Source organism: Prionailurus bengalensis, chromosome A1 (genome assembly GCF_016509475.1).
Source record: "Prionailurus bengalensis isolate Pbe53 chromosome A1, Fcat_Pben_1.1_paternal_pri, whole genome shotgun sequence".
In the NCBI taxonomy this organism is placed as follows: domain Eukaryota; kingdom Metazoa; phylum Chordata; class Mammalia; order Carnivora; family Felidae; genus Prionailurus; species Prionailurus bengalensis.
In genome coordinates, this window is record NC_057343.1 from 193,536,831 (window position 1) to 193,655,316 (window position 118,486).

The following is a 118,486-nucleotide window of genomic DNA, read 5'->3' on the forward strand; positions in this document are numbered from 1 at the left end:
ACTGAGAATGAGAGCCACAGAAGTGCACACGTAACAATGGCTAGGATGGCAAAGGTCGTTAAGTGTATTTTGCCACCATAAAAAAAAAATCTGAATATTTTAACCCTCAGATAAAGTTGTCCTCAGATAGCAACCTGCTGACACACAACACATCCGTTCATCCAGTTTGCTCAAGCCCAAGACCAGAGAACCAGCCCTGGCACCTCCTCAAGTCCTGGCCACCCCGGGTCAAATCTACTGCCTAAATGAATGCCCCGTCAGTCTACTTCCTCCCGCGCCCTGCCATCCCCCTAGGGGACTGTCCTCTCTTATCTGAATGACCTGCTACCTGGGCGCTGGGCCAGCCCAGGCCCCGTCCCCACCAGGCCACTCTCCACCAGCACCGAGACTGAGCTTTTACGGACATAAACCACGTCCTGCCGCTGCTCAGCTCTGAAGCTGCCCACACCCCAGCCCCGCCCCCCCGGCACTTAGAACCAAATCTGGGCCCCTCCCCAAGCCTACAGAAGCCCTGGAGCCAGGGGACCCCTCCCTTGTGTCACAGTCTCCCTCACTGAGCACCTCTGTGCCTCTTCCTACACAATGCACTTCCGCTAGCTTCCCAAACTCATGAGGCTCCATCGTCGTGCAGGGCCCTTGCCCGCGGCACCCCTTTGGCTGGGAACATTCTTCCCTCGTGGTTCACCTGGCCAAGCATTCCTTTGACTTCGGGCCTCGACATAAACGGCATACTCAAGAGTCCTTCACAGATGCCACGTCTCCAAGAGCCCCCTGCTCACCTCTCGTGTGCTCTCTTCTTTGCCCCTGTGGCACTTTCACACGTCTGGATTTGTATACCCCTCCCCGCCCGGGGGCTGTCAGATCCCCAAGGGCAGCGCCCAGGTGTGTCTTAATCAGTATTCCCAGCACTCAGTAGGCTATCCGGCACCTAGTAGGTACTCATTGGTCAGATGAAGTAAAGGAAGGCATGTTCTGTGAAGTCACACACAGTGAGCCCCAGACACCCTGCATCTCGCCCAGACAGCCTCCACCTTTCACTTTCGTAGATGGCCCGACAAGCCCTTGCGCCGTGACCTAAAACCTGCTGTACCTAACGCTGACCCACATACTCACTTACACCCGCTTGGCTCGGACACACACACCCAAAGGCCCGCGCACGAAAGGGCCCTGCTTCTCCCGAGAAGGGGAGAAGAGCGACGCCTGTCGAAGACAGGGTGATCGCTTGAGTTGTTTCCTGCGATGATATAATTTCGTTGACAAGTGCCACGCAGCTGTTCCTGCTTTTTGGTTTTCAACGGCATGCTGCCTGCCGTATTAGCGAATTCCTGGAAACAACGTGAGACGGGCGATCTAGATGGAATGGAAAATTGGGTCTGTAGTTATCGAGCCCCCCCGGAGCAGTCCCGATCCCTTACCTCAGCAGTCACGAGAAAGCCACGGCTCCCTCACGGGTCTTCCCCCCTTTGGCAAGCCATCTTCCCCCAGGTGACGCTCCAACAAATAGTAACTTGGCTAATGACCAATGCTACAGTGATTATTATTGTTATTATGGACTCTATTTTATTCTCATTTAATTAGTAATTATTTTAAATTACATGGCTGAAGAGCTGCTACAATGGGTGTTTCCTGGCAGCCAAGGGCTAATTCTCCATCAATGCAGAAATATGGGCTATTTTGAGTTCAGCCCCTGGAAGCTGTAGTGATGAACGCCTCTCAGTGCCATATGGCATAGTCTAAACCTAGTGCCTCTTTACAACAATAGTTTCTATTACCGTTAAGGAGAAATATGTAAAAACTGTTTTCTCTCCAAACAGAGCTCCCATGCTGGCAAGCCCTTGAGTATCTGAGAGAAGGAAACCAAACAATCCTGTCACACGTATCAGTGCTAGCTCCTTTTGGGGGTTGCCTCAGGGGGCCAGGTTTACAGCTAACATTCAGTGGGCTATAAAATGCACACATCTTCTGTTACAGGTGACGGCCTCACGGATCCAGTGACAAACCAGCGGTGAAATCCGAAACCCGCAAGGCTAAACAGTAGGGGGTGCACATGAAACAGCCTGGGTAGCATTGTTTGCATTCCAAACATTTATTCTATAAATAAATACGCTCTCTTCAAATCACCGAATACAGGGGGGAACATAAGATAAACCTGGACCATCTCTTTGTGTCAGAAAGCGAGGACATGCCCAAACAATGAAGAAGAAATGTCAAGGGGACACAAGAACCAATTTGAAGTGGCTTCCACTGACTAAATCTGAGAAACATTGAGTATTAAAATAAATAATGGGGGCACCTGGGTGGCTCAGTCGGTTGAGCGTCCGACTCCGGCTCAGGTCATGATCTCACGGGTCGTGAGTTCGAGCCCTGCATTGGACTCTGAGCTGACAAGCTCAGAGCCTGGAGCCTGCTTTGGATTCTGTGTCTCCCTCTGTCTCTGTCCCTCCCTCACTCACGCTCTGTCTCTGTCTCTCTCAAAAATAAAATAAAACATTAAAAAAAAATTTTTTTTTAATTCTTTCACTCTCTCCCTAGGCCCCCTCCCCTGGTCCCATGCTCTCACTCTCTCTTTCTAAATAAATAAATAAACAAATAAATAAAATTTAAAAATAAATAAATAAGTCATGATTGTAACAGCTTATAACCCATTGGGTAGAGTAGTACCCATGAATCTATACTGATAGAAATTGATGAATAAATAAATGAGAAGAGAAAGCTCTTTATAGCAGAGAGATAATGAATAATTGCAGAAGAAACGATGATGGCATTAGAAAAATCTCTGTTTGGTACCATCACAGGAATAACTTATTCATCAAGAAACATCCCCATGAATGCTAAAATCCAGTGGGTGAGAGGCTGGTGGGAAAAGGGAGTTAGGTCGTTTCAAAGTATCTCCTCACAAGGTACTTATTAATCACAAAAAGACTTTACAATAGAGACACCCGGCAGGCCCCAGCATTATAAGTGATCCAAGCTAAAAATACCAGTAGCCAAACAGACATCATGTGCCACGCCCTGGGGTGTGATGAGACAAAACTCAGCATCTGTGACATTCCAGCCAAAACCATAACCTGAGTCTAACCAGCTTGAGAGGGATTCTACAATTTGACTGGCCTACAATCTTCAACCCTGTGCATGTCACAAAACACAGAATTACCGGATGATCCAGCAATTCAACCTCTGTATAAATAAGAGAAGTGAAAGCAGGGACTCAAACAGATATTTGTACTCTCGTGTTCCCAGCGGCAATACTCACAATCACCGAAGGAAACAACTCAAGCGTCCATTGATGGGTGAAGGGATAAACAAAATGTGATATATACATGTAATGGGATATTACTCAGCCTTCAAAAGGAAGGAAATTCTACACATACTATAGCATAGATGAACTTTGAAGACATGATGCTAATTACATGAGCCGATCACAAAAAGACAAACATTGTTTGATTCCACCTACATGAAGTTAGAGTGATCCAATTCATAAGAAGCAGAATGGTGGTTTCCAGCGACTGGGAGGAAGGAGAACTGGGGAGTTTATGTTTAATGGGTACAGAGTTTCGGGTGGGGGAGATGAAAAGTTCTGGAAGTGGGTGGTGATGATAGTTGTACAATGTAAACGGACCTAACGCCACAGAAGCATACACTAAAAAAAGATTAAAACGGGAAGTTTTCTGTTGTATCTACTTTACCACAATTAAAAAAAAAAAAAAAAAGAATTCAAACTCTGAGTCAAAGCTGGGTTCCAGGGGCAGGAGGAAATTTTTGAAGGTGATGGATAAGTTTATGGCACTGATAGTAATAATAGTTTCCCAGGTGTATACATATCTCCAAACTCATCAAGTTGTATCCATTAAATATCCATAGCTTTTTGTATGTCAATCCTACGTCAATAAATCAGTTTAAAAAAAAAAAAAAACTGTGTTCAAATTCTGACTCTGCCACTTACTCACTGTGATTCTAGGCAAAACAAATTATTTAGTGTCTCTGAACCTCAGGGTTCTCGTTTATAAAATGGAGATAAGATAGGATTGGTATGAGGCACAGGCTAATACATTCAGCACAGTGCCTGGCACACAGCAGGCATTTGATAATATTAGTAAGACTATAACCGCCCAGAGACATGAAAGAACCTGCCACAAGTGTTCAAGAGAACGAAAGTCAGTTTGGTATGGTTAAAGGATGTAGTGACAAGGGAAGACACTAAAACGAAAAGCAGGTCTTTCTGTGCCCAGGTGAAGAGTTTAACCTTTGTTCTGAAGCTTGTGAGGGGTCACTGAGGGGTTGTAAACAGCGCAGGAAAACATTAGAGAAGAAAGCAGAGAGGGGCGGGGTAAGTATTAAGCTCAGTTTTAGGGACACAAACATCTGATTATTTCACTCAGTCATGGGCTTTCTCTTCCCCATTAACACTGGTAATTACTACCATTGACTTAAGGGAAAACAAACCATTAAGGACATGCCACATTTAACACCCTCATTTGCATTCCACACCCTCTCAGAACAGGGAACTCAGATATAAAGAGGTAACTAGGGGCTCCCGGGTGGCTCAGTCCGTTAAGCGTCCAACTTCAGCTCAGGGCATGATCTCACAGTTCATGAGTTCGAGCCCCACATCAGGCTCTGTACTGAGAGCCCAGAGCCTGCTTGGGATGCTCTCTCTCCCTCTATCTCTGCCCTTCCCCTGCTTGTGCATGTCCTCTCTCTCTCTCTCTCTCAAAATAAACTTTAAAATAAAATAAAAGAGGTAACTAGCCATGTTACAAAGTCACTTCAGGCTTAAGCATGAGCTCCAAAAAGACTGCTCTCCTTATCTCCCTCCTTAATCACGGCGTGGAGGACACGGGGGCTTCCCACAGTGTTCTCCATCTGTTCTTTGCTCCGTGCCAAGCTTTCTTTAGACCCCTAACATCTGTGCTGAGCAGGGCTGGGTCAGAAGACAGTTTTACTCCGGTTACAACCTGCACGTCAAAGGCCTGTGTCACACCGGCTGGGCTTATTTCCACGTTGCTGTGTGGTCATTCCACCACTATCACTAAATGTCCTTCTTAACAGTTCCTCTCCACTGATTTTTCTCTCTATCAATAAGGCTTAAGATTTTATGTGAAAGCTCAAAGTAATGAAAGTAGCCAAAATCACACATTTCTCCTGGGTTAGCTGTATTGTTTATTCTGCTCGGTCCTTTAAATGAGATAGATTTTGGAATTTAATGTTTTTTTTTTTTTCTAATCACCTAGACAATATATATTCCACCTAGGAAATATCAAAAGTATAGCAAAATGCAAAAAATAAGAATAAAAGTTGCCTATAGGAGCGCCTGGGTGGCTCAGTCGATTAAGCATCTGACCTCAGCCCAGTTCATGGTCTCACAGTTTGTGGGTTTGAGCCCCATGTCAGGCTCTGTGCTGACAGCCCAGGGCCTGGAGTCTGCTTCAGATTCTGCGTCTCTGTCTCCCTCTGCCCCTTCCCCACTCATGCTCTCTCTCTCAAAAATAAATAAACATTAAAAAAAACTTTTAAAAAGCTGCCTATACTCTAATCAGCCAGATGTAATATTCTTAAAATACTGGTATATTACCTTTTTAATTTTTCTTCTAGTTTTCTTTCTATACATATATCACTTTGTTAAGTTGGGCTTGTGTACACAACTTAAAATTTTACCTTTAAAATGATAGCTTTTCCTGGGGCAGGATGAGGTGAGCAGCTGGATGGCTGTGTTTCAGTTCCCTTCCCTGCTTGTTTCCACATTCCCTATAGCAATGAGCTTCCTCAAAAATTTCCTACAGCCCTGCTCCACTGAGGGGCCCCAGCAGCAGCAGTCGGATACCAAGGCTGTGCTGAGCGGCAAGGGCCTTGGCACCGGCACCCTTTGCATCGCTGAGAGCCACCTGACTTGGTCAAATGGCTCCGGATTAGGATTCTTGATGAAATATCCCGTCATTAGCTTCATGTGGCGTCCAGGGACCTAAATGCCTATCCACAAGAGCATTTGTATATCAGGGTGCATGAGGAGGAGGAGGAAGAGGAGGAGGCGAAGGAGAAGAAGGAGGGGCATAAGGAGGAGGAGAAGAGGAGGAGGAGGAAGAGGAAGAAGAACAAGAGGAGGAGGAGGAGGAAGAGGAAGAAGAACAAGAGGAGGAGGAGGAGGAAGAAAAGTAAGAAGAAGGAGGAGGAGGAGGAAGACGGGAGGGAAGAAGAAAGGGAGGAAGACAAAGAAGGAGAACAAGAACAAGAACAGGAGGGAGGAGAAGCAGGAGGGGAAAAGGAGAAGAGGAAGAGGAAGAAGGAGGAGGAGGAGGAAGAAGAAGAACAAGAAGAGGAGAAGGAGGAAGAAAAGCAAGAGGAAGAACAAGAAGAAGAACAAGGAGAAGAAGAAGAAGGAGAGGGAGGGGGAGGAGGAGGAGAAGGGGAGGAAGAAGAAAGGGAGGAAGATGAAGAAGGAGAACAAAAAGAACAAGAACAAGAACAGGAGGGAGGAGAAGCAGGAGAAGGAGGAGGAGGAGAAAGAGGAGGAGGAGGAGAAGGCAGTGATGATGATGTTGAACCTATTGCTCAGTTTAGGTCTGTGCTTAGTGATAAACGTACATCGGAGGCAATATTCGCTGCAATGTGTGAATGCCAGGCTTTGCATCCAGATCCTGAGGGTGAAGATTCAGACGACCACCGTGGAGAAGAATACGATGTGGAAGCCCGTGAACAAGGGCGGGAGACATCCCTACACTTCACACCTGTGAAGCAGGACTACCCCATCGAACAGGGTAAGGCCAAGTCACACTGGAGAGATAAGAAGGTACGCTTTCTCAGTCTGTGAGCAGCCAGTATAACACGGCTGGAGAGCAGACAGAAGATTCAGTGAGATTGTGAAGAGGGGATAGAGAGAGGTACTACCCCAACCATTGGTGCTCAGTTTGAGTATGCAGATGTTGACCACTGAGGATGATTTACTCTGCTGTGGGATTCTGCTCATAACTGTAGGAAAGAACTTGGTGCCTCTTCTACTATGGAGTGGGTGTTGATGAGAGAGTCTTTGTCTTTCCTCAACCAGCTCTTTTTAGAGACAAAGTATACTGAGACAAAAAGTTCTCATGAACATTGGATACTATGGCCTTTATTAACAAAGGCGAATTAACTTGACCAAGAGGGTATTTGTAGTTTATCATCTACCCCCAAACTTTCTGTGCATAGGTACCCTCTGAGTAGGCCTACAATTCCTGCCTCCACTCTATGCATTGCCTGTCACCCAGCAGGCCTACATGATGGGAATGTGCAGGCCTTTGAAGGTTCAGGTACGCTGGATGGGAAGGAGGGAAGCTGAGTCTAAGATACACCCCTTTAGAACCTAAGGATCCCCATACCCCTTAAAAAGGCAGAGATCTGAGAAACCCTGGCCTCTGCTTGTTCTCCACAGGGTTGTGGGTCTTTTTACTAATTTGGGACCCAGATAAATTCATTCAGGCATCTTCATGGACCCCTTTGGGTAACATCCCAGCTTCGTTTACTACCACTAACAAGTGCCTCCGACCATGTCTCTCACCAGTTTGTTTTGTTATAACCTCTTAGGTCCATCTCCATAACAACAAGTGAAATTGGGATGAAGTCCTCAAAGTACTTCAGATAATTATTTTGTCTTTGTAAGAGTTTAACAAGTAAATCTAGGTTTTCTATAAAAATACATACATACGAAAATACATAAATAAATAAAAGAATGGCTTTTGTTACATTCCAGAAACTACTCTTGGGGCTTCATATGTTTTATGTGATTAATAGCGTATTGTGAACATATCCTTATGTCATTCAAAATTATTCAAACATGTGCTTTAATGGCTACATACTATAGCACCACACTGTGCATTATCAGAGCCTTGGTGTCCAATGTACAAGCCACTGCCTGCATAAGCTGTGGGACTGGCATGTGGTGAGGTCTCCCTCGAGCAAGAGGAGCCTTTTCTCCTAGGTCACACAAAGGTGCCATTTGGGCTAGAAAATGCCCAGGTGCACAAAAATAGCATAACCTAGCCAGCTCCCCATCACTGGGATGTCTCGGGTCATTTCCATGTATCACTATTATAAATATCTTTGGGGTTTTTTTAAATAAATAAATTTGGTTTTTTTTTTATTTTTTTATGTTTACTTATTTTTGAGAGAGAGAGAGAGACAGAGAGACAGAGAGAGAGCAGGGGAGGGGCAGAGAGAGAGGGAGACACAGAATCCAAAGCAGGCTCCAGGCTCTGAGCTGTCAGCACAGAGCCCAATGTGGGGCTCAACCTCGCGAACCACAAGATCGTGACCTGAGCCGAAGTCAGATGCTTAATCGACTGAGCCACCCAGGCACTCCTGTGCATAATTTGTTAAATCAAAGAATACATAATTTTTGAGGCTCTTGTTAATGTTGCTGAACTGCTCTCCTACCACATACTTCAGAGTGCCCTTTTCTCTACAGCTTCTCCATTCTAGATGTTTCCATCTTCTCTAATCCTGGACAATTGAATGTATGACAAGTGCACATTTTTAATGTCCAATGATTTGATTACTAGAGAGAATGAATATTTTTAGTTTTAGTTTTTTTTCAGTTTTTATTTTTTATTTGAGAGAGAGAGAGAGAGCATGAGCAGGGGAGGGGCAGAGGGAGAGGGATGAGAAACTCATCCTCATCATAGACCCCAATGTGGGGCTTGATCCCACAACTCTGGGATCATGACCTGAACCAAAATCAAGAGTCAGATGCTCAACCAACTGAGCCACCCAGGCACTCCAGAATGAATATTTTTAGATGCTTGTTAAAAATATGTATTTCTTCCCTTAAAAATGGCCAACCATATTCCTTGCCATTTTTCTATTGGGATATTAGTCTTATTGATTTAAGGGCTCTTTGTAGGTCAAGAATGTTAACCTGTTACCTACCATGTGTTTTTTTATGTATTTATTTTTTCCATGTATTTTAAAAATACTTTCCCCAATTGTATATTGTCTTTTGATTTTGCTTTGATACTTTAAAATTTTTAACATGAGAGTAGTCAAATCTATTGATCTTTTCCTTTATGGCTTCTGCCTTTACTTTGATGTTTAAAAGGGTTTTTCCATTCCAACTCAGAATTTACCATTTGTTCATTTTTAATTAAACATCACATATCTGTAACCTAGGTCCTTTCAAACTGGCCTTGGTTTATAAGGTTCAGAGTCTGCTAACTTGTTCCAAAAAATGTGGCTGCTTTGGCTAGCAGAGCATTGGACTGGGAGTGGGGAATTGGGAGAGGAAATGGGAGAAATTAATCTTCAATAGATTCTGCTTCTCTGTGCCTAAATCCTCTGTGTTGTAAAATGTATAAAATTACATTTGGACCTCAATTTTACCCTTTTTTCCTATTATAAAATATGGCACAAAAACAGAAGGCTGCACAGTGATAAACAATCATGACAACTGTCCATATAACTGTCATCTGTGTTATTGAGATGGAGATAGAGAGATGGGGGAGGGGACGGAGGGGAAGGGGGAAGAGGACAGGGTTGGGGGAGGGAGAGAGACGAGAGATTCCTGCTGAAGGTCCTTTCTCAAGGACACACTCCTCTTACCTCTTGGTAATCACTATCCTGACTGTTAAGGTCTTCACCTCCTTGTTGTGCTTTAGGCTTTGATCCCCTATGTGTTCGTCACCTAAATTTCCTGCATGTTTCTAAGTTTTTAATGGTTTGATTTTTTTCATTCATCTCTCTAATCCATTAAAATTTATCTTATTTTACGATGTGAGAAATTAAAAGTTATTTTTTCCTCAGATGGTTTAGCAATTATTTTGGCACTGCTTACAGCACAATACTTTCTTCCTGAACCATGACTTTTAAAAGTCAGGTTTTGGGGCGCCTGGGTGGCGCAGTCGGTTGGGCGTCCGACTTCAGCCAGGTCACGATTTCGCAGTCCATGAGTTCGAGCCCTGCATCGGGCTCTGGGCTGATGGCTCAGAGCCTGGAGCCTGTTTCCGATTCTGTGTCTCCCTCTCTCTCTGCCCCTCCCCCGTTCATGCTCTGTCTCTCTCTGTCCCAAAAATAAACGTTGAAAAAAAAAAATTTAAAAGTCAGGTTTTGGGCACCTGGGTGGCTCAGTCGGTTAAGCATCCGACTTCAGCTCAGGTCACGATCTCACAGTTCGTGGGTTCGAGCCCCGCATCAGGCTCTGTGCTGACAACTCAGAGCCTGGATCCTGTTTCAGATTCTGTGTCTCCCTCTCTCTCTGCCCCTCCCTCACTCGTGCTCTGTCTCCCTCTGTCTCAAAAATAAATAAACATTTAAAAATAAATAAATAAATAAATAAATAAATAAAAGTCAGGTTTCCTGAGCTGTAATTTATCCTCTTTAAGGGTAAAGTTCTATGAATTTTCACAAACATACACAAGTGTGTAGTCACCACCATCATCCCACACAGTTCACTTGTGCCCTTTTGTAGTGAGTCCCACACCCCGGCACCTGGCAACCACCGATCTGTTTGCTGTTCCCATAGTTGTGCCTTTTCCTGATCGTCAACCTAACATGAACATACAGTTTCTAGCTTTTTGAGTCTGCCGTCTTGCACATAGCACGATGCTTTTGAGATCCGTCCATATTGTTGCTTGTATCAGTAATTCATCCTTTTTATTGACAAGTAGTATCCCATCGTCAGGGTACACAGGTTCAGTCTTTCACCATTAAGGATGATGGTAGCTGTAGGGTTTTTGTAGATGTCCTTTATCCGATGAGGCAGTTCTACTTGGCTGAGAGTTTTTATCACAAATGGATATTCAATTTTATCAAATGCCTTTCATGAAGCTACTGAGCGATGCATCTCTGTCTGTCTGCCCTGGGAGTGATAGACTTCGCCACCCTGGAGACTTGAAGCTTTAGTCTACATTCAAGGGGAAATTGTCCAGTGGAACGGGCAGGGCCTTGTGCCCCACAGCACTTGAAGCCCTGTGAGCAAGTGCTGCCATCCGTGACCCTGGTAGCTTAAGGCTTTTGATGCCTAAGAGAGAAGAACCCAGGAAGCACATGACATTTTGTGTCCCCCAACCACCATTAATCAATTGCCTCTGCCCTGCCTGTACCTCCGAGGTGGGCTGGAGAGAGCCAGGCTCCTGCCCCCCGTATTTCTCATGAGCACGTGGTGGAAGTCTGTGGGAAAGGTTACCGCTGAGTGTGACACTTCTCGGCAACCTCCACTATCCCCGATTTACACTCTTGGCACAGATGGATGATAGTGGTACATTCGACAGCTGGTTTCTTCTCACCCACATGGAGAGTGGAGGTGCCTCAGGCTCCTGTGGTCCGCCAGAGCCCAGAGGTGGCGAAGCCTGTCTCAGCGGAGAGGAACTGCTTTCTCTTCTGAATCAGGGTACTCGGTTGCCTCACAACCTCACCTACCTCCTGGGATCAACAAAAGTAATGATTTTGTAGTTTCTCTGTCATTTCCTCATTATTAGGTTAGCTTAACAGCTTTCTATATCTTAAGGAGAAGCCTAAGAACACTTAAATCCCACCTTTACCTTATACCAAATGTATATACTTGACTCTGTTTAGGGGGCTATTTTTATTCTTACACAAGAATGATGCTACTTTGATAATAAATCTTTCTTTCTAACAGTGTAAGTCAGCCTTCAATCTTCCAAAAATTCTTCAGCCCTTTATTAATCTTCCCAGGTGACCTTAGAATTATATTGTCTAGTTAAAAAAAAATACTTTTGACATTTTTATTAGAATTGAAATGGCAGAATTATTAAGATGCCATCCAAGAATGTGGTATGCCTTACCTTTTATTTAAGACTTCACGTCTCCCAGTGAAGTTTTAGTTTTATTTATATGGGTCCTGCATACTTTTCTTACATCAAGTTTATTTCTAGATATCTTATATTTAGCCTCTATCTTAATGCCTTTTTAAAATTGTATTTTCTAACTGATAATTGTTGATTTAAAATATAAGCGTTGATTTTTGTGTACTGATTTTGTAACCAACAGACTTGTTCAACACTTCTTACTCTTAATAATTTTTCAGTTGCTTTTCTTCAATGCCCAGGTAGGCAATTACACGCAAGTAGTAATTTATCTCCTCCTTTCTGAAGCTTTTTCTCTTATTTCATTTTGTCTTACTATTTCCACTAAACTTTTGGGAAATATTAAATGACCATGGACAGTAGGCATACTTGACTCTGGTGAGGAACACCAGTTTCACCAGTAAGTATGATACCTGGGGTAAATACAATAAATCTGCTTATCCAATAGCCTCTCCAATTCCATTCTATGTTGTACTTGATGAAGAAAAGAGCAGCCCTTGACATTCGGAAGCTGGCCAGGCATTCAACACTAACCTGTGTTGTTCTCCCATTGGACATAAACCATCTCACAGAATACCAGCTCAGACAAGGTCACTCTGAGACCATGACTAAATGAGATAAAGCAAGTCCACACTATAATTTTTCCTAAGCACAGACAAAAATAAGGTCCTGTGCAACCCACAAAATACCAAACATCTCCCTCTCCTGGCTAAAATAAGTGACTGTTAATTCTTTACGAATTATACCTTTTTTCCCCTCTAGTTTACCTATCTATAAAATCTATTGAGATTTTAAATCATAAAATTCCCCTCACCCCGACTTTCAGATGGCATCCTACCTAGAGTGAATCCTTGCTTCCTCAGGCCATCCACAAATCACCCAACCAAAGGTCAAATCCTATAAAGGTTCTATCTAACACCCTCTTATGGAGGGTTCCCATCGTTCCTTATGATGTGTGCTCTCCCTTGCTGCAACAAGTAATGAACCCACCTCACTCAGTTATGTGTTCACGGCAGTCTCTGGCTAGAGAACATGGGCATGCTTTACAAGTTCAGAAAACTAAAAAGTACAGTTCTAGACACCCTTATAGCTAAGGTTCAAGTCCTATGACATTTCTGCCAATAATTTATACCCATGAGAGATTCAGATAAGAAAGAAAACAATGTGAGGAGGTGGCCAAAGACTGACAGAGTACATATTCTAGAAAGCATAATACAGACATCTGGCCTTTATAGAGCAGCTACAATGGATCCTGGTATCGAGTCCATAGCATCATGGGTGGTCTTTCCACTAAACAGTCCTGTAGTGGTGGAGGGAGTATTTTTGTGGCTGTATCATCCAGGTTGCATGTAGCTTTAAAACTTAGTTCTTGGGCCACTTGGAAATCCTTTGAGCTAGCTAATAGTCTCTAATAATCCCCTTTTGCTCAAATCATTCTTAGAAGATGTCAGAATTAGACACCTGCTGCCTTATTGTGATGTCTTATACCACTGTTATAGCTATTAGGACGCCAAAATGATTGTGAGGGCATCATTTCCAACTCTCAAGTATTACTCAAGTTGATCTTTTGGCCAACTCTAAACCAGAACCGTAAAGAAAGGGGGATTCTGGGAAATGTAGTTCCAGGTCAGGCAAGTGGGCAATGAAATGATCCAGCACATTTCTACATAGAATTCCTAATTTTCTTTGCATGCTTTATGCCTTTTTCTCATACCTATTTTTTTCATTGGTAATTCTTGACTGGGCTCACAGGATCTATTTCAGGATTTTTTTTTCCCCCAAGAACCGAGAGTTAGGGGTGTTCTATTATCAAGTAGATTATGTTTAAACTTTCTTTTTAAAAAGAACAAATTTCTAGTTTTAGGGCAGTAGGATTTTTTAAAATGATATATATATATGTATATTTGTTTTTAAGAGAGAGAGAGCATGCATGAACAGAGGAGAGGGAGAGGGAGACAGGGAGAGAGGGAGACAGGGAGAGAGGCAGAGGGAAGGAGAGAGAGAGAGAGAGAGAGAGAGAGAGAGAATCAATCTTAAGCAGGCTCCCCTCCCAGTCTAGAGTTGGACATGGGGCTCAATCCCACGAACCTGGAATCATAACCTGAGCTGAAATCAAAAGTCAGATGCTTAACCAACTAAACCCCCCAGGCAGCCCAAAAGTGATCTATATAATTCCTATTTGGGGGAATCTACCGAGGTCTTCTTTGTGATAAGCCTGGAATCAATTTTACAAATTCTTACAGACATTTGGAACAGACAGGTGTTTATCACAGCTGTTATTATATAACAAACCACCTCAAATCTCAGCGGCTTACACAATAAGAACTTACTACTTTTCATGAGTCTATAGGTCAGTTGTGGTGGTTTTTTATAGTCTCAACAGAGTTCATTCATGCTTCCATAATCAGTTTTTGGTTGGGTAGACAGCAGTGCCGATGTAAGATGGGCTGTCTAATGGTTGGCTGGCTGTAAGCTGGGGGCCCACAGTTCTTCCACGTGGCCTCTCACCCTCCAGCACTTTAGCCTGGACTTGTTTACATGGCAGAAGCAGAGGTGTAAGAAAGAAAGGGGAAGCACACAAGGCCTAGGCTGAAAACTGTGAACTGTCACTTCTGGCACATTCTACTGGCTAAAGAAGTCACAAAGCCAGCCCAAATTCAAGAGGTCAGAATAGATTCCACTTTTTCTTTCTTTTTTAAGTTTTTATTTATTTATTTTGAGAGAGAGAGAGAGAGAGAGAGAGAGAGGGAGAGAGAGCGCACACACAGGTGCACGTGAGCAGGGGAGGGGCAGAGAAAGGGGGGGAGAGAGAGAGAATCCCAAGCAGGCTCCACACTGACAGAACCCCAAGAACCCCAACTCCACCTCTTTATAAGAGGACCTTCAAAGTCACATTGCAAAGGGCATGGATATAGGAAAAGAACAAAGAACTGTGGTCAGATAGATACATGAACTTAAATCACTGAAATCAGAATTTCTTACCCTGGGGTCCACTACAGATACTTGGAATTTATAGATGACCTTCAGGAGGTCTAGAAATTTTCTCAAATTGACTGCAGAACATGTTCCTCCATATGTGTATTCAACAACCCTTTTAGTTTTATTTAATGCCTTTTCCTTAAATTCCACTTTGTTTGATATTAATATTGCCATCCCTTATTTTACAGAGTGGAATTTTTCTGAGTCTCTTTGGGCCATAAATGAATATAATGATTCATTCAAGTCCCTACTGAACAAACATAAAAAAAATTTTACTTGAGTGAAAAAGTGTGATTTACCTACCAATATTTTTTTCTTCCAACCAATGTATTTGCGATTCCATAACAGATGTATCTGACCTTTTGGCTGGTTTGACTTAAAAATAAAGAAAACTCTCATATAGAAATCTGACCCTAGACAGTTACATCAGAGACACAGGCTTAAGGAAAAGGGCCCAAACTGGTGTTAATGTCACCTATGCAACTTTCTCCTGCTTTAGAATCTGTCTGGAAGCTTACTTACTCCCAAAACATTTCCTGTTTTAAACCTACATATGTGAGTGGGCCCATCTTAATCAACAGAAATCATTATTACAACCTCTGCATTAAAATGAAAAGAAGGGGTGGTGCCTGGGTAGCTGAGTCAGTTGAGTGTCCAGCTCTTGGTTTCGGCTCAGGTCATGATCTCACAGTTTGGGAGTTCGAGCCCCCATTGGGCTCCATGCTTGACAGGGCGCAGCCTGCTTGGGATTCTCTCTCTTCCTCCCTCTCTGCCCCTCCCCTACTCATGCTCACGCTCTCTCTCAAAAGAAACAATCAATCAATGAAAGGAAAGGAAAGGAAAGGAAAGGAAAGGAAAGGAAAGGAAAGGAAAGGAAAGGAAAGGAAAGGAAAAGACTCTACTATTTTTCATCACTTACAGAAAACGCACTCATTTTATTTTGCAATGTTTGCAGTACACTTGACCTGTCTTTCCCCTGGGGCTTAGCTGGAGCCTTATAAGGTTTGGTAAATTTGAGTCCGCTCCAATGACAGTATATTTTCCCTTTCCATCCCACAACCATCTTAACTTGCGGAAGCATGAAGTGGTCCTCATGTTCATAGTGTTAAAAACAGAACTCAAGTTGGCATTCTAACGCAACTCTTTACTTTTCCAAAAAGCAGTAACTATATTTCAGGACACCTGATGTCTGCCTGCATAGCCGCATCCCTCCACTTCCCTAATATGCAGCACAGTAAACTCCTGCAATCACTGATTTACAGTCTGTCTTTCCTATCACAGCGTGAGCTCCATGGGGCAGGGCTGTTTCCTCTTCCACTGTTTGAACCCTCAGCACCAGGCCTGTAAGGGTTGCCCAATAAATTCAGTTGAAAAAAAACGAAAAGCTAATCACTTTTTCAAAATCTGAGTCTGGGCAGGGTGCCTGGGTGGCTCAGTTGGTTAAGCGTCCGACTTCAGCTCAGGTCATGATCTCACAGTCCATGAGTTCGAGCCCCGTGTCGGGTTCTGTGCTGACAGTTCAGAGCCTGGAACCTGCTTCAGATTCTGTGTCTCCCTCTCTCTCTGCCCCTCCCCTGCTCATGCTGTCTCTCTCTCTCAAAAATAAATTAAAAAAAAAAAAAAAGTCTGAGCCTGGGTGGCTCAGTCAGTTGAGCAGCCAACTCTTGATCTTGTCTCAGGTCATGATCTCACAGTTCTTGGGTTGGAGCCCCGTGTCAGGCTCTGTACAGACAGCGTGGAGCTTGCTTGGGATTCTCTCTCCCTCTCTCTGCCCCTCCCCCACTCGTTCTTGCATGTGTGTGCTCTCTCTCTCAAAATAAATAAGTAAACTTTAAAAAAATCTATCCTATGTTAAAAGTCAGGATAATGGTTACCTCTGGGGAAGAGAAGGGGGTTAGTAACTGGGCTTGGGCATGAAGGGGACTTCAGAGTTGCTATCAGGTTCTATCCACCTGGTTACTTGAGCATGTTCACTAGTTCACTTACTGAGCTATATATTTACACTTAGTGTGCTTTCTGAATATGCTACACTCCAGCAAAAAAAGTTTAAGTCTATCACGATTACCTGACAAAGAAGGAAATTACAAGAGTTTCAGAGATCACCATTAAACAAAAATTAACAGGGGCACCTGGCTGGCTTAGTTGGTAAAGCATGTGACTCTTGATCTCTGGGTCGGGAGTTCAAACCCCACGTTGGGCATGGAGCCTACTTAAAAAATAATAACAACAACAAAAGTAATACTTAACAGACATTGTTTCCGAACATATAAACTTAAACTGTAAGTAGGAACCAAAATGTTCATTTATGTTAGAAAATGTACTCTCAACCATAGAAACTAACCAGATGTACTCTGCTTTTGTCGCAATGGGAAAGTTTCATTGAGATGATGTATATAAAGTGCTTAAAACAGTGCTAGGGGCATAGTGCTACATGTTTGCTACAATTATACTTTTTAACACATCAGAAGAATTTCCAAATGAAGGCTTCACCTTAGCTCACAGCCAATTTTCTTCATTAGAATCCAAGGTCTGTTTTGCCCTTACCTCTTTTAAAATAGTTATGGAGCCCATTCACCACCTGGCTTGTTTTGGTCCCACCTGAGGAATTCAGAATTCCCAGGCTAAGAATCATGGAACAGCTGCACTGAAAGAGAACAGAGAGACCCTCTAGTCCAGTGATTCTCCAGTATGCACATCACTGCGGCATTTGTGAAAAGTTCAAGTGCCCATGCCACATTCTGATTCACTTAGTGTGAGAGTAGCACCAGGCATCTTTTAAACCAGTAATTCAAGTGAATCTGAAGGTGGTCTACAAGAAACACGGAACCTCTTGTTCTGTAGATAAACAAAATAGAAGCCAAGGAGAGAAGGGACCGGCCCAGGGCCTTCTTTTGGTTAATGAGTGTGCCAGGACTGGAATGGAGGTAGCCTTTTACCACTCCAGTGTTATTTCCATGAAGCCATGCCGCAGTAATTTAGGACCCAGAGTGAATCTGTCCTTAGCCTTCATGGCTTATTGCCCTGAGCCCTTGGCCTTTTCACCCATGCATTAGGTTAACTGGAGAGGCGCGAAACCCATCTGTCTATTCATTAGGTACACAGAACCAGGTACTTTAGGAACCTTGTTTAAATCGTAGCTCCGCTATTTTTACATACCATGCCCCGAGAGAATTATTTGAGTTCTGTGTACTTCGGTTTCTTCCTTTATAAAATGACAAAACAGTATCTACAGTTTGCAGGATATTGTGAAGAGTTATATAAAATACTATCACAGACCTTGGCAAATAATGAGATTCCAGTAAATAGTACCTGTTATTAATGCCATCTTAAAACGTGGCACTAAAACCACATTCTTCATACTAGAGGAGTATCCTCAAGTGTGGTTCCCTACAACAGAATCATCTAGAAGTCCCTGTTTTGTTTTGTTTTTTTTTAATAAAGATTTCTGGGGGCACCTGGATGGCTCAGTCGGTTGAGCATGCAATTCTTGATTTCAGCTCAGGTCATGATCCCAGGGTTGTAGGCTCAAGCCCCGCATCAGACTCCATGCCGAGCGTGAAGCCTGCTTAAGATTCTCTCCTTCCCTCTGTCCCTATCCCCCTCTCAAAAATAATTTAAATAAATAAATAGATAGATAGATTTCTGAAACTTGTTCCTCCCAAGACCTGGTGAATCAGAGTCATGGGGGCAAGACCCAGAAGTGTGCATTAACAAGCAAGCACCCCAGGTTCTCCCTCTACATACCAAAGTTTGAGTAACACTGGTCTAGGGCTGTGGGAGTGCTTTTCTTGTCAGTGAAAACACACATCAGTGAGAGCCAAGTAGAGCTGAACACTTGCTCTACTTTAATACTAACACCTTTCTGTGAATAAGAGGTCAATGAGTGCCACCTACTGCCTTGTTTTGGAATGCAGTGCTCAGATCGGTTCAATTCCTCTCTCCGTCATAGAATTCCCTCTGAAAAATGAATCAATCCAGAACAAGATAGCCAAGTAACAGAAAGCATTGTTGGAAGGAAACATGAAAACAGTCTTTATTTAACTAGGAGAAAACTTTCCCGGTTAGAGGGTTTTGGAGTTCTAGATTAATGTATTTAATAAACTTCTGTAATCTCTAGTTACTGCTAAAGCAGTCAAGGAAAATAAAATTCCTCACCCATTGGCCCACACCAACAGTGGAAGAAAAAACAGAACTACACAATGTCCTAAAATGCATACAGCTATCCTCACCTCCACCACTTCCTTCCCTAGTCCCAAGAGAAAAGCAAGGGAAACAACCACAAGCTTTCTTCTTCTGTAACCTTCTACTCAAGTCCGTTATTGAAACTGCCCTCCTGCAGATGAAAAGTTAACATTCCCTCCCAAAGGTGCTCAAAAAAGCCTTCTGAATTATGGTCTGTTACTATGTTGAAAGCTGATTTCCCCTCACAGGTTGCAAATATACCCAGAGGACAAAAGAGGTGGGCAAAAACCTTATGAATATTCATATAAAATGAGCAATTACACTTCATATTGCAATAATTCAATGACAAGTCATAAAAAGCATTTGTCTTTAATTTGTCTCGTTTTAGGAAATAAATGGCAAAATATATACACTGTGGAATCTGAACCCCCCCATCACAGAGTATGAATAATGGTCCGGTTACGAAGCTCCTGAATATACTCCTTGGCATGGGTGACTGCCGTCTTCGGTGCCTCACGTGGAGGTGGAGGGCCTTCCACCAACTTCACAAAATAATGGCAATAAACCTTCTCCATGATCCCAAAGCGACCTCTGCCATGGTATCGGATGCGTTTCAGGTACTGGCCTCGCCCTGAGGTTGACTCAGCTAGACAGGGAAGACAAAGAGAGTTACAGGAAATGACTGCATCCCCAAGACTATAGCTCCATCAGGTGAGCAATCTGTCCTTTCTTCAACTGGATTCTTAGACTACCTGAGTTCCCTGGCTGGTGAGAGCAAATCTGTCTCAACACAAGCATCTCTTGAGTACTTATTAAGGAACAGCCTCTATTCTAGGTGTTGGAGAAAGAAGAGTGAACAAGACTAGCAAAGGTCCTATCTCCGTGAAGTGTACAATCCAGAGGAGAAAGACAGAAAATAAACATGATCATTGCAGTCAGTGACAAGTACGAAGAATAAAACAGTGATGTGACAGAGAATGATGGGGTGCCGGGAGCAACCTCAGACTGGAGGGTGTGTCACGAGGCATCTTTGAGGAAGGGACATTTGATCCAAGACCAGAATGAGTCATCCATGCAAATATCTAGGGACATGGTATTCCAGGCTGAGGGAAAAGCAAGTGTAAAGACCAATGGTGCCCGGCTTGTTTTAGAAACAGAAAAAAGACCAGCCTGCTGAAGCATCCTAAACAAGGGAAAGAGTCGTACAAACAAGGGAAAGAGATCAGACATGAAGGCAAAATTACATAGAGCCCTGAAGGCCGAGCTAAGGAGTTTTTATTTTATTCTAATTGTGATGGGAAGTCACTGGAACCAAATGTTCCCAAATGCTGGTCCTCTGACTACCTCAGACTAGCCTACGGAACATATTTTAAATGCAGATGCTGAGACCCCCATCTCTGGAGATCCTAATTTAGTATATTTGGGGTGGGCCTTGGAAATTACATTCTGAACAAATAAGACCAATCCCTTTCCCCCAGTAATTCTGATTTGGGGCCAGTTTTAGGAACTCCCACATCACGGCTGCTTCCCCATCTCCTGTCCCCAACTCCGCACGTTAAAGTCTGACCTTGTAAAATTTAAGAAAATTTTTCTAACACTAGTTAAGAAGAAATCTGTTACCTGTTTTCACACACAGTAAATCAGAGTGGTAGCTGCCTTCTACTATTTTCTGAATTTATTTAGTCCATTACTTCGTGAGTCAATTTAATAAGGCTTTTACAAAGCCAAAACCTATAGAATACGTATCAAATTAATCCACTTCAATACTCACCATTCTTATATTCTTGCTGAGACATAACTTTATAAACACAAGGACTATGTTCAAGTATGCACCTGACAACCCTCTCACTAGAGTCCTCTCATGAAATGGGTTTCAGCAGAAACATCCTAGCTTTGCCAGAGAGAAAGCTAAGGATGAAAGTGATTAAGAAAACCTCTTCAGGTCTCAGTGAGATAAGGAAAGAGGTGCTATCCTTCTATAAACTTCATCCCTGGGCACTAAAGAAATGTGTTTAAGGATTTCCAAAGAGAAAGACAAATTACACAAATCACTTTATAATGAAGTAAGACTAGTTCCTCTGGATCCACCTGCCAGGAGGAAACCTACAAATAAGCATGATGACACTAGAAAAAGTTTAGAAATCTTCTAAAAGGTATTTTGCAAACATGACGGCTGCTTCTATCCACACTTGTGACGCGGCTCAACTTGAGCACCAATTTCCAAACACTCTGAGGAAAAGGAACACTACTCCATTGAATACAGTATTTTAACCAGCTAACTGTGCGGTACTACGTAACCTATCCAAACACAATGATCAGCCTTATCAGGGTCTATGTTAACTACCACTTTCCATCTCCGCCAAACACATTAAGAGCAAACATCAGTATCTGCTAAATGTCAGTCACGATTTCATCCTAAAGCCATGAAATACCATCTACCTATCTTGTGGCACATAATGCCATCATTTTTTAGTTCAGAACAAAAACATTAATTCTTCTGAAACACCAGGATTCTTTAGTACACTACAATGGGAATATGCAATACAGCCACTCTGAGGTCCGAATGAAATCAGGACTTAGAAGTACAGATTCCAAATTGGTTTCTGGTCTCCACTCCTCATAATAATTCTGTATGTTAGGGGTTTCAACTGCGTTTGTATGGAACCATTTCAATTAAAATGAAACAATATATAGAAGCTCACTATCCTGTGGCTCTGTTCCAATTGAAACACAGGTGGAGAGAGATCCAAAACCGTGCCATTCATTCACTCACCAACTATTTGAGTTGCTACTAGGTGCCAGGCTCTATCCTGGACTCCAGGGTTTCAGCAGTGACCCAGACATCGAGGAGCCCTTCTGTCTGCCTTATGCCCCACCCGTGGAGGCCCCAAGGCACAATTTCAAAACCACTGCTTATGGTTAATAGTCTTAAAACACTGCCTTAATAACTAAATCTCCTACCCCCAAACTTCCTGTGGTTCCTTTTCAATACAGTGTTAACCAAATCCCAGAGCCTGCCATCTTCGGCCTTCTGGATCTAGGCCCAGTCTGCCCTTCCAGTTTTATCTACTCAAGATCAACCTGCTGCTTCCTTCAGCTATTCTCACTGGACCACACAATTGCTGCTCATTCCACCCTAGGTGCCTTAGCTCATGTGGTTACTCCACCCTGAAAATCTTCTTTCTTCCCGGATGCTCTTTCAAATACCCAAATAGCTAGCTTCAAAAGCTAAATTTTTCCAGAAGATTACCATGATTCTTCTAATCAATACTGACCTCTTCTTTTCTACTCCTACTATTTACCTACATTACTCTTTTTGGTCCCAAACCATATGCTATCTTGTATAAGTGTTCATGTTTAATCTGTAAAAGTCACTGCCTCATACACGTCTTTTGAATTGCCCCAAAAGTTCACGTTCAACAAGGAATGGAAATGATTTTGAAATACAACTTCTGCTAATTACTATCACTTTTTCAATACAGGTATCTGGCAAATTTGTTCAAATTCTAAAATAAGTTTCAAAATATTCCAAGTACATACAGTACTAACAGTGTAAACGGTTTATTCTTGCTCAGAAGAACAATTTATGTGTCCTTCCAAAGGACTACAAACAACAAAATTACATGTGCTAAGTGTTTTAAATTGCTTTAATATGATATACTGCCACCTCTAACTGTGTGGGTAGTATGCACGTGGAAGGTACTCAAATACTTTCTGAATCAAAGAAAAAAAACATTAAAACATCTCAAAAAATGGGAACAGCCTAAGGATAATGCCCAACAGGTATCAAGAATTTAAAATACTGTCAGTATTTCCTATTACTAGTATTTAGGTAAATGTGAATCCTGACATTCTAAAATTGGAAACCACTCTTCTCCCCACTTCATCGTTCTTTGCCCAGAAGACTGATTTACAAAGTCAGTCAATCACTTTCCCTAAAGAATCACGTTAGATGCCATGAATCACTAAGCACTGACATTTTATTAGTCCATGTCCACTTGTTAAGACCTGTTCACAGTGCCATTAGTCATCATTATAAGTTTGAAAGGAAATGAATTTTCAAAATCTGTGGTCATGCAACACCAGGTATTAGCTTTAGAATGATGACAGGCATTTGAAGGAATTACTACATAATGAGAACATACGCTACCAAAAAGCACTTCCCTTATAATGCTAGACTTGCTCATGTCAAGGGACTGAGGGGCCACCGCTAAGCCAAAATCATAGCCAACAAGCGACTAGACTTTCATAACTCGAAAAGACATCTATCCATGGAATGAAATGTTTAGGCCTTTTTCAAGAATACAACGAGAAAAATCAGTGTCCCATATTTTATAGGTAAGAATCACTAAGATGTTTATTAAACAAATAGCTCCCCAGGCCTCCTCCCCCTCTGAGGTTTCAGATCCAGTGGGTCTGTGGTGGGGCCTGGCAATCTATATTTTTTTAATAAGAACCTCAGATGATTCTTATCAGGGAAGTTTGGCAAATACAGGGATAAAATGTCTGACATGTCACGGTAAGATTCTTCATCTTCTCGAAGGTACTCATTCCTTTTTCCTTCAGAAAGGAGGTAGGCAGCAAAATACTTAGCAAATGGGTTTTTATAATCATAAGACAAATCTAAACTTATCAGTCCCATTCAAGAAGAGATTTTTACACAAAAGTGGGTGAAAAAAGGGTACAGGTTGGATAGAGTTTTTTCAGCGGAAATGTGCAGAAGGAGACCAACGAATTAAAGGCCCATTCACGTAGGATTGGTTAAGTTTATTTTTGCTTAATGGCAACATTGAACTTTGCTCCTTCATTTGGGAAGACAGGATTAAGCTCCTCACCCTTTCTCACTTTACGAAAATTACTGAAAAGGATTTAAAGACAAATTCTATTTCATTTGTATCTGAATTCCATTACGTTTTGTCTGCCAGCTAAGAAGGCCATATTCCTATGAAACTGAATAAAATTAATTAAATTAGATTTGATATTCAGTCACAGAGCAGGAAAGGTCACCAAGAGGCTTCTTCATCCATTTCATCTCTTCCAATGATTCTGGACCCTCCCAGCATTATTTATTCATGCTGCTCCCAGAAGAAAATGCTTATGATTAACTACTACGGCCCTGCATTTTCTGAGCTGCCCTTTTGATTTCCCTCTGCATCTGTGCATGTATCAGAATATAATCAGTTATACAAGATTCAGCTTTAAAATAAGATATTTCAATTTGAAATCATAACTCATTTGCATTTCAGGAGTAGGTGTGGTCGCCAGCATCAATTCCAGGTGAGCTGAGGTAGGATTTTAATGTAACCAGCATAAATATCTCCAGTAGGGCAGTGGTCATGTGGCTAAGTAGAATTTACATGATCTGTTTTTACTCTAATTGTTGAAAAATCCTAATGGACAACTAATTTCTCCCATAATGATTCAGCCTTTTTCTCTCTAGAGAGTAGCAGTTCCCCATATCTTGAATTTAAAATACCTTTAGTCCTTCCTATATGTAGGTTTGGCAGATTGAGAAAATTTTGCTTCGACATCAACATCTCTGTTTGATTACAAAACTGCTGAGGTTAGGAGTAAGTACTGCCGAAGAGACAGGAAAACATTAGCCCCAACCACTGCTCCACTGTGTAGTGTTGGGAGGGGGCGAGGGAGCTTTGTAATAGCATTGGTCTCTTTCTCCAAAGAGAACTGTGTGGAGGTATGAAACAAACAAAAAAATCCCTTACATTGGACAGTGCATCATGCTTCCCAAAGCATTTTCACTTAATTTAATTTGATATGCAACAAGCATACAAAACCTGAGACAATGCTTCAGAATGTAAAAACAAAGGGAAACAAAGCCAGCTGGATCATCTGAGCCTTCCAAAGCCCCTTGGCTTTTACAATTCAACAGATTTTCCATCCTGGTAACTAGAAGGTTAAATTACAGGACACCTTTATGGATTAGGCACCTGGTTTGGCAAATTATAAATAAATATATTTGTAAGGCCACCTATGATTCTTTATTTACCTCCTCCAGGTTGACAAAGAATTTGTTTTTAAAATTCAGTTCTGGGGCACCTGGGTGGTTCAGTCGGTTAAGCATCTGACTTCGGCTCAGGTCATGATTTCACAGTTCATGAGTTCGAGCCCTGCGTCGGGCTCTGTATTGACAGCTCAGAGCCTGGAGCCTGTTTCAGATTCTATGGCTCCCTCTCTCTGCCCCTCCCCCACTCATGCTCTGTCTCTCGGTCTCTCAAAAATAAATAAATGTTAAAAAAAAAATTAAAATCTCAGTCTTGTTCTTTCTTAGTCTTATTATGATTCAAGGACCACTGCATGTACCATCCTGATACCCACTATTTAATAAATTATTGGTAATGGTTTCATGATCTCAGTCATACTGCACAACAGGTAACAATAAAGCAGTAAGGTTATTGCCATTTATAACCATTTATAACAGACTAACTTTAGCATGCTGAAGGCAGAAGAATAAGCTATTACCAGCAATTTTCACTGGCAAACCCAGTCCTAAGTAGTTAGATATCAAAGACTGTTATTAGATAATGAACTTGGCATCACTATTGGAAAACATTTTCCAATGCTAAGAATATTAAAGATCTTACCTATATATAAATTGGATCTGAATTCCACATTGTGGTCTCTCACTGCCATTTCTTGTGCTTCTAAGAGAATCTTAAACAAAGAAAAGACAGGCATTCATATGGCTGACCCTGAACTAAAACGGAATTAAGTTTCTCATTTCTTGTTGTTATCTCTATAATATGACTGCTAATCACATGCCTCTGTTTTATAGTCTATTTTAAAAAGAGAACATTAAATGATAACAGTACTAAGGAAAAGGGATACATTGAGCTTTCCTTCCTCAGACAAGAATTGTAAATTCAAGCAACACAGTCCATCCTGCTAAGTTTAAAGTAGAATGTATGAGATGCAAAGGAGGAAATGGCAGCATTGGTAACAGTATCCTTGGTAATGAACACTAGTATGTCTTTGAGTCAAGAGACTTGTCAAAAAGTTCAAGAAGCTTAAGAGCTAAATCTTATTGAAAATTCTCAAACTTTGGATCCAAAATAACCATTAAACAACATCAGACAAGTAGAGAAAATCATACTTGAAAATTTTAAGAATTATTAAATTTATATTCTGTAGATATTTTGAATTAAGTTAACCTCCTCCAGAACCCATTTTTAAAAAGAGGACAATTGTCAAAAATAGCAGAAACCAATCTTTTACTCACTTAGAGAATATAATAAAAAGCTGAGTACACAAAAGATACTTAGTAATTGCATTCTGAACTGAATTAAATATAGGCATTACAATGGAACCTTTTAAAAGTCTGAATCCATCAATCTCAACTACTGAACTACTAAACTAAAAAGAGCTGGCTCTAAGTGAGATTTAACTGAAATATAGAAAATAATGCTGATATCCCCAGATGTCCTCATCGCCGCTTTTTGAAATAAGAACACCATGTATCCACATCGAAGAAGGTAGAAAGTACAGTGTTGTGGTTTGAGGGAGAAACGGATAGTGGGTGCTGCAGAAGGAGGGAGCTGTGGTTGCAGAGAAGGGCAAGAGAAAGAGGAGCACACAGGGGAACGCACCAGAATGCTTCCCCATAGCCAATAGTTTGGAAAACGAGAGGTGCTAAATTTTGTGAGTTCTTGAAACCAGTGGGACTTAAAGCCTGGGGTTTTAAAGGCCAGCCACCTTGGCTAGAATAGAACCCCAGAGGGCACCACATTGCTCCTGGAAAGAAGGCAGGCAAACAACCCGGGGACACACATCATGGAAACAGCTATCTAAAGAGCGCCTGGGGCACACAGTAGGGAGACTATTGCTCTTCTCAGAGCATGTCCCTGAGAGGGCAGCATTCACAGAGATGCCTCTCTGGGAACAAGGCAGCTAGCTGGCACCATTTCCCTCCCGGTCCCCCAGCATAAATGCAGAGCCACCTGATGGAAGCAGCTCAGTGCCAACAATGGCTGCCTAACTTGCTGCCAAACCCCAATCCCCTGTGCTTTTGTGGGACTGTCCTTTTCAGCCACACTTGCCTTGATCCCAGCAAGGCAGGCTCCTCTCCCCCATGAGACCAGAACAAACCCCTGCCCACATCACGTCTCCCAACGAGAGAGTCTGCAAGTCCTCAGTTCTACTGGAGTTGGTATCAGGTCTCAGGTCTCATTTCACAAGCAGACCAGAGCACATCTAGTTAAAACTCACCACATTCAGGCCAGGGACAAAACACTGCCCATAACAAGCAAGGAGGGCCTCTGCAGACGACTGGCCTAAAGGATAGAGCAGTCAAAACACAACAGTGGAGCACATGGAGCACACACCAGAGACACTCACTGAAGCACCAGGCCCTGGACACTACTTGACCTCTTCTTCACAAGGCCATTACTCTCAGGAGTAGGAGACAGACTGGCTACTTTGTGTTTTTGTTGCTGTTGTTTTAGAGAGAAAGCACAAGAGTGGATGTGTGGGGGAGAGGGACAAAGGGAGAAAATCTTTTTTTTTTTTTTAATGTTTATTTATTTTTGAGAGAGGGAGAGGGTGAGCAGGGTAAGGGCAGAGAGAAAGAGGAGAGAGAGAATCCCAAGCAGGCTCCACACTGTCAGCACACAGCCCAATGCAGGGCTCAAACTCACAGTGAGATCATGACTTGAGCCCAAATCAAGAGTTGGATACTTAATCGACTGAGCCACCCAGGTGCCCCAGGAAGAGAATCTTAAGCAGGCTCGGTACAGAGCCTGATGCAGGGTTCAATCCCACAACCCTGGGATTTGACCTGAGCCAAAATCAAGAGTCAGACGCTCAACCAACTGAGCCACCCAGATACCCCATAACTGGCCTTTCTAATAGAGCGAAGAAGGCAAGGACTTAGACAAAATGCCAAGACAGAGGAATTTATCCCAAATGAAACAAGATAAGGCCGCAGCCAGAGATCTAAATGAAACAGATATATCATGCCTGATGTAGAATTTAAAGCAACAATCATAAGAAAATTCACTGGGTTTCAGAAAAGAATAGAAAACATCAGTGAGACCCTTACTACAGTGATAAGAGTTAAAAAAAAAAAAGAATCAGAGTTGAAGAATCAATAAACAAGACTAGAAACATGCTTGAAGCAATGAACAGAGGCTGGAAGAAGCAGAGGAACGAATTAATGACCTAGAAGACAAAATAATGGAAAATAATGAAGCTGACCTAGAACACAAAATAATGGAAAATAATGAAGCTGAACGAAACACGAGAACAGACTTATGGAACTCAGTGACTCCATCAAACATAATAACATTCATATTATAGGAGTCTGACAAGAAGAGAGAGAAAAGGGGAGAAAAATTATTTCAAGACACAATAGTGGAAAACTTCCCTAATCTGGAAGGAGACAAACATCCAGATCCAGAAGGCACAGAGAATTCCCATCAAAATCAACAAAAGCAAGCCAACATCAAGATACAATATAATTAAACCTGCAAAATATAGTGATAAAGAAAAACATCTTAAAAGCAACAAGACAAAAGAAGTCCTTAATTTACAAGAGAAATGCAAACTGGTACAGCCACTCTGGAAAACAGTATGAAGGTTCCTCAAAAAATTAAAAAGAGAGATACGTTATGAGCCAGAAATTGTACTACTAAGTATACATCCAAAGGATACAAAAATGCTGATTCGAAGGAACACATGCACCCCAGTGTTTATAGCAGCACTATCAACAATAGCCAAATTATGGAAACAGCCCAAATGTCCATCAAATGATGAATGGATAAAGATGTGGTGTGTGGGTGTGTGGGGGTGTGTGTGTGTGTGTACACACACACACGTGTGCATGTGTGTTCGCACAATGGAATACTATTCAGCAGTCAAAAAGAATGAAGTCTTGCCATTTACAACAATGTGGATAGAGCAAGAGTGTATTATGCTAGGTGAAATAAGTCAGGCAGAAAAGACAAATACCATATGATTTCATTCATGTGTAGTTTAAGAAACACAACAGACGAACAATGGGAAGGGAAGGAAAAATAAGATAAAATCAGAGAAGGAGGCAAACCATAAGAGACTCTTAAATACAGAGAAAAAACTAGGGGTTGCTAGAGGGGAGGTAGGGGGGGAAATGGGCTAAATGGGTGATGGGCATTAAGGAAGGTACTTGCTGGGATGAGCACTGGGTGTTATATGTAAGTGATGAATCAATCACTGGGTTCTATTCCTGAAACCAATACTACACTGTATGTTAATTAACATGAACTAAAAAAAAAAAAAAAAAAAAATTCTTTCTCCCTCTGCCCCCTCCCCCACTTGTGTGTGTGCTCTCTCTAAAAAATATAAACAAATAAATATGGGGCACCTGGGTGGCTCATTCAGTTAAGCATCCAACTTTGGCTCAGGTCATGATCCTATGGTTCGTGGGAGCAGCAGCCCAGAGCCTGCTTCGGATTCTATGTATCCCTCTCTCTGCCCCTCCCATGCCTACGCTCTTTCTCTCTCTCAAAAATAAACCCTAAAAAAATTTTATAAAAAAACGTAAATAAATAAACAAGGAATTCCCATCCTTGTTTTTTTTTTTTTTTTTGGGTAGAGAGGAGGTTTTGTTTTTGAAGGAGAGAGAGAGCGTTAGCATGAGCAGGAGAGAGGGGCAGAGCAATAAAAAATCTTAAGCAGGCTCCACACTCAGCACAGAGCCTGATGCAGGGCTCGATCCCAGGACCCTGGGATCATGATCTGAGCCAAAAGCAAGAGTCAGACACTCAACCAACTGAGCCACCCAGGCACCCCTGTCCTTAACTTGTTTAATAGAAAACCCCAAGAAACAAAAACCAAAAATACAATCTTGTATGTATGCTGCCTATAGGAGATTCATTTTAGACCTAAAGACAACTGCAGATTGAAAGTGAGGGGGTGGATAGGGAGCCAGGGTGGCTCAGTCGTTTAAGTGTCTGACTTTGGCTCAGGTCATGATCTCACAATTCATGGTTTCGAGCCCTGCGTCAGGCTCTGTGCTGACAGCTCAGAGCCTGGAGCCTGCTTCAGATTCTGTGTTTCCCTCTCTCTCTGCCTCTCCCCGTCTCGCACTCTGGCTCTCTCTCGCTCTCTCTCTCTCTCAAAAATAGACATTAAGAAAAATTAAAAAATAAAAAAGAAAGTGAGGGGGTGGAGAAACATTCATCACACAAATGGATGCCAAAAGAAAGGTGGGTACCATACTTATGTTGGACAAACTAGCCTTTAAAACAAAGATTGTAAAAAGAGACAAAGAAGGGCATTATATAATCATAAAGGGGATAATCGAACAAGAAGATATAACAATTGTAAATATTTATGCACCCAACATGCAAGCACCCAAATATATAACAACAATTAACAACAAACATAAAAGGGCGTGACTGGGTGGTTCAGTCAGTTAAGCATCTGACTCTTGATTTCAGCTCAGGTCATGATCTTGCAGTTCACGAGATTGAGCCCCACATCGGGCTCTGTGCTGACAGCACAGAGTCAGCTTGGGGATTCTCCCTCTCCCTCTCCCTCTGCCCCTCCCCTGCTTGTGCGTTCTTCCTCTCTCTCTGTCAAAATAAATAAATAGGAAAAAAAAACATAAAGGAACTAATTCATAATAACACAACAATACTACGGTCATGGGGTTCCTGGGTGGCTCAGTCGGTTAAGCATCTGACTCTTGGTTTCAGCTCAGGTCATGATCTCATGGTCATGGGATCAAGCCCTACATCAAGCTCCAAACTGAGCAGGGAGACTGCTTGGGATTCTCTCTTTCCCTTTCTCTCTGGCCCTCCCATATGTGTGCTAATAATAAATAAATTTTTAAAAAACATTTTTAAAAATATACTAGGGGACTTTAACACCTCAGACTTTAACATCTGTCAATGGACAGATCGTCTGAACAGAAAATCAACAAGGAAACAGTGGCTTTGAATGACACACTGGACCAGATGTACTTAACATATATTTAGGCCATTCCATTCTAAAACAGCAGAATACACATTATTTTCAAGTGTACATGGGACATTCTCCAAAACTGATCACATATTAGGTCACAAAACAGACCTCAACAAAAACAAAAACACTGAAATCATACCATGCCCCTTTTCTAAAGACCATAACACTATGAAACTAGAAGTCAAACTACAAGAAAAAAATCTTGAAGACCACAAATACATGAAGGATAAACAACATGTTGCTAAACAATGAATGGATCAACCAGGAAATCAAAGAAGAAATTAAAAAATACATAGAAACAAATGAAAATGAAAACACAACAGTCCAAAACCTTTGGGATGCAACAAAAGCAGTCCTACAAGGGAAGTATATAGCAATACAGGTCTACCTCAAGAAGCAAAATAAATCTCAAGTAAACAACCTAATCTTATACCTAAAGGAGCTAGAAAGAAAACAAATGAAGCCTAAAGCCAGCAGATGGAAGGAAATAATAAAGATTAAAGCAGAAATAAATGACAAATGATACAGAAACTAAAAAAACAATAGAACAGATCAATGAAACCAGGAGCTGGTTCAAATACCATTAGCCCATTTGTACATACTGATTCAGCTACATTCAGAACTGGAAAGGTCTTTAGAAATCATTAAGCAATTCCACCCAGTTTACAAATAAGAAAAATGGAACCAGACAGGTTAAATGTTGTGCCCATCATAATGATAGAATCTGTCACAGAAAAGATTAGACTCCAAGTCTCCTGGGTCCCAGGCCAGTGCTCTTTCCACCCAATTAATTATAAAATCATAAGCTCTCAATTGTGGAAATGACCAAAAAAAAAAAAAAAAAAAAAAAAAAGTCGTCTAAAAAAATCTATCAAGCCCCAAATCATTAAAAGAAAGATTTATCACTTCAGGGGCACCTGGGTGACTCAGTCAGTTAAGCGTCTGACTTCAGCTCAGGTCATGATCTCACTATTTGTGGGTTTGAGCCCTGCATCAGGCTCTGTGCTAACAGCTCAGAGCCTGAAGCCCACTTCAGATTCTGTGTCTCTGTCTCTCTCTGCCCCTCCCCTGCTCTCACTAGCTCGCTCTCTCTCTCAAAAATAAATATAAATGTTGGGGCGCCTGGGTGGCTCAGTCGATTAAGCGTCCGACTTCGGCTCAGGTCACGATCTCGCGGTCCGTGAGTTCGAGCCCCGCGTCAGGCTCTGGGCTGATGGCTCAGAGCCTGGAGCCTGCTTCTGATTCTGTGTCTCCCTCTCTCTCTGCCCCTCCCCCGTTCATGCTCTGTCTCTCTCTGTCTCAAAAATAAATAAATGTTAAAAAAAAAAATTTAAAAAAAAGATATAAATGTAAAAAAAATTTTTTTAATAAATAAAAGAAAGATTTATCACTTCATAGACAGTAAAAAAAATGAATAAATGGTGCAAATAAAAGCATCTCCAGGCAAAAACAAAAAACAAAAAACTTAGGGCATACAACATTCCTAAGGTATAAGGACATCAATAAAACTGAGTGCCCTGAATCTGTATTATATGAACGATGCATTTACACCAGAGAATTCAGGACTGAGGTTGAGCTTACTAATACCAGCAGACAGCTATGCATTCCCTCCCCACAAATGTTAGTTTACCTCTTTAATTATCTGGGCCCCTTTTTTGTCACTGAATTCCAATTGAGCCAAAGCCTGGTCAATGGACATTCCTCGTATCTAGAATTAAAGGGTAACAGGCAAGAGAAGATAAACAAATTTGTTTAAAAAGTCAACGTTCTCTTTTCAATGAAAAGTAAACACTTTTACATAACACAAATAACTCTAGCTAGTAGCTAACTAGTTATATGTCAATTATATCTCAGTAAAACTAGGGGGCATTTAAAAAAAATAAAAATAAAAACAGCTAACTAAATGCAGGCAAAGAAGAAAAGATATTTGAGAAGGGATGCCATCCTCTTTAAGTCAAAATCAAAGTTAGGGGCACCTGAATGGCTCAGTTGGTTGAGCATCTAGCTCTTGGTTTCAGCTCAGGTCATGATCTCATGGCTCCTGAGTTTGAGCCCCACATCAGGCTCTGGGCTGATAGTGCGGAGGCTGCTTGGAATTCTCTCTCCCTCTCTCTCTGCCCCTCCCCTGCTCTCTCTCTCTCTCTCTGAAAATAAAATGTTTTTTAAATTTTTTTTTTAACATTTTTATTTATTTTTGAGAGACAGAGACAGAACACAAGTGGGGAAGGGGCGGAGAGAGAGGGAGACACAGAATCTGAAGCAGGCTCCAGGCTCTGAGCTGTCAGCACAGAGCCTGATGTGGGGCTCGAACCCACAAGGCATGAGATCATGACCTCATCCGAAGTTGGACGTTTAAACGACTGAGTCACCCAGGCACCCCATAAAAACTTAAAAAAAAATTATTAAAAGAATCAAACATTTTAACCATAAAACTTAGCTTATAAATGTTTCAGTAATATTAAGAGAGCAGATGTGAGAGAGAGATCACAGAGTGGCAAGGACCACACTACGCATTAAAGGCATTTCCCTCTCCTACAGGATAAATATATTATATGTATATCTGGGGCTTTGCCTTCTTTTATACATAAATTTCATTCTCCAGAGAAAAATCTTAAACAGCAATAGTTTTGAAATAGGTTGAATCAACTTTTAAGATAAATAAGCTTGCCTCCTGGATCCTCTTAGGGTATAGCCAGATTCCTGATGCCTTTTTCTAAATATCTATGTATCCAACATGATTTAGTTTCTCAGAAGAAAGGTAAAAATTAAGCAAAATCACACATCTCTGGGCAATCATTTGTGGATTACTTACGACTGTCTGAACATGTAATTATATTTCTCACTTTTTGGAGAAATCAGGGCAAATTTTTTTCAATTCTTCAAATCCTGGTAGAAAATTTTTAGTTTCTTTATAGTCATTTTAGCTTACCAATTTTGCCAAATACCACATCTTGTCTTTGCTGTATTTTATTTGCCGTCGACAATGGTAGATTTCCTTGCCAACAGGGAAAAGAAAAAAAAAAAAGTTAGCAAACTGATCAAAATAACAATAACATACACTGTTAATAAAGCTTTCACTTTTTATGCCTAATGAAAATACTGCCACAGGAAATAAAAACATTATTAAGAATTTGGAGATTATTTTTCCCTATACTAAAGTTATATTTTTCCAAATTATCACTATGTTAAAAGGATTATTAAGGCAGAAATAGAACTACAACCTGGCTACTTTGTGCCATATTTGCAACATTTCTATCCAGAGAAATAGTAAAAGATTTCGTTTTGATATAAAATAATAACTTTCAAAATTTATTTTGAAAACACTTAGCTGGCTGGCTAAAAAGAACAAAAGAAAAGGTACAACAAGACCAAAGTTTCCTTTTTTCCTCAGTGAGGAGAATAATGGTGAAATGGACAAAAAAAAACCTGTTTTCATAGGATATTCTTGTTATTTGGTAAGAGCACAGGATCTAGAATCAGACTACCTGGATTTGAATTCTACTTCTAGCATCTACTAGCTATAGAATCCAAGCTATTTAACCTCTCTGTACCTCTAAGTTTCCTCTTTAAAATGAAGATCACAGCACCAACCCCATAAAAATATAGTAAGAATTAAATAAAATAATCTATGTAAAGGAAGCATTCTACAGTGCCTCAGCACATGGTCAGATCTTTATTATCTTCTATTTATGGTGGTAGCTATATCCCATTTAATTTTTTTACTCAATCATCCATTACACAATTTACAGTTCACAACGTACTTTCCAAGGCCATTATTTCATTTGCTCTCACTCTAATTTTATTTTTATAAAGTAAAAATCAGAACAATCAAGTGACTAATCCAAGACCACAAAGCTTGTGAGAGACAAAGCTGGAAGTCAAAGTGCCATCCAGGGAAGTATATGAAATGCCTAAATACAATGTCTAGTAGGTGTATCTTTAAAGTTCCCTTATGACTGTAAAACCTACATTCCTTCCACCATATTACACCATATTGTCCCTTTAAAAAAATTAGAAACCATTTGTCAAGGTAAACAATAACAAGGAAACCTCAGAACTTCCTAACATTCTGACTCCTGCTGGAAATTTTCAAATGCCTTAGAAACAGCAGTTTTCTCAAGTGGCCATCTTTTAATATGGAGCAGATTTCATTTCAGTTGCAATAGAAGCTGACAGGCTGAAAACTGTAGCAATAGCCTAATTACGTTTTCAGCAATAAAGTGTCCTGGGGAGCACTGGAGGGGAAAGAAGAACTGTCATGACTGATAATATTCATCTGCAAAAATTAATACACTCAGTAAAATCTTTGATATAGAAACCCTTCAATTCTTGGTTTCCCATGGTGGGCTATCTCCTAACCTGAATTGTATGTGATTGTCTTCCAATTTTGTAAAAAAGATACTGTACTCCTGGAAGGGGCATGGGGAAAAAAAAGGAATGACGTATTTACAAAAGAAAAAAAAAAAGAAGAAGAAGAAGAAAGTTATTCAATCATGCTCTCTGAAAACTAAAAAGCTCAGCATTTACTTTAGGCAGATGCAATGTCTCAGTGCATTTTCTAAACATAAACCAGACAAACCTATCATAGCAAATACATAAAGTGGCAAAGTTGAAGGTCACAAGATCAAGTTAGAGGTCATTATTAACCAACCTCTATAGTAAATTAGATAAAGTTAACTTAGGATATAATGTGCAAAAAGTTACTGAAATGAGGTAAAAGTCTAAATTATGAAATGTCTACCTTGATAACTTTTAAAGAAGTTAACTTGTTTTAAAATGCACATAATAACTCAAATGATAAAAACATAGCACCTAATAGAAGTCCAAACTAGAGCTTTATGGGATCCATATAATAACTTGTAAGTATGACTTATTCTCAGTATGTCAATTAATCCATAAATTTAAAATGTCTCCGGGGCGTCTGGGTGACTCAGTCGATTGAGTGTCCGACTTCAGTTCAGGTCACGATCTCACAGTTTGTGAGTTCGAGCCCCGAGTCGGGCTCTGTGCTGACAGCTCAGAGCCTGGACCCTGCTTCAGATTCTGTGTCTCCCTCTCTCTCTGCCCCTGCCCCGCTCATGCTCTGTCTCTCTCTCTCTCAAAAATAAACATTAAAAAAAAATAAAATAAAATAAAAAATAAAAAAAATGTCTCCTATGGAAATGGTTGTCGAAACAGTTTTGATACAGTCTCACTGCATTTTTAACTTATTTAAGATAGTTTTCTTCAAAGGTATTGCAAAAGTAATCTCAAGACCAAATTAACAAGATATGACTATTATGAAGAAAGCCATTTAATTTATCTCTGGCTCATTTTCTGTACCATGTGAAGCCATATGTTGGATAAAGTCTACACAGGAATCTCTATTATTTGGAAATTGGTGTTAGCTAAACTAGGAAAATAGCCTTAAAAATAAGAGGAATGGCCTAAAAAAAGCCTAAATTGATGACATTCATTTTAACTTACTGCTATAGGATTTACTCACTATGGATCCACTATTATTTAGCTGCATATTTCAATGCTGAAGATCAGAATGAGTTAAAATTGTAAATATTATCTGACCCCCTTTTAAACTAGGGATAAAACTAAATTTTTTTTTAATTTTTTTTAACGTTTATTTATTTTTGAGACAGAGAGAGACAGAGCATGAACGGGGGAGGGGCAGAGAGAGAGGGAGACACAGTATCGGAAGCAGGCACCAGGCTCTGAGCCATCAGCCCAGAGCCTGACGCGGGGCTCGAACTCACGGACCGCGAGATCGTGACCTGAGCTGAAGTCGGACGTTTAACCGACTGAGCCACCCAGGCACCCCTAAACTAGGGATAAAACTAATTTTTAAGATGTTTGCAGTTAGCAGATTGACAAGTAAAAGGTCACACGGCACAAAATCACAGTATAAGAGCTATGTGGCTAGATGTGCAAATTATTCCATTATTAAGCTAGGTATTTAATGAAGGGCATCAATATTTCAGTCATAACAGGTATAAATGATGCACCAATGTCGATTTACCAAATACTATTTAAACTCAGAAAATGTTAAGGTATTTTCTAAGAGTCCTAGTTTGTTCCCCAAAGGATTACTCACTCAAAATCTGTGATCTCAACTGTTTACTACTTGAATTTTGCCACTTCGGATATATCCTGAAGTGCATTTGTTTTAGTATCCTAAAAGATTACTACTACAAAATACACAATTTTACTTTTAGATTTTGAACCTGACAAATGCTATGATTTCTTTCTCAATTAGTATCTAAGTTCAAAGAGCTCAGGTAAGAAAAAAGCTCATTAACAATAGGAAATTATTTATGATATTTGTACACATATGTAACTTTTTCTAAATTTTGGTTAATTATAAAGTGGAATCAATACTTAACAGCATAGATTCTGTCACAAATCTAACTTTTAAGTTCTGATCCCAAGATAAAACATGAAAGATAGAAAGTTATTTGTTTAGAGGTGCCTGCATGGCTCAGTTGGTTAAGCATCCAATTTTGGCTCAAGTCATGATCTCATAATTCGTGGGTTCAAGCCCCTCATAGGGCTCACTGCTGTCAGCACAGAGTCGCTTCGGATCCTCTGTCCCTGTCTCTTTGCCCCTCCCCCGCTTACACGTGCACTCTCTCTCTCAAAAAGAAACATTAAAAAAATTAAGGGTGCCTGGGTGGCTCAGTCGCTTATGCATCTGACTTAGGCTCAGGTCATAACCTCACGGTGAGTTCAAGCCCTGCATGGGGTTCTGTGCTGTCATGACAGCTCAGAGCCTGGAGCCTGCTTCAGATTCTGTGTCTCCCTCTCTCTCTGCCCTTCTCCCATTCACACTCTGTCTCTCTGTCTCTCTCTCAAAATAAATAAACATTAAAAAAAATTTTTTTAATTAAAAAAAAATTTTTTTAAGTCATTTGTTTAAACTATTAGCATCTCTTTTTTCTATTTCCCAATGTGGGAGCTCTTTAAATTAATAAATTAACTCCCCTAAATAAGAAAAAAAAAAAAAAGAAAGAAAACCTAATACTGTACTAATTCAAACCAATACTTAGCAACTAAATCCTAATGAAATTCATGCTGTCAAATTCATATAAAAATTAAGCAAATGAAGGGAGCCTGGGTGGCTCGGTCGGTGAAGCGTCCAACTTCAGCTCTGGTCATGATCTCTCAGCTTGTGGGTTTGAGCCTCACATCGGGCTCGTGCTGACAGCTTAGAGCCTGGAGCCTGCTTCAGATTCTGTGTCCCAATATCTAGGCCCCTCCCCAACTCGTGCCCTCTCTCTCTCAAGAATAAATAAAACACTAAAAAAATAATAATTTTTTTTTAAGTTAAGCAAATAATATTACTTAGATGATACTGGGATCCAGTGGCCCTGAATCCCAAAGGTCTTTAAAAGATGTTTGCTAAACTGAATGATATATAACTGACACTAACACTACTGATATTCTATTAATAGCGTTATTAATTAATAATTAATTATCTTTCTAAGCACTTACCACGGTTTATTTTCTTAAGGATTCAAATGTCCCACCTTGTTGATGTAATCATTAGCTGCTTAAACTTTTTACCAGATATAAATTCACATTAAGCTGGAAATTAGTCTTATATCTCAGACTAGATAACTCACCAGCAGTTTGGAGAGGGTAAAAGAATTCTGAGCAGCTAAAGATAAAACTCAGTATCTCTGAAAGGAATCCAGTGATTAAATTTAAACCTTAATTCAAAAGTTTGTGAATTACAAACACACAGAAAATCACAACTTAATGCGTCTATGTCCAAAATTTAAAACACTAGAAAACCATATATATATGATTTAAATATGGTCAATGGTTTAAGTCATCCTTTCCAACTCCTCATGCTCCATTACTAAGAATACATTAGCAAGCCTCCTAAGAGTCAAAAATCTATCAGGATGCCTCGAGCTATTAGCTTAGTTTTAGAATTAAGGCCCCCATACAGAAGGTAAAGTCAAGGCAAACAAGTAAACAAAACAACCTTTTAACAATACCAAGGAGGTAAATCTAGAACATTTTCTGTATCAATCAAACGATCATGCAAATTGCCATATGCTTTTTCCCTTTCCTCACATGGAACAGTAACTCATTGCTAGCCACCTAAGAATAAGAGCTCGTCATCAAAATTAAGAGATTATTTCTAGCCACAAACTTACTGCTGGTCGCCGAGGTTCACCAGGCAATTGTGGAGGATACACAATTTTATTCTTCTTTTCCCATTTTCGAGATACGTCCAGAGATGCAGTTGTGTGGATATGTGACTGGGGTAAAACGCTGTGAGATGAAAGAAGTCTGTAAAACAAGACACACTTAGAATCTTTTCCAGAGCTTAGGTATCTTCTGAACCACATTAGCTCCATTTTGATCAAAACTATTTAGTATCACAAGTGGAAACAGTCTAGATGTCTTCATTAACAGAGAACAACTTTACATAAAATATCACAAGAGTCAGTTTACTGAAAGCTAAAAGTAAACAGTTGTGTGGCACCTGTAACTTAGTCAGTTGAGCATCCGACTCTTGATTTCAGCTCAGGTTGTGTTCCCAGAGTCGTGGGATCAAACGCCAAGTCTGGCTCCACGCTGAGAGCCCTGTCCCTCTAGCCCCCTAAATTTAAAATTAAATTTTGGTTTCTCTGTCTTTAAAATTAAAAAAAAAAAAAAGTAAAAAGTTAAAGATTAGCATAAGTCAAACAGTAAACAGATATTAACCCATGATCTCTTGCCTTGACTGACCAAAAAATATTGACTCTCTAATATAAGCCAATTCAGTTCTAAAACAGACTTAAAGAAGACACGGGGCACTTGGGTGGCACAGTTGGTTAAGCGTCTGACTTTGGCTCAGGTCATCATCTTGTGGTTCGTGAGTTCAAGCCCCACATCAGGCTCTCTGTGGTCAGCACATAGCCAGCTTCAGATCCTGTCTCCCTCTCTCTGCCCCTCTCACTTCATGCTCATTCATTCGCACTCCTCTCTCTCTCTCTCTCAAAAATAAATGAACGTTTAAAAAAAAAGAAGATACATTGGATCCCTGACTTGCTCTGTAGAATTACTCAACTTTGCCGAGGAGGCAAGACAAACTGCATCATTTCGTAATCCCTAAGAACTTAATAAAGGTGGCATTATGTACCTCTTGATGAAAGAACACACTACCCACCACCCATGAAGTAGTCTTTCTGCAAAAACAAACCTGAATTAATTGGGCTTCTAGATTCAATACAGGAAATACAAAGAGAGGAAACATGTTAAACAATACAAGGGATGTGTTCAGCAAAATCCAAGCTGCACAAACTACAAGACAGCCTATTTTCCTCAACAAATAAATTACAAGGGGAAAAAGAAAGAGCTGAAAAAAGGATCTACTAATTAAGAGACTTAAGAGCAATATCAATTAATTTCAATGTGTAGATTATGACAATTTTAAAAGTATAACAGTGATTTAACCTTTGGAAATCTGAATATTAACTGGATATTTGATGCTTTTTAGTGAGATATATAGTGAAATATTCATGGATTAAATAATATAGTGTCTGGGATTTGTCTCAAAATATGATGGGAAAGAGTAGGGAACATAGTAGGGAACAAAACAAGATTGGCCATGAGTAACTTATTGAAGTTGGGTGATGAGTTTAAGAGGGTTCATCATATTATCTATTTTTGTATCTCTGGGGATATCCAAGTAACACACAAACTTGGTGTTTCCATGCTATGCAGAATACAGAGTCTAAAATCCCAGCAAGACACACAAGGCCTTTTATAATCTAACCCCAACCTTGCCATCTTGGCTCATTCACCTTTTGGCCTGGCCACACAGATGTTCATTGTTCCCTGAACAAACCACATACTTTCGTGTGTTTATGCTTTTGATCATATTGTTTTTTCCTCAATCATTATCTCCTGAATGAAATGTTTGTCCGGTTTTAAACTCCAGCTCAAATGTCACCTCACTGCAAGCTATCACGTGATCCCTTCTCCCAACCATTCTCCCCACTGTCTTTTGTTTCTATTTATTTTTGAAAGACAGAGAGAGAGACAGACAGACAGACAGACAGAGAGACAGAGAGAGGCTCCATGCTCTAAGCAGGCTCCATGCTGTCAGCACAGCACTCAACACGGGACTTGAACCCATGAACTGTGAGACCATGACCCGAGCCAAAATCAAGAGTCAGACATTTGGCCACCCAGGCGCCCCCTCCCCACTATGTTAGTACTCTGTTCTTGAAGAGACTGGGAGGAAAAGAGACTGAGTCGCTACCAGGGATACACGGGGACAACCTGACGGGCCATAGGTGCGTGATTGCAAACTGGGAGAGATAAAATGAATGGAAGGGAGGGATCCCCTTCTGTGGACAGACAAAGGGAAGAGAAAGAGCGGCTGGGGAAGCATAGGACTGTATCTAGACAAGAGAAAAACCTCAGAGCAGCATGGAGAAAGATCCAATCTCTAACTGCGGGGCTTTCTCTGGACTGGGGCTGGCTGCCCTGTTGGTGCACCTGGGGAGGAGGGGAGCCAGCCCCAGGCTCGGTGCCTAGGTCGGGGGGCAGTCTGCAGTAGGAGAAAGTGATTCCCTCCCTGGAGTGCTGCGGGACAGGAGAAAGCCAGCAGGGACCACAGATCCGGCGGCATGGAGAGGCGCTTCCCCAGTAGCAGGGCGCACAGAGCGGGAGTTTGAATCCCAGCCAAGCGCGGGGCACAGGAGTCGGCAGAGCAGGGCAAACCGCCTCGTCTGCACCTGCGGCCCAGTGAGGACGGCTCGAACAGAGTGATTTGGGACACCAGGTCCATGGAGGAGAGACTAGGGGGTTGCCATTTTTCACCCCACCACCACCAAGGCAGGGCCTCAGGGATCTAACCTCGGGCCCACAGTGGAGGCGAGAACCGTGTACACCAAACCACGCCCCTCCGTGCCGGGTAACTGCGCATCTACCGGAGCGGGATGGACTCTGAGGAACCAGAGGAACCCCTCCTCCTGACCAGCGCTGCTGCATCGCCTGGATTAACTCTCAGACAATTCTTGTTATATAGATATATTCTTCCTTCCTTTTCTCCTTCTTATCTCTTCCCTCCTCTAGTCTGGTTACTCTGGTTGTTGGTTTGTATAAACAGACATATTTAACCCATTCTCTTGACATATGGATCACCTCCTTCTTTCCTTTCTCTCTCTCTGGAATAATCAAGCTGTATAGTTTCACTGTCTGGGTAATTTTATCTGCTTTTTCCCCTGCCTCCTTTATTTTCCTTTCTCTCTCTCTGGATTAAGCCGTTTAGTCTCTTTGCCTAATCAATGTTTATTCCCCTCCCCCCCCCCCCCCCCCCCCCCGTCATTTCTCTCTTTGTATGTGATCTTCCATCGGCACCACCTCCACCCTGTTCTTTACTTGCAGCTGGTGTTTCTGGTTTTTTGCTGTGGGTTTTTTTTTTTTTCTTTTTTCTTTCTTTCTTTTTTTTTTTTTATTTGTGTGTTTGTGTGTTTTTTGTTTTCTGTTTGTTTATCTGTTTGTTTTCCTTTCCAGGGATACTTCAAGGCACAAATCAAAGCACACCTGGTGGAGGGCCCGAAACATCACTACAAGTAGGGGAAAAAAATAACCAAAGTCACAACAACAGAGAGCAAGTAACAGTCTCCAAAACACATCCTGAAGGGCCAGGCCCTGGACAGTATATGACCCCTTTTAATATAGCAGTGCTCACAGGTGCAGAGCACATAACAAGCTTTTAGAACACACAAAGGACAGAAAACTAACCAAAATGACCAAACAGAAGAATTCTCCTCAAAAGAAATTCCAGGAAGAAATGACAGCTAAAGAATTGATCAAAACAGATATAAGCAATATAACTGAACAAGAATTTTAGAATAACAGTCATAAGATTAATCACCGGGCTTGAAAAAAAGCATAGAAGACAGCAGAGAATCTACTGCTGCAGAGATCAAGGAACTAAAAAACAGTCATGATGAATTAAAAAATGCTATAAATGAGGTGCAAAATAAAATGGAGGTAACCAAAGTGCAGATTGAAGAGGCAGAGGGGAGAATAGGTGAATCAGAAAATAAAATTATGGAAAAAGAGGAAGCTGAGAAAAAGAGAGATAAAAAAAATCCTGGATCATGAAGGGAGAATTAGAGAACTAAGTGATTCCAGCAAAGAGAACAATATCTGTATCATAGGAATTCCAGATGAAGAAAAGAGAGAGAAAGGGGCTGAAGGTGTACTTGAACAAATCATAGCTGAGAACTTCCCCAATCTGGGGAAGGAAACAGACATTGAAATCCAAGAGGCACAGAGAACTCCCTTCAGATTTAACTTGAATCAATCTTCTGCACGACATATCACAGTGAAACTAGCAAAATACAAGAATAAAGAGAGAATTCTGAAAGCAGCTAAGGGTAAACGAGCCTTAACATACAAAGGTAGACACATAAGGGTAGTAGCAGAGCTATCCACTGAAACTTGGCAAGCCAGAAAGGAATGGCCGGAAATCTTCAATGTGATGAACAGGAAATATATGCAGCCAAGAATCCTTTATCCAGCAAGCCTGTCATTCAGAATAGAAGAAAGATAAAGGTTTCCCCAAACAAACAAAAACTGAAGGAATTCATCACCACTAAACCAGCCCTACAAGAGATCCTAAGGGGGATCCTGTGAGACAAAGTACCAGAGACATCACCGCAAACATGAAACCTACAGACATCACAATGACTCTAAACCCATATCTTTCAATAATAACACTGAATGTAAATGGACTAAATGCTCCAACCAAAAGACATAGGGTATCAGAATGGATAAAAAAACAAGACCCATCTATTTGCTGTCTACAAGAGACTCATTTTAGACCTTAGGACACCTTCAGATTGAAAGTGAGGGGATGGGGAACTATCTACCATGCTATTGAAAGTCAAAAGGAAGCTGGAGTAACCATACTCCTATCAGACAAACTAGACTTAAAATTAAAGGCTGTAACAAGAGATGAAGAAGGGCATTATATAATTATGGGGTCTATCCATCAGAAGAGCTAACAATTATAAATGTCTATGCACCGAATTCAGAAGCACCCAAATATATAAAACAATTAATCACAAACATAAGCAATCTTATTGGTAAGAATGTGGTAATTGCAGGGGACTTTAATACTCTACTTACAACAATGGACAGATCATCTAGACAGAAAATCAGTAAAGAAACAATGGCCCTGAGTGATACACTGGACCAGATGGACTTGACAGATATATTTAGAACTCTACGTCCTACAGCAGCAGAATATACTTTCTTCTCAAGTGCACATGGAACATTCCCCAAGATAGATCACATACTGGGTCACAAAACAGCCCTCAATATATATAAAAGAATTGAGATCATACCATGCACACTTTCAGATCACAATGCTACAAAACTTGAAATCAACCACAGGAGAAAGTGTGGAAAACCTCCAAATGCATGGAGGTTAAAGAATATCCTACTAAAGAACAAATGGGTCAACCAGGCAATTAAGGAAGAAATTTAAAAATATATGGAAACAAATGAAAATGAAAACACAACAATCCAAACCCTTTGGGATGCAGCAAAGGCAGTCCTAAGAGGAAAATACACTGCAATCCAGGCCTATCTCAAGAAACAAGAAAAATCCCAAAATACAAAATCTAACAGCATACCTAAAGGAACTAGAAGCAGAACAGCAAAGAAACCCCAAACCCAACAGAAGAAGAGAAATAATAAAGATCAAAGCATAAATAAAAAATATAGAATCATAAAACAGTAGAATAGATCAATGAAACTAAGAGTTGGTTTTTTGAAAAAATAAACAAAATTGATAAACCTCTAGCCAGGCTTCTCAAAAAGAAAAGAGAGACGATCCAAATAGATAAAAATCACAAATGAAAATGGATTTACTAAAACCAATCCTTCAGAACTACCAGGGAATACTATGAAAAATTATATGCCAACAAACTGGACAACCTGGAAAAAATGGACAAATTCCTGAACACCCACACACTTCCCAAATTCAAATGGGAAGAAATAGAAAATTTGAACAGACCCGTAACTAGTGAAGAAATTGAATCAGTTATCAAAAATCTCCCAGCAAATAAGAGTCCTGGACCAGATGGCTTCCCTGGGGAATTCTACCAGCCATTTAAAGGAGAGTTAATACCTATCCTTCTCAAGCTGTTCCAAAAAATAGAGAAGGAAAACTTCCAGACTCTTTCTATGAAGCCAGCATTACTTTGATTCCCAAACCAGACAGAGACCCAACAAAAAAGGAGAACTACAGGCCAATATCCCTGATGAATATGGATGCAAAAATTCGCAAAAAGATACTAGCAAATCAAATTCAACAGCATATAAAAGTACTCTCCTCTTGCCAACCATGCAACAGTGAGTTAGTACTATGGTACTGTAAGTTGGCTACAGAAGAATGAGTTCCTATAGTAAGAGTACAGATTTGAGCATTCTGAGGGCAAGTATAACATCTTCCGTATTCTAGCACTAAGGACAATATCTGGCACATGGATACTAAGTAAATATTTAACCCAGACTTAAATATTCAAAGTTATTGTAAAGTGGCAGATTTTCACACAATTTATGCAATTGGATGATATATTTAGCCAAGTCTTTTAGTTTTTAAATCATTCGGACTAAAGAATTTAAAAAACCTATTCTCCTACTGGCTCATTTTTCCTATTCTACCTCAAATTCACCATTTTACATCCCAATATTAAGATCAGTACAATCTGGGGCACCTGAGTGGTTCAGTCGGTTAAGTGTCCGACTTCGGCTCAGGTCATGATCTCACAGTTCATGAGTTCGACCCCCACATCGGGCTCTGGGCTGGCAGCATGGAGCCTGGAGCCTATTTCGGATTCTGTGTCTCCTTCTCTCTGCCCCTCCCCCATTCATGCTCTGTTTCTCTTTCTCTCTCAAAAATAAATAAACATTAAAAAAGAAAAAAAGATCAGTACTATCTAAATACTTGACTAAACCTTTGCCATCCACATATAGGCTCCACTATTTTAAGTGAAAAGTACAAAATTAGGAGACATGATGCTAGAGGGCAGAATTTCCAAAAAAAGAAAAAAAAAGGCAAAACCATAAGCTAAGTAATGAGGGCAGAGACTACAGAGTCAAGTAAACCTGAGTCTAAATCCCAACTTTAATACAAGGTAAATGGACTTAGGAAAGTCACATAACTTTTTCGAGCTCAGTTTCCTCATCAGTAGATGGAGTAATAACAGTAATTACCTCATAGGCTTCTTAAGGAGCTCAAATAAGATATTTTAAGTAAAATACTTAACCTGATGCTTAAAAGGGCTCAATAAAATTGATGTTATTACTTTCAGAATGAGAATAATACCCACTTCATTCTGTTGATGGTGGATAATTAATATACTGCACTCTACAGCATCTAGCACATAATAAACACTGATGGCTAGTATTAATTTTATTTTTTCTAATTTTTTTATTAAAAAAAAATTTTTTTAATATTTATTTATTTTTGAGAGAGACAGAGAGAGAATGCAAGTGGGTTAGGGGCAGAGAGAGAGGGAGACACAGAATCCCAAGCAGGCTCCAGGCCCTGAGCTGTCAGCACAGAGCCCGACATGGGGCTCGAACTCACAGGCCGTGAGATCATGACCTGAGCCAAAGTCGGACATTCAACCGACTGAGCCACCCAGGCGCCCTTAATTTTATTTTATTTATTTTGAGATAGACAATGTGAGTGCCAGTGGAGGAGGGGCAATGAGAGAGGGAGAGAGAGAGACTCCCAAGCAGGCTCTGCACTGTCAGCACAGAGTCCAACACAGGGCTCAAACTCACAAACCATGAGATCATGACCTGAGCCAAAATCAGACACTTAACCAACTGAGCCAGCCAGGCATTCCTAGTATTAATTTTAAATAAGGCCCTCTGAACAGTTCATCTCTCCTAGTCTCCAGAAAAAATGAACACTGTGAACTGTAAACTTTATTATCACACAATTCCAAGCCTTCTCACATTTGGAATCATGACCGTTTGCTTGAAGCTGTAATTCATGGGTACACTAAGTTTATCCACTCTTTGGTCCTCAGCTTCTTTATGAAAAGAGGAATTGGAGTGTATCATCTCTAGGGTCTCTCTGAACCTTAATTCTATCTCAAATCTCATTGTTGACAGCAGGATTACAGAAACACAAGCCTCTTGGCTTCTATTTAATTCTTCTTCTGTGAAACCACTATTACACTAACCAGTCTTAAAGAATGCTTGAGGGTGAGGCCCATGCCTTCTGTATACATCATATCTAACACAGTGTCCTGTACTCAAATCAATACACATTTAGTGAATTACATATGGTGCTTAATAAATTAAACACATTGTGAATCAACAATGACAAAGCTTTCTGAATACCTACAATACTTTCAGGGTTCAGATGGTTCATAAAACGAACTATCAGGCAAATACTAAACAATTGTAATCAAATTAAATTATTATTCCAAGCAGAGTACTTAATTCAGAAGTGTATTAAAACAAAAGTTCTTACACGCCCTCTCCTGGTCAACTATTGGAATTAAAGCAGAAAATGAAGCAATCATGAGGTAAATTGAAAATACGTAATTCAAAACTTAACTATGTAATTCAAAACTTACAACTTTTGAGACCTGTGTAAGAAATACTGCAAAGAGTCACTAGAGAAAGCGGATTCAAGAAAAGGAAATTTGTGGAATTAACAAATGATAACATGAGCTATTGCTAGAATCCATTTCCTTCTATAAAACTGTTTTCCAACAAACATTAAATTTTAGGTCCGCCTAGCAATCTAGTTTATTGTTAGCATTCTAAAAAATCAAAGCAAGTTAAAACCTTAAAAAAAAAAAAAAAAAAACAGTGAAAGGCATCCAAGATCAACTTTTATCATTTTGAAGTTCAAGGACCATTACTGATATTTACAACATCCTCACATTTACTGGAAAGCCCAAATCCCTTTAGCTTCACTGCACCTCTGTAAATTGGATGAAGGAAGGTAGGCATGAACCAAGTCTCCAGAATGCCTGTACACACAAGCACACACACAGGTGCCCACAGTCTGGTGAGACTGCCAGAGCTCAAACGGAAAGTGGGTGGTATACTGGAACCAGCATATGAATTTCCTTACTCCTGTTACTCTGGTGTCTTCTATCTACCAATACTTAAGGATACTTAAGGACTATCACTTTTCAAATTCTTCCCACAGTCATCAGACATTGAAGAGTGGCAGATACAAAGCAAATTTTAGGATTAAGAATTCAGATAAAACAAGATCTCAAAGTTTCTAAAGTCACAATTTCAGAAATTATACTTCCTATGTATTACTCAAAATTCATCTTGAAATCTAGTGCAAGGTATACCCAAATCCCAAGTAAAGATATGACTGGCCTCTGGCTCAATCTTGAGGTTACTATATGCAGGTTATTAAATGCATCAAGGTGAAAAATTCTTTGTTCCAAAATTACTTCTGTTAACACTGTTAATCCCACACTTGAAACTGAATAAAAGAACATCCTGCATCTTGTCTCAATTAGCATCTAAAATAAATGGCTGAAGTGATATGTATATTGTCATAATTCAATATAATTTCACTTGGTTAAAGTCAAGGACAATCACACAAGGAAACAAGAGTTTAGCAAGCAAACAAAATTCCAGCAACTTTGGACCATGGTAAACTCAGAAGTTTCTCAACCACTGCAATATTGATATTTGGGGCCAGATCATTCTTTGTTGTGGGGGCTATCCTGTGCCTTGTAGGATGCTTAGTAGGATCCCCCAACTCTAGCCACTCTAGTAGCACCCCTGGCCTGAGCTGGGACAACCAAAAATGTCTCCAGATATTGCCAAATGTCCTAGGGGGCTGGAGGGGCAAAAATTGACCCCTGCTGCAAGTTTTTGCAGACTAGGGAGCATGACTTCTCTGTTCCAAAAGGTTTCTGTTATTATGCTATACACATGTGGATGATTAATAAGCCAGATTTTCTCACTATGTAAACCAAGAAGGACCAAATGCCTAAATTCCACATTCCTTTTTGTTAAGTTTATTTACTTATTTATTTTTATTTTTAAAAATTTTTAACTTTTTTTAAAAGGTTTATTTATTTTTGAGAGATAGAGGGCAAGCGGGGGAGGGGAACAGAGAGAGGGAGACACAGAATCAATCCAAAGCAGTCTCCAGGCTCGGAGCTGTCAGCACAGAGTTCAACGTGGGGCTAGAACCTATGAAGCAGGAGATCATGACCTGAGCCGAAGTTGGCTGCCCAACCGACTGAGCCACCAAGCGCCCCAGTTTATTTATTTTTGAGAGAGATCTGTAAATGCTGGCTGCCTCAGGAATCAATCCTTGTACTCTTATAATTTCTACTTCGCTCTATGGTGAAGCCAACCAGTCTCATGGCTTTAAACACTCTTCATGCACTGATGACTCCTGAATTGACATCCTTTCCCTGAATTCCAAACTCATATATATTCAATTGCCTACTTTCATCTACACTTGAAAGCTTACTGGATGTTACAAATTTAATAAGCCTCAAACTGAACTTGTGATATTCTCCCCAAAATCTGCTCCTCTGATAGCTTGCTCCCTCATTTCCTTCACATCTTTACTCAAATGTTATCTTCTTGGTGAGGACTTACCTATCCAAACTTGTAACCCCTCTCCAATATATACACACTACCTGTTCCCATTTTCTGCTTACATTTTCTCCTAAGCAGTTGTCATTGTCTAATACACTCTACATTTTACTTATCAAGTGCTTTCCTCAATAGACTGTGAGGGATTACTCTGGTTTTGTTCACTGCAAAATCTCTAGTGTTAGAGTAGTCCTGGGGAGGGGCGCCTGGGTGGCTCAGTCGATTGAGCACCCAACTTTGGCTCAGGTCATGATCTCGTGGTCTGTGAGTTCAAGCCCTGCATCGGGCTCTGTGCTGACAGCTCAGAGCCTAGAGCCTGGAGCCTCCTTTGGATTCTGTGTCTCCCTCTCTCTCTGCCCCTCCCTTGCTCATGCTCTGTCTCTCTCTCTGTCAAAAATAAATAACCATTAAAAAAAAAATTTTTTTTTAATTAAAAAAAAAAAGAACAGTACCTGGCGGGGCACCTGGGTGGCTCAGTCAGTTGAGTGTCTGACTTCGGCTCAAGTCATGATCTCACAGTTCGTGAATTCAAGCCCCGCGTCAGGCTCTGTGCTGGCAGCTGGGAGCCTGGAGCCTGCTTTGGATTCTGTGTCTCCCTCTCTGCCCCGCCCCAACTCGCGCTCTGTCTCTCTCAACAATAAATAAACATTTAAAAAATTTAAAAACTTACGAGTTTCTTTTTGGCCTCATATTTTTCATTTAATATTTTTCTGCCTTTCAGGGGGACACGTCTGATGCTCAGCCATTATCTTGGGCACAGTCTACTAAATCTATTCACTTTTTTTTATTTCTCAAATTGTTATAATATGCATTATCTAATTTTTAGTTTCCTATATATTTAGTGGTCTACACCTAGGACTGTTAGTTTATCCACTTTCAGGAAATCTAGCTGGATTCAGAATTTAAATTATGTGTCAAAGCCCCCTTAACAAGCAATAGGCACAACCATCATTATTAAACTCATGCTTTCTAGCTCTTTCACTGGGCCTTGCATCCCTCCCCAGTACACTGCGACAAAGTTACTCTGTATATTCCCCTAATCCCAGTTGTTAAAAAGTATCTACATATATATACATACATATACATATATATACATATACACACACAACACACACACACACACACACACACACACACACACACAGATACCTCTAAGAGAGTATGTTTTATATATGAGGCCACTATGCCTCTACACTTTTTATTAAAAACTATCATGGATTTACTATTTTTCTTCCTAACTAGAAGCATACCAAGGAATACACACACACACACACACACACACACACACACACACACACACAATTATTATGTAGCCCAGTACTGCCAGATCACTGTTATTTCAAAAGTTTGAAAATCTGGGTTTCTTTGTGAAATTTTTAAATGTTGTTAACAAATTCTAACAACCACAGAACACACTCTGGGGGCAAAAAAAAAAAAAAAAAAAAAAACCATATTGGAGTACACATGCAATAAATAATTCCTTTGGGGGCACCTGGGTGGCGCAGTCGGTTAAGCGTCCGACTTCAGCCAGGTCACGATCTCGCGGTCCGTGAGTTCGAGCCCCACGTCGGGCTCTGGGCGGATGGCTCAGAGCCTGGAGCCTGTTTCCAATTCTGTGTCTCCCTCTCTCTCTGCCCCTCCCCCGTTCATGCTCTGTCTCTCTCTGTCCCAAAAATAAATAAATAAATGTTGAAAAAAAAATTTTTTTTTTAAATAATAATAATAATTCCTTTGGACTAGGTTGGACAGTTTATAACATCTGATGTAGTTAATACCTTTTGATGTTTTAGAATCAAAATAAATAGTATGATTTTATCTCTATATAATTCACTGACTGTATAATATTTTAGTTACATATAAATAATTATACATGTATATTTTTTGAAGAATGGATATGATAATTAAAATTATGTGAAAAAATTAAAAAAAAAACAGAATAGTACCTAGTACACATAAGGCACTAAATATATGTTTGTAGAATGAATTAAAGAATACAGGGAATAGCCAGGTAACATAAATAAGAGGGCTTGGAATTAGTGAAGGATTTTACACATGGTTAAAAAATGAAGAAAACTGAGGGCACTGGGGTGGCTCAGTCAGTTGGGCATCCAACTTCATCTCAGGTCACGATCTCATGGCTTGCAGGTTCGAGCTCTGCATCAGGCTCTGCGCCAATTCAGATTCTGTGTCTTCCTCTCTCTCTGCCCCTTGCCCAGTCACACACTCTCTAAATAAATAAATAAATAAATAAATAAATAAATAAATAAATAAATAAAAATAATTTTAAAAAATTTTTAAACGAGGAAAACTGAAGAGTATAGGCCCTATCTAAAGAGTGGTACACTTTTTAGCTCTAGAAAATTGTTGCCATATTTTGTGATGCATAAGATAATCTGGAAACCTGGATTTTTATAAGAAGCTGCCAGTTTTTTTAATTCAAATTTCAAACGTTTTTAAATCCTGTGTAGTCCAAACAAAACACATCTGCAGGCCTGATTCATCACCCAGACAATGTTTTGTTTAGGTCCTAGATTTGACTTGTATTAACTGTATAGCCTTCAGTAAGTCATTAAAATTCTCAAATGCATCCATCAGTAAAATGGGGAGACTTGGAATTCAAAAGCTGGAAACTGTCATTCCACTACCAAATACAGCCTACAGAAAAGTTTTATTTGGTTAGCACTTTTTCTTAACCCATTTCAATGCCTTTAGATGAGGAATGCACTCTACTAATTGCCACAGGCCCTACCACTTTCTCTCATGTTACACAGACTGCTTCTTCCAGTTCATTTCCATTAACTGAGTGCCCATCTATATGCAATGAAGTTTCATCACTGAATTAGAAAATCTCTAAGATTTTACAGAGTTAGCATGAGCATTAATTATACCTTCTCTATTTAGTTTTTACATAACCATTTGTCTATTAGAAAGTCCAGACTAGGGATTCACAAAATTATTTATACTTTTCACAACCAGAAAGAGCGTTAATGATTATCTAGCAAAATTGAACCCTTTTGTATTACATAGATGAAAAGACTGAGGCCAAACTGCTTAAGTTGCTTGCTCAGAGCTTCCCAGTATAGTCAGTGCAGGACAATTTAAGCTGACAAACATTAACAAAATATTCACTTTGTGCAAGACCATAACCTGGAGCTACAAAGAGAAACAAGAACTGTTGCTACTTCTCCAGGGTATACAGCTAGTAAAGGGCACAGACACATTAACACGAAGTCCCTATTTAAGAGGCACATGCTAAAAGGAGAGATTAATTTGTTTCTTTTTTAGTGGGATCTGAGAAACCTCCTAAGAAGGAAACATTTGAACAGGGTTTAAATAATTAGAACTCATATTATAGACAAGAAGTGAAAGCACAGCATGAAAAAGCCAAGAAGCAAATAAATGGACAGCATATTCAACAAAAGTAAGTAAATCAGCATAGTTGGGGTGGAATGATAAAAAATAATCTGAAAAAGCAAAGCATAAACAAATCCTAAGGGGCAGTGCCTCCTATTTTCTTCTTTAGCCTACTGACCCAAACACCGAGAACAGAGCTAAATATAATGGGAACACATTGATAATTTATAATGAATAAAACAGTAATGGCAGACAGAATCTAAGGTGGGATTGTTATATGTCATGCACTATACTAAACACTTCATATGCACTACCTCCTTTAATTCTCATTCAACAATCAATGACATAGGTACTAATATTACTCTCATAGCATATATAAGTACTAAAACTCAAAAAGGATAGTTTTTCCAAAATCACACCGCTTAAAAAGTGCATTCACACCCAACTTACCTGTCTCTCCAAAGCCTATGACATAAACCAAGATAAACTCCAACAAATGCACCGATCAGACAATTTACAATCAGATTATCAATCTCCAAATATCAATAGCTGTACTGCAGAAGAGGGACAAGGAGAAGGTGACAGAGAAAGGCTCCTTGCCAGGGCCGATTTAACTGCATTCCCTAACCTTAAAAACGCTTCCGTCCTGAGGTCTAAGAATGCTCTGGGGAAGACAGTATAAAGCTTTAAAACTTCCTATGACCAGGGGAACCTTATTTTACTTTGGGGAACTTCAATTTCCTTGTCTGAAAAATGGTAGAGCAATACCTACACTATGCTGGATGTTATGAGAATGAGATAATGCATATAAAGCGTTTAACACAATTCCAGGCACGTCGTAAAGCTCAGTTGTCTACAACACAGTCCCTGCTCATGTAATCAAGTAACTAGAGGGGGAACTAGGAAAGTTGGAGGCTCCCAACACGGTTTGGGAGAATATAACCATATTCGGAGACTGTTTGGAAAAGAGATCCAAAATGTCCCTTAAGTGATAGGTTACCCTGATTCCCTCAGGGCCATGCAATACGGCGGCGGAACGACGGAGTAACCAAGCAGAGACTGGCCGTTCTGTTCCCCTCCACAGCCCTAGAGCCTAAGGCAGAGGGCAGCACAGGGGCTCAGTAACCGACAAACTTGCAAAGAGGCCTCCAACCCTCTGTAACTCCAAGGGGAAAGACTTACCCTAAGGCCAGCTTCCCCCTCAGATTCTGCATCCATAATGCACCTGAAACATCAACACAAGCCGTCAGCTGAGCCCACCTCCGCTCCTTTCTGCCTCCCCTAAACCACTAAGAAATCCCTACCCAAACGTTCCAGTGCTGCCGCCGCCATCTTTCTCCCTCCCTCTACGGAAGCCTCCGAGTTCCTGCGCTGCCTGGACGAGGCGAGTGCGCAAGTCTCAGGTTGCCCTCCCCTGCAGGAGACGCAGCAGTATTTACACCCGCGATGTTGTCATGGAGACCGCGAACGCGCTGCCTGCACTTCAGATGTGATCCGGCCAGCTTTGCCTGGGAATGAATGACTTTAATAAAGGCCGAAAACTAGTGAGTTTCCGGAAACTCATCAGGATCCCGAGAAATTGAGAAACTTCACCTCAGGATTAGAAAAAACAGAGACCGTGAACAAGCCACCTAACGTGGGTGGGCCTCAGTTTTCGTGTCAGAGAAACAGAAATAACGATCCCTACCGCAGAGGCTTGCTGTAAAAATCACGAGATCATGTGGAAAGCTCTTTTAAAGAAAAAACAGCTCAAATACAAAGTACGATGTCCTAATCCCTGTTAATCTCCAGGTTGGCCTCCAAGAGATAAATTAATATACATCAGGAATTTGCTATCATATATGCCCGGCAGGCATTTCACTAAATCCCAAGTATTCCTCACAGCAATCCAACAAGGCATGGATTATCATCTTCCTTCTCCAATGAGGAAACAGATTCGTTTAGGGTAAATTCAGATAATTGGCAAAATCACTAATTCAGTGTAGGACTGGATGCCTCGGAAGTTAGTGCCCCTACCCACAACCAAATATATGTTTGACCTCTCTGTATTAGAATCGATATTTCAGGTTTCGTTCGCTACAGATGCAGGAGTGCCAAGTACGCTATGCAAACAAGCAACACAGGGGCAGGAGAGTGTAAACGCAGAATCTGAAATTTCCATTCCTTTTCCTCCACAGCAGTCCCTTTCACCGAGTCGGCAATCAACGAGGCCATTCTATTCTACTCCTCTTTGGGTACCAAGACTCTAGAGCCAGAATTTCCAGCCAGTTGCAGAATCTCCTCCTTTCCTTTCAGATTTCTGATTTGAACTTTTATCTTTTTGCTACCTGGCTTGCTGTAGGTATCTGTAAAGAATCTCCAGAGTTAGCAAAGTGCCCAGAGCGTTCAAAAATACTCGACGGGATAGAGGTTGAACAGGTCCAAAAAGTAAAGCTGCTGTGCGGGGAGGTGACTCCGCTAGACTAACCCTTTAATTATGTGCCTTGCTGTAGGAGGTGAAAATGCCTAACCCCCAGGCTGGACTGTGGCAGCACCAGACCTTCCGGCCCCGGGCGGGGCTGCGGGGCAGAGCGCCAGGCTCGCGTCAGCGTTCTTCCCAGCCCGGGGACTGCGGGAGCGGAGCGCGCGGTGCCTCCTGGGCCTCGGCGCGCGCCGTAGCGGCGGGCCCGGCGAGGCGGGGCTCCGAGCCAACCCCGCCCCCTTCCCGGCTACGGCGTGGGGCTGCTATCGGTCTGCGCCTGTGGCTCGTTCGTCTTTTCCCAGTGGCCTGTGATCATGGGGCAAGAGCCGCGCACGCTGCCGCCCTCTCCTAACTGGTACTGCGCCCGATGCAGTGATGCCGTGCCTGGGGGCCTCTTCGGCTTCGCGGCGCGGACCTCCGTTTTCCTTGTCCGCGTGGGCCCGGGCGCCGGCGCGATCCCTGGGACGCCCCCATTTCGAGGTAACTCCCCACCTCTGGGCCCCCTCCTTCCTGCCCTTCTTGGGTTCGCCAGAGGCGCTAAGTGGGTTTTTCTAGCTACCCTTCTCTACAGATGGGGAAACTTGAGGCCCAGGTAGGCAGAAAGATCTCTCAGAGTCACTAAGCTTAGTTGCGTCCGTATCTCCAAGATTGAGCTACACCACGTTGTGGCTGAGCAGTCCCGCCTCCTGGTGCTCTCACGTCCGACCGCTCACTCCCTGAAGTTATCCCTATCTAGACCCAGGCATTTATAACATGTGTGGCCTCCCTCCCCCTACGCAGCGCGCGCCGGCCCCCTAGAAGCCTTTCTGGGTTTAAGGGGCTGCCTACAGCGCCAGGCCCTACGCAAGATCCTGCAAATACAGAACACTCGTTGCTGTAAGATTAATGTGTTGAGCCAGATGCTTTCGGGCTCCAAACTAGATTTTGATCATGCCTTGGGATGTGGCAAGCCAGGTATTTCTTGTTTCCCAAATGACCTCTGGCCAGATCTAAATAAGAATCACTTTTACATTCTTCATTTGAGCCACTCCTCAGCCTGTGAACGGTCAGCACCAAGGGATAGCAACAGCATTTTACCGTTGAAAAGAGTGAGGCTCAAGGAGATAAAATGACTGGGCTGAAGTCCTGTGGCAGAGCCAGAACCAGCACTTGGGATTTCTGATTGTGAGTGCATGGATATTTTTGTTATATCACGGGATAAGTGAGGTCCCACCCCACCCATCTAAGAACAGAATGATTCTGCCAGGAATCTCAGGTAGCACTCTAACCTGGAATCTGGTTTTGCTTGAAGTCATAGGGGAATTGGTGGGACACACCGAAAGGGTCTCTGGCTTCACGTTTTCACATCACCCGGGTCAATACAACCTCTGTGCCACGAGCTCTGATGATGGGACTGTGAAAATCTGGGATGTGGAGACAAAAGCAGTTGTGACAGAGCATGCACTCCATCAGGTACCATGGCTTACTGGTTTCTCAGACCATTATTAGATATCTGTGCTGAGGGTTCTTTTGTTTCAAGTATGCTAGCTCATCTGTTAATTTTTATGATAATGTTCATTAGTTGGATGAGAATAAGATGCCTCAAAACTTTTTTGGAAGGAGATAACATAAACCAGAGGTCAGCAAACTACAGTGTGCTGCCTGTTTTTGCAAATTGTTTTATTGGAATACTATCACAGTCAATTCATTTAAGTATTGGCTGCTTGCATACTACAAGGCAGACTTGGGTAGTTGCACTAGAGACAGTATGGCCCACAAATCAAAAAATATCTACTTTCTGGTTCTGTCCATGAAAAAGACTCCTAATATAAACTGTAAATGAGTGAATAAAACTTGTTTCTAAACCAGATGATTACTTGATAAACCTGCCTTTTCAGAGAGTGTAGAAAAGGAGAAGACTCATTTAATCTTAGTAAGAACTTTGCATTGTTATTAAAGGAAGAAATGGTTTTAATGGTTCCTTGATCCTTAGGAGCTTAAATTCTTCTACCACTTGGTTAATGTACTCTTGGCATACAAGTGGTACTAACACTAATTAAGTACCCCTCAACGTGCCTAGTATAGTACAGGTTTAAAATGAGGTAAAAATTCAGCATTGACAAATGAGAAGCAAATGTGTGTTTGTTTTGTTTTAAAGCATACAATATCAGCATTGCACTGGTCTCCTCAAGTAAAGGATTTAATAGTATCTGGAGATGAAAAAGGAGTAGTTTTCTGTTACTGGCTTAACAGAAATGACAGCCAGCACCTCTTTATAGAACCCAGGACAATTTTCTGTCTTACTTGCTCACCTCATCATGAAGATTTAGTAGCCATTGGGTAAGTACTATCCCTTCTGTATTGGTAATTTATTTTTGTTAATGAGCATATTTTGCATTTGCTTTATCTTTTCCTGTCCCTTTATTCTTCAAAGGAAATGATTTATAGGTATTAACCACTTCTTGGGCCCTTGGTAGCCTTTATTCCTATGACCTCCAGGTCCTCGCTATCTCTCTCACTGTCTTTTTATTTCCTTAGTTTCTTCGATAATGTACTTTGCTCATTCTTCATATCTGATTTCTTCAGTCAGCCTCCAAATGTAGGAAATACCCTCTTTCCCCCTTTTTCTCCCTCAGTACTCAGGCTTACAGATAACATTTACTCCCGGAGTGTCAGAGGACTCAGTTCTGTCCTGGTTCTCAGCCCTCCCTCTGGATTGGGAGAGTGTTTTGGCATTGGGCTCTGCCTCCACCTTGATCAATCACCAAGGTTGTTTCACATGAACTGCCTTGAGCAGGCACCCCCCTTTCCCTCACCACTCCATTTACCTCTATCCCAAAGATGTCCTTTCACACTAGTTTGAACACATGACATAAGCACTAGAGTGTTGGAGGAGAAAGTATGGTGGGAGTGGACTCAAGAGACTGAAGGTACAGTAGCGAAGGTACACGTGGAGACAGCAAACTTTTGTTTGTTGAACAAATGTGCGTAGACATGAAGCCAGAGGAGGTATGTGGCAGTTAAGGGAATATTAAATGGAAAATAATAAGGGCATGTTTTTATGCTGATGGAAATGAGGCAGAAGAGGGAGAGCTGAATACACGGAAAATGTAGTAAATACAGGAGTGATGTTGAGAAGTCAAGAGGGGATTGGATCCAGATCACAAGTAGAAAGGATAAGTGAGAACATGGAAATAGGGCAGGTGAGTTTAGAGATCTGGTTGGAAGAGGAGGGTGTTTCATCCTCCTGGCTTCTGCTTTTCTCCATGAGGCATAAACCAGAAGGTGGAGTCAGGTTCAGAATGGGGCTGAAAGCATGCAGAAAGATGTGAAAATAGTCCTCTCAGAAAATAGGAAAATGAGCTTACTGAGAGAGAATGTAGGACAAATGGTCCCTATTGAGTGCCAGGCTATGGATCAAAGTTATGAATTCAAAGTAAACTATTCAAGCTGATTGAGAAAGACTTTGGTTGGATTCAAGAAGGTTTGGGGTTTTGTGGAATAAATACCTCTAAGAGAGAGGGCACAAAGGAGCTAATGGTGTTTTTAAAGTTGTGATCATAATGATGGATCATGAAATCTGTGGCCTGAGGGAAAGGATAGGAAGACAGGTGTGGGAGCTTAATAGTGAAATGGAAGGAATCTGTGCATGCACGCATTGGTGACCTGCTAGGTGAAGTGGCAGCAGTGGTGCACTGGGGCACTAGAGAGGGAGCAGAAAAGGTGGCAGGGAGGGATCGGAGAAGGTTGAATCAGACCAACCTTGAAAGATGAGCAAGAATTCACAAGAAGAAATCTTTCAGGTATAAGGAACTGGATAGACACAGGATTGAATCAGAATGATTTGTTTCTGGAGGATCTTCAAAATGGTGATCCTTCTCTAAAGGGCTGATTAAAATTGTAGGACAGCTCGGTTACTGGACTATAAGGTTGCATAACTTGAAGGTTTTCAAAGTCTGTGTCTGCAAAGACTGATAACAGTCTATGATTTTTTTTTTAAATAAAGCTGTAATGGGGGAAATGTTTCTAATAAAAGAAAAATAAGTAGAGCTGGAATGTGTTTTTCCCTGTAGGACTGTCTAGTATGTAGGAAATGTAAATAGGTACACCCGCTTTGGAGAGCAGTTTTGCACATTTTAGTAAAGCAAAGGTGTACACATCTTACATCCTGGCAGTTCCATTACTAGGCATCAAATCTGAAATTGTCTTAAGTGTGCATAAGATTATTAATGTCATTTTTTTGTTTGTAATAGCAAAAAACGGAAGCCCTTCAAAAGGGAAAATGAATAAACTTGTGCTGTCTTCATCAAGGGAATGCTATCCAATAGTACAAATGACTGACCAGGAACTAGAGTTACATGCTTCAACATGGATGACTCACTAACAGTGAGTGAAAAAAAAAAAAACAATCTACAGAAAAACAGACCTCATGATACCATTTCTATGAAGTTTTAAAACCTACAAAATCATCTTCTGTCATCTTTAGGAATCTATACAAAGAAAGGCTAGGAATGTTGGAACACAGAATTCACCAATATCAGTTTACCTCTGGGAAAGAGGTTTGATTGGGGTGGGATGTACAAAGGATTTCAACTATATTGGTAATTGGGTGTATTCTTTTCTTAAGCTGGTTCTTGGGTATTTATGTGTGTGAAAAAACTATTAGAATTTCTCAGTTTCCTCTGAATTCAAAAATGATAGTCTTGAAATATCCAGATCTAGAAGCTACAGTACTGCAGCTTTTGTTAAGTTCATAGTTAGAGAAATAGGATCACGTATTTAAAAAGGGGCGGAGAATAGGTTTAAGTGCGTTAGGTCAAATTCATCTGGGATTAGAGGGATTGCTGGGCCCACAAATAACCATTCTTCTGTAAGTTCCCTTCAAACACAAGCATGCTTTACACCTTGAGCTTGCTGCCAGGCAGTCAATGCAATATTACTTAGTGCCAACAGCTTGATTGGAGAGGTGGGGCACAAATGTGTCAGGACCACCAGGAAACAGAAAGTGAACACTTTGGAAAAAAGGACAAAACAAGATTCTTTCTTTCTTCCCTTCCCTCTTCCCCCAAATACACTTACCTTTTAGAAGTGTACAGTGATAACTCTTAAGTCAGAATGTTTACTGTTCTGTCTTCGTTTTCCAGTAACATTTCTAACTCTTGTTTTTTAGTTACAAGGATGGCATAGTGGTTATAATTGACATCAGTAAGAAAGGAGAAGTTATTCACAGGCTTCGAGGCCACGATGATGAGATTCACTCCATAGCCTGGTGTCCCCTGCCTGGCGAAGATTGTTTATCCATAAGTCAAGAGGAAAATTCAGGTAGAGATGATTTAAGACCTAAAGAACAATGTGGATAAAACTGTATCATTTGAATTACATTTAAAACTTTAGCTCTTACAGTTCAGATCTATAAATGTAATATCTAAGTTTTAGGATCCCTTGAAAACTAGTTTTTCTTTTGACAAGTTCATGTTTCATGTAAATTAAAAACAAAATTACCATCTCTACCCTAGAAGAACCTGCAATTCCCAATGGTAAAGTCACAGCACAAACTCCAGTAACAAAAGGCTGCTACTTAGCCACTGGAAGCAAAGATCAGACCATTCGAATCTGGAGCTGCTCTAGAGGCCGAGGTAAGATTCATGTTTGGTGTTTCTTTTGTGATATAACCTATAGTGACTGGTAGAAGTAGAAACTTTTTTATTGTGTCTTGTTATCCTAAGAGTGTGTCATCAGCTAGAAGGCAGTTCTTTACTTTTCTATCCAGAAAGTTGCTTCACCAGTTTAGCCTGGGCTAGAACTCCCTGTGCTCTGAACATCTGACTTTGGTTTTGGACCAAAGAGGGTTTCTGATGCGTTCATAGAAGGGTCATCGTTTGTCATGGAAGGCAAGATGTTGGTTATAAGGATAGGAATGTTGGAACTTGGCAAGGCCTGAATCAGAGGATTGGGAAAGATCTCTAGAGCTAAAGGTTTTAATACACAAATGCAGAATAATACGTACCCAGTGTAGAAGCGCATGTTTAAATGTTAAAGTTCATTTTATCCAAATTACAGGGACCCTCAGTCATTCGGCTTTCCCAGGCTTCTCTCTTTGAACAGAACTTTTGCCTTCAATTTATAAATTGAGAGGAACTCCAAGCAGAGTGGATGTTATACTTATAGTAAAACTCTAGCCTTTGTCTTTATAGCAGTCTTCTTTCTCTATATGCTTTAGTGCATATAAAGCAAATAGCATAGTGCTTGGCCATAATTCTAACATAGTCAGTGGTAACTAATACAATAATTTTGGAAAATGGAATTTTTTTAAAGAATTTTGGACTGCTTTTGGAGATACTAGGGCTGATACTCCCAGGTGGGACAACATAAGGCCCAGGATCCCTCCAGAAGGGTAACTTCTAAACCTTTGTTAGATTTCTTGCCACTCTCCCCTGCCAACTTTGGAGAATCTGGAGTTGTGTTACTACCTAGGTTCACAATTCCGGTTGAAACCCCATTTTCTCAAACAGACAATATTAATGTGTGCTCAGGTTGCCAGGATAGCCTATAAAAAGTTTGTTTTACCTGAATCAGACAAGTATTAAAACTATGTGTAATAACGTTTCCATGAGAAAATGAGGTCTGCATTCTAAGTAACCAAACTAACAAACTTTTAAACTGTACTGTGAACTGCTGGGGACTTCGCACGTGTGTTTTCACTGACTTGAGCACCCACCGACTTTCTTTCCATCTGCAGGGGTGATGGTTTTGAAATTGCCCTTTCTGAAGAGAAGAGGAGGGGGTATAGACCCAACTATTAAAGAACGCCTTTGGTTGACACTCCATTGGCCCAAGGATCAACCAACACAGCTGGTATCCAGCTGTTTTGGGTAAGTTTTTCTGGTCATGCCCTCTCTGACATATTTTGTTTTCCCCTCTAGCTTCTTGAGGAATTCCTAGGCTCCTCTTTCTAGACGTAGAAGATGGAAAAGGCAAGGGCTAAGGCTTATACTGTGACAGGCCATTTGTAATGGAAAAATCATGGGACAGATATCTGTGTTGTCCACTTACAGTGCTGAAAAAAGACCAAATAAGTATAGCCTGGTAATTAAGAGCTTGGACTCCAAAGTCAGACCAAATTGCGTTTCCAAATCCGTCTCTTACCTTCTATGTGTTCATGAGTGTGACCCTTCGAACTTCAATTACATCATGTGTAAAAGAGGGAGCTTAGAGAATTCCCATCTCTTTGGATGATTATAGCCATTCATTGAACAGAATTTAGTGAGTACTAGCTTCTAGTTGTTTGAGGTAATAAGTGAATTTAGCAGATAAAGGCCCTGATTTCAAATGAAATGGTACAGGGAAAGCAGATAAAAATCCCCCCTAAAATGCTGGTCATGGCCCTACTCTCCCACACCATCCCAAAAAAGAGAGAGTATAGTATGTGTTTAAGCTTTGGGGCTGTGCAAATTATGGTGGCATTTTACTATTAAAACTGTTAGGAAAATCTGTTCCAGAGAAGTGCAGCACATTGACAGGGTTCAAAATTAGGTAAGAACCAGAGTTGCTCTGTCTCAAGCAACTAGGTTCCCTTCCCCATAGACAGTGACACCTTGTTTTTGTGTGAGTTCTTTCTGAGCTGTTCTGTGCACATTTCAGAATATGCAATTTTTTTCTCCTTAAAAGAACAACTGATAGAAATTATTTGGCAACTGAGGGCCCACACTCTCCCCACATCTCTTGTTTCCAGATTGCTTGTGAAAGAGAACTAGTGCTTGTTTTTCCTCACAGAGGTGAGCTGTTGCTGTGGGATCTCACTCAGTCCTGGAGACGGAAATATACCCTCTTTAGTGCTTCATCAGAAGGGCAGAATCATTCAAGAATTGTGTTTAACTTATGCCCTTTACAAACGGAGGACGACAAACAGCTGCTGCTTTCCACATCAATGGATAGAGATGTAAGCACTGCTTAGTTTGCATTCACCATTGTAGGGCCCGTGATTTAGGAATTGGATAGGATCAGAGGGCTTTTCAAACCATCCATCAGTTCTCACGCCCCACCTTACACCCCCATGCCCAGCCCAATCTCAGAGTTACTGTTACTGTTACTGACCAGAGCTAACTGTGGGAACAGCAGAGAGTTAGGGGAAAGGTGAGAAACCACCAAGATGCGTTTTTGTTAGAGCAGCTATGGTGAAAGATCGTAGATGTGTCCAGGGAAGGATGTATGAGACCATCATGCTTTGGCTCTAAAATATTCTTGTCTATAGTTAAGGTAGCAGAACCATCTGCTCTTGATGAAATCTCCAAGAGAGAATTGGCTATATTTAAGAATCTGTGACTTCATTGTTTTGCATTTAGGCTAGGCTTATTTGATAGACTTTGTTTTCTCCCAAACCTCTCTGTTAAATGAGTGAAGATTAAAAATGTAGCATTCCTCCTTCCCCTGGGGATAAGATATTTTGCTTTTTGAGATAGCCCCTCTCATTTTCCCACTGTCCTGAGACCATCTTCATTCTTAGTTAGGATTTGCTAAATGAGATTACCCATGCTGTAGTACAGTACAGTGGAAAGGCTGCTGGACTCTGGGAAATAAGCGGCCTGGATCTGGTTTTATTCATTTACCCTGAATTCACTTAACATCTCTGGGAATAAATATATTCTAAGATCCCTTTGGGCCTACAATTTATTACTTTTTCTTTTCCTAAGAGATACTTTTCCTACTACCTATTAGAATAAATTATATTTGTATATTATATATTATTTATATGTTATTATTATATATTCTTTATATTACCCATTCTTTGAGTCCATCCTGTTTGAGATATTGATTCTTTTTCCTGTTTTTCTGATTTTTTTTTTTTTTTTTTTTTTTTTTACATTTAAACCCTAACCCTGGATATTTTTAGGTAAAATGTTGGGACATGGCCACCCTAGAGTGCTGCTGGTCCCTGCCTTCCCTTGGTGGATTTGCCTACAGCCTGGCTTTCTCTCCTGTGGACATGGGCTGTTTGGCCATAGGCGTTGGAGATGGTATGATCCGCGTATGGAATACACTCTCCATAAAGAACAACTATGATGTGAAAAATTTTTGGCAGGGGGTCAAGTCCAAGGTTACAGCGGTAAGGATGATTTCTTTGAGCTCTCTTGAACTTTTTTTCAAATAAGTAGTTGTTTTAGTAAGAAATTTGGAATAACCTGCATGTGCACTCACAGAAAATACATAAAGTTATAAACACATAATAAACAGTATCACACTATTAAAAATGATAATGTGGCTCTTTATTTGATGTGGAAAGATGTTGATGTTTCATGAAAAATGAAAATTAACAAAACATGGAATGCAGGTTACACAACAATATGTATAATTTTTTTGTTTTTCTCCAAAGTGATACCTCTGTTGTGGCTCTTTAGTCTAAAAGCAGTAAATGTTTGTGGTTAAAAAGAAGACCATACAGAATTGTCATATCACTATATTGTTCACCTGAAACTAACACAACATTGTATGTCAATTATACTTTAGTAAAAAAAAAAAAAAATTGTACCAATTAAAAGGGAAAAAAGAAAACCAAACAGTATAGGAGTGTAGGAAGCAAAATATTTTCCTACTCTCCACTCCATGCTCCCACTTTCATTATCCAGAGAAGCACTGTTGACAACCTGTGATATATCTTTCCAAATTTTATTATTAACAGGATCTTATTTTCTAAACTATTCTGGAATCTTTTATCCCCACTCAACAGTGTTTCATACACATCATTTAAATATTTGAGCCTATTTTTTTTCAACTGTATATATTTAACTTTATTCATAAAAAATATCTAGCAAGATATAAAATGGGCAGTGCGGTGTTTTGAACAAGTGAGATTACCAGTGACTTTCACATTCTTTTTAATACTTTGTTTCTTTTAAATAATGAGAATTTGTTACTTTTTAAATTAGGAGACACCAAGAGTGAAAGTGTTCCATTTGGATGCTCAAAAGATAACCTAAGGGCTCCCTTAACAGTATGCCGCTTCCCTCATGTTTTCTAGCTGTGCTGGCACCCAACCAAGGAAGGCTGTTTAGCTTTTGGAACTGATGATGGAAAAGTGGGATTGTATGACACCTACTCCAACAAGTAAGAAATGAAAGACTGTTTAGCCCATTGACCATAATGTAGATGATGGAGTTAATTTTGATTCATAAACCTGGGTATATGTCGGAATTGGCCTGGGAAACATCTTTCAGATTCTGGCTCTGAGTCTGAGGCTTACAGCTTGGAATTTGATTTTTAAAAAATGTTTCAGGTGGTGGTTCAGCCTGTCTGACCTATGGTTACCACTAAAATAAACCATTGGTTTATTTTTTCCCTCAGCTTTTCTTAACAAAAGTTCTCAGGCATCCATGAACATTGAAAGCGTAGTACAAAGAACATCTCTGCCTTCCATCTAGATTCACCAACTGTTAACAGTTTGCCATACTTGCCTTATTTTTGCACACTTAAAATTAACAGTAATTCCGTAATATCTAATATCCAGTCGATGTACAGATTTCCTCAATTCAGCCAAAAATGCTTTCCTAGCTATTTTTTTTTTTTTTTCAAATTCATTTTTAGTTTGGGTTCACACACTGCATTTTGTTAGGTCTCTTTAGTCTCTCTTATTCTAAAATACCACCCCCACTTCTTTCATAACATTTGCCTTTTCAGTTTGAAGATTCTGGGTAAGTTTTTTTGTAGAATATTTTACATTTTGGTCTTTGTGTTGACTTCTAACTCATTTCAGTATTCCCTATATGTCCTGTAAACTAGAAGTTATGTATTGAGCTTCATCATCCATTCTGGTTGTCCTCAGCCAATGGGACTACTAGGATATGCTGTCAGTGTAAAATGCATGCCAGAGTTCAGAGATAGTCCCTCCCCCGCCTCCAAATTAAAATGTCTCAGTAATTATTTTGATTATATTTTAAAAGATAATACTTCTGTATATTGAGCTAAATAAAATACATTATTAAAATTGAATTTCACTTATTTCTTTTGCTTCTGTTAATGTGGCTACAAGAAAGTTTTAAGATGCCTATGTGGTTCATACATAAAACTCACATTATGCAACTATTGAACACAGTTATCCTAGATGCTTGAGTAGATTCCATACCTGCACCGTTCAGTTTGATAGCTACATGTGGCTATTTACAGTTAAAAGAACTAAAATTTAATAAAATGAGAAGTTCAGTTCCTTGGTCTCATGAGCCACATTTCAAGTGCACAAGGCCCAGTGCTTACTGAGCAGGACTATTCTAGACCAGGGATTGGAGAGCCATGGCTCATGAATTAAGAATGGTTCTACCTTTTTAAATTACTGGGAAAATATTAAAGAATATTTCATCACATGAAAATTAAATAAAATTCAGATTTCAGTGTCCATAAACAAAGCTCTCATTGGAACCCGGCCACACTCATTTGTTTACACCTTATCGGAGCCTGCTTTCACACTACCAGAGCAGGGTGGGGGAGTTATGACAGAGACCTCAAGGCTCAAAAAGCCTTAGATATTTACTGTCTGTCCTTTTACAGGGTAAGTTTGCCTACCTGTTCCAGATCATTCATTTCTAAGTAAGAATTATTTACTATACTCAGAGTTAACCTTTTTAGATGCAATTTTGAGGCACACATGTGAACCTACATGCACTTAGTTACCTGCATTCTTTCGTTCTGCAGCTGGTTAACTCCACTTTCAATTCTCAAAAAATAATACACTATTGCAAAGAGGCACGTAAGAAAATAAAACTATATGTCATCACAAAACCGACTAATTCTATGAAATTACTATCTTCTGGTTATTATGAGGTGTGTAGTAGAAGGAAGGGTGCTGCCCTAGATACACTGTTAGGCATTCAGCCACAGATACTTATTCTGTTTCTTTCAGCCCAGAGAAATTGGGGTTTATTGTCTAGAATGGCAACAACAAATGTGCCAGAAACATAGAAATAAATAAGTCAGCAGCTAGTTTTGTCATAGGTTCTGGATTCCTGGAATTCTCAAATCCTACAAAGAATACAGTTTACAGTAAAGGTAACAGCCACACTGCCCATTACTGACACCTCACATGTCATTAATCACCACAGCCTTCAAAATTACCCTCAAGAGCAAGTTTTCTTACAAAAACTTTAAAACTGAACTATTCTAAAATCTTGTCTTAGTTTAAGAATATGATATTAATGACAGGGTAAGCCTAAAATGACTTCTAGTCTTTTATCTGAAGGTGAGATGAGTTATATTTATATGATGACTGTATATGCTTAGCAGTAACCTTAGTTCTGGGCTGACTAGTTTGCATTTTCTGCCTTGTTCAGTATTTCTCCAGTTGTGATAGCCTTTACAGTGCTTATAACTACAGTAATATTAGAATACGTGACATTTAAGTAAAGTGGGCAACTCGGAGAGACGGAGGGGAAAAGTTATTACAAACTGGCCAGATTTGGGGGGGGGGGGGATAATACTTTTTTCTGGGTAAAGTGTGTTTGGGACTTTATCATTTTGGTAGTAGATATCATTACATGGTATATTATTGAAGTGTTGGCTTCTCTACAATCAGCTATTTGGAGAAGGATGCTGTTAAATTGCTTTTCTCTAACATCAGCAACTAATAAGGGAGCTTTTAGAAAAAGATGGGTCTGTTTTCCACTGTGTCTTCTGTTTAAATCTTTCTTTGTAATCCGCCTTCCCTCCAGACCGCCACAGATTTCTAGCACGTATCATAAGAAGACTGTGTACACTTTAGCCTGGGGGCCACCACTGCCCCCCATTTCACTCGGTGAGTATCTGAGCCATTCTCTAGCAAACATGAGAGTATTCTCTTTCTTTTAATTTAATTGTAAGACACTCAAGCTGGAAAGTTATAAATATTCTAGTGCAGTGACTGCTTATGCAGACTACTGTGTCCCCAGGGGTCCATGAGGGCAGTCATAGCAGGTGATGTTAGAAATCATTCGCCCAGGGGCGCCTGGGTGGCACAGTCGGCTAAGCGTCCGACTTCAGCCAGGTCACGATCTCGCGGTCTGTGAGTTCGAGCCCCGCGTCAGGCTCTGGGCGGATGGCTCAGAGCCTGGAGCCTGCTTCCAATTCTGTGTCTCCCTCTCTCTCTGCCCCTCCCCCGTTCATGCTCTGTCTCTCTCTGTCCCAAAAATAAATGTTGAAAAAAAAAATTTTTTTTTAAATAAAAAAAAATTTAAAAAATAAAGAACTCATTCGCCCATATTAAGCATCCCCAAACTCTTAAGTATTATTTGGTCTCTTCTAGCTGAATTTTTCCATTGTGCATGTAGTTGTCTCATGTTGGCTCCTGGTATCCAACCTAAAATTTGTTCACCAAAATTTGCTATCACTTTTTAATTTGATCAGAATTAGAATATTATTTAACTATAGTAATGCAGTAATGATTATCTGTTTTCACCTATAGTTACAGCAAACTTAGAATTCCTGAAATGATCTCTTGTCTTTACTGTATTCTGACCCTTTCCCTCTTCTGGCTGCTCAGCCCTCTCTTTCTTATCCCTAAAGAGATAGGTCTTTCAGAGTATTTTTTTTTTAAATTTTTTTTTAATGTTTATTTATTTTTGAGACAGAGAGAGACAGAGCATGAACAGGGGAGGGGCAGAGAGAGGGAGACACAGAATCCGAAATGGGCTCCAGGCTCTGAGCTGTCAGCACAGAGCCCGACGCGGGGCTCGAACCCACAGACCGTGAGATCACGACCTGAGCGAAGTCGGACGCTTAACCGACTGAGCCACCCAGGCGCCCCTCAGAGTATTTTTTAAAATAAGTGTATTCATGGGATGCTTGGATGGCTCAGCTGGTCTAGCATCTGACTCTTCATTTCAGTTCAGGTCCTGATCTCACAGTTCATGGGAGCCCATGTCGGGCTCCATGCTGACAGTACAGAGCCTGCATGGGATTCTCCCTCTGCCCCTCTCCCACTCATGCATGCACTCCCTCCCTCCCTCTCTCTTTCAAAATAAATAAACTTAAAAAAAAAAAATCAGTGTATTCAGATGTTTTTGGTTAAATTTTCTTAACCAGCTATAATGAAACATCTGTCCATTTCCATAGTAATTGTACTACACAGAGAGGATAATGGAAGTCATGAGAACTCAAGCAGCCCCATAGTTGTAGTTCATTCCTTCATTCATTTAACAACTGTTTATTGGATTCTTGATTTGCACCAGGCATAGTTCTAGCAGTAGTGAAAATAAAACTTGTCCTTACAGAAACCAACAAGAACCACTGTTTGCTTGTTAAAGGTCAACAAGAAGATTGCCATAATACTAAAGAAATCCTTGCTCTGAGGACAGCTTGTGACTTCCTATAACTTAGAGTTAGTCATAGGAAAGCCTGCAGCTCCATATATTTAAATGCCCAAAGAGTAGGGTGCTCATTTCTGAAACAAAAGGCAAATTCTCATAAACACTGAGAACATGTTTTTTGACCCCAACTTTGGCACCCGTACTATTTGAATGGCAGAAGAGTGTTTGAAGCAGATCTGTTACATTAGAAATATTAGTTTAGATATAGTGTCTTTTTACTTCTCCCAACAACTGTGTTCATATACAAAGAACAGTGACTTTATTCTGGTGTGTTAATATAATTCTTTTAAAACAACTCAGACTATGCTATACTTGTACTGTAGTAACCAGTAGTTAAGCTGCTGAATTGCAAAAATGATAAGCTTTCTTTTCTTACCTCATTTAGGAGGAGAAGGAGACAGACCTTCCCTTACTTTATACAGCTGTGGAGGGGAAGGGATTGTCTTACAGCATAACCCTTGGAAGCTTGGTGGAGAGGCCTATGACATCAACAAACTAATCAGGGACACCAATTCAATCAAAGTGAGTTCTTATGATGTAAAGTCTTCTCCAAGTCTCTACATCTTCTTGGTTTCCCATTTTGCATAATAAATGCCATTATTAAAGATATCCATTATGCTCACTCAGATTTCTTAGATGTTCTTAAGAGCTTCAGTGAATTTGTGATTTATAAAACATAATGTAGAAGTCTTTATACCTGAGTAAAGCAAGGAACTTAACCACAAGAAAAAAGGTTTGTCTCAATTGCCATGGTGATTTATGATAAACTTTCAGATCTTGGATATGAAGCATCCTTTTTAGGCCAGCTACTTCCTCCAGAGTGAGACCTTGGTAAAGATAACTATAATATGGTGGCCAAGTGTGGCTAGAAGGTATTTTGCTCAAGACAGAATTGCCATTTTATTTTCCATTTTTTAGTGAAATAATTAACACATTTACACAAAAAAAATACAAATAATTCCCTTTTATCCTTGACCCAGACATCCACATTTAATCACTTTTGCCTTACCATTTTATCAACGTCAGAACTGTCTTTTGAAGTGAAATATGTTGAGAGTTCTTTTACTCTTTCAAATGAGTATTTTTATTGGTGCTCATTATTTTTGAATGGCTAGCATAAAAATTACATTTAGTCATAAACTGAATTATTTTTATTGACTATATCCCTTCATTAAATGTCTCAACATTAACATTCAGCAATGAATAAAAGAGACAAAATTCCTGTTCCTAATGAGCTTTTAGTTTTGTGGCAGTTTAGAATATATATACAAGGAAGGGTGCCTGGCTGGCTCAGTCAGTGGAGTATGCGACTCTTGATTTTGGGGATGTGGTTTCAAGCCCCATGTTGGGTGTAGAGATTACTTAAAAGTAAAATCTTTAAAAAAAAAAAAAGAAAGAAACCTGGAATTCCTTCACGTGAACAGTAGCTGATGAAGCTGTTGGGCATACATGAGGTGGTCTAAAGAGACAAGTAAGAAAACAAGAGGGCCCAGTCAGCCTTGGGGAAAGACCAACAGAGTTATTAAAAAAAGGAACAGGAAAAGGGAAAGGAAAGAGAAAGAGAGGGAGGGGAGAGGAGGGAAGGGAAAGGAGAGGGAAAGGGAAAGGGAAAGGAAGGAAGAAAAGAAATAGAAATAGGAAGAAAACAAGGACATGTGTATGTGTGTATGTATGTATATGTATAGACGTGTGTGTGTATATATATATATATACACACACACATATATATGTGTGTGTGTGTATATATATATATGTGTGTGTGTGTGTATGTATGTGTATATATATATATATGTATGTATATATATATGTTACTTATTTTGTTAAGGAGACATGACCCCCACGTTCTTAAAATGGACATGTTACACTCTCTGTTGTGGGATAAAAATTAAAAAGTTTATTTTACAAGGTTAGACACTATAGACATTGGGTATTTACTAGCCTCTCTTTTTTGTCCCAATTAAGGAAATTACAATTTGAATATTTGCTCTTAGTAACTCTTTGACTAATTATGTAGATTATGTACAAGTTGTAAAATTAGAACATTTTAAACTAGGGATTTTTTTTTCTCATGCTGTCATCATTGATTTGTAAGATATGCAGAGAGAAGAACAGTGTGCTTTTAGTCAAGATTGGTTTGTTTTGCTTTCTAGTATAAATTGCCTGTACACACAGAGGTCAGCTGGAAAGCAGATGGCAAAATCATGGCCCTTGGCAACGAAGATGGGTATGTGTTTGTTTCTTAAAAAAACACAAAATCAGAAAACTTTGTTTTTGTATGTATTACACATTTGATCAAAAGCTGACTAATGCCATCTATAGTTTTAGTTGGGGTAGTCTAGTTGAATATGATATTCTGATCTGTCCTTAATATCCTTGAATGATCTGGAAGCTCTTTGTATTTTTGAGAATGCAAAATAAGTTGGGTATTTTCAGTCTAAAGAAATGTTTGCCCATTCAGTGTTTCAGCTGTTTTATGCTTCACAAAATGTTGGTCTGCACTGAAATGCATAAATCGTCCTTCATTTTTTTAAACTAAGCTGGGAAGAAATGGTTTTTAGACCTCACCATGCTCTTTCCAATGTTGATCCTAATTACATAGTCCTAATTTAGCCATTGGCTCATTAATTCTTTTAGCTTTTCCATAGCACCATTTATTACAAGAGCCTGATAAACACAACTGCTGCCCAGAGATTGATGGGATTTCTTCAAAGCTGAATAAATTTGTTTAAAAAAACAACTTTTTGTTTTTGGCTCTCTATAAGAGAGTGACCTCTGCAGTGATAGATAGGGTTATCCTATTCCATTTCACCTTTAGTTGAGTGATGGAATGAGGGAGATACTTGTTTGCATTAGATTGTAATTTGACCATCCATCTTTCTTGTCTCATGGGTTTGTGACTCCAGATCAATAGAAATATTTCAAGTTCCCAACCTGAAACTGATATGTACCATCCAGCAGCATCACAAGCTTGTGAATACCATTAGCTGGCATCATGAGCACGGCAGTCAGCCGGAGCTGAGCTATCTGATGGCCTCTGGGTCCAACAATGCGGTCATTTATGTGCACAACCTGAAGACTGTCATAGGTAACTTTGCTTTCTTACATCCTGGGGCCATATGTGTTCAGCTATTCTGCATTCCAAGTTTTGTACCTTTTTACTTATTTTTTGGTATTAAAATGTTATTGTTGCTTCTGCTTTCAAAAGTAATATATTCATCTTATTTATAAGACAAAAATTTCAAACATGACAAAAAGGTTAACTTAAAAAATGAAGTTCCTCCCGTAATAACATCCCTCAGTCATAACCAGCATGATTAGTTTGCTGAATGTTTTCTCCAGTTTTTTTTTTCAGTATTGTTACTGCTGGGCACCTGGGTGGCTCAGTCTGTTAAACCTCCAACTTTGGCTCAGGTCATGATTTCACAGTTCGTGGGTTCATGCCCCGTGTTGGGCTCTGTGCTGACAGCTCAGAGCCGGGAGCCTTCTTCGGGTTCTGTGTCTCCCTCTCTCCATGCCCCTCCCCTGCTCGCGTGTAGTGTCTCTCTCTCTCTCTCTCTCTCTCTCTCAAAAATAAATAAACATTTTAAAAAGTTTTTTAGTAAAATAAAAATAAAATAATAGAGTATTGTTATTGCTAAGTGGCTCCAAAAAGATTGTGCCAGTTTATACCCTCTTCCTTCAGTGTTTGAGTATTTTACACACACATCCCATTCCCATGTTTGACCATATCTAATTCTCGTGGTCCTGTGAGGTAGACTGTGTTAGCCACATTTTCCTGATGTTTAAATTGAGGCCCAGTGAAGTTAGCTTAACTTCCTAAAGTCCCATAGCTAGTGTGGAGGGGAGCCTAGATTCAAGCCTGATTGTAGAACCTATGTGTTCTGGTAAGTACTATTCCTGCCTAGCAGGTTGATCTTTTTCACATTTCCATGACTTATTCCTTAAGGAGTCTTTGACCTTTCTCAGCACCCACAAAAACCATAATAGGTGGTTAGAAGAGCCCTTTTTTTTAATACAAAAGAAGTGCAATTACTTCTTTCCTAATATGAAGAAATTATAATCTGACACTGTGCTGTTTGAAGAGTAGTGCCAAGTATGTGCTGTGAAAATAGTGAAAACAGTTGACATTTTCATTTTCTCTAGAATTTCCAGTAGTTTTCTGAGAATCCTTATCTGTAACAACAAAAAATGATTCTAGCAGTGGTTCTCTCAAGTTAAAAGCAAATGGAAAACTATTAAAGTATAGACAGATTTTCCTAACAATAAGTAGTAGACAGTGTGTAACTAATGAGCATGATATGTTAGAAAGCTTATCCTGGTCTTTATCATTATTATCGGGATGCCAAGTTAAGTATCCACTTCGGCTGAGGGCATTGACTTAATTCCTCAGAGCAATGCAGATCTTTGTCTACTTTAACACTCATATCTTAGCTTGTTTTTTATTTTTTATCTACTGAATAATAGAACAAGAAAAAAAGTTGGCCAGAATCAATATCCCTTTCAGACTGGGAACTCTCATACTCTTGTTCAAACGTTCAACAGCTATTAACATTTTGTCATATTTGCTTGGTTTTTGTTTTTGTTTTGTTTCATTTTGTTTTGTTTTGTTTTGTTTTGTTTTGTTTTGTTTTGTTTTTTGCTTTAAATATTTCTTTCAGGGAGAGGACCCCACACTCCTACTCAGTTAAGGGAAGCATTTTTACAGCCTTAAGGTCTTTTATTTTTTTTTTATATTTACCATGCCATGAATTCATATGGAATGGGTTCCAGCAACTCAGACTCCTTTCCGCTGGTCCTCACAGAGTGTGCTTCTCTGGGTGGGGCAGGCTGGTGCTTCAGTTGAACCCAAGTACCTTTCTCCTTGGCTTCTTTCTTTTTCTGATCATTTTCCTTCACTGCTTCAGGAAGCTATCTTGGCTCTTTGAGTGCTTTATATGCTCAATACACACATTAGTTCTCTTGGCAAGAATCTTGTCCTTGTTTGTTTACAATAATGCCAAAAGCATGCTGGGTAACACCATAGGCTCTTCCAGTTTTGCCATGGTAAAATTTGTGTGGCATTCCTTTTTGAACAGTGCCTATTCCCTTGATGTCCACAGTATCACTTTTCTTGTAGATTAACATGTATGTGGCCAAAGGAACAACTCCAAGTTTTCTAAAAGGCATAGGGAACATACAGCGAGTACCTCTCCTCTTTCCCTTTGTGTTGGTCCTTGTGGCAAATTATTAGAAAATGGCAGTTCTGGCTGAAAGGGATAATTGCTGCTTGGTTCTCTATGTGTCTGTGTATGTACTTTTCCCAAACCTTTTGTGTTGAATGCGTCATTCTCTCCATGTCCCTTAATATTTGTGTATTTTCTAAGAATAAGGATATTCCCTTACAATCCACAATTCCACTATCAACTTGAGTTAATTTAACAATATACAATGGTTTAATCTATCATCCATATTCTAGTTTTGTTGATTGATCCAATAATATCCTTTATATCTAGAATAGTTTCTCAGCCCTTTTTCATTTTTAAACTGTATTTATTTTTGAGATAGCACATGCGTGAGCAAGGGAGGGGCAGAGAGAGAGAGGACAAGGAGAATCCCAAGCAGGCTCCACACTCAGCATGGAGCCCAATGAGGGGCTCAACCTCATGACCATGAGACCACGACCTGAGTCAAAATTAAGAATCGGATGCTCAATCGAGCCACCCAGGCACAAAGTCCAACATGAGGCTTGGTCTCAGGAGCTGAGAGATCATGACCTGAGCCAAAATCAAGAGTCAGATGCTTAAATGACTGGACTACCCAGGAGCCCTACAGCCATTTTGTTTTTAATCTTTGAAGAATATTGCCCTATTATTTTGTAGATGCCCCCTTAATCTGGTGTTTTTCTTATAGATTCAGATTATATATCTTTAGCTACCATAAAAGTGATGATACATCCTCCTTGGTACCATATGCAAAAGGTATTATTTTCACTTTGGTGGCTTTTGAAAAGACAAAATGACAGCTAACAATGCAGTAAACCCATATGCCAAGCACTGTGGACATGCCCACAGTCTTAACCAATAAATAACATTGCCTGCTGAAAGTCATCTAGAAAGCATATGGCAAATTTGACTCTCCACAATAATACCTTCCTCTGGGTCTTTTTGTTGTTGGCTGTTGGTAGAAATGTCATCTTTCCCTTGTCTCTTAGAGAGCAATCCTGAATCTCCAGTGACCATTACAGAGCCCTACCGGACCCTGTCAGGGCACACAGCCAAGATTACCAGTGTGGCATGGAGCCCACATCATGATGGAAGGCTGGTATCTGCTTCCTACGATGGTACAGCTCAGGTACTATTGTGTCCTTGATTCTGTGGGTTCCTCACCACATACTCTAATTTGAACTCTTTCCTCTTTTCCCCCAGTTGTGTACATTCTTTTCCTCACCATTATCTTGTACAGAAAGGGATATTCTGAGCTCTAGAAAACATCCCACATATCCGGGACTTTGGCAGGCTAAGATTGTTTTTTGGGGGGTTTGGGTTTTTTTTTTTTTTTTACTTAGATGAAAGGGAAAGTATTGATAGGGAACTAGCTAAATTCTAGTATCTTTTAAGATTTCATTCTTACTGTCATAAGATGGGCTAAATTGATGTGAGAAGTACCTGTTCCTGTCTTAAACACAAATGGCTATAAATCATGAACAATTTTTTTAATAATAAATTGTAAGTCAGAAATCTTCAGGTTGGAAGAAATAAAAGTGAGATGCCAAGCCTGAGCTATGAGATAGGACTTTCAGATATCAGAACCAGAATAGACATTAGTAACTAGAGAGCTAATAATCTCTGTGATGAATGTCAGTCTCTGTTGAGTTGTAATTGAGTTATCTGCACAAACCAAGAAGCCATGAAGGGCTGCCCTCTGTGAAATGGAGACTGGAGTAATTCAAGAAACAGTAAGGAAATTGATCATTTGCCAAGAAATGGGGCAGAAGAATCACCTGCAAAAAATTAGAACTGTAAGCATGGACTACACATGCAGCTGTGAGTTCTGAATTAGAATTCTCATGACACAGGAAATACCATTTCTGAAATTTGAACACCTAAGAGGAAATAATAAGTCATAAGAGTAAACAAGAGTACACAGATTTGTTTAAATCTTTTTAAATTTATACCTGCTCCCCAAAGCAATAGAATAACCAAAAATTATCTATGCTGTCATGTGGCTTTTGGTTTTAGGTGTGGGATACTCTCAGAGAAGAGCCTCTGTGCAACTTCCGAGGACATCGAGGTCGACTGCTTTGTGTGGCATGGTCCCCACTGGATCCAGACTGCATCTACTCAGGGGCAGATGACTTCTGTGTGTACAAATGGCTCACTCCCATGCAAGAACATTCTCGGCCTCCTCAAGGTCAGTCAGAACTGGGAGCCCATAAATGCTTGCCTACTTCCCTTTCTCCCTACCTCAGTAACTAAGTTGATCAGGCTCAAGCAAAGAGGACATTCATGTAGGGCTCTGTAATGGTCACTGGAGATTCAGGATTGCTCTCTAAGGTGGCAGCAACAGCATGGCACGGGTTGCTTTCCTAATCAAGGAAGGCAGCCATGAGGGGCCTAAGGACAACATCCAAATAGTGTCGAGTAGACCTATGCCCACATCTTGGTTTCTAGATAGCATTCTCTGTTAAGAGAGACTAACCAGGGCTTCTTGGAGAAATGGCTAATTCCAGGTTGAGGCAGGAAAAATACAAGATGGGCCTGGCACATCATCCAATGCCACAAAGGAAGGAAATGTCCAAAGAACTGAGATCTGTCAAGAGGACAAAGAAGCCAGCTTGCAGGGGCTCCCACTAACCAAATCTGAGACAGTCTGAACTTGAAAATAATGAACAGAAGAACTCCCTGGCTAGCAAAGATTAACTGATACCAGTTATATATTAAACAACTAAAAATGTGCCTAAATAAATGAAATGATCTATCCACATGATGATTTGTAAAAAAAACAAAACAAAAAAAAAAAATGCTCATGGTAGCTTTATCTGTAATGAACACAAACTGGAAACAACCCACATGTCAATTGGCACAGTAAATACACTGGTATATCCCTACAGTGGAATTATCAGTACTGTACTATCAGTACAGTAGTTATCAGTAACTACTGATAAACATAGCAAAATGTGTGAATCCCAAAAAAATGTTCCACTGAACAAAAGATGCCAGGCACAAAAGAATGCATGCTATGTAATTCTAATGTACAGTCAGAAACTCAAGTATCTACAATATGAAATTCTAAAAAGGCAAAACTATAGTGACAGCAGATGAGTGACTGCCTGGGACTCAGGAAGGGGGTGCATCTTACTGCAAAGAGGCATGAGGAAATGAGATAATGGAAATATTTTATTCGCAGTGGTGAGTTACATGACTATACATCTGTCAAAACTCATCGAAGTATTAAAAAGTGGGCATATTGTGTTAAACTATACCTCAATAAAGACGACTTAAAAAGCAAGGGATAAATGCTTTAAAACTTAAAAAATAAATAAATAGTAATGGATTAAAACTAACTAGGGGGCACCTGCCTGTCTCAGTCGGTTAAGCATCTGACTCTTGATTTAGGCTCAGGTCACGTTTGAGTGCCGCGTCGGGCTCTGCACTGATCACGCAGAGCCTGCTTAGGAATCTCTCCCTCTCTCTCTGCTCCTCCCCTGCTCATTGTTGCTGTCTAAAAATAAACAAATGAACTTAAAAATTAAAAAAAAATAGGAATCCATGAGTCCCTATTGGGGGGGTGGGGAACGAAGGTCTAAATAAACGGGGAAACAAAAGCTCTTTACAGAATGCCAACTAATGAATGTAGAATGAATGATGGAATTAGAAAGTTACCATTCAGCCATCATAGTAACAGTTTTTTGTCAAGAAACATAGTAAAACTAGTGGACGCAAACTTATTAATTACAAAGGGAAAATAAGTTTTCAGGGAGAAACCTGCCCCCTTAATCTAGTGATGGAAGTAAACAAATAATGAGACAAGTGGAAACTATGTGCTACCCACTGTGTTACATTGACAGCATCACTTCTGTGTATTCCAACCCCAAATGTAAAACCTAAATTTAATCATAGCAGACATCAGGCGGTGGGGGAAATCAACAAAATAACAGCCCTGTAATCTTAAAAGTTTCAAGTCATGCAAATTAACAGGAAAACGAGCCTCCTCCAGACTGAAGGAAACTAGAGAGATGTAACAAGCAAGTTCATCATGTAATCCTGGATTGATTCCTTTTGCCATAAAAGACATTCTTGGTACAACTGGCAGAACTTGAATACAGTCTGTGGAGTAGACAGTAGTAATGCATCGATGTTAATTTCCTGATTTTCTTGGTTGTGTTGTGGTAATATAGGAGAATGTCCCTGTGTGTAGGATACACACTATAAGTATTCAAGGATAATTGGGCATCATATTCATGGTTTAATGAAATCCTAAAAGGGTTTGGTATGGTTAACTTTTTGATACTCTAACTCTAAAAATTCATGGGGAAGGAAGAGAAGTGGTGAGAATACTATCAAAAAAAAGAGTGAGGACGTTTTAGAGATTGTCTCCTAGAGTGCTTTTAACCAAGAATCTGTACTTTACCTTTTGTCTTAATCGCGATACCTCTAGGTAAGAAAAGTATTGAATTAGAGAAAAAAAGGCTCTCTCAACCTAAGCCAAAGCCCAAAAAGAAGAAAAAGCCCACCTCGAGAGCTCCTGTAAAGCAGGATGTGTATGACGGGAATGAAGACGAGAGTATCAGGGAGAGCTCGGGACCTGTTGAGAACGGTCTGTCGGACCAGGAGGGTGAGGAGGAAGCCCGGGAGCCAGAGCTACCCAGTAGCATCATCTCAGTGGGTATGTGGCCAAATCCTGTGTTTCGTGGACTCTCTAACACTTGATAGTCATGACCAGGAAACTAAGCCAGGTCCTTACTCAGTTTGAAATTTCTCTGTCTCTGACCTATGTATTGTCCCATCTCTGTAACTTAAACTGTATCTTTGGTGCCATTAGAAACTCCATTCATTTCTTAAAAGGTTATCTTAAGCCTCTAAACCCCTTTGAAGTGGTAAAGTGGATCTGGTGGAAGACTGGGATCGAAATAGTGAAGGTCTTTAGAAAAAACTTCTTAGCACCTTGGGCAGGATAAGACTGTGGGGCAAAGTGAAACCAGGGCAGTTTACTCATAGAAACTGACATGGGAAAAGTTTTCACAGTATCACATCTAGCCACAGTTATTGAAAGAAACCACTGCCCCTTACCAGCATCTGACCTAGAAGCTACCGCCACCCTGGGAAAAGGTTAGGAAAATAAAGAGCTAAAGGCTTAATGGATTTATTTTTTTAGTCTCATCAGAACGCCTTTATATCACAAAATGGTTGTACAAAATGTTCTTTACCCCTGTAGACCAGCCGCTGGGTTGTTTTGTTTTTTTTTTTTTTCCCCAGCTGGGCTTTTTTTTTAAGTTCATGGTTGTGTGTGCTCAGGACTGTGACTCCATATCACATACCCTTAATAATTTCTATTAGTAAAGTTGTTCCTTGTTTGTGTAATTAAATATATACACTTAATACTTTGTTACCTAATTATGTAACAAGTCTTCTGTCATCTGAGCAAGGTTTCAGAATTCCTGGGCCTATGGTATAAAGTTGTGGCAGCTGGAAACTTACAATTTCTCCTGAGATCAATCAGTCAGAGTTCTAAGACTTAGACATTTTGTGAGGTGGGAAAAGGGAGACTACCCATGTTTCCTTTTGAAAGTATTTTATCTCATGTTATGGAATATATAAATAATATTAAGCCTGGTTTAGTTCTTAATCATTAAAAAGAACTAGACTCTATATTGTTCTCCTCCAAACTTTTTCTTTATCTCCTATGATACAGCTTCTAGAGAACCAGTTACCTGCACTCCGGTTTCCATAGGTCTTGAAAAGTCAAAAATCACTGTTAATAACAAAGTCACAATACTGAAAAAGGAGCCACCTAAAGAGAAGTCAGGTTGGTGTCTAATGGTTAAAGTATTTTGTTAAAGCATCCTCAAATATTACATGCAACTGAAAACAGTCAAAAATGTTTGGTTTTTATTGTTGTTGGTTGGTTATTAGGATTTTTGTTTGTTTCTTGGGTTTTAAATGTTTGTGTTTTGATTATTTCAATTTTGGGTCATGCTTTTAAACATTTTTAACACTTAAACAATTTTAAACATTTCCTTAACGTTTTCATGAGGAAGTGTCATTTTGCAACTGTTGATAATGCTTCACAGGGGTTCACAGGGGCGTGTTGTGTGTGTTGTACACACTGCCTCCAGCTAACTTAACCTGAAAGCTTCTTCATAAGTAGCAAATTTTCTGATGACCGGCATTATCCCTCCAGTAGGTTACAATCGCACAATGGCCATCCCGTTTGTGATTCTGATCAGCTCTTATTAGACCATCTATATTTTTATTACATTTCAGAATCCATAACCAAGAAGCGAAAAGCTCGTTCCATGCTTCCACTGACTACCAGCCTGGACCACAGGTCTAAAGAGGAGCTTCATCAGGACTGTCTGGTATTAGCAACGGCAAAACACTCCAAAGGTACAAAAATACACTCCCTTGGCCCATCCATAGTCTTCTGGGAACTAGCACATAAGAGGCGCTTGCTTGTATATTTGTTGAATGAATGAGCACACAAATGTCTAGAGTTGTTTATATTTCTAAATTCTTTTCCAACCTTCCATCCCCCCCACGGCCCCACCGCCAGGCTCCCCTGTGCCTTTGCAATGTAGTGCTCTGGCTTATTGTTCTAAATCCAGTTGTCACCAACCATCTATGTGCCAGAATTGGTATGATGGCTTAAATACCTCAGCATGAATCAACTCCTTCAACTACTTTTCCCCCAGGAAAACAGTATCTTCAATTAGAAAAAAAAGTATTTCCTTGTTGGAAATATACCCATAATATGGCAGTTCCTTTTTTGGATTTGGTGGAAGTTTTTGTTATAGAAAGTTTTTTTTATTTTACTTTTGCAAAGCTCTCATTTAAGGCCCATTATTTTGATATTTGAACAGCTATATTTTTTTGAATTTTACATGTTGAAAATAGACACACATGATAAAATGAAATTCAGAGCTTCAAAAAGAATGTAAATCCCCATCCCACCCCGATACCCAATCCTCACATTTCCCCTCAAGACCACACTGTTAACAGTTTTTGTCTCTCTCCAAAAATATTTTATGCTCTTCTTACATACATAAGCCTCTTTTGGGGACTTTATCTTGACTTCCTGTAACTTACACACTTTATCATATAGCTTTACATTATTAACTTTACTGGAAAGTTACTCAGTTGACTTTTTAAAAACCAGAATGATTATTGAATCCCTTTGTGGTGGGTCCTAGTAAATGTTAAGGACATTTCTTGTTGGGATTTGAGGTTGGCCTTTTTTTTTTTTTTTTTTTTGAGGCAGAGGAGGGGCAGAGAAATAGGGAGAGAGAGAATCCCAAGTAGGTTCCACACTCAGCACGGAGCCCAGCGAGGGGCTCAATCTCACAACCGTGAGACCACTACCTGAGCAGAAATTAAGAGTCAGACACTCAAATCGAGCCACCCAGGTGCCCCTGGGGCTAGCTTTTTACATCCTCTTTCACCCCTTCCCCATCTTTATTTGAGCAAACTGCAGACTAAATTGTCTCACTGGATTTTGCCAAGGCTGAGCTTTAACACAGTGTTTTCATGTTTTGCTACCCTTGTAACCAGGAGGGGTCTCTGTTAGGGTAAACAAGGGCACAGGACTTCTCTTCACTGTCTGAAATGGGTCGTCTGGACACACATTTGGAAGTAATTGGACAGAAAACAGTAACCTCATTTTCTTGTCTTTTTGAATTCGCAGAGCTAAATGAGGACGTGTCTGCTGATCTTGAGGAAAGATTTCACCTGGGACTTTTCACAGACAGGACTGCCCTGTACAGAATGATTGAGGTTGAAGGTGAGGCAAGTCCAGTCAACATAACCCAGTCTGTCTCCATGCTTCCCTAATACTTTGTACACACCTGTTTTATGGCTGCCATCCTGTGGCATCATACTGGTTGGTTTTACATTTCAACTAACTAGGTTTTGAGTTCCCCAATCTGCATATTCCCATATACCCCTTGCATCTCTCATAGGACCCTAAACATACAGTGTTCACTCTGAGTGTAAGTGAAAATGAGTGGGTGGACAAGGGACTGAGTGGGCTTTAAACCACATTATGAACACTCTGAGAGATGACTCACCCATCAGCCACCAACAACATATTACAGGAACTTGTTCCCCTCTTTTCATCCTGACTTTCCTTCTCTTAAAGTCTGTGCAGACAGGTTTCTGAAACATCTTCCCAACATTATGTCTCCTCCAAACAGGAAAGGGTCACTTGGAGAATGGCCACCCTGAGTTATTTCACCAGCTCATGCTTTGGAAAGGAGATCTAAAAGGTGTTCTTCAGACGGCAGCGGAAAGGGGGGAGCTGACAGACAGTCTTGTGGCTATGGCACCAGTTGGTATGTTCTTCTTGACAAAAGGGCTGTCACCTTGAAGATAAGTCCACTAAAGATGGACACTCTCTTGCAGGACAATTTGGCCATGTCTAAAAACTTTAACTCCGCAATTCTAGGTGTTGGAAATTAACTGTACTCACACGTGCAAAATGACAAGTATACAGGCACTGTCATTACAGCAGTGTTTGTCATAGCAAAAGACCACAGGAACCTCTCTGTCCATCAGTAAGAGACTGGCTAAATCTCATACCTCTACGGTAGAATCTCTTGGGAAAAATTAGGCAGCTCTTTGCATTCTAGTATGGAATGAAGCTCCAAAAGCGTAGTAGGGAGAAGACTCAAGATGTTGATACATGACAATATTTACTACTCTGTCATTTATATTTGTCTTCACATAGTATTTCAAAAAGGTTTCAAAAGAAACTAGAAATAATGGTTGTCTCTAGGCAAAGGAATTTGGATGAGTTTGGGTGGGAGGACACCAGAATAACAAGGTAAATTATGCCATGCCCAGTTTTTTAACTTTATTCAAGTATACTTTAAAAAAAAAAAAAAAGAAGTACACAGGTTATGATGGCACAAACTGAATACACCCTTGTAACCAGCACCATATCAGGAAGTATAACACTGCCAGAAAGTACCTAGGAAGCTTCACTCATGCTCCTGTTCATTCAGTCTCCACACACCCCAACAAGGCTAATCACTGCCCTGACTTCCATATTCTCTTGTACCTTTTGAATTTTGCATTATTTTTTATGTGTTAGCTAATCAAAGAGAAAAAATTTATGTTTCAAAACATGGATATAGGGCGAGTAAATGAAGCAGATAATCTGTAATGATAACTGAATTCAGAGTATCTAAATGCTCTACTTAGTGCAGTGACTAGAACCAAGGTGTTTTCATTCCAAATGTAGATTCTTTTTTTCCTTACCCCTGCTGCTGCTTATTCAACCGTCATTTTTTTTTTTTTTTTTTTAGCTGGCTACCATGTGTGGCTGTGGGCCGTGGAAGCTTTTGCCAAACAGCTGTGTTTTCAAGATCAGTACGTTAAGGCTGCCTCTCACCTCCTTTCTATCCACAAAGTATATGAAGCTGTAGAGCTGCTCAGGTCAAACCACTTCTACAGGTTTGTAGGACCCTACAGTTGAACCACCAGTTGGGCACAGTGTGGAATTAATCTGCTGACCGGTGCCACTTAATGATAACCAGCAGAAATCTTGGTTGTAATTAAACATTGCAGACGTACAGAAATACATGCACACTAGCCTAACAAACACCAGTGTACCCACTACCCATACTTAACAAGCGTTAACTTCAATCAGTATTTGCCACTGATCTTTTTCAGAATTTCTTTATCCCTAAAGTTGCAAACATAGAGAAACCGTGTAATACAAAAGAGATGGGATCTTGTCAGCCACCCCAAAAGCTCCCCATGTCCCCGACTGTTGTTGTTTTTTAAGTATAACACTCCAGATTTGACTGAATTGCCTTTCTCCAGTTCTGTCCTCATCCTTTCTCTAAGAAGCAACCATTCTGCTGAGATTGGTTTGAATCCTTCCTCTCCAAGTTACTACACTTTCACTATAATACATTTGTAAGTAATGACAAACAAAAGGAGTAAAATATTTCTTATAAACAGCATACAGGGTTTTTTTTTATCCATTCTGATGGTTTCTGTCTTTTAATTGGAATGGTTAGGCCATTTACATTAAATATAAATATTGGTGCAATTAAAATTTACCATCTTGCTATTTTGCTTTCTTTTGGATTACTTGAATATTTTCTTATCTCCAATCCTGGCTTATTAGCTATACTCTATTTTATGGTTGCTTTAGGGTTGATGATGATTAGCATGTTTTTTTAATTTTTAAGTTTATTTATATTGAGAGAGAGGGAGAGAGAATCCCAAGCAGGCTCCACACCATCAGCACAGAGCCCAACGTGGGGCTCAGACCCACAAACCATGAGATCATGACCTGATCTGAAACCAAGAATCAGGCATTTAACCGACTGACCCACCCAGGCGCCCCATGATTAGCGTTTTTAATTTTCACAGTTTACTTTCAACTAATATTGTCCTACATCTTATATAAAACTTATTTCTTTCCTTCCCTCCTGTCCTTTCTGCTACTTACTTGCCATATATTTGACATGTTATAGCCCCACATTACAGTGTTAGAATTTTTGCTTTAACCTGTCATCTTTTTAAATAACTTTTTAACTTTAAAACTTTTTTTATATCTGCCCACATACTTATTTCTAGCATTTTTCATTCTCTTACGTAGGTCCAACGTTCAACTGCTATCAATTCCTTCTTCACCTGAACAAGAATTTCATTTTTTTTGTAGTGTGATTCTTCTGGTGACCAATTCCATCAGTTTTTGTTTGTCTATAAAAGTCTTTAATTTTGCCTTCATTTTATTTTTTTTTTTTAATTTTTTTTTTAACGTTTATTTATTTTTGAGACAGAGAGAGACAGAACATGAATGGGGGAGGGGCAGAGAGAGAGGGGGACACAGAATCGGAAGCAGGCTCCAGGCTCTGAGCCATCAGCCCAGAGCCCGACGCGGGGCTCGAACTCACAGACCGCGAGATTGTGACCTGAGCTGAAGTCAGACGCTTAACTGACTGAGCCACCCAGGCGCCCCCGAATTTTGCCTTCATTTTAAAGGATCTTTCTCTGGGGGTAGAATTCTAGATTGGCAGTTTTTGTCTTTCAGGGCTTCAGAGATGACTGTTTACTCTTACATTGTTCTTGACTTGACTGCATCTATTCCCATCTTTGTTATATAGGAACTGTCATTTTTTTCTCACTGTTTTTAGAACTTTCTCCATCACTGATTTTCAGCCATTTGATGTGATGGCTTTGGTGAGACTTTGTCTTTTTCCTGTTTTGGTTTGTCTTCCTCTGAAGGGTGTTGACCTCTGTTTTAGTGAGCACTGAAGTTGCTAATAGAACAGCTTGATCTTTTCATGGCTCGTTTTTAAGGTTTCTTAGAACAGGTTTAGAGAAATCTTTTTTTTTTTTTTTAAGTTTATTTATTTTGAGAGAGAGTGCGCAGGAGAGGCAAAGAGAGAGAGAATCCCAAGCAGGCTCCTCACTGTCAGCGTAGAACCCAACGTGGGGCTTGAACTCACGAACCGTGAAATCATGACCCGAGCCAAAATCAAGAGTCGGACACCTAACTGACCGAGCCACCCAGAGAAATCTATATTCTAGAATTAGTTTGTCCTTCTACCTTCTGGTGTCTTTATTGAATGCCTGTGTGTTCAACAAATCAGAACTCAAATGTCTGGCTGGTCAAAACACCGAAGTCCCCTATGCCCTGAGTGAACTCTGGGAATTATTCAGCTTATAATTCCCTGATTGTTCTTTATCCAGCCTTAAGGAATGTCCTACACATGCATGGCTTTGTGTTTAGCCAAAGACTCATGAGATCCCCAAACAGAGTTCTGTAGGGCTTCCCCTGGATAGCTTCTTCCTTCCTATTATCCTGCCCCTCATATTCCAATTATTTTGTCTCTCCTCCACTCAGTAAGACTGCTGGGGCTCTGCTGGGCTCTCTATAGGAAAATGGCTACTAGGAGGTTCCCTTCTCTCGGGGATAACAATCCTGAGCTGCCTGGATCCAATGTCTGAAAACAGTTGTTTCATACATATTTTGTCTAGTTTAGTGGCAGGAGGGTAAGTCTGGTAAGTTGATGTCTCAAAATACTTCTTAAACATTGCTCTGCACAGATCACCTTAATCTAAAATACTTTTATTCTAGCTACAACTTTATGTTGGCTACAACTCAGAAGTTGTAGGTCAGTTGAAAATATTAGCTCACTGAATTATACAGATACTCCAGATGTTAACACATTTCATTATAAAATATCCAGAAACATTCACATTCTTAAATATCACCATCAGTCTCTTCAGAAAAGTCTTTAGCATTTGGGAAGCTATCTAGCCCACAGTGGCAGGCATAGATTTTCTAAAATTCTCGTTTTCACTTGAAAGCTCAAAATTTATCATTGGCAAAAATACTGTTGGTTGTCAAGTGACAGACTTGGGGATCCCCAGGAATCCACAGACCACATGTTAAGAACTGCTGACCCAGGTGAAGAATTGAACTCAGCATGTGGTTTTAACTTCCCACGTGGGGTGCCTGGGTGGCTCAGTCGATTGAGCGTCCGGCTTCGGCTGGTCAGGTCATGATCTCACGGTTCATGGTTTCAAGCCCCGCGTTGGGCTCTGTGCTGAGCTCGGAGCCTGGAGCCTGCTTCAGCTTCTGTGTCTCCCTCTCTCTCTGCCCCTCCCCTGCTCACGCTGTCTCTCTCTGACTCTCAAAAATAAATAAATGTAAAAAAAAAAAATTTAACTTCCCACATAGTGCAGGAAAATGGTTTTGTACAGGAAGTTGGAACAGTATAAACAACACAAGAAGGACAGTTTATCCTATCTTCCAGCCTTTTCAAATTGGCTTTTTATCTGTTCTGGCCTCTAGGGAAGCTATTGCAGTTGCCAAGGCCCGACTGCGCCCAGAAGACCCGATCCTGAAGGACCTGTACCTCACCTGGGGAGCCATCCTGGAAAAAGACGGCCATTATGCCGTGGCTGCCAAATGGTAAGCTGGAGGGAACAGGCATGTACCCAAACATCAAAGAGCTGTGATGCAGAGGAGCAGGACGAGAGTAGTAAGTTTAGAGGGGGAGGTAAAGTGACTAGAAAACAAAAAGCCATATGTGTATTAAACCTAGCTTCATAAGATTCATCGTCCTTGGATGAATCCTTTATATAAATCACCTCCCTTATATAAATCACCATAACTACTGAAGGAACCTCAGTAGCAGACTCAGAAATTCCACCTTTCTCTAGTAATGTCTTTACTATCAAATAAGGAAACTGGGAGAGAATAAAAACTCTATTTGGGTTCAGTTCAGCAAATGTATGTCCTTACCCTGTAGGATGCTGCCACTCATTCTCTATGTTGAGATGGAAGAGGGTATAGGAGATCTGTTGATGACACTTTTGGGTTTTTGTTTGTATTTCAGCTATTTAGGGGCTGCTTCTGCTTATGATGCAGCCAAAGTTTTATCCAAGAAGGGAGACGCAGCATCACTTAAAACAGCTGCAGAACTGGCTTCAATTGTAGGAGAGAATGAGTTGTCCTCTTCCCTGGCTCTCAGATGTGCCCAAGAGCTGCTTTTGGCCAGGAACTGGGTGGGAGCCCAGGAAGCGCTAAAGCTACATGAAAGTCTAAAGGTCAGTCTGTTCTTGTATCTCCAGGTATTTAAGAGGGAAAGGCCACAAGTCCTTTTCTAGTCAAATTCCAAATGAATAACCTAGTTGCACAGCTGTACCAGTTTGGCAGGTACCCTTAGAAGTGTCCAGCAAGCCCTGGCCATACTATCCCATGGAAGTACCATGGCTTGTCCACTGCCATATTCAGAGTAAGAGATAATGTAGTCATTCATATTATTCTCCTTCCTTATCAATTTGTGTACAACATACATGAGTCAATTTTAGTCAGCATAGCCCTGAGCTAACAGTCTGGTGTTTCTTTATTGGTGTCATCAGGTCTTCTTTGAAGAGGGAGAGGAAGGGGAGGATTTCCAACAGAAATCAAGGTGCTCCGCCATAGCATCACTCTTTAACTATAAGCCATAACGAAGTGTGGCGAAATCAACATTTTGTTAAATGTCTGTTTATCCCTTTCTGGTTAACTATGAGTAACTCACCACTGTTTTATTTGACGCATCAAACTGAGATTACTTTAAAAGCATCAGCACTCTCATTTTCTAAAACACATAAACATTTTAGACAGCTTTACTGCTCAGATACTAACATGAACTTTATAAGCTCCCCTCTCCCTAATAGAGTAACTGGACCTAAAGACAGTTCCTACCTAAATATTGAAACCCAAGAAAAATAGTAGCTTTCTAGGAAAGCTACTTCCTAGCAAAAGTAATATGCCCTCAAAGACAGTGTCACTTGGTGTGTTACTTATAAAATGACCAAATCTAAAGAGATTTTAATTTATCCATAGCAAAAAAAAAATTCCAGAATGGTTATTTAAGCATTTCTTTTTTCTTTTAAAAAGCATCCTTATGAAAGCAAGAAAACCTTTACGTTTATGCAGAATGCTGTTCTGGTCATTGTCAGGCTATTTGGGCTAATATTTTGCCAAGCCGAACTGAGAAAATACTGTTACAAGGGTATACGTGAACCTCATGGCAATTGAAGGTCTTAGCAAAAAGAAAGATACTTGCTGACTCCTCTGAAGCCTGCTGGGACATGGCGCCCGACACCTGCCGCAGCTGTCATATCTGCACAGCTTATCTGCTCTAGCACCTTCTGCCCATTGCACTTTGCTTCTGTATCCCTTAATGTAAAGTTTGGACAGGGGGAAAGAACTGGATGAGCCCAGGCTGTCTTTTCTCAAACTGGGTCATAAGTCTTAGGTGACTGTCCTGTATGTGGTCTACACTGCAGTGGACAGGGCTGTAGTTGGGATTCTGTGTCATAAAACTATTTGCTTGGGCTCCAGGCTACCTCCAGGATTCCTGCAAAGGCATCTGGAAAAATGTCTATTAGATCACCTCTTTACCCCCCGCCCCCTCACTCAATGACTCACACTGGCCAGAGGCAGCCCCCTAAAGGGTCTGGTTGCTGCAGGTGCGATGGGAAACACAGAGAAACTGAGAAGAGCTCTTGAGATAATCAGGCACTTCCATTGCCTAACAGTTCCTGTCCTTGTTGTTGGGTTTCAGGGTCAGAGACTGGTGTTCTGCCTTCTTGAGCTCCTGTCCAAGCGCCTGGAGGAAAGGCAGCTTTCGGAGGGCAAAGGTTCTTCCTACAATGTGTGGGCTGCAGGCACTGAAGGGCCCTTCGTGGAGAGGGTGACTGCAGTATGGAAGAGCACCTTCAGCCTGGAGACCCCAGAGCAGTACCAGGCAGCATTACAGCAGCTGCAAACTATCAAGTACCCATCTGCTACAAATAACACTCCCTCCAAACAGGTACCCTGTCTGCACTCTGCAGTAAGCCTTCCTTAATCCACGTCTAGTATAATAAGGAAACCAATTGAATGCCAGTTTGCATTTCAGAAAAGACTAAGGCAGGCACAGGCAACCTGGAAAGATCCCTTCAAGACTAATTAAGGCCCTTTAGCTTTGAAGTTAGTCTTAGATCAGTATTCTCTTTAAAAAAAAAAAAAAAAAAAGCCTAAACCTACACAAAAGCACAGAGAAAAATATAGTACTCATCAACCAGGAATTACCAGAGTTCACGTGATTTGTCATTTTGCTTCATAGAGTTTTTTTGGTTTTGTTTTGCATATATTCTTCTAGTTTTTAGTAAAAGAAATAAAGTAAGTTTGAAGTCCCTGGTGTCCCGGACCTTCCTTTGGTCCCATTCTCCTTTCCTAGCTTACCAAAGTCAGCCCCTAGGTCACTCATAGTATTATTTTTTGCCTCACTTCAGTGACCAGTTTGTAAAATCTATCTGTATTGATGCAGAGAGATAAAGTTGATTCATTATAGCAGCTATACCCATCCTATAAATGTATGTCAATTTATCTGCTTTTTCTTTTGAAAATGGGGGAAGGCTTGGGGCGCCTGGGTGGCACAGTCGGTTAAGCGGCCGACTTCAGCCAGGTCACGATCTCGCGGTCCGTGAGTTCGAGCCCCGCGTCAGGCTCTGGGCTGATGGCTCGGAGCCTGGAGCCTGTTTCCAATTCTGTGTCTCCCTCTCTCTCTGTCCCTCCCCCGTTCATGCTTTGTCTCTCTCTGTCCCAAAAATAAATAAACGTTGAAAAAAAAAAATTTTTTTTAAAAGAAAATGGGGGAAGGCTCATTTATTTTTGAGGAATGAGACTTCCTCGAATGATAATATAGCACCTTGGGAAACAGTTTGGCAGTTTCCTATTAAGTTAAATATAGACGTGCCCAGTGACCCAGCAATCCCACTGCCCAGATATTTCACTAAAAGAAATACAGCCTTGTACACAGCTGTTCGTTGCAGCTTAGCGGACAGCAGCCAAAAGCTAGAACAACCCAGACATCCATCAGCTGCTGAATGGATGTGCAAACTAGCCTATCCAGACAGTGGAATACTATACGTGCAGCAATACAAAGGAACAAGCTAGTGATATACAAATCATACTGGTAAATCTGGAAAGCATTATGGTAAGTGAAAGAACCAAGACACAAAAGACTACACGCTGTGGTTCCATTTATCTGAATTCTAGAAAAGACAAAATTTATAGTGACAAAAACCAGGTGAGGGGTTGCAGGGGGTGGGGAGAGAGGAATGTCTGCAAAGGGCCACATGGGAATATTCTGCAGTGACGAAAATGTTCTGTCTTGATCGTGGTGGTGATTGTAGCATGTGTATCTATAGAGATACATGTATTTATCAAAATTCATCAAATGGCTCACTTAAAACTGATACATTTTCTTGTACAATTTTCTTAATTGTACTCCGGGTTGGTTGGTTTAATTACAGCTTTTAGTTCTGAAACTCACTTTTTGTTTTAATTAAATGTAAATGTCACAGCATTTTTTTTTTAGCATGAACAGACTTTAACACCAGACAAGGTATGTTGCTGTGCAACTAGATATGGAAGTTTCTCAGATAGGGAAGCAAAAATGGGTGATGGAGACAGGAGGACCTTTCTTAAACTTGCACTGTGTCCTTCCTTCCAAGTGCAGTCAGTAGGAATATTTCTGTATCATCCCAGTGCTTGCTGTGCAAGAATGTTTAACTGAAACTCTGGCTCTTCCCTCCAGCTTCTGCTTCATATTTGCCATGATCTGACGTTGGCAGTGCTAAGCCAGCAGGTGGCCTCCTGGGACGCGGCTGTGGAAGCCCTGCTTCGGGCTGTGGTCCGGAGCTACGACTCCGGAAACTTCACCATCATGCAGGAAGTGCACTCAGCCTTTCTTCCTGAGGGTAAATGACCCCAACCTTTGCCGGAGCATGCCTACTAATGGATGATGTAAACACCACCGATGGTGTAGCACCAGGAGTACAAATATTATTGAAAGAGGCTGGCCAGTTGTGTCATTTAGCACCAAGTTTGAATTCTCTTACCCAGGCTTCTAAGAGGGGGCCAGAACGGCTAAGCTGTTTTCCTTTACCTGGCCCTACCTACCTTACCTACCTTGCTGCCTTCTACAAATTTTTCTCCATGGTTTAAGAGAAATAGCAATGTGCTCAGAAGTTAGTTAAGAATGGAGAAGCACATGGGGCGCCTGGCTGGCTCAGTTGGAAGAGCATGCAGCTCTTGATCTCAGGGTCGTGAGTTCAAGCCCCACATTGGGTGTAGAGATTACATTAAATAAATAAATAGACTTAAAAAAAAAAAAAAAAGAATGGAGAAGCACAACAGAAGGGACATTCTTTGAACTGCATACTTAGTCACTAAACTAAATCACTGATTTTTCAGAGACATAGTGAGATCATACCCCAGAGCTTTCATAGGAAGATGGAATACTTTTTCTGTAATGCTTTGATTGACTCGCAGACTACAGCAACAAGAACGCTGTCCTAGGTCAGGAGATGTTTAGCTCTGATCACTTGTTCTTGAGCTCTGCCCCTTGGGTGATAGGAAACGTAACGGGAAGAGGAATGTGTATCTAGCAGAAACAGAAATGCACAACCCTAAATCCTTCTCTTCTTCTAGGCTGTGACCACCTAAGAGACAAACTGGGTGAACATCAGTCCCCTACCACACCAGCTTTCAAAAGTTTGGAGGCCTTTTTTATTTATGGACGTCTGTATGAATTCTGGTGGTCTCTCTCCAAGCCTTGCCCTAAATCCAGTGTCTGGGTAAGAGCTGCTCACGGAAGGACAACTTCTGTGGAGCAAAGCCAGCAGATAGACAGTGCCAGCCCTGAAGAAACAGACCCTAATATTTCTCAGCCAAAGCCAAGCGGGCCTCCAGAATTAGACTTGAGCCTCACAGAAGAAAGTGAGCAAATGCTGATCACTTGTAAAGAGCTCTTTTCAGAAAAACACGCCAGTCTCCAAAACTCACAGAGAACCGTTGCTGAAGTACAAGAGACCTTGGCAGAAATGATCCGCCAACACCAGAAGAGTCAAGTCTGTAAATCCACAACGAATGGTCCTGATAAGAATGAATCTGAGCAGGTAGCAGAACAGCCCCTCTCTAGTCCTCAGAACCAGTGGTAAGTATAAGGTGGAATTGGAAATACCATGTTGGCTTCTCAGATAAAAATCAGTATGTGATGAGCTTGATCAGGTCACTTGCTGGCACCATCATGTAGAATGCACAGGCTTTGGAGTCTGACATGGGGTTCTAATCCGGCTCTGCTGACTGAGCTCAGGCAAGATTCTTAATGTTTCTGAGCATTTGTTCCCATATATACAACTGGGAGTACCTACTCCTACCTTGCTTGTTTGGGGAATTAAATGAAATCACAAATAGTGTTAATAATAGGATAGGGACACCTGGTGCTCAGTAGGTTCAGCGTCCAACTCTGGATTTCAGCTCAGGTCACGATCCCATTGTGGGATTGAGCCCCGGCGTTGGGCTCTGTACTGAGCATGGGACCTGCTTGGAATTCTCTCTCTGCCCTTCTCTTGCTTGCACTCTCTCTCTCTCTCTCAAATAAAAATAAAAAACTTAAAAAAAAAAAAACTCAGTAAAAAATAACAATAGGACAATAAAATCTTATCTCTAGGCGATGAATAGATTCCCCTCCCCCCAAAAAATTAACCAAGTAAAATGGAAGTGCATTATTGTATCATTAATGAAAACCACGGTTTTTCGATTATTCTATGATATCCCAGAAAATACACAAAAAGAGTAGTGTACAGAACTGCACACTGAATTGAGAAAATCCCAAATGATCAGAATGTAACATCCTAATCACTTCCACTGAACATAGGGGCCAGGTGGAGGACAGGAGCCGATCCGCAATCACTGTAGAGCTCATTTGCATATATTACAGGGTCTTCTGCTATGGGCATTTGCAGTGATTAACAATTATTGATTGGTCATTATGCTGAGGGCCTTTTACCTAGATTATTTCTCCCCAGCATAGGGCGTAAATAAAACGTTGTGACTAGTACCATCAATAAACTGATAGCTATTATTACTAACTGAAAAAAAAAAAAAAAAACTAAAATGTTTTGAAGCCCTTATATATTTATTGCTGTAAAAATAGTCCCATTGAAATCTTGAGTTGGAGTTTTGAGTCACTTCTCCAGTAAGCTATCACACTCTAGGCAGTTACTAGGTTTTAGTAACAAGAAAAACACTAAAAATCTTTCTAACTCAGCAGCTCTTAACCTTTGGATCACAGGACTCCTTTGAGAAGATTCAGACACTCTTTCCAGAAGCATATGCATCCATATACCAACAGTTAGGAGCCTGAGCTGTGTCTAACCATCCCCCAGAGAAATCCAGGCTTTGTGCACTTAGCTGCAGATCAAATCCCCTGAAGGGCCTAACTTTTCATTAGAGCTATGTATCTAAGAAGTGGGGATTTGGCAAATGGTGAGGAATGATATTTCACTTTGAAAACTTCGTATCACATCACATTAAATTCCCTCCTCTTGACCTTTGTATTAAAGATGAAAGAGATAACAAAAGAATTTTATTTATAGGGTAACAGTTAAAAGTTTTGTGGGGCAAGGCACATGACTTGTAATTTTTTTTTATTGTTACCAGTAAAGAAGAAAAAAATCAGCTACTTTCTCTGCCTGAATTAACCAAAAGTCTTACGGAGGCAAATGAGAGAATAGCTAAATTTCCTGAGAGTGTTAAGGTAAGATATCAGTTCATTTAATAAAACATTATTGTTTATATTATCCACTGACTGGAGCAAATTCTTTAAGGTCATCTAATTTTGTGTTCCATTTATAAAATTGCTACACATTTGTATATGCTTAAAAATTTAGGATCCCGTTGTCTTGGGTTAACTAAAATGTTTTGTGAGAATAGGATTATTGGCGACACAAGCAATTTTATACCTCGGTCTTCAGAGAAATGGAACACATTTTGCATCTGGGAAGTAAAATAAAATTAAAATTGGTACCATGTATTTGATAGCTTACAGATGGATAGGTATATTTGAATGTGGCCCTGGTATTAGAGGAGAGTCATGTTTTGAATGAATTGAGTAGGGCTCTAGAAGATGATTCTGTCATTTGAGAAGGATACCCCAGTCTGAGCCCTCCCAGTTTTGAGTATCATCTACCCTTAGAGTTACTGAGGAAGAGCCTTCCTCAGTTCAGCCGTGCCTGAGTAGTGTCACTAGATGAGACTTTGAGTTGCTGGTGCCTTCTGTACAGGTATTTGTGAGTCCTCCAAATGCTTCCTTGTTCATCCTTGTGTCCCCTTTCAGATCTGGCCCTTCCCAGATGTGCTGGAGTGCTGTCTCATTCTGCTTCACATCGGGGCCCAGTGTCCTGGCAGCGTAACCCAGGACATGCAGCAGCAGGCCCAAGAGCTCCTTCAGAAATATGGCAACACTAAAGTTTACAGAAGATACTGCCAGGCCTTCTGCACGTGAATTTTCAAGGACCTTTAAGGAAACTGTGCCAAATTCCAACGTACAACACCCTTCACCACCGTGACACCGCGCCAGACATTCTCTTTGATCCCTAGATGTTTTTGCAGTGATCCAAATAATACAAATGAGGGTCAAGTTTGAATTAACTCTACCCCTAGACATAGTGGAATCGGGACTTTGGACTCAATTGTGGTTTCCTACTGGAGGAAAAGATCATGAAAAGCCAGAAGTAGGTATTCAGAACTAACACCTGCAGTATGACTCATTGTTGGTCATCTCTAAAGCCTTATGCAGGTTTCACCCAAAGAGGAGAAACTTTTTAATCACCCAAAGTGTTACGTTCTTAAACACAAACTACCTTTATAAATACTTTGCCTGGTGGTAAATGTGCCATTCTTGTTGGAGATAGAATTGATATCTTTTATGACTTGGCTTGTTTTTTGTTGTTTGGTTTTTTTTACTGTTTTTGTTAACTTGGGTTCTTCCCTTCTATTCTTTCAAAGACTGAACTTTGAATGTGAAATAGGTCTTTACCCATCATGTTGACTCTACCCTCCATCTGAACTTTAGATCAAAAATTTGGTTTTGTTTCATGTAATTGCTTACTTGAACACATCATTTACTAAAGCTTTAGAAGAACAAATAACTAAAACTCAGATGTGTCTTATCCCTTCAGTTTTATAAGAAATTATGAATGGTGATCACAGTAGCTCAGGAAGAAATTGCTATTTCAGTGGTTCTTAATCTTTTTTCGATCATAGACCCTTTGAGAATTAGAACCACAGATGCTCTTTGAAGAAAAATGCATAATTTTGTGTATGTAGCTTTTGGATTATTGGACTCCAGCATAATGGGATCCTATATACTATTTAATTATAAATCCTTGTTCTTCCCCCCGCCCATTATTGAGCATTCTCTTGAGGTCTGTTCTTCTCTTTGGTTAAATAGTTGAACAATGTCAGGAACAGATGTTTCTGTAATAGCCCAGTTGCTGGGATATAAACATCAGTCTGGGGTAGGGTTGGGAGGGAGCACTCTTGCCCAATAATGTAACTGTTTTCTTTGGGGATTCATTATGAAAGCTTTTCTGCTTGAATGTCCAGTTTATTTTTTAGTTTCCTATGGCTGGCATTATTGTGGACAGCAAGAATAAAATTCATTCACAGGAACTCTAGGAAGAAAAGTTTAAGACACAGATCTGACTGACCAGGGGTTTTGTTTGAATTCGACCTAGCTTTAGAATTTAAAAATGCTAAACCCAAAAGCAAATACCATAGAATTTAGATGCTCATAGTTCTTTATACAGTTACTTGAACTTTGAGAAGAAGATGCACTGTTACTGGGGATGAAGAATCTTCTTGGTATGGTATCAGTGACTGAATTATAAATCAGATCTTGACAATTCCCTGATAAAAAATTATTGCAGTAGTTTCCCATTGTTACTGGAAAAAAAAATCATCTTGCAGGGCTTAAAAGGCCCTGCCTGATCCCAGCCTTTACCTCTTGGACTCCTGTTCTTACACTCATATCCTTGCTTCTAGATTCCACACGCACTGGTCTCTTAGGCTGCTGGAATCCACCAAGTTCTCATATTGTCTCAGTAGCTTTTTCATGTTGTTCCTCTGCCTGGTCCATTCTTAGCCATCTCTTAGATCTCAGCTTAAATGTCCTTTCTCTAATGACTGTCCCTGAACCTCAATCTAAAAGACATCAGCGTGCTGTACTTTACAGCTCACACTGTATTTTTGTGAATTATGTACTTGGGCAATGCAGATTGTAAGCTCCAATGAGATTGGTAGAGATTATGTCTTCCATGTGCTATTTTCCCAGCACCTATTTACAGTGTCTGTTATCTAGTAGGTGCACAATAGAAACTTGCAGACTGAATAAATTGAGAAATTAGAATACTCATTAATAGCTTGGACTTAAAATCTGACTCTAAACTGAGCTCATGCATATCAGGACAAGCTAACAATTAAGCTTGTTGTTGGTAGTCAACCTTATTGCATTAGCAGAACCACAAATTTAAGAACATTTGGCAGTTTATACAGAGGGGCTTGAATTCACCCGTAATTAGCATTCTCTTGGTTGCTCTACAGGACCATCCCTTTCTAGGATAACCACTCACAAAACCCTAAATGTACTCACATATCTGTATACAAGGTGAAGTTTTTGCCAATTCTCCTAGACTTGTGCCTTTTAAGAACACCTTAATAAATTCTCATCCCTCCCATGCAGTGACCAGACTCCCCACTCGACACAGAGTTCCTCAACCCTTCATCTCAATACTTCTCCTGACATGTACATCTGTCCTCAAGTGTGGCAAAGATAAAATTCCCCATTTGAATCTAAATTTAGGACACCTATGCAGGGCTCAGTCACCAGCATGCCAAAGAACTTGAAAGAGAACCACTGACCCTGACCTGTGCTGCCTTTACCACAAATCACAGTGATAAATACCTCTCTTCCTATATGTGAACATCCCAGGCAAAAGCCTAGATTGGCTCCTATACCAGACTTCTTTCTTACAAGCCCTTGTTTTGTGCCAATAGGAAGGGTTGTAAATAGTGTGGAGCCAACTCTACAATACCAGAAGCTCGCTTTGTCTATAAAGTCTGCTAATTAACAAGCTAATCCACCAAATGGAGTAAAGTGGTCCCAGGAACTAGAATTAAAACTAGTTTTCCCACTAAGGCTGGACGATCAGTGGGGGGTTGTGAAGTGAAGAGACAATTCCATTTACACAGTTGGTCATTAAACACCTCCTACAAAATGAGACATTTTATATGCACACCAACTTGTGGAAAACTGAGACAAGAGTTTGGGGACAGTCAAGATGCTTCCAGGCACTGACTGCAAATGACCATCTCCTACAGCCAGTAATTAATAGCTATAAAAGACCAAACCTTCATGCCAGTGGTTAAAAAGAAATCTTTATTTTACAAAATTAAAAACATAAATAATATTTACAAGCATCTTAAATACCAGCTTATAATACTTGACATTTTGAATCATCTGAAATTGAGTTTTTCATAAGCTTTTAAAATGCAAGACTATTCATCCACTTCAGTGAGTTACCAGTTTTTATTTCCACCATTTCAAAGGGGTTTTTGGTTTTTCTAAATTGGCCATACTGTAGTCATTCAAAAAACAATGCATTTTTTAAATGACCAGTTTAAAAAAAAAAAAAAATCACAGTCCTGAGCTTCCTACACCCGTTGTGGGATATTATTCCAAGAAAACTCTAACCAAATTCCTTACTGCCCTGTTTACATGTACCACTATAACTTTTTAAACACACTGCTGGTACTCACATAATCCATCTCCCTAACTTCTCAGGTTTGCTGAAAGGAAAGGCAGGGAGAACAAAGAGACATGGGGGAATACACATGACCATCTGAAATCACATTACTGAAAATATTAAGACTTATGGTCCAAAATTCTGATCTTATTTCCTTCAGGAACAAATCCAGCATATTTATTAAAATTTAAAATGATTTCAAATGATAAACATGTGACAGCAAATCTCAGTGGCACAACGGAACAGAGACTTAAAGACGCGTAAGTGGTTAACTTAACACCCGTTCTGGAGTTCCTCATGAATAAAGGGTAGACAGATTCAGAAGAATTTTGTTTTTAATAAAAGTTTTCATTATCTCGTCTTCAAAATGTCAGCACTGAGTAATTCATTTCCACATAATAGTACACAACGAAAGACTAACAAAGCGTAAAGAAAGCAAATGTCCTTGAGAAGGGTCAAAAAAGATTTTTAAAAAGGAAAGGAAGGAAAAGACATCTATATCCCACTTCACAAGAACGCCACGTCGTTCCACTTTCCCTGGAAGCCCTCAGCTCAGCTGAGAATCACATCAAGAAGTCTTCATCCTCAGAGATGAGCAACAGATTTAAAAGAAAAATAATGACACAGATGAGAATTATATATATTTTACTAGTTCGTCTCTGACTTGTCCCGGATATTTAAAAAGGTGTCAAGTGAGCCATGGATGCTGGTGGCAGGAAGCAATTGGAGAGGCTTGGGGATGAGGAATAGGGAAGACTTGTTTACAAATTCAGAGCAAACCCCTCTTCTGGATCTAAAATAAAGACGTCTTTTGTCTTCAATGCAACAGAAGTCTTTCTGTCAACGCAGATAGTAGGTACGGTTTGCTCAAAAGAAGCGTTTTCTCTTGGGGAGGAAGATAAGTACACACAAACAGTCAGCACATAAGCACCACTCTGGGATCAGGCCCACCCTCCAGAGCCTCGCCGCCATCACTGCTGCATGTTGTTGATGATGGCCAAGATGCTCATCTTCTCCTGGGCAGAGTCCACATCCTCATTCTGCTTCTGGGCCACTCCCGTGCCTAGGCCATAGAGCCGCCCACAGTACTTGGCATCATCAATACTGTCCTCAAAAAACAACTGCAGAATAGGACAGAGAACTCACGGTGAGAATCACGCCCAGAGTCCAGCCAAGTCTCCACACTACTATATCAGCACCTCCCAACTGTCTTAAAGCCCTGAAAATCTACCCAACTAGAAAGTAACTTCATTAAGAAAGGCTCAAGACATTTCCTATACAGTCTTTTCACGCTCCTTTTATATATAGGCTCTCCTTTCTGAACAGACTTCTATTCTCCATGAGTTCTTTTACTGGCAGGATCCGTGGCTGCTGCTGCTGCTGCTGCTGCTGCTGCTGCTGCTGCTGCTGCTATTTAATACGGCCACCTCCATCTCCCTTCTCTTTAACAAGCAGTGCAGTGGTCAAGAGCTTGGGCTCTACACTCTATACCTGTCCGTAAACTACGGTTCCCTATCTATAAAACAGGATAATGTAACAGTAGGCTGTTACAAGTGAGATACTGGATATCACACACTTCAGCAGAGTTATCTCAACCTTGGCCTTCCTGGGCAGGACAATTCCTTGTTGAGGGGCAAGGAGGGGAGCTGTCCAGTGCACTATGGTACTGTAGAATGTTTAGCAGTGTCCCTGGCCAGTAGAGGACCTCTCCCCTGCTGTTCCACATTGTGACAACCAAAAATGTCTCCAGATATTGCCAAAGGAAGCTTGGGGGGGCATGATGCCACCAGTTTTGTTCTTCTTTCTCAAGAATGCTTTGACTATTTGGGGTCTTTTGTGGTTCCACACAAATTTTAAGATTATTTGTTCTATTTCTGTGAAAAATGCCATTGGAATTTTGATAGAGATTTCATTGAATCTGTAGACTGCTTTGGATAGTGTGGACATTTTAACAATATTAATTCTTCCAATCCATGAATACTGAATATCTTTCCATTTATTTGCGTCTTCTTCAGTTTCCTTCCTCAATGTCTTACAGTTTTCAGGGTATAGGTATTTTACCTCCTTGGTTAAATTTATTCCTACATATTTGATTCTTTTTGATACAGTTATAAATGGAATTGTTTCATAATTTCTTTCTGATAGTACATTATTAATGTACAGAAACACAAGAGATTTCTGAATATTGACTTTGTATCCTGAAATTTTATTTACTAAATTCATTTATTAGTTCTAAGAGTTTTTTTGGTAGACTCTTTAGGGTTTTCTATGTATAATATCATGTCATCTGAAAATAGTGAGTTTTACTTCCTCCATTCCAATTTAGATTCCTTGTGTTTCTTTTTCTTGCCTAATTATTCTGGCTAGGACTTCCAATACCATGTTAAATAAAAGTGGTGAGAGGGGGCACGCTTGTGTTGTTCCTGACCTTAGAGGAAACCCTTTCAGCTTTTCCCCACTGAGTATGATGTTAGCTGCCAGACATTTGGTAAGTAACAGAATTTAAGCATAAAATGAGTGTCTGAACAAACGTGAATTTGTTTATACGAGAGAAGAAAAAACGAGAAGAAAAGCAAATAACTGCAAGAATGAGAACTGCTAAGAACGCCCAGTACATGTCTACACTTGAGCATGCTGAGTGGCCTCCATTTCAGAGTGTGTCTTTGCCTCCCAAACTACATTTAAGATACTGAACATAATGACAAACAAAACAACTGCTTTCAAAGTGGTCAATTTCCAAAAGAACTATAAATTTTCAACAAATCTCGGTCCACAAAGATAACCCACCACCTTACCTCTTTCATCCTGAAGAATGCCATTCCTGTCAGCAGCGAGTCTGAGCCTGCCTGATGCTGCCTTCCAATTCTCTGCAAGTCCAATTGATCGGCAACTTCCTGAAGACCTCCCTGCAGATGTAAAGAAAATAAAGATAATATTTCAGACCCGCCACTCGTCTACTGGAGTCAACTAAGTCCATTCTTGTGTTTAATTATTTTGGGAATGACAAGTGGGAGCCATTTGCTAAGGCCTTATTACCCCAGCAATATCCCCTGTTCAGCCCTCCACACGATTATACTGTGTTATATTTCACTTTCAACTCCTTTCTTTTATACACTATTAATAGTGTTAGACCTCTGCCCCATTTTAAAGTCCTAACTGCTATAAAAACTGAGCAAATAGTCAAATACCAATCCAATTCTAGACAGCAAATCTCTTATGTCAACAATTTATTAGGGTGTTGAGTTCTCGAACTATCTCAACTTACGAATCCATCTGAGAGTCTGGTGCGCTCCAGACCCCATCCTTAACAAACTGCACATACACCTCACGGTGCCAAGTGTTTCACTAGGTTTGTGGGTCCTAAGTGAAGAACTCCTCCCTCAAGATGAGAGAAGCAGAGGGCTCCCTTCATACCCAGATTAAAGACATTCACCACACAAATCCCTGTGCCAATCAGCTCTATATGTACTTCTCTAGCACCATGTTGGCACCTAGCTGGCGCTCAAGAATGCAGAACAATGACAAATAATTTCTAAAAACAGCAATGAAGCCAAATGACAAGTCTGCTTTTTTGTCTTTGTTGTTGTTACTAATATTAAGAAAATATTGTAGGGGCACCTGGGTGGCTCAGTCAGTTAAGTGTTCGGCTTGGGCTCAGGTAGTCATCTCACAGTTCGTGAGATCGAGCCCCACATTGGGCTCCGTGCTGACAGCTCAGAGCCTGAAGCCTGCTTCAGATTTTGTGTCTCCCTCTCTCTCTGCCTCTCCCCCACTCATGCTCTCAGTCTCTCTCTCATGCTCTGTCTCTTCTCTCTCTCGAAAATAAAGAAACATTAAGAAAAAAATTTTAAAATATATATATTGTGTACCTTAAGATTTTTGCAACTCTTCATCAAGTATTTCACATCATAAATAGATGGGAAAAAAAGGTTCAGAATATGAAAGAATTCATGTTCCTCTTCTGGCAAACGAGAATCCGTAAGTAACTTTACCATGTAGCCAAAATCATAGCCACTACAAGAGAAAATGAGGCAAGGAGTGAAAAAACAGCAGTTACCAGGCCCCAGCATTCAACTGCTTTATTTCTCAAAACTTAATGATACTCCCCGTGAGTAACTTTCAGTGTTCCAAACTAGTTTATCCTACTGTAATCTCAACTTTCTATTAAATACTAACAAACCACACTAATATGAGAGACATATAAGAGAACCCAAGGGTTTAAAAATGTGGGTTTTATCCACCAAAAATTCTAAAGTACTGAAAATGTAAATTAACATCTCTTAAGAGGAATCTGTCTTTGGAGTACCTAGGAAATTCCAGGCCATTCATTTAAGAGAAAAAGATGATCAAGTGCTTTGATCTCCCCTCCTCCATCTTTCCACTTGGAATGTACCCACTGATAGCCAAATGACAGAACCCAATACTGTATGAAACAAACCAGTATGTGCTCCAAAGTACTTTTTGAAAAACTGAAACATGGGCCAGTTACCATTTCGATTTCATAACTGCTTCATAAGTCACCGGAAGAAGATAGCAATCAGTACTGCAAAAATAACATCAGAATGCAATCCCCTGCTGCCAAAGAAAGAGAAATATAGATGCTCTGAAACTGACCTATGAAATGAAAGCCATTTGACGTTGTCACAGAGAACCACCCCTGATGTCATAAGCAGCTCTGCAAAGTGCAATGTGTCAATCCCCTCCTCCTCGTGCTTCTGAAATTGTAGTCCTGAGTTAGCAAGGAGATCTATGGAATCCTGGGAGTACATGTCCTCTCTAAAAAGGAAGGTATTCACTTCTTAGTGGTGGATAATCTAACAGAAGTAGTGGGCAGCAATGTTAACATCACCTTAAAATTAACATCTTATAATTACAGAACAGGTATCCTTGAAAGGCTTTCATAATTTAAGAACAGATCAATTCATTCTTTCCAATATTCCAACAAGCATGCAAAGTAGATAATCTTATCTCTGCGGCAGATGGAAAAGTGAGATTTGCCCCCACAAAATAAATTTCTTAAATACAAAAGGTCCACATTTCTCACTGTTTAAAGAAAAACAGAATCAACCAATACAAAAACATTTAAAATAGAATACTCTTAAAAATGTTCTTATAATACCACCTCACAGAAATAACTGTTAACTCATTTTATATAGCCTTCAGACTATTTTCTCCATGTACACAACAACCTCCATCTCTACACCTACATAGCACAGACCATCTTTCCAGACCAATACTGATAAATACACATCCTTTGCAACTCTGGCATAATACTCCACTGCAAAGATACATCCATCAATTTAAACACAGGAATATTTATAATACCACCTATCACAAAAGTAGGGGGAAAAAGACATCATTTTCTGATGGATCCTTCCATTACGTTAACTTCTTTTCCACTAGATTTCACTATTTTTTTTTCCTTTCATTTGTTTTTCACATAAACTTAAAAGACAACTAGGGAATTTTTTATTTTCCTTTGTGTATTAATTACCATTAAGGTATAAATAACAGGCTTTGACAATGGACTAAAAAAAAAAAAAAAAAAAGAATTAACGGAAAAAGGAAAGGAAGTTAAAGGAAAAATCCAGATCGTCTCCCCAAATTATTCCTGGACCTCAAAGAAATCTCCAAAGCACATGAACAATCAAAAAATTATTCCCGAGCTACCAAATGCTCCTGGTGCCCAGTTAAAGAATGCAGTATTCAAGAACTGTGGTCCAGTAAGAAATACACTAAAACCACCTCATACAATCAGCAAAATGATAGTCTCTCCTAATTTTTCCCCATAAAAAATTATATCATCCTCAAAAACTTAAAAACAGAACTACCAAACGATCCAGCAATCCCACTTCTGGGTATATATCCAAAAGAACTAGAAGCAGGGTCATGAAGATTATCTGCACATCCATGTTCATAGCAGCAATACTCAAAAAGTCAAGAGGTGGAAACAATCGAATGTCCATCAGTGGATGAACAGGTAAACAAATGTGGTCTAAACATACAACGGAATGTTATTCAGTCTTAAAAACAAAGGAAATTATGACATGCCACAACATGGATGAACCTTAAGGATATTATGTTAAGTGAAATAAGCCAGTCACAAAAAGACAAATACTGGGTGATTCCATTTATATGAGGTATCTAAAATAGTCAAATAGACAGAAACAGAAAGTAGTACGGTAGTTACCAAGAGCTGGAAAAAAAAAAGAAAAAGGAGAGCTGTTTAGTGGGTAGAGTGTCAGATTTGCGAGAGCGTTCTGGAGTTCTGTTTCACAACAATGTAAACTTACTTAACACTACTGAACTGCAAACTTAAAAATGGTTACGATGGCAAATTTTATGCTATGTATTTTTTTTACCTACGTTTCTAAAACATCAAAATTTGCCCACTATCAGGCTTCAGTTTCACCTACTCTTGATTAGCATCTACTCTATAGCTTATTTCTTCTGTTATGAAACATAGTAATCTTATTTTACAGATAAAGAAACTGAATTACAGAAGATAAAATGAACTCCAAACCACCCAGCTAAAAAATGGCAGAAATGCAATTCAAACACTGATCCCCTAACTGGGGAACTGACTTTACTTTTTCGCTTTAAACAGCTATAATTCACGTAACTAAACAATTCACTCATTTAAATATACAATTCAACAGTTTTCAATATTTTCAGAGTTGTGCAACCACCACCACAGGCCACTTCATCACCTCAAAAGAAAACCCATACCTATTATGCAATCATTCCCCACTACCCCATAACATAACCCCCCTATACTCTAGACAACTACTAACCTATTTTGACTCTACAGATTTGCCTATTTTGAACATTTCATATAAACAAAATCATACAATACGTGGTCTTTTGTGTCTGGCTTTTTTCCCTTAGCATAATGTTTTCAAAGCACATCAATATACAACATGTATTAGTACTTCTTTCTTTTACTGTCCAATAAGCTGCTGCCTGGATATACCACATTTATTGTATCCATTCATCAGTTCACAGACATCTGGATAGTTTCCACTTTAGGGCCTTTACAAATAATGCTGTAATGAACATTCACCACATACAAGTTTTTGTATGGATGTGTGTTTCCATTTCTCTGAGGTATATGCCTAGAAAAGAAATTACTGGGACATATGGTAACTCTCTGTTTAACCTTTTGAGAAACTGCCTATTTTCCAAAGAGGCTGAACCATTTTACTTTCCCAATAGCAATGTATGAGGATTCTAATTCCTCTACACCCTTGCCAACATTTGTTCTTATGTCTTTCTCATTATAGCCACCCAGTGGGTGGCTCACTGTGGTTTTGATTTACATTTATTTCCCTCATGACTAGTGGTGGTGACCATCTTTTCATGGGTTTATTAGCCATATCTATATCTTCTTTGGAGAAATTTCTAGTCAGATCTGATGCCCATTTTTAATTGAGTTGTCTTTTTATTGTTGACCTGTAAGTGTTCTTTAAGAGGGACTTTACTTTCTGAGATTCCTTATTCCATTCTCTGTTTGGCTGCTGTGTCCAATCCTTACCTGGTTTCAACAGAAAGAAAACTTTAAATTAATAAAATCAGTCAGAGATCACAGTCTGTACAAATGTAGCAGATCTAAGAATAACACTGAGAAGTGTCTCACTTACGTAAGATTAAATTTGAAGTTGAACTGCCAAGTGTTGATTCCAGAAGGATATTCTCCCTTTTCATTTGTGAATGTAAGGCCCAGCTGGATAATTTTTAGAAGGTCAACATTGCACCGTAAAAGCTGATACTGGTAATCTATGGAACTACGAAATTCACCAATTGGTCGCACCACAACACCTGGAAATTCTGTGTCCTAGAAAAGGAAAAGGTCTGTCATCATTAGGTTTCACAAAACAGTGGATGCTGAATTTATCATTCATAAAAATTTTACCTCAATTTATAAAAGTTATATGACAAGCCCAAGCTTGGGCACAAAAACCTATCTTAAAATAATTGATTTTGGGGGGCGCCCGGGTAGCTTAGTCGATTGAGCATCCAACTTCAGCTCAGGTCGTGATCCCACAGTTTTGTGGGTTCAAACCCTGCATTGGGCTCTATGCTGACAGCTCAGAGCCTGGAGCCTGCTTTGGATCGTATGCCTTCCTCTCTCTCTGCCCCTCCCTCACTCCTGCTCTGTCTCTATCTCAAAAATAAATAAACATTAAAAAAATTATTTAAAGAAATGTATGATTTTGGGGCACCTGGGTGGCTTAGTCAACTCAGCATCCAACTGCGGCTCAGGTCATGATCTCACAGTTCATGAGTTCGAGCCTCACGTCGGGCTCTCTGCTGTCAGCACTAACTCCACTTAGGATCCTCTGTGCCCCTCTCTGAGCTTCCCCCACTCACTCTCTTTCTCTCAAAAATAAATAAATATTTTTAAAAATTAAATACTGATTTCATTGATATCTACAGAAGGAGCACTAGAATCATGAAGCTTTGTGCAGCAACTTAGAGGAGATCCTAGGCAGGATGTAAGAGCGGCTGACTAACTATAGACCAATTAAGGACATGCTAGGTTCGTATACAGTGAATTAAAAAAAGTCTAGATTAAGAACAAAGTATGAACAAAAATACAAATATGGAGAAGTGAAACAGTAATTTAAAAAAAACAACTGCTATACTTACCTTGAGTAAAAAGCATGGAACAAGACCACAGAGAATTTTAAATACAAGGCTAAAGACGTAATGCTTATGAGTAATGGGGACTGGAGCACAGAAGGTACATCCTCCTCTAGAAGAGGCCGTTGGTATCACCATGACACACATCTGCCTCTCCAGCCACTCACCGCCAGGCAAGAATGCAAATCCCATGCCAGATCTTCCCAGTGTTTTCCAGAGACACCAGAAATCTGGGCTTTAAGAGAGGTCTCTCTATATTTAAATGCTGATAACTAATTTTTAAAAAAACACTGTCAAATTCACCGCATCTGTGGTATAGATGTGCCCTACTGGCTAACACAACTTTTGCCTTAAACATTTGTCAGTACAGAGTAACATTACAAAAAGCCTAAGATACTAGAGGTTACATCCTTCTCAGACCCACTGGCTACCTTGAGGTTTCATAAAAGCTTCACAACCTTCCACCAAGTTTAATTTACCATGGCTTTGGTGGAAGTCTTTCCTTCAAAATCTCACACTGAGTACTCCCTAAGTCCGCAGCAGAAGGTGAGTTAGAAAGAGTGGAGCTCTTTACCATGGCAATATAACTATAGCTGAGCACAATTTCTCGGATCTTCCTCATCTCTTCTTCTAGATTGCTGGCCCAGACTTCACAGATAACCTGGCTGTTCTCCACAAGTGCTGCAGGCATCTTGAAGAAACTTGAGCAGTCACTTTCAGCTGACTTTATTAGAGGGCAAGCCAATGGTTGATCTGATCTAGATTCAAAAACATATTTTGAAATCACATAAATGTACACACTGGCAAGATGCCAACAAAACAAAGGTATCAAAAAAATCACTTCATCAGTTTAATAAGCTAAAACATTAAGATAGTTATATTTGTATTTATTCCCCATTTATTATGATGGGGAAACCTATCTTGGTCAAGACACACACACACACACACACACACACACACACACACATCTTTAACCTGAAGAAGCTAAAATTACTTAAGAAATCTGAAGAAACTGGGGTGCCTAGCTGGCTCAGTCAGTGGAGCATGTGACTCTTGATCTCAGGGTTGTACAGTTGAGATGCATGTTGGGTATAGCAATTACTAAAAAATAAAATAAAAGAAAGAGAGGGAGGGAGGGAGACAGACAGACAGAAACAAACCTGAAGAAACTTTTGCCCAAGCTGCCCTTTAGCACAGAAGTGAAACCACCACCCTAAACCAGTTTTTGAGCCCTTTCCAGACTACCTAAACACTAAAATAGCCTCCAATGACCACAAATACTCCCTTATCTGTAACTTTCACAACACTTGCACAGAGACCAAATCATGGAAATATTTTTAAAAGAATCTCTTTAGCTAGTTTACATGTACCTGGATCTCTGAAAGCCTGAAAGAATGTACATCTAAGTCTTAGTGACTCCTCCCTCCACCCCCTAAAAAAGGAGAAATTCCTTTTCTCCACCATCAAAAAGTCACATATAACTAGAGGCAATTAACTAACGTAACACAGTGCCTCTTTACATTTGTGCAACTAGATCATGAAGTGAGGGATTTTAGATTGTAAAAACCAACACCACTAAATGAATCTTTAACCACCACAATGAAAATCAGAATTGGAGTTCTTAAAGTCTACTTTTAAACACATAATAATGTAAAGAAACTAAGCAATTCAACAATAGGAGTAGAGACGATGGCAAGTATGTAATTTTTTTAAATGTTAATTTACTTTTCAGATAAGAGACAAGAACACAGGTGGGGAAGGGGGCAGAGAGAGAGGGAGACACAGAATCTGAAGCAGGCTTCCAGGCTCTGAGCTGTTAGCACAGAGCCCGATGGGGGACTCAAACTCACAAAATGTGAGATCATGACCTGAGCTAAAGTCTGACACTTAACCAACTGAGCCACCCAGGTGCCTCGAGAAGATGGCAAGTATAAATAATTCAACAGGAAAAGATAATGATTTACAATGTATATTCTGGGAGGAAACTAGGGGGAAACAGTAGTCTGCAAAATGAAACAGTATAGTTCAGCTTCAGAGTAATGCTATTATTGTAGCAATGAGATGCTTGATCATAAAAAGACCAAAAGGAGCTTATCATAATGGCCTTTCTTTAAAAAGGCAACCCCCAAAGCGCCTGGCAGCTCAGTCAGTTAAGTGTCTGACTCCTGATTTTCAGCTCAAGTCATGATCTCACAGTTCATGAGATTGAGCCCCACATAGGGCTCTCTGCTGACCCCGCAGAGCCTGCTTGGGATTCTCTCTCTCTCCCTCCCTCCCCTGCTCATGCTCTTTCTCAAAATAAATAAATAAACTTTAAAAAATTAAAAAGGCAACCCCACCACAGGGAATACTCAACACAATGTAAGAGTGGACTCCAGTATATACACGTATTCAGAGGAAAATTCCTAGAAACAGTAAAATGAAATCTTTCCTTCCTACTTTCCTGACAGGTAGATGCAACCATAAGAATCCGGATCAAAACAAAATTGTCATTCTCAAACGTCATCATTTCTCCGAGAAAGTTCTGGGAAACCTGTTGGTCTGTCAGCAACCCTGAAAGATTCCATTTATTCAAGGTATCCTACACTTCAACAGATGTTTCTCTGAAATTATAACAGACTTACTGTAATTACTCTAAAACTTAAGTAGACTGTGGTATATTCCTAACAAATATGGGTGGACACTTGTTAAAGGCAGAATCCATTTCTTCTCATTTCCGTTCTGTACACAATGGTATGAATTAAAGACTTGCAGATGAACATATAAAGAACATCCAAAAAGGGGTGAAGTCCAAACTGAGTGTGGAGTAAATTCCACTATATGACCATAATTACGAGAATGCAAGGACTCTGATTCAATTCTACGTTGTGTTTAAGGTTTTCTCCTGCAAGATGGCACAAAGCCATTTTTATGCCCATTAATGTTAAATCAGTACCACTTCACTTCCTTATTTTCCTAACTGAAACAATGCACTTCCTTTCTGGTGTCATTTCAGAGATTGGGCACATTCAGGGTGGTATGGCCGTAGACTGGTATCGATTCAAACACAACCATAAACTACTGCAGGGGAAGTGGGTATGACTATGAATACGTTTCCCTAAGAGTGAAGCAGCAAAAGGGACCCAAGCAAAAATATGCCTTTGGCCTCCAAGCAGAAAAGAGCAGACTTAAAAAGAAGACAATTAAGTATTTACACTAAACCCTTAGAACCAGGCTCCCCAGCTAAGAAGCTCTTAAGGGTGTGTCAAAAAAAAAAAAAAAAAAACTCAGGAAATAATCTGAAGAGGCTCCCTCTGGTCAAAGAAAAGATAATATAAACACCATTATGAATAGTCAGTACAATGTATTCAGGCTTCTCCGACAATTCACTATGAACTCATGGATTTAAACCTAAGAAAATAAACCTCACTGGTCACCACTAGAGAATGCTAGTAAATCAATCTATTTTTTAAAATACGTGTCTTGTCTTTCCTACGTAAATTGTACTAAGTAACTTAAGAGGTGAGGGAAAGTTTCTTTTAATAGAAATTATAAAGCTAAGAAATACGGACTGAGAGAATCTCACTGTTCTGTAACTCCCAAAGAATTCATAGATCTGGGCAATATCAAAATGGCATCTATATGGAATACCCAGAAAAGGCAAATCTATAGAGGCAGAAAGTAGACTACAACAGTGGGATGGGAATGGGGATTAATTGTAAATGGCATGAGGTATGCTATTGAGGTGATAGAAATGTTACCAAACTCAACTATCTGATGACTGCACAGCTCCATATATTTAGTAAAAATCACTGAACTCTACATTAAAATGGGTAAGTTTTATAGTATGAATTACACATCAATAAAGTTGTTAAAATATCACAATGGCTGTAATTACTATAAAAAGAGACAACCACATACCATTGCCTCCTGACAGAATACGTCACCGCTATGAATAAGTCTTGCCAAAAAAAAATCTAACTTGAATCTGACCAAACCTCTAGACCAATTTACAGGAAATAAAGAGGACAGAGGAACATGTTAAATGACACCACGGAAAGGCAATCAGCAAAATCCAGAAACTACTGTGGGAATCTACAGAATAACCCAGATTTTTCAACAAATTGCAAGTACTAAAAGTAAAAGACTCTACTGGGTGTCTGGGTGGCTCGGTCAGTTAAGCGCCCAAATCGGGTTTGGGCTCAGGTCATGATCTCATGGTTCGTGAGTTCAAGCCCCACATCGGGTTCTGCACTAGTAGTGTGGAGCCTGCTTCGGATTCTCTCTCTCTCTGCCTCTCCCCTGCTCATGCTCTCCCTCTAACTAACTAAATAAATAAATAAATACACAAAAAAAATTTTTTTAAAAAGTAAAAGACTCTCAAGAGACGTATCAGCCCATCAAAATCTACAGACCTTAATTAGGTCCCGCTTTAAACAAACTATTAGAAATCTTTTTAAACTGACATTTTTAAGACAAAAGTCTGAATAATGGCTGGTTTTGGTTTTGTTTGGGGGGGTTGCTTTTTTTTTGGTGTTATATTGTCATGTTTTGTTTTTTTTTTTTTTTTTAAAGAGTCCTCATCTTTTAGAGATAATGCAAAACAGTACAGGTGATACAAAATGTGGGATTTTGCTTCAAAGTTAACAGTGGACAAACCTCACAACAACTTTGTACAGTGGTGTCTTCACTACATTTTGCAGATAAAACAGAAATTTAGACACATTAAATTTAAAAAGCACTATCATGACTTCCATTTCCAAGAAAATTTTTTTAAAAAGCTAAGCCACTTTCAAAAAGCTAACCATTGCTATATATATCTGATAAATGGGGAACATAAGTGCAGACCACTGGCAAAAATACCTAAGATGAGTTCTCACACCAAACCCTTATCTAGGAAAATTGTGGGGGAATAGCTTGCAAACCCCAAAATGTAATGCCACTCGAAAGCTGAAAAGGAATCGCCTTATGCACATTTAGCTTAGCATAGATTACTGGTTACGCTAGCCAAAGAAGAGAAATAATGATACTGAATGATGCCAGCAATTTTGCCTGCTACTTTCCACTCAGTGAGCACATGCTCCAGAAGAAGCGTAAGACGGGAATCACAAACATACTGTTCTCCTTGGTTAGTCTTCCTCCTCTCTCAGTGCCTCTCGGTGCCAGCAGGGCATAGCACACCTCACAACGTGGAAGGACTCTATTCCATTCAAATATGTTTATTTGTGCAACACAGACCCTAAAGCTAGGCTAATTACTTTACCTGGGTTGCAACCAGAGAAACAGTAACAAGTTTAAAGGCTTAAGGAAAAACTGTGCTAGATTTACTGAGAAACGGAATGGCCCTGATGTACAACCTTGTACCTCCTAAGGAATTTTTAAGGATAATTCTGATCCCCATGCAGTCTCCCTCACAGGCTGACTTTAAAACTTGACTCTCCTGTGAGCTACTCCACTCTATATGAAAGCAAAATACAAACACTGATACCTGTTGGTTCCCAGCATTAGACTGTTCAAGAAGGAAAGGTCAGATACAGGAATTACTGAGGTCCTTGACCTATGCTGATCTGCAGTAAAATCTGTGAGCTCGCTCCTGCTGACCTATAGGATAAACTTCTCCAAAGCAAAGCTATTTACCCAGGCAAGCTCTAAAGAGCAACTACGAATAAAGCCACCGGCAAGCTTTCTCTGCAAGCAATCCAGAGACTCGCTTAGGAAAAGACTGTTTGGTTTTTCCAGTTTTGTTTTGTTTAAGCCTAAGTGTGCAAGGAGACCATAAACATCACTTCCTCAATTCTAGAGAACTGAACAAAGGCTTTACCGCACATGGATAAGATGGAAAAGGAAGTGGGAGCAAGTTAGAAGAAATGGCAGCAGCTTGGAAGAGGGTCCTCTCCATACACGGCCCGCCGTCCTCCATCACCTCCGCCCCCAAAACAGGGTCCGAAGACAACTACCCTGGACTTAACCGCAGTTCAACCAGTTCTTAAAACCAACCATGTGGTCCAGGCCTCCAGAGCAATAGCTACGGCTCATAAACAGAATAGCAAAGAAAAGTTGTGGGGCCAAAAGAACCAAGAAGGCGGAGGCCCGCAAGGTTCCAAACTCAGGTCCTCTCCCTTCCAGTCTCCCATCATCGTTCTCTTCCTGTTCTGGATCACCCTCCCTCCCCAAACAACACTCATCCCGCCCCTCCTCCTTCTACCCTCCCTCTTTTTTTTTTTTTTTTTCTTTTTTCTTTTTTAATGACACGCCTTCGGGCCAGAACGACCTGCGTTCGAACCCAGACCGACCAGCTGGGTGGCTTTGCATAAGCTACTTAACCTTTCTGGTGCCTCAGTTTTCCTATCTTGTAAAATGGGTTTAATAACATACACCTCGGAAGACTGCAGTAGATGTTAACAGAAAGCAAATAAGGTGTTTGATAAAGTCCTGGCAGAAACCACTAGAATATCATTATCGTGTGGTAGTGGTTGGTAATACTACCACTATTCGATGGCCCTCTTTCTCTTTTCACACCCCCTGCCCCTCACGCACGCCCCAAAGCCCCTTCCTCCCACAGGTCCCCGATGGCCTCCCACACTCTCCCATCTCGCTCGTCTCTCTGGTGAGCGCGAGCCCGCTTACCCTGACGGCTGGGCCCGCGAAGCGCGGGCTTGCGGGCTGGCGGGCAGAGTCCCCCGGGAGCGGCGGCGGCGGCGGCCCCTGACCCGGCGCTCTCCTACTGCCCCGGATCTGCTCCGGGAACCGAGCGAGCCAGTGAGATGGGCGCCCTCGTGCCCAGAGCGGCCTTACGCACTGCCCAAAGAAACCTGGGCGAACCACTCTACCCACTGGATCCTCCCGACTCGCCTGCTCCCTTAGCGTCCTCCAGACGGGCGCGCGCGCGCCTGCTCATGCCTGCTCCTCCCCTTCTGCGCGCCGCGGCGACTCTGCGAGTTCGTCCAACCCGTGAGCTCGCGGGGGCAGTGCGCAGGCGCAAAACCGTGAGGGCTCCCCGAAAATGCGGGGCGGGGCGGTCTCGGCGGACGCCTGCGGAACACGACCCGTCCCAGGCCTTGGCGCGTTAGTTGCTCTGGCTCAATTCAATTTCGCAATACTACTCCTTTTTGGTTCTTCCGCGCGCCCAGGGGAGAGGCGTGGTCTAGAACTGGCCCCGGCTCGGGGTGGGCGTGGCCTAAACATCAAACCCGAGGAAGGGGCGTGGACCATCTGACCAAATCCCCGAATTGCAACTCCCCCTACGCCCTGCTTTGATAGACCGTTAAAATCGTTGGCAGGAGGGGACTTTGGGGGGAGGTTGACGGGGGTGGATCCTGATCCCTTCCGTCCGTACTAATGCAGCCCCTTGGACCCCTCAGTTAACGAAACATCTATCTCTAGGCTTCCTTTCTGGCAAACAATTAGTCGGGGGTGGGCAGCACCCCCAAACCCAGTCTCCGTGACGTCCGGCAAGGCCCGCCTCCCTCCTCCCCGCCTTACAGAGTCGGGAAAAGCAGCGTTACCACAGCAACCGGCCCGCCAGGGCCTGCTCGAATTACAAAGAAGATGCGGCCTCCCGTGGGAGAACCGCGTCGCCCGGCGGTCCGAGGAACTTGGAGGCGGCGGTCAGTAGGCAGGCTCTGCACGTTTTCCTTGAGAGAACACTGGGCCCGGGCCTGGCCTAGGAGCCTCCAAAGCCTCCACCCGCGCCCTGATCCTTTCTGGAGAGAGGGGGCTGTCTACCAACTCCTGTCCTTGGCATCATTTGAGCAGGCTCGGCTGCAGCGCTGCCTCGTCCTCCGGCCCTGGGGAAGAAGACAAAGCACCGACTTCCTGCACACAGCTGTCAATTCCGAGCCGCCCTTCTAGCTTCTCCCGCAAGAGCTCCACCCAGTCCCTGAGACTGGCTAGTGCGGACGGCCCAAAGCAAGGCTCTAGCCACAACCCTAGGAGCCTTCCCTTGAAGAAGGCTGTTGGCAAGTGGATAGCAAATTTACTCCCAAGCCACGGGGCCTTGCTGCTTTTAAACATTTCCTCCAACGGGGATTCTCCAGAATCCTGCTTCCATTTTCGAGGCTGGGAGGCAGAGCAAGCCTTCAGCGGCAATTTCAAACCGAGTACCCAAAAGCTATTCTCCAGGGAGGTGAACTCCCACCCCAAGTCCCCAGATCAGAGCATCAAGTGCGCTTTCTGAACCCCACTCCTCATCTCCCCTCCAAATGAGGGTCTGTCTCATCTGTAACACAGGGCTGTAACTATCTCATAAGGTTATTGCCGTATTAACAGAAGAAAAACACCTCACACTGAGGAAGACATGTAAGTCTATTGAATAAATTATTGTTTCTGGCGTGTCTGTTATCCCTGTGATACTCAGTGTTTGTTAGCTCTGGTGCAGGCTTAACAATCATTCCATTGAGCAATACTGACATGGAGAAGGCAGGCAAAACACTCCACACCCCACCCATCTTGTGGGTTTCTAATGTCCTTTCACCCACTTGCAACTACATTCAGGAGAGGACAGCCCTATCAGGAGCTAGTCACATGAAGAGCAGTCTCCGCAATCCTTTCTTAGACTTTTGGTTTGTTTGTTTTTTTTTCTTTTTCCTGCAGCACTGGGCCTGGTGTGTACACTGAAACAATCAAACAGGAAACACACTGTCTCCATCTCCAGAACCCCCACCCTCACCCAGAACTGGGTGTTCATTTCTCAGGTTATTGAAGAGAAATGAAAAACACAGATGGCTTGTAGTTCAGGCGGCATTGGGTATCTGTTGTAAACAGTGGCGCCTATGCTGTATTTATGGATTGCAAAATTAGAACAATTGTGTAAATCACTGATTCTCAATGGGAGGGAGGCCCCAAATGAATGAGAGGGTAGTTGGAGAAGAATATATCCAATAATATAATTTCCTATGTGAGTAAAAAAACCTTTTGTTTTGGGACCACAAACTACAGAAAGTAAGTAAGGCTTGAACAAATCTCAGCTAGGAGAGTATAGGTTAAATATTCCATTGCATATTTTTCCCTGCTTTGTCAAAGATTACTTGGCCATACGTTTGTGGGTCCATTTCTGGGTTCTGTATTCTGTTCCATTGATCTGAGTGTCTGTTCTTATGCCAGTACCATACTGTCTTGATGATTACAGTTTTGTAGTATAGCTTGAAATCTGGGATTGTGATGCCTCCTGCTTTGGTTTTCTTTTTCAAGATTGCTTTGGCTACTCGGGGTCTTTTCTGGTTCCATACAAAAAAATATGGAATGCTTCACGAATTTCTTGCGCAGGGGCCATGCTAATCTTCTCTGTATCATTCCAATTTTAGTATATGTGTTGCCAACATGAGCACGAGAGTATTGGTTAAATAAATTGAAACACTGATTGTAAAATGGTTCTGCTTAAGAAGCAGACGGGGGAAATCCTTGGCCAGCCAAGCCTGTTATTCTCAATGCATGCATTTCTTATCAGGGAAATACAAATCAAAACTACATTGAGATACCACCTCACACCAGAGTGGCTAAATTTAATGACTCAGAAACAACAGATGTTGTCGAGAACGGGAACCCTCTTGCATTGCTGGTGGGATGCAAACTGGTAGAGCCACTCTGGAAAACAGTGTGGAGGTTCCTCAAAAAATTAAAAATAGAATTACCTATGACCCAGCTATAGCACTGCTGGGAATTCACCCAAGGGATCACCCAAGGATTGCTGATGCAAAGGGCACTTGTACCCCAATGTTTATAGCAGGACTTTCAACAATAGCCAAATTATGGAAAGATCCCAAATGTCCATCAACTGATGAATGGATAAAGATGTGGTATATATATATATATATATATATATATATATATATATACACACACACACACACACACACACACAATGGAGTACTACTCAGCAATGAAGAAGAATGAAATCTTGCCATTTGCAACAATGTGGATGGAACTGGAGGGTATTTTACTAAGTGAAATAAGTCAGTAAGAGAAAGACAGATATATGTTTTCACTCATATGTGAAAGCTGAGAAACTTAACAGAAGACAATGGGGGAAGGGAAATTAAAAATAGTTACAAACAGAGAGGGAGGCAAACCATAAGAGACTTTTAAATAGAGAACAAACTGAGGGTGGAAGGAGATGGGGGTCAGGTGAGAAAGGAAAATGGGTGGTGGGCATTGAGGAGGGTGCTTGTTGGGATGAGCACTGGGTGTTGTATGTAAGTGATGAATCATGGAATCTACTCCCAAAGCCAAGATGCATTTTTTTTAAGTAGACTCCGTGCCCAGCACAGAGCCCAACACAGGGCTTGAAATCACAACCCTGAGATCAAGACCTGAGCTGAGCTCAAGAGTCAGCCACTTAACCAACTAAGCCACCCAGGTGCCTGAGATGCATTTCTTAAAGTATATTATGTGTAGGAAGATAAAATGTTTGAAATATAAGTTGACCCTTGAACAATGCAGTGGTTAAGGGCTCCAATGCCCTGCACAGTTGAAAATCTTTATATAACTTTTGACACCCCAAACTTAACTATTAATAGCCCACTGTTAGCCAGAAGCCTTACTGATAACATAAACAACCAATTAACATGTTTTGTATATTATATGTATTGTATACTATATTCTTTTTTTTTTTTTTTTTGAGAGAGAGAAAGACAGTTCTCAAGCAGGGAGGGGTAGACAGAAGGAGAGAGAGAATCCCAAGCAGTCTCCACACTGTCCACACTGTCCTTGCTGTCAGCAGGGAGCCCCACACAGGTCTAGAACTCATGAACTGTGAGATCATGACCTGAGCCAAAATCAACAGTTGGACATTTAACCGACTGAGCCACCCAGACACCCGTATATATTGTATTCTTACAATGAAGTAAGCTAGAGAAAAGAAAATGTTAT

The 118,486-nt window shown here is 40.5% G+C and overlaps 3 protein-coding genes and 2 pseudogenes across 8 annotated transcripts; 2 read left to right on the forward strand and 3 right to left on the reverse strand.

Annotated features, from left to right (window-relative positions):
• The first annotated feature begins 5,753 nt into the window (after positions 1 to 5,753).
• On the forward strand, positions 5,754 to 7,086 carry LOC122476364 (annotated as a pseudogene).
• A 12,211-nt stretch (positions 7,087 to 19,297) lies between these two features.
• MRPL22 (mitochondrial ribosomal protein L22) lies at positions 19,298 to 54,322 on the reverse strand. Of its 3 annotated transcripts, none has more exons than XM_043597524.1 (7): positions 54,188 to 54,322; positions 54,066 to 54,108; positions 39,062 to 39,179; positions 33,835 to 33,900; positions 32,536 to 32,613; positions 25,550 to 25,619; positions 19,298 to 19,593 (listed from the first exon to the last, which is right to left on the reverse strand). In XM_043597524.1, the coding sequence occupies exons 1-7, from the start codon at positions 54,213 to 54,215 to the stop codon at positions 19,382 to 19,384; spliced, it is 615 nt and encodes a 204-aa protein (XP_043453459.1). In that variant the 5' UTR covers positions 54,216 to 54,322; the 3' UTR covers positions 19,298 to 19,381. The 3 variants fall into 3 exon arrangements, with proteins under 3 accessions (XP_043453459.1, XP_043453449.1, XP_043453468.1); XM_043597514.1 differs by having other exon boundaries at positions 39,062 to 39,197; positions 54,188 to 54,320; XM_043597533.1 differs by lacking the exons at positions 54,066 to 54,108; positions 54,188 to 54,322 and adding an exon at positions 39,394 to 39,446 and having other exon boundaries at positions 39,062 to 39,197.
• Positions 54,323 to 55,560: 1,238 nt separating this feature from the next.
• Positions 55,561 to 97,612, forward strand: GEMIN5 (gem nuclear organelle associated protein 5). The gene is made up of 28 exons (XM_043597551.1): positions 55,561 to 55,824; positions 56,636 to 56,796; positions 57,482 to 57,663; positions 60,494 to 60,645; positions 60,840 to 60,959; positions 62,063 to 62,195; positions 63,097 to 63,262; positions 64,214 to 64,426; positions 65,339 to 65,424; positions 68,016 to 68,098; positions 70,033 to 70,169; positions 71,798 to 71,871; positions 72,551 to 72,732; positions 75,838 to 75,977; positions 76,865 to 77,036; positions 79,284 to 79,511; positions 80,538 to 80,651; positions 81,110 to 81,232; positions 82,527 to 82,622; positions 83,035 to 83,172; positions 84,148 to 84,295; positions 87,660 to 87,779; positions 88,207 to 88,417; positions 89,926 to 90,174; positions 91,945 to 92,107; positions 92,841 to 93,345; positions 94,854 to 94,950; positions 95,530 to 97,612. The coding sequence occupies exons 1-28, from the start codon at positions 55,659 to 55,661 to the stop codon at positions 95,695 to 95,697; spliced, it is 4,527 nt and encodes a 1,508-aa protein (XP_043453486.1). The 5' UTR covers positions 55,561 to 55,658; the 3' UTR covers positions 95,698 to 97,612.
• Positions 97,613 to 98,608: 996 nt separating this feature from the next.
• CNOT8 (CCR4-NOT transcription complex subunit 8) lies at positions 98,609 to 115,487 on the reverse strand. 4 transcript variants are annotated; one of them, XM_043597578.1, is made up of 7 exons: positions 115,126 to 115,487; positions 108,216 to 108,399; positions 106,639 to 106,832; positions 103,613 to 103,774; positions 102,868 to 103,012; positions 101,794 to 101,904; positions 98,609 to 100,119 (listed from the first exon to the last, which is right to left on the reverse strand). In XM_043597578.1, exons 2-7 carry the CDS (start codon positions 108,330 to 108,332, stop codon positions 99,970 to 99,972), a joined length of 879 nt encoding a protein of 292 aa, XP_043453513.1. In that variant the 5' UTR covers positions 108,333 to 108,399; positions 115,126 to 115,487; the 3' UTR covers positions 98,609 to 99,969. The 4 variants fall into 4 exon arrangements, with proteins under 4 accessions (XP_043453513.1, XP_043453502.1, XP_043453521.1 ...); XM_043597567.1 differs by lacking the exon at positions 115,126 to 115,487 and adding an exon at positions 114,248 to 115,075; XM_043597586.1 differs by lacking the exons at positions 108,216 to 108,399; positions 115,126 to 115,487 and adding an exon at positions 106,451 to 106,532 and having other exon boundaries at positions 106,639 to 106,823.
• Positions 115,488 to 116,849: 1,362 nt separating this feature from the next.
• Positions 116,850 to 116,946, reverse strand: LOC122496359 (annotated as a pseudogene).
• Positions 116,947 to 118,486: the final 1,540 nt, after the last annotated feature.

Bases quoted from the DNA above. Each gene is read 5' to 3' on its own strand.
- MRPL22 (XM_043597514.1), bottom strand. From the start codon at position 54,215: ATGGCGGCGGCAGCACTGGAACGTTTGG. The intron at 54,109-54,187 runs GTAGGGATTTCT...TTGATGTTTCAG, and splicing joins GGCAGCACTGGAACGTTTGG to GTGCATTATGGATGCAGAAT. The intron at 25,620-32,535 runs GTAAACTAACAT...TCTTTGTTTAAG, and splicing joins GGGCCCAGATAATTAAAGAG to ATTCTCTTAGAAGCACAAGA.
- GEMIN5 (XM_043597551.1), top strand. From the start codon at position 55,659: ATGGGGCAAGAGCCGCGCACGCTGCCGCCCTCTCCTAACTGGTACTGC. The intron at 60,646-60,839 runs GTAGAGATGATT...TCTCTACCCTAG, and splicing joins AAGTCAAGAGGAAAATTCAG to AAGAACCTGCAATTCCCAAT. The intron at 68,099-70,032 runs GTGAGTATCTGA...TACCTCATTTAG, and splicing joins ACTGCCCCCCATTTCACTCG to GAGGAGAAGGAGACAGACCT.
- CNOT8 (XM_043597578.1), bottom strand. From the start codon at position 108,332: ATGCCTGCAGCACTTGTGGAGAACAGCCAGGTTATCTGTGAAGTCTGG. The intron at 103,013-103,612 runs GTCAGTTTCAGA...TTTCTCTTGTAG, and splicing joins AAATGGCTTTCATTTCATAG to TGGCTATGATTTTGGCTACA. The intron at 101,905-102,867 runs GTACACAATATA...TTACATCTGCAG, and splicing joins AGAGTTGCAAAAATCTTAAG to GGAGGTCTTCAGGAAGTTGC.